The following is a 144179-nucleotide window of genomic DNA, read 5'->3' as shown; positions in this document are numbered from 1 at the left end:
TAAAACAAACGTGATCATACTGGTGATGCAGACTGAATTTAATGTTGGCCTACTATGTTATAAATTAGGCTGTGGGTTTTTTGCATGTGTATATGTGCACACGTATGCATGTTTTAAAACACCTATGAAATGAAAAATAAACATTGTAGGGCTCACGTACTAATCCTCAACTAAGTCTGTCTGCTTTGTTTACTAAAATCTTCACTGAAATGATCAGGGTAGAATTGATTTGGTCTAGAATTCTACAAATCATGGTGACTCAACTTGGGACCTTATGAATCACTTAGAAAGACCAAATCCAAATTACAAAATCAGGAAAATATATACATTTCCCTGTGTTATTTACTTAAGAACAAATATCTTAATCTCCAAAAGCTGTATCAAAGAGTTCTGGCATGAGTTTATAGTTTCTTTTCACTAAAAAGCTGGTAAAAAAAATGATAGGTTGTGGCTAATAGAATATTCTTTCTTCTGGTCTTCACTATATTTCTTTCTCCCAGGGTTTGGCTAAACTTTTCTGAAAAAGAGCTTTTAGCTTTAGGTTTTACTAATGAACTTGTTCAAAGTTGACTATAAGTACGACTTTATCACTTGATTTTCATGCAGTCTAATTTTCTTTTTTAGGTGCTAGAAACACCCATTTTTCTGTCTTTGACTATCCATGTCAGTGCTGTTCCTCTCTTCCCTACCAGAAAGTGGGAGCAGGGAGGGTTGTTAATTAGTCTTCCTTTGTTGAAGAGATGTGTCTTTTCTAACTAGGAAACTTACAAGAAAACGTTAATAAAAATTCTATTCTGACCTCTCGTGTTACCTTCATAATAACTCAGATTATATTACACAAGATGAAATAATAAATTCAAGAGGGATACAAAGTAGGTTTGCATAAAATATTGTGTCTCGATGGCAAATTTCCATTTGCCAAAATAAGGTTACTTATATGAGCACACTTCTGTGTTATGAAATTTAGATAAATATCTGCAGCAAAATAAAATATAGATTTAAAATTGCACATCTAAACACTTTTATTCTGAAAAGTGACATGATTTCATAAAGTATCATTTATGAAACTATTAAGCTATATTTTTATACCTTGGTGATAGGCATAAAGTTAAGAAAGTGACATTCAACCAAAGCATTATGGGTGAACCTTTGATTCCTTTTTTTTTTTAGTATTACTGGGGTTCCTGGAAACCCTTCTACTTCTGGGATACACTCCCAGACCTATTTTATACTTTTTTATTTGGAAACAGGGTCTCTTAAGCCAGCACGGCTGGCTTTGAACCTGCGTGATCCTCCTGTCTCCACCTCCCAAGTGCGGGGATTACAAGCGTGAGCCACCACGCCCGGCTGAACCTTTGATTCTAATATTTATTTCTATTTTTTATCTTAACATACGAGGCTACAATCTAATCTTCAATTTGATCTTGTTTTAAAGGGTGATTACTTTAGAGGTGGAGATACAGAGGCTGACTGACAGATTAACAAGGCACACTTTCTGGAAGAAAATAGAAGAATTCTCTTCACCATGTTGGAGCACCGCAAGAACCAAGGTCAGCATTGCCTTGGGGAATTCTATGAGAAGAAATTGTAGGAACTGTACTGGCAGAAGGACCAGTTCACAAATAGCAAGGCTAGCATCGAGGTGTACCATGGAATCCCGGCCCAAGAAATGACCCTATGGGATAGTAGTAAAAGGAGATGGTCCAGAGAGAAGAAGCTGAGTACATCCTTGCAAACCTTGCAAAACTCGACAATACTTCTTTGGCGTTCCCTGACACTGAAGGTAAAGTAAAGTCCTTGCAAGAAGAAATTGTCTTCTTGAAGAAGCTATACAAGGATAAAATCCAGGAGCTGCGGACCCAGTTTTAGGAATAGTACTACCAGTGGATATGAAAATTTCCAACCTTGATTTCATGCTGTTGTGTGTGATGTATATTAGCAGTCTGAAAATATCACTTTTAAGAATCTTCAAATTTTTAAGTACAAATCCAAGTTTCTTGATTTCTCTGATGCTATTAACTGAACATGGACAATGACTCCAGTGCCTGTCAAGACAGGAGTCATGAGACACAGCTCCCATTTCTCACCTACTAAGTGGATACACTTACAGGAAGTGAGGAATCTCTGTGGTGCCGGATGTTGGAATATATGAGCATTTTTCTGTGAAATCAGCTATGGAGACACTATTGCTTCCTCTAGGATGAGATTAAGAGCAGAAAGAACAAAATAACCTCTGTTAATACCAGGAGCTGCTTAATGCTATCATGGTCCTTGATGTTGAGATTGCCACCTACAAAAGCATCTAGAAAGTAAAGAGTGGGGTTTCTTTGTCTTTTTAAACTTTTCTTCTCCAAACCTGAGGGAAAGCATCTGGATTCACTTCTAGTTGACAGTCACTTAGAAAGACACTTCTGATCAAGGACATGGTTGAAACTAGAAATGGACAAATGATCCATGAGACTTCTTATCATCATGAGCTTGATGAGGATTATGTACACTCAGTGCACTAGTATGTTACTAGCAACAACAAAAATAAATATGTATCTTAAAGAAACAGCTTCTAAATATTTTCTTTTATAGTAGAACAATATAGACTTAAAATAGAAATTGCAGTTCTTAAGCAACATTCCTATAAGATTTAGAAGAAAAGTTGATAATAAAACTACTTTACTAAGAAGTCTTCTTTCAGCTGTGTATGCTTGTGCATGCTTGTAATTCCAGTACTTGGGAGGCTGAGACAGGAGGATCACAGGTTCACAGGCAGCTTCAGCTACTTACTGAGACCCTCTGCAACTTAGTGTGACCCTGTTTCAAAATGAAAAATAAAAATTAGGGCTGGAGGTGTAGCTCAGAGGTAGAATGTCCCTGTGTTCAATCCCCAGTGCTGCAAAAAAAAAAAAAGGCTTCTGTTACACTACTTTTTAAAAATAATGTGCTTTTTCTGGTGCATTATAGTCTGACATCATAATGTAAATCATGCTGAGAGTGACATACATGTACACAGCACTTGGTCTTCCCTCCCCCTGACTTCCTACTTTTCCACTTCCCAATACAGAGTACTGAGATTGACTTTGGTATATTCCCATATGTACACAGAGTCAATGGTAGTATTTCCATTAATGAACCTCAGTCTTTCCTCTTCCTTTCCCTTATACCACCTCCCTGGCCCCATTATTTCTCCTCCATTATCTGGAGCCTCTTTAGTAACCCAATTACTCCTAGTTTGTGAATATTAGAGAAAACATATGACTCAGCACTTTCTGTGACTGGCTAATTTCACTTAACATAATGTTCTCCAAGTTCTTTCACTTTCTTGCAAATAACATAATTTTGTTCTTCTTTATTGATTAATACAATTCCATTGTGTGTATTTCCCTTAATTTTGTAATCCACTCATCTGGTGATGAACACCTGGGTTGGTTTCATAATTTGGCTATTGTGAAATGTGCTGCTATGAAAATGGGTATGCATATATTACTATAGTTTTCTGATTTTGAATCCTTTGGAAAGGTACCCAGGAGTGGTATAGCTGGATCATATGGTGCATCCATTCCCAGGTTTGTGAGGAATTTTCACACTGATGTCTATAGCAGCTCAACTAATTTGCAACCCCACCCACAGTATAGGAGAGTTTCTATTTCTCCCCATCCTTGCCAGTATTTGTTACTTTTTGCTTCTTGATGAATTACCATTCTGAATGGAGTTAGGTGGAGTCTCAGTTTAGTTTTGATTTGCAGCTCCCTGATTGGTAGTGATGTTGAATATTTTTATGTATCTATTGGCCATTTGTATCTCTTCTTTGGTGATGTGTCTATTCAATTCTGTTGTCCATTTCTTGATCAGATAATTTTTAATGTAAATCCTTTTAAGTTCTTTGTAAATTCTAGATATTAGTCCTCTGTCAGAGGGATAGATGGCAAATATCTTCTCCCATTTTGTAGGCTGTCTCTTTAGTTTCCTAATGGTTTACTTTGATGTGCAGAAACTTTTTAGTTTAATGCCATCCCACTTATTAATTCTTGTTTTTATTTCCTGAGCTTTGGGGGTCTTGTTGAGGAAGTTTTTACCTGTGACTATATGTTGGAATGTTGGACCTATGCCCTTCTCTAGTAGCTCCACACACAACCTATTAACACACCTCAAGGACCTACAAAAATAGGAACAGTTTAATCTCAAAGCCAGTAGAAGACAGGAGATAATTAAAATCAGAGCAGATATGAATGAAAGAGAGAATAAAAACACAATACAATGGATCAACAAAACAAAAAGCTAGTTCTTTGAAAAGATTAACAAGATTGACAAACCCGTAGCAAAGCTAACCAAAAAAAATAGAGAATCAATCCAAATTATTAAAACCAGAAATGAGACATCACCACAGATAGTGAGGAAATTCAGAGGATTATCAGAAGCTATTTTGAAAATTTATATCCCAACAAACTAAAAGATATGGAAGAAATTGACAGATTTCAAGACATATATAACCTACCTAAATTGAACCAAGAGAATATAGATAGAAAACCTAATCTGACCAATAGCAAGCAAAAAAAAAAAAAAAAGAAACAACAATAAAAAGCTTACCATCAAAGAAAAGCCCAAGTCTAGATGGATTTCCACCTGACTTCTATAAAACATTTACAGAAGAACTAAATTCAATACTTCACAAGTTACTCCATGAAATTAAAAGGTATGGAATTCTTCCAAACTCCTTGTATGAGACCAATATGACATGAATAACAAAACCAAATAAAGATACCTCAAGAAAAAAAAATACAGAGCAATATCATTGATGAACATAGATGCAAAATTGCAAACAAAATACTAGCCATGTGCATTCAAAATCACATCAAGAAAATTGTACACCATGACCAAGTTGGTTTCATCCCAGGAAAGCAAGGCTGGTTCAACATATATAATTTAATTCATGTTATTCATCACATAAATACAACTAAGGACAAAAATCACATGATCATCTCAATAGACATCGAAAAAGCACTTGACAAAATCCAACAACTATTCATGTTAAAAACACTGCAAAAAATTGAAATAGAAGGAAAGTACTTCAACATCATCATTAAGGCAATATACCCAATAAATTAAGGCAATAAACCCAAAGACAACATTATATTGAACAGGCAAAAACTGTGTGAATTCCCTTTAAAATCAAGAGCAAGACAAGTATAACCACTGTCAACACTTCTTTTCAGTATAATCCTCAAGATTATTGCCAGAGCAATAAGACAAGAGAAATATATCAAAGGAATTCAAGTAGAAAGAGAAGGATTAAAGTTATCATCTGATACTGTATCTCAAAGACAAAAAAAACCTCAACCAAAAGAATTATACTACTTGTTAAAAAATATTTTGAATACCATGAAAACTGATTTTCGCCTAAGCAAATACCTCATTGACATCTTTATGCTTCAATAAATCTTTGAAAATATAAACCAAGAAACAACAATTTAAAATAAGCATTATGATGTGTTGAAGAAAGAATCAAAAGTAAAAAAAAAAATGTGCAGACAGCAAGTAAAAGTTCACTCTTCCAGAAGTTCTGTGGTCAAGGAAGGAAGAAAATCATATGAGTAGCTAGAAAAAAAATGTGGGGTCAAGAGATGAGTCTGTTTTTGTTTGTTGGTTTGTTAAAGAGGGGCAATGATGAGATGTGGGTGGCTAATCCTACACAAAAAGAAAGGCTGGTTGCACAGGTGAAAGGTCATGCTATTTAATTGCCAGAGCAAAGCCCTTGAGGAGAAAGAAATGAAGTTCAGGAAAGAGGGGAGCTGGATCCCCAAGAGAAGACACATTTTCTCGCTGAGACCAGAGCTCTTAGTGAGCACATGCAGATCAGCAGGTTTGAAGGCCTGGTGTTGAAAACATAAGATACTGTGTTCATCAGATTACACTGACTTTCTCTCTGACTTCTTTAGGGAAGTATTTGGTGAAGATTTGAGAAGAAAAAAAGGTAAGAAAGTAAATTTAATAGAAAAATAGTGTGGTATTTTGGAAGTGTTGAGTGTCCCTTAGGATTTAAATTGAGTCCAGTCTGAGTGTTTCTGTGTGTGTGTTTTTAAGCCATATTTTCCTGGTTATGTGCATTTATAAAGTAAGCATAAAAACTGTTTAATTGGCACCAAGTTTTGCTAGATAGGTATTCTACGGCTGGACTCTAGTATCTAAGATAAATGAGATTAAAGTGAGATTAAAAAAAATTAATGTATCAGTACCTCAATATTTGATAACTGATTTTATCTTCTCTCTGTTGACACCTATGAATTTTCTAAAAATACTGAAAATCTGGCTCAAATATTAAAAATAAACAAAATGGTACACGTGGCCTTGAATCTTATTCCAATTCAAACTTTGACTCAAGTTATTTGAGCACAGACTTTGGATATCAAGATAAATAGCCTGTATACTTTGTCTTAAACCATTTAGAACACATATCATATAGATCAGCTGAAGAATGTGTTTATAAATAGAACAGTTTAAACAGTCTAAAGTGGAAGGAAGAAGCTAGAAGAATGCCAAGAAAGATAATACAAAAGCAATTAGAGCAGACTTAATAAAAGGAGAAGAGACGACAAATGCTGTGTCTAAATAATGCCAAAACAAACAGTTGAAGAGTGAAACATCTAGTCAATCAGCTGGATGTTTTGTCTACTAGAAGCCTAGCAACCGACTTGACTGATTTATTATTTTCACTGAATTGACTAAATTAAGTGGTTGTTTGGGAAGCATGTTGACATACACATAATGAAAGGGTCAGAGAGAAAGAAAAAGAAATGATGCATTTGGGGAGGAATAAAGTTCCTTGGGACCCCTAAGTAATGGTCTATAAGATTAAAGGGGTTTAAGTTGAAATGAGAACAAATTTGGAGGGAGGACGAATTTAGATACATAAATTTTAATTTTGATTATAATATATAGGAATGTAGTTTTCAAAGTTATAGAAGTAGTGGTACTTGTTTTAAGACTAAAAAGATGTTAGCAATTCTAAAGGGTTGGCTTTTTGTGTCTCATGTGGATCCAGCTACATTTATCACTCGCATAGCTCACTAAAGTAAAAAATTATCTTCATTAGGTTATAACTTGATGTAGTATTACAGTGATGTTCATTTTCCTGCTCTTGCTTCTTATTACTCATAATTATACAACCATAGCTATCAAGCAAAATGTATTATTCAAATATACAGATGACAGGACATTTCACAACTAGCATGGAGTTATGAAAAACAACTCTCAGTAGGGTGGAGGGAGGAGGTACATATGTGCAATTCCAGTATTTGGGGGCTGTGACAGGAAAATTGCAGGTTCAAGGCCAGCCTTGGCAATTTATCAAGGCCATCAACAACTTAGTGAGATACTGTTTCAAATTACAAAAATAAAATAGGGCCAAGTGTGTATGTAGTTCAGAGGTAGAATGCCCCTGGTTTCAATCCTCAAATCCTCAGTCACACACACACACACACACACACACACACACACACACACACACGACAAACAAAAACTCATAAATCTCCCATGGGCAATAATACTTATGAGAAAACAATTCCTATTTAGAAAATACTTCAGTTCAAATTACACATTTTAAAAATTGCATTCTATTTAGATAGTGATGAATCATTAAAGGAAAAGCCCTGTCCCCCTAGGTCAGGAGAATGGCAAGGAGAATAAAGACAGACACTCAACACAGTATAATTATTCAAAAAAATACTCCTTTATGACTTTGACATCATCTACATATAGATGATGTATACACACACACACACACAGAATTATTTATCCCTTTTTTAAACCCTGAGACCAGAAATACTTCATACATATTAAATAAGGATTTTTAGAAAGTATCCCAAAATATGGTATTCAATTGACTTGTAATACAAATGAGGCAAACACCATGCTGAATCTGCTGCTTCATGTAATATATTTTTCTGAATACTTATTCTAGATTCTCTTAAGATGACTAACTTAATCATTTTGTGTGTGTGTGTGTGTGGTACTGGGAGTGGAACCCAGAGGCTTTCTACCTCTGGACTACACTCCCAGACCTATTTTTTGAAACAGGGTCTCACTAAGTTACTGAGAGCCTCACTAAGTAGCTGAGGCTGGCTTCAAACCTCTGTGATTCTCCTGTCTCTGCCTCCCAAGTGCGGGGATTACAAGCGTGCTCCACCACGCCCAGTTTAACTTAATCATTTTAAATCTCTATGTGTGTGTGTGTGTGTGTGTGTGTGTGTGTGTGTGTGTGTTACTAGGCGTGGAATCCAGGGCTTTTCTACCTCCAGGCTATACCCGGACCTATTTTATACTTTATTTAGAAACAAGGTCTCACTAAGTTGCTGAGAGCCTCACTAAGTAGCTGAGGCTGGCTTCAAACCTGTGAAATCCGCCCATCTCAGCCTCCCAAGCGCTGGTATTACAAGCATGTGCCAACACGCCCGGCTTAAAGCTCTATTAAAGAATAAAAAGAAAACAATTTAACAAAAGACTAAAACAGGAGCCAGGCATGATGGCACACGCTTGTAATCCCAGCATTCGCGAGGCTGAGATGGGAGGATTGCGGTTCGCGGACAACCTCAGCTACTTAGTGAGGTCGTCTTCAACCTAGTGAGACCCTGTTTCAAAATAAAGAATAAAAATGGAGCAGGAGGTGTAGCTCGGAGGTTGAATGTTTCTGGCTTCCATCCCCAGACCCGCAAAAAAAAAAAAAAAAAAAGACTTAAACACATTTAACCCTGAACTATGTTCCCAGTGAGCACTCCTGCTCTCTTCCTCCTGAAGACACATTCTGCAATGTTACAATGTACTGTCCACATGTAGCACAGAACACAACTTTTTTAGAATTTTCTTCCATACAACTCTGTAAGCAGATCCCTCTACTTTTAGGAAGGACTATTGAAGAAAAAAAATAACAGTCTTAGAAGATATACATAACCTCGTTTAAATCCTGGTCTTGCTACTTACTAGTTTTATGATCTTAGACAAGTTGTCTAAATTTTCTGTGTGTCTTCAAACCAACTCATAATGGGTTGAGATAGCATATGGAAAGTACCCAGCATTTGCCTTATTTCCCTTATTGTTTGTATTTGTATCAGTAGATTGTGACAATTTCAAACTCTGCTTTGCAAACTAGTCCACTAAAATGTAAATACTTTCTCAACTCAGAAATAATTGTGTCAGATTCACTAACAAGAAATCTCTAAATATTTCACATGAGAATACACACATGTTTACTCACAGAAGCTGAAGTTAAACTCCACCTTGCTTCCAAAAAATGCATACATATATTTAGATAAAAATGCATTTATTCAAATCCCCATGCTTTTTAACTATTCTTATTAACTTTTAAATGATTTATTAGATTGATCATTAAACATCATAATACAGATGACTACTATTTTAAACTCAGTAAATACATTTTCACAATCATCTATACATTAATATTTCCTCAAAATTTGAATCCAAGTAGACATTAAAATTTCAGTGTATAAATTTTTCTACATTTTCATACTGTACAAAATACAACTTCACTAACTCATAGAAAATGTATGAATGATTGGAGCATCATTTCTATTTTCTTAACCAGATATTAAAGTTTCTGTCAACTATTATATTAATGATATGACTGTTTATATTTAAACATATAGTCAAAATAAATCATTACTTCAAAAAATCACTTTTATTTATCATCATGAAAAGTGTGTGTGCCATTTTAAGAAGAAAAAAATATAAAAATCTTTGCAAAAACTTTTTCTCAGCTGTCCATGGTGGTGCATGCTTGTAATTTTAGAAACTTGGGAGGCTGAGATAAGAGGATCTCTGGTTCACGGCCAGCCTCAGCTATTTAGTGAGGCCCCCTCCAAGACTTAGAGAGACCCTGTTTCAAAATTAAAAATTAAAAACTAAGGCTAGAGGTGTAGCTTAGAGGTAGAATGCCCCTGGGTTCAATTCCCAGTACCACAATTTTTTCTCAGATTATTAGATTTTGACAAAAAAATTAAACATAGCACAACTTTTTCAAGCAATTTAATAATTCTTAAGATTATAGAAATAGGTTTTTTGTTGTTAATTTTATGAACCTCATTTAAATCTCCTTTTTTATGAAGTATTGATTTTAAGTAACATCTGCCATCCATCACCAAATGTCATCTGAGAAAGGAAAACAAAGAATGTTCCAAGTTTATTTTGAAAGTATCATGGAAATAAGTTGTTTGGATGGAGTAGGAGGCATTAAATAGAAAACTCAGCCAATTTTGAAAGAGAGGTGTTGGCTGGGTTTTAGGAGGAGAAAAGACAAAAATAAAAGCACAGTGAAGAAAATCCTATCAATGAAAACAAAATCAAGATACATCCTGATAAAAATAGAAAAATATAATAAAATGTCATTGAACACAATAATTTATTACTTCATTATTCAAGTAAAAGAAGCCTACTTAAATAAAACTTTTTGGTACTTCTTTCTTTTGGGCAAGAGATAAACATGAGGACAGTTTGGCCCTACTCTTTTAGTATCAGAAAATTTAGGTAATTCATAAGGGCATAGTATAAACAATAAATTAATTGCAAAATGTCATAACTTCTAAAATGATGGATAGATTTCAGTCAGATTCAGAAAAGCCACCAGATACATTTACATGAGTCTATTATTCAGTCACAGAATCTCCATTATCCTTACTCAAGTCTTCACCACCCCATATAAACAAGATTAGAGACCTTTGAGAAGATATCTTGAACACACACACACACACACACACACACACACACACACACTTTGGCTATAATATAAAGTTAGCTAGTTTCTGAGCTGAACAACTGTTTATGCAAGACCTGCCCACTTGAAGTGGGGTGAGGGAAGGGCTTGGCTTGCAAAGAGTAGAGAACTTAAGGTACAAGCCAGAGGTAAGAGATGGCAATATACAAAAAGATCTGCAGTGAAGCAGGCCATGCTCTTTTCCTTTTTCATTTTTTTTTTCCTTTTTGGTGTGGTGGTAAATGTATGTCTCATGATAGCCCAGTGGATAATATGGAAGATAGGCTTTTGTTCCCTGGCATTCCATCAAGAAACCCTGGTAAAAGTTTCAGGATCAGAAACCAAAAATGAGATTGTCTAAGAAGTTGTTCAAAAGATGTTAAGACCAGAAAATAATCATTTTCATCTGTAAATGACGAAGAATTTCCCCGTGGCACCTCCAAATACTCAACTCATGAGACACGTAAGGCACCATGATTTAACATCTGCTGCAAAGGGGGCTTAAATGAGGGACTGGAAAATCAGCAAAGAGAAAAGTATGCTTCCTCTCTAAACGATTTCTCTCTATGCTTGAGTGCAAATGGACTCAAAAGGAAGTGAAGGATGAGGTAAGGAATAACCCTTTTTCTGATACCCACCACTGGTCCTTTACTCTGGGCTAAGCTTGAATTTAGGGAGAAAAGAATATGTGTTGGAAATTCAATCTCAGTTTTGTGGAATTGGATTCCATTTTTTATTATTAAAATAAAAGCTATGGGACCCACTCAAGATGTCACTGAGAGATGGAAAAAGGTCAAATTTGGGAAAAGAATGCAGTGTCATATTTGCACTTGCAAGTGTAAACTGCTCAATAAATTGGTTATGTTATTTGGGCCATCAAATTTAATTATTATCCATCCAAAATTTTGCTTTTTTAAATTTAAGTTTGTTAGCCAGGTATGTTGGCACATCTTTGTAATCCCAGTACTTGGGAGGCTGAGACAGGAGAATTGCCAGTTCAAAGCCAGTCTCAGTAACTTAGTGAGACTTTTAATAGTGAGACCTTGTTTCCAAATGAAATAAAAGTCGGTCTGGGGGTGTAGCTTGGGGTAGAATGTCTCTGGGTTCAATCCTCAGTACAAAAAAAAAGTCAAGTTTGTTGGCTGAGTATTGACTATTTCTATTTAAAATCAACATCAAGAGAAGCCTCAGATAATGAATACCAGTGAAATTGAAATTCAAGGCCTAAGTCCATTTATATTTTACCTCACTCCATTTGAAATTTGTTCTTCAGTTATTAATCTCCTTCTAGTGTTTTATCAACAATATAAATCACATGAATTTTCATTGGTGCTTTTAAGACTATATGGTTTTTGTTTATTATTTTTATTATCATAATACAGACTCACTTTACCAAAATTTACTTAACATTAAATTGGAACAGGTATAATACACTCATATAATTTGCAGAAACATATACTCTAAATTGAGCATACTTTTTGGAAGTTCATAAAAAATTATACTGACCAAGAAAGAAAAAAAGTTTAAAGTACAATGCATTCTTGAATATAAAAAATCCTCTGGGTAATTATTATAAACCTCACAATTTTCCACGTTTATTTTGAAAAATTTGTTGAAATTAGATGAAAGGACACTTTTAGTCTTGGGTAATTAGCCTGGCATGTTGATCTCATCACCCCATAGCTCCTCTAGGCACACCTTGACAAGGCTCTTTGACCATTATCATTCTTTTTATTAAACCCAAAGCACATATTACTTACTGGTAGAAATAATTCAATACAAAATATAGTTGACAATGGCTAGAAATGAAGAAATTAGTGTCATTATTAAATAGCACTCAAGTCATAATAAAGTTTTGGTAAAATTTAGATTTGTAAATTTCAATTCAGAGAAAATTTGGCTTCACAGAAATTATTTTGTTTTAAGGATTTAAAAGTGGAAGAAAGTACAATTGGGAGAATTCGATAACAACAGTAGCTCCAGGCATGTGAACATCACATAGGGTAGTAAATTGGTTACATTTTTAGGTTTCACCTTTAATTCCACTCCCAAATCTAGAACAAATGTATATTTTTGGAAAGATACTTATTGGATAGATGCACAAGTTTGTTGTTTTCTTTTATCTGTAAAATCAGAACAATAATAAACTGCTCTATAGTTTTCTAGGAGTTTAAATAAGCTGATAAATATATAAAACTTAGAAGAGTGCCTGGCAATAGTGTCTGCTAAGTAAACCTTCCTTATCTATTCATGTAGTTATCATTATGTAATGATATTGTATTTAAGGAGAATTCTGGAGCAAGAAACAAAAATGAAGATCAGGTTGGCATATCTGAGAAATGTGCAGACCTGTGAGGCTGGTGGTAGAGGGGTCTCTTCCTCCTAGGGAAGGAGGGTAGGCAGGCTTGGATTCTGTAATTAGAACCTGGTACTTAGATGAATTCACGTGCTATGGGATTTGTTTTGTGAAAACACATACACACACACACACCAAAGAAAGAAACAAAACCTGAATTACAAGTTAGAGATATGTAAGGTAGTTTGAAGGAGAAAATCAACTGACGACAGTCTTTAGTCCATTCATTGAAAGATTCGGTACTTCAAGAAAGAAATAATTAGAAACTCCCATATTATTTCTGAGAAGTGATTTACTAGTTACTTTAAAAAACACTATTGAGAAAATAAGGCTGGCATTACAGAATTTATTGACAGGTACTGATGTTTTTTTAGAAATCAACTGATGCCGGGCATGGTGGCCCACGCTTGTAATCCCCGCGCTTGGGAGGCAGAGACAGGAGGATCGTGCAGATTCTAAGCCACCTGCGCGTGCTGTTTTAGGAGACCATGTTTCCAAATAAAAATGTGAAAATAGGTCTGGGAGTGTAGCCCAGAGGTAGAAGGGCTTCCAGGAACCCCAGTACCACCAAAAAAAAAAAAAAAAAGAAAGAAAGAAAGAAAGAAAAAAAAGAAAAAAAAAGAAATCAACTGATGATCTGTATTGTTCTATTTTTTTAATTTGGAATCAGCCCTCTTTTATTATTATGACTGGTGCACGGTGATCATGCATCATGATGAAAAAATATGAGATAGACAAACAATTGTTTTATCTAATTTATATTGCTAAGAGTAATTTATGCCAGTAAAGGTGAAGTTAAGAATGAATACATCAATGGTTTTAAAATATCCTACCTTGCTGGGCGTGGTGGCGCACGCTTGTAATCCCCGCACTTGGGAGGCGGGGACAGGAGGATCACGCAGGTGCGAACAAAGCCAGCCTCGCTGACTTAAGAGACCCTGTTTCCAAATAAAAATATAAAAGAGGTCTGGGAGTGTAGCCCGGAAGTAGAAGGGCTTCCAGGAACCGCACTACCACAAAAAAAAAAAAGTCCTACCTTTAGTAATTTAGAAAGTATAATAATCATTATTCTAATTATCTGGATAACAAACAAAAAGAAGAGAAAAAGGGTACTGCTAATCAAGGTAAAATTTTACAACTACAGAAGGAGCCTGAGGGGGTAAAAAATGTTCTATTTTAAGTAGCTGCCAGAAAAGAACATAGAATTTAGAATTAAAGAATAATTGAGTAATTAAGCTGTGATTTGCTAGTTCACAAAAAACTCTGGTGGATCAGCCTTTTATATTTAAAACTTGGACTTTTCCCCATCTTTCCCACCTCTATCAAATGCCAGTGGGTATGTGTGCACATATATTTCCAGCCACGCACCTCATTTTAAAATCACATCACTTCTAGACAGTGATATAATTACCAAGTTATTCTAAGATCACTTCTTACGTGATTTCAAGGAAGTTTTTACAGACCAAGTTCTTATAAAACCATATATAGGTCAATTTGTTGTCTGAAACTCTAGTCAACTGTTACAAAATTTCTACTTTGATATTAACAATAATCATCTAGAAAAGCATTTAAAATAATGTAGCAAAGTCAGTTAATACTACATTGCTAAACTCAAAAAAGTGAGATGAGAGTGCCTCAGAAACAATTCTGGACCCTGGTTCTACTGAGAGTAGTTTGGTTCTGATTGTTATTTTAAATTAACAATGAAAAAGAGAATTACTATTTCTGTTGTTTTTTAAACTCACTGAACTAGATCTACTGGGGGATGGAAAGGTAGATAGATTAGATAGATAGATGATACAGTGAGTTAAACATATAAATACAGGTGGCTCCCACCAATGATAGCAAGAATATGTTCAGCTTGAAGGCAGTTTTGGTTCCTCATATGCTGAATTTACTGACTGATTCGTACATCAAATTTGTAAATATAAAGTGTTTGTTAGGCGCATAGCATGCCAGACCCCTGGAGAAGCCGGGCACAGTAAGATGCTGTATCCCGGGCTGGGGTCGCGGGGCACGCCATCCAGGGCGGGTTGCGGGACTCTGGGCCCCGGGCCAGAACGCAAGTAGCACGCCAGACCCCTGGAGAAACCAGGCCCAGTACCCTGGGACCCGGGCGGGTGTTACGCAGGGCACGCCAGCCCGGGCCCAGGTCGCCAGACTCTGGGCCCAGGGCCGAACTGCGCGTAGCACGCCAGACCCCTGGAGAAACCGGGCCCAGTACCCTGGGACCCGGGCAGGGGTTGCGCGGGGCACGCCAGCTGGGGCCCGGGTCGCGGGACCCTGGGCCCCAGGTGGAGTAGTGCGGAGCACTCTGGACCCATGGGGAAACCGACCAGGTCACAGTGCTACTGAGTGCCTGATCCCACTACCTCCTCAAACCACATATACGGTCTTCTCTTATTAAAAAAAAAAAAAAAGGAAAAGAAAAAGAAAAATATCAGAGAGGAGTTAAGAAAGCCGTTGCGGATGCCAGGACACTGGAGATGCAGACAAAACTTATCTAAATGCACTGGAACTTATGGAAAAATTCCCCGTGAAGGAGGGCTGCTGTTTCTCTGTATTGTTAAGAATCTTGGACATCACCTGTAAGGAGAGAGTTCAGCGGAAACCAAGGAGAAAGGCGGTGTTGAAAGAGGTCTCCGCGATGGCAGTGGAGACTTGTATTCAGGAGAAGCAGAAACCAGATACTAACAACCTTATTTATTTATTTTTTTTTTGGAAAAATTACAACAAATGTCGAATGCTACCATCACGCATGCTTAGGAAGACTGGACAACATTCAGAGTGGAAAAAGAGCCTGGGAAGGATTTGAAATGGTGGAGGCAGTGGCAATGGCAGTGGCCAGTACTCAGGGGAGGCAGAGATCTGATACATTACACCTGCAACCTTTGAAATAATAACCCCAGAGACAGAGATCGGAGCTTGCTGAAGGGTTAGGGCAGTGCCGGGGCCAATGGCCGACATCGGAGCCTGCCGTGAGGCAAGGCCACTATTGCGGCCTCCAAGGCCAAGATTGGAGCCTGCCGAGGGGTTAGACTGATGCTGGGGCCAGCAAGGCCAGCATCGGAGCCTGCCGTTAGGCAAGGCCGGTACTGGGGCCTCCAAGACCAGGATAAGAGACTGCCAAGGGGTTAGACCGATGTAGGGGCCAGTGAGGCTGGCATCGGAGCCTGCGGTGAGGCAAGGTCGGTGCTGGGGTCTCCGAGGCTGGGATCGGAGCCTGCTGAGGGGTTTGGCCGATGCTGGGGCCAGCAAGGCCGGCATCGGAGCCTTCTGTGAGGCAAGGCTGATACTGGGGCCTCCAAGGCCAGGATAAGAGCCTGCCGAGGGGTAAGGCCGGTGCCGGGGCCAGCAGCTGGCATCAGAGCCTTCTGTGAGGCAAGGCCTCTACTGAGGCCTCTGAGGCTGAGATTGGAGCCTGCCGAGGAGTTAGGCCGGAACTGGGGCCAGCAAGGCCGGGATTGGAGCCTGATGAGGGGTTAGGCTGGTGCTGGAGCCAGTGAGGCCGGCACTGGAGCCTGCCATGAGGCAAGGCCACTACTGAGGCCTCCAAGGCTGAGATCAGAGCCTTCCGTGAGTCAAGGCCGGTGCTGGGGCCTCCAAGGCCGGGATCGGAGCCTGCTGAGGGGTTAGGCCGGTGCTGGGGCAAGCGAGGCTGGCATTGGAGCCTGCCGTGAGGCAAGGCCGGTACTGGGGCCTCCAAGGCCAGGATAAGAGCCAGCCGAGCGGTTAGGCCGGTACCAGGGCCAATGGCCGGCATTGGAGCCTGCCATGAGGCAAGGCTGCAACTGGGGTCTCCAAGGCTGGGATCGGAGCCTGCCAAGGGGTTAGGCCGATGCCAGGGCCAGAGGCCAGCATCGGAGCCTTCTGTGAGGCAAGGCTGGTGCTGAGGCCTCCAAGGCTGGGATCGGAGCCTGCCAAGGGGTTAGGCCGGTGCCAGGACCAGCAGCCAGTATCAGATTCTTCTGTTAGTCAAGGCTGCTACTGAGGCCTTCGAGGCTGGATTGGAACCTGCTGAGGGGTTAGACCGGGGCTGGGGCCAACGAGGCCGTCATCGGAGCCTGTCATGAGGCAAGGCCGGTGTTGGGGCCTCCAAGGCTGGGATTGGAGCCTGCCGAGGGGTTAGGCTGATGCTGGGGCCAATGGCCAGCATCAGAGCCTGACAGGAGGCAAGGCCACTACTGGGGCCTCCAAGGCTGGGATTGGAGCCTGCCGAGGGGTTAGGCTGGTGCTAGGGCCAGTGAGGCTGGGATCGGAGCCTGCCGAGGGGTTAAGCTGGTGCTGGGGCCTCCAAGGCCGGGATCAGAATCCTGCCAAGGGGTTAGGCTGGTGCCGGGGCCAATGGCCGTCATCGGAGCCTGCCGTGAGGCAAAGCCACTACTGCGGCCTCCGAGGATGGGATCGAAGCTAGCTGAGGGGTTAGGCCGGTGTGGGGACCAGCAAGACTGAAATCGAGGCCTCCCATGAGGCAAAGCTGCTGCTTGAGCCAGTGAGGTCTGGATCAGTCCACCGGGTAGTCAGGCCACTTCTGGGGCCGTCAAGAGTGGGATCGGTACTTGCAACGTGGCATGCACAGAGAAATATCACAGAAAATATAAATCAGATGCTTCCCCTAATCAGCAATAACTAGGAGGAAAGGGGCAACAGGAAGAGATTAAGCTATAGAAAGGGCCCTATAGTGAAGCAACTAATGTGACCAATCAGAGGGTATGGAATAGTAGAGGATGGAGCCTCTTTAAAATGCAGGAGGTACATAAACAAATGTATCAAAGTTAATCACCAAAGAAGCATGGGATCAAGGGAGGGGGAGGGAATGGGATGGGGGCTGGAGGAGGGCTAATTGGATGAAGTGTGCTTGCATATCCTCTCAAGTCTTGTACTCCAATGTGATTGATATATGACTACGATGCACCAATTTAAAAAAATAAATAAAAAAAGAAAAGATAAAAAAGTGTTTGTTAAACAAATTGCCATTTCAACTGATGTCATAGTGTGATTGTACAAATATTATATAACAGAAAATTAATCTTTTGTTACCTTATCTTGACACATAGATGTCAAAAAATTATCTACAAAATAGTAAGAGTATTTGTGACCTTTCATTCATTCAAACAACAAATAATCTTGAATGCCTGTGTACCCATATTTGAGAGGCTTAATATAACGGGAAGGGGGGCAAAGACCTTTGTCCCCATAAAATTTACATTCTAGTAGAAAAAGTCTGACAATAAACAAAATAAATGAAAGAAAAACCAATGATATTTAATGTAAGGAGATGAAGATGGATATGGGAGCCAGGAGCATGTCAAGTGGTGGTAGAGGCAAGAGAAGGCAGGAAGCGCTACTCCGTTGCCTGGTCCAGATAAGCCTTAATATGATGGTTTAATTCAAAGAAGGTTAGGAAGATACCTGGGGAAAAGAGGATTCTAAATAGAAGAAACATCTAGGGAAAAGGACTAGCACACTAAAGGCAAAAGATAGTGGGCTGAAATAGAATGAGCAAGAAAAAGTGTAAGAGAAACTGAAATAATATTGCTGTGACCTTCAGAGACCATTTCATGAAATGAGGAGTTGTTTTACAATTTTGAGCAGAGGAATGACATGATATGGTTTCCGCTTTTTGTTTTGTTTTGTATTATTTTGTTGTGGTACTGAGAATTGAAATCAAGGGTATTTTACCTCTGAGCTATAACTCCAGTCCTTTAAACTTATTTATTTTAGGATCTCACTAAGTTGCTGAGGCTAACATCCAATGTGTGATATGTGATCTTCCTGTCTCAGCTTCTCAAGCACTGGGAATACAGGCATGATTTCAGTTTTAAAACATTCACTCTAGCTCTTGTGTGGATAATATAGCAGAAAATCAAAAGTATAAGCAGGAAGACATATTTAAAGATCATGGGCAAGTACAAGAAAACTTGATCCAAGAAGAAAATAGTGAAAAGAATGAAAAGTCACCAAATTATTCTGCTTGGAATGGTATAGCTATAGGGCTTTGCTGCTAGATAGAGTGTGAAATTTGAAAAAGAGGAATTGATTATAAATCCCAAGGTATCTGTATTTATTCTGCAACCTGGAAGGATAGAGTTGTCACTAGTAACAACAACAACAACAACAACAACAACAACAACAAAAGATTGTAAATGGAAAGAATATCAATGAGAAAAAGATTAAGTGCTAGGTTTGAAAAGTCTGTTAAAATCCAGTAGAGGTTATGGATGGGTAGTTGTATATTAAATCAGAATTTTGGAATAGAGACTGTGCTAGAAATAAATTATTGAGATTTGTCAACATATAGAAGATATTTAAAGAGAATGAATGGAGAAATATAGTGAATGAAAACTGGAGAAAAGAAGGCTGGTAGGCGGCACATGCTTGTAATCCCAGTACCTGGAAGGCTGAGACAGGAGAATCACAGGTTTATGGCCAGCCTCACCTACATATTGAGGCCTTCTGCAACTTACTGAGAAATAGGTCTGGGGGTGTAGTCCAGAGGTAGAAAACCTCTGGGTTCCATTCCCAGTACCACAAACACACAAAAAGAAAGAAAATAGAAAATCGAAGAGAAGATGTCGAAAGGACTGTGACCAAGGTACTGCAAAATGCAGAGGAAGAATCAACAAAAGACACAGAGAAAGAGCCAACAATGAGGAAGAGGTATCTTAAAAAATCTGATGTCCTAAGTCACACATTGGAAAATAAAATATTCAATATATAATAAATTGATTTAAACTCCCAGACACTATATTTAAAACTAATGAGTTTAAAATAGAAAACTTATGAGTGCAAGCTATAGTTCTCCTCTTTCAGATATTACTTTATGGTAAACAAAAAGTACTTTACCAACTAACTTGTTTTTCCAGTTAACTCACACATGGTGTGCCTGTTTTATGATGTTATCTATCACTGTTGCCAATAGCCTGGAAAATCAGGGCAATTTCCAGCGAGTTAAGGTATTTAAGCTTCATTACAAAAGCTAGGGGGAGAAACCTAACACGTGCTTTAAAGAAATAAAAACAAGTTTTTAGAGCATCTGTTACTAAAATCCATGAATCATAAGGGAATAAAATAACAGAACTATAGACTTTGACTGAAAGATACAAAGTGAAAAAAATTCAAATCAGGACAGTGTGCACTCAAGAAATCTGAAACATCATATACCAAATATGTACAATACCTAGTAAATAATACACCAGGCAAGAAATTTGTAGATAATCAACACCACAGTTTTATGAGAATGGTTTCATGAGAGAAAGAGAGAGAGAAAGCAGAGACGGGGGGCTGGGGGAATAGGAGAAGAAAGAACAGGAGAGGAAAAAGAGAAAGAAAAGGAAGGAGGGAAAGAGAAAAAAAGTTTAGAAAATGGTGGATGCTATTTATTACTTTGGCCTATTTTTATTTAATTTAATTTTTTATTGGTGCATTGTATTTTTGAACAGGATCTTACTGAATTGCAAAGTGCCTAAGTAGCTGAGGCTATCGGTGAACCAGTTTTGCAAATGCTGATAAAATTACAATTTTTTCATGCCCATATTGGAAGAAAACAGCCAGAATTTCCAGGATTTCCAATCATCTTCACCCTTTTCCTCCTCTTCTTTACACATGATGTTGAGGTGAACAGGACTTCTTTTACAAAAAAAATATATTTTTCTCTCCATCTCACCCAGTCTCATAACTTCAATTCTTTATAGTATTTATACTTCCAACTTTATATTCTCAATCCTAATATCTCCCATGGACTACATATTTTAGTAAGCCATTGAACAAAAATTGATAACATCTTGTTCTTAGAGCTCAAATTTTAGAAGAACAATTTTAAACCTCAAAGTACTTTTTTGCTGCTCCTTTGACTAAAATCATTTAATGACTGCCAGGAAACTGAAGTGTAGGTGAAAATCTTTTTGGCATCACCAACAATTGCATACAAAATCTGGGCCTCATTTTTTTCTAACCTGATCTTCCAGTTCTGCAACAGATGCCCTTTTGCATATGTTGCCTTCATAATATGTTTACACTCACTCAACATTACCATGATGTTTCTTTTATACTTTTGTGTGTACTGTGTCATCTGATTGAAATTATTTTCCTAACCATTGTTCAGTCTATAAGAATCTGTAAAATAGTAGTAGAGGTTAGTATAATCAATATTTTCTTCTTTATCTTTCTCTAATTTTTTATTATAAATCATATTAACTTTATAATTTATAAGAACAATTTGTAGGCTCAGATAAGGGAATTATATCCTTTACATACCTCATAACCCCTTGTCTTTCCTTATTATAGTACTTAGCACATTTCTATTATTGTTTTTTATCTATATTTCTTACAGACTGTATATCCCCAAGGTAAAGGATCTCACTCTAACATTCCTTCTTTAAAGTTTCTGATTATAATTTTAAAGTACTCACTCCAACTAGGTCTTTTGTTTACAAATTTAGCCTCCATAGATTCAAAACTACTAAAAACTGTCTTAAAGAATTTGTCTAGCATCTAATATCTTGAGTTTCAATCAGTATAGTAAAAAAGGTTTTTTTGTGGGGTTTTTTTGGGTGGTACTGGGGTTCCTGGAAGCTCTTCTACCTCCGGGCTACACTCCCAGACCTATTTTATATTTTTGAAACAAGGTCTCTTACGCCAGCGCGGCTCGCTTCAAACCTGCGCGATCCTCCTGTCTCTGCCTCCCAAGTGCGGGGATTACAAGCGTGCACCACCACGCCCGGCAAAAAAGGTATTTTGAATATATTTTTCTCTTTTCTCCAGGCAACTTATATCTGTAAATTTATTAAATTTATTTACTATACATGATTTTCTTTTTTATTAAGCTTTGAAGTAGCAGTGATGACATTTGACTTTTAATTTATCCTCAATATTATGAAACAATCTCAAAACTTTTTGGAATGACTCATAATAAAAAATTAATTAAAACTTAAAAACAGTACTTGAAGGTTATTTTAATGTTACAAGTGCAAATACATAACTTTTAGAAGATTAGAATTAGCCATAAAGAAGAACAAAATTATATCATTTGCAGGAAAACAGATGGAATTAGAGAATAGTGTGTGAGATTAGAGTCAGTATCAGAAAGTCAAGGGTTATATGTTTTCTCTCCTGTGAGGAATCTAGAGAGAAAATAGGAAACATAAGGGACTTTGGATAAATGTGGAGCAAAAACCAGTAGAATAGTGTAATTAGGGATTTGGAGTATGGGATGGGGAAGAGATAAAGGACGACTGAGGAAGGAAACCTTCAATTAATGTTTTGGCAGTACATACAGATATTACCCCAGGAGAGATGTGCCAGGTGAGATGTGGAGGGAAGCTCACCAAGAGCTGTGTGCATGTATGTGGGTGGCACACTGAACTTTACTATGTGTGTAATTGCAATGCACTAATAAACATATTTTTAAAAATAATGAGACTTTAATATCTATTACTTTGTCTCATATTAAATTTAAACTTGTATAAATCTTTTGGTTCAAATATAGTATGTTCTTCATGAAATTATCTACGGGGCTGCAAGTGTTAGCTCAGTGGTAGAAAACTTTCCTTTCACACACAAAACTAGTGTTAGTTCTGCCCAGCACCACACAGGCACACACCCACATACATACACAAACACACACATGCATGCACACACACACATACAAAAACACACAGAGAGCACCAGGCGTGGTGGCGCGTGCTTGTAGTCCCGTGCTTGGGAGGCAGGGACGGGAGGATCGCGCAGGTTCGAAGCCAGCCACACTGGCTTAAAAGACCCTGTTTCCAAATTTTAAAAAATAATTATAAAAATAGGTCTGGGAGCCCGGAAGTAAAAGGGTTTCCAGGAACCCCAGTACCACCCAAAACACACAGTTATCTAACATACCATGTCTTACTATTCATCATCTAAAGTGATTTTCAGATTAATATAATTTTGTTAACTATATTTAAAAGATTTAACAATCTGCAGTAACTATCCACACCAATTTCCCTTGCACTAATAAATAACATTTGTACTTTATTGAATGATAAAACTTCAACACAGAAAGTAATATATAGTTTAAACTGTATATGGGATCTTTATTTGTATTTTAAAATAATTATTAAATAATTAACAATTGTTTTGAATTATGTGCTTTATTAGTATTACTGAATAGCTATGCCAATTAGATGTAGTGACACACTACTGTACTAAACTTCAGTCATGTGCCACATAATGACATTTCGGGTAACAATAGACTACATACACACTAGTGGTCCTGTATGACCTAGGAGAGTAGTAAGCTATACCATCTAAGTTTGTCCAAGTACATTCCATGTTCATACAATAATGAAACTGCCTAATGATGCATTTCTCAGAACATATTTCTGTTGTTAAGTGATGTACGACTATATATTAATAATATTCAATTCGGTGATGACAAAAATGAAACTAAAACTGTATAAAAAAACTAAATAGCAGATTGTGGCCAAATATTGAGACCGAAGCCAAACTTTAGTATATAAGGCATTTTGTATCATAATTATTTCATTAGTTTTATATTTATAATTAAAGATAATTGACTAATCTCACTTAGCATAATGTCCTCAAGATCCATCCATTTCCCTGTAAATACCACAATTGTGTTTTTTATGGCTGAGTAAAATTCCATTGTGTACATATCCCACATTTTTGTAATCCATTAATCTGTTGATGGACATCTTGGCTGGTTCCATAGTTTGGCTACGGTGAATTGCGCAGCTATGAACATAGATACACATGCATTAGTTTGGAGGTTGGTTTCCTTTCTTTTGGGTAGATACCCAGAAGTGGTATTGCGTGAAACTGAAGGTTGAAGGGCTTCCAGGAACCCCAGTACCACCAAAAAAAGAGAATATCTCAACCTACCATGAAAAATTCTATATAATTTGTACACACTACTGCAACTAAATTGCCTGCCTTGTAATGAGAACAGCATTTCTAGATGACCAGGCAATGGTATTTCTCAGCCACTACAACTTGTTTATGTATACACGTTTCTAATGTGTTTGCTGTGAATGTTTTTCTTCTTCAAAATTTCTGGTGCTTTGATCCTTTCTAGATTATATGAGGGCTATCAAGCAAAAGCTCCAGTTTTTTTTTTAACAATTTTTTATTGAACATAAGTAGTATACATTTATACTATATTTGGTGCCCTCTCCCCCCTGCCCCCTTTCCCCCCCCCACCAATGGTTGTCCAGGTTAACCATGTCTTATTCATAATTTTACACATGTTCAGGTGTAGAACCTCATTAATCCAGATCGGTCTTTCTCCTCTCCTATCTTTCCATTAAAACTTAGCTAGTATTTCCCCTCTAATATCTGGGGTCCTACTGGTATCCTTTGTGTTTTCTAGTTTGGGCATATTAGAGGAAACGTGTATCTTCTCCTTCTGTGCTTGGCTGATCTCACTTAACATGATGCTCTCCAGGGCTTTCCATCTTCTTGCAAATGATATAATTTTGTTCTTCTTTATGGCTGAATAGAATTCCATTGTGTGTATTTCCCACAGTTTTGCTATCCATTCATCTGTTGATGGTGATCTGGGTTGGTTCCATATTTTGGCTATTACAAATTGTGCTGCTATGAACATAGGTTTGCATATGTTGCTGTATTTCTCTGAATTCAACCCCTTTGGAAAGATACCCAGGAGTGGTATAGCTGGATCATATGGTGGATCTATTCCCAACTTTCTCAGGAATCTCCACACAGATCTCTATAGTGGCTGAACTAGTTTGCACTCCCACCAACAGTGTAAAAGAGTTCCTTTCCCCACATCCTCGCCAGCATTTGTTGTTGTTTGATTTCTTTATGCTTGCTACTCTGACTGGGGTTAGATGGAATCTCAGTGTAGTTTTGATTTGCATCTCCCTGATGGCCAGTGATGAAGAACATCTTTTCATGTATCTATTAGCCCTTTGTATCTCTTCTTTTGTGAAGTGTCTATTTAGTTCATTTGCCCATGTCTTGATTGGGTTGTTTGTTTTGCTAGTGTAGAGCCTTTTGAGCTCTTTTTATACTCTGGATATTAGCCCCCTATCAGAATGGTGGCTGGTAAAGATCCTTTCCCATTCTGCAGGCTTCCTCTTTAGGTTGTTGATAGTTTCCTTTGATGAGAAGAAACTTTTTAGTTTGATGTTATCCCACTTGTTTATTCTTGCTTTAATTTCCTGATTTTTTTTTGAGAATATGGCATGATAAAGATGCTAGAAAGAAAAACTACAGACCGTAATATTTCAGTGCCTATGTAAAAATAAATTATACATATATTTAACCAAAAGTTTCTATATGGCCCCAGCAGACTTTACTGAGGCCTCGCCAATTTTTTATTGATACTGCGTAAAACCTTAAGTACTCACATAAGTACTTGACCTCTGACACCAGCAGGTCTCTCTTGGCAGTCCTCAAATCATAAACCTTCCTGTACATCACTCAATCATGATAATGGGAAGAAATAGCATTTGGAATTTATAAATGTGACTTCATTACAGTTCATGGATTTAGACTTCTCTTTATTTGAGCATGTTAAGCAAGTAAAGAAAGACTATGTTAAATCTATTTTGCAGCAAAAATTTTTGGTCTGCTTTGAGAATGACTTCTAATTCTTGAACCAAATTAATGCCATCTGGTTATTAATACCTATGTTGGTAACATCATGTGATTTACTTACTCCTGATTCTTAAATATTTTATGGGAGCCTTGCTTTTACTCATTTTGTGTTCAGATTAACAATGTATTTCCTTTGATGTGACAAAATTGACTACATTGATACTAGGTCACTTCAAACACATCTTTTACAACAGATTATCTTTACACATAAAATCCATAAATTAAGCCTTAAGATTATAATAGTATCTTACGTTTATATAGAATTTACACTATTCCAAATGAGTTTTCTATTACATTATATTATTATTATTATTATTATTATTATTATTATTATTATTAATTTTGGTGGTACTAGGGTTCCTGAAAACCCTTCTACCTCTGGGCTACACTCCCAGACACCTATTTTTTATATTTTTATTTGGAAAAAGGGTCTCTTAAGCCAGCAAGAGTGGCTTTAACCTGCATGATCATCCTGTCTCTGCTTCCCATGTGCGGGGATTACAAGTGTGCACCGCCACACCCGGCATCTATTACCTTATTTAACCTAAACACGTACTGTAGATTTATAAAAGTTAGAAAAAGTTTGTGCTGTGTGATATTATACCAGATGTATTTTGCCTGACCATTTGTGAAATAGCAGGCAAAGGAGGTTGGAAAAGAATTCTTATGTTATCTGAACCTGTCCTCTGTTACCAAAACAACAAAAGTCCTATTTCTCTCCTCATTCCTTAAAGACAGAAACAAAAAGTTAAAAGAAGGCCAGTTATTAGTCATATACATTCATACTCTGAACTCTATATTCTTCTGTCAATGGACAATCATTGTTATTAACCAATAAATAAAATATTAATTACTTGATAGAAGAAAATATACAAGAATTGCCTAATATGTTAGGCAATCAGTGATTAAACAACTTTTACCTAATTGTGTCTGATTGATACTGTTTTTTGTTTTGTTTTAATTTGAAATTTATTTTATTTTTTGTAGTACTGGGGATGGAATTCAGAGGCATTCTACCTTCAAGATACAACCCTAGCCCTATTTTTCATTCTTTACTTGGAGACAGAGTCTCACTAAGTTGCTGCGGAAGGCCTCATTAAGTAGCTGAGGCTATCCTCAAACCGCAGTCCTCCTATCTCAGCCTCCCAAGTACTGGGGTTACAAGCATGCGCCACCACATCCAGCTTTTATTTTTAATTAACCAATATAATGTATATGTGTGTACATGTGTGTGTGTGTGTATACACACACACACACACACACACACACATATATATATATATACATATCATGAATATATTGTTTTAAAATATGTGTGCATGGTAGACTAGATAATGTAAACTAATTATCATTATGCATTTATATATAATATATGTATTATTTCACATTCCTTTATTGTGGTGAGAACACTTAAAAGCACTTAGCAATTTTCAAGCATACACTACTCCTCATGTAAACAATACATCTTTTGAATTTATTCTTATTGAACTGAATATTATATTCTTTGGCCACCATTCTAAGCCCTCCACCATTCTCTGGTGAACACCATTCTACTCTCTACATCTATGAGTTCAACTTTTTTAGATTCTTCATGTAAGTGATATCTTACGGTATTTGTTTTTCTGTGCATGGTTCATTTCTTTTAACATCAAGTCATCCAGGTTTTACCCATGTTGTCATGAATGATGAATTTCCTTTTTTTTAAGTGAAGTACTATTTCATTGTGTATATATTGCATATATACTATGCTTTTCTTGAGGAGTGGTGCTGATGATTAAACTCAGGGCCACCTTTACTCATGCTAAGCAAGTGCCCTACCACTGAGCTACATTCCCAGCCCATGTTTTCTTGATCTACTCATCTATTTATGAACAGCTAGGTTAACTCCTTATCTTGGTTATGAACCGTAATCCTGAAATGAACATGGATGTGCAGACACCTTTTTAGCATGCTAATTTCATCCCCCTTTGGATATATAGCCATCAAGAGGACCGATAGATCATGTGGTAGTTCTATTTATTTTTTTTTTTTGTTGTCAGGCACTTCATACATTATTTCCATAATGGCTGTATTAATTTATATTCCTACCAAGAATGTGAAATAATTCTGTTTACTCCGTATCCTTTCTACTTATCTTTGACTTTTTTTTTTTTTTTTTTTTTGGTGGTAGTGGGGTCCCTGGAAAGCCTTCTACACTCCCAGACCTATTTTTTATATTTTTAATTGGAAACAGGGTTTCTTAAGCCAGCTAGGCTGGCTTCAAACCTGCACAATCTTCTTGTCTCTGTCTCCCAAGCACGGGGATTGCAAGCATGCGCCACCACGCCCGGCACATTTTTGATAATAGTATAATAGCCGTGATATCTCAGTGTAGTTTTAATTTGCATTTCTGTGATAATTTGCATTTCTGTTATAGTTACATTCATCATTTTCTCACATACCTCTTGCCATTTGCATGTCTTCTTTTGAAAAATGTCTATTTATATCCTTTGCCTATTTTTAAACTGGATTATTTTTTCTTGCTGTTGAGTTTTTATATATTTTGCATATTACCCTTTATAGATGAGTCGTTTGCCAATACTTTCTCCCATTTTGAAGTTTGACACTTTACTGTGCAGAAGGTTTAGTTTGATATCTTTCATTGTTGTTGTTGTTGTTGTTGTTGTTGTTTTGGCTTCTGTTGTCTATTCTTTTGACTTTATAACTAAAATATAATTGCCCATACCACTGTCACAGAGTTGTTTTTCCTTCTGGTTGCTTTCAGCAGTTTTATAGTTTCAGGTAATACATTTAGGTTTTTAGCCCATTTTCAATTAGTCTTTAAATATGATATGAGACATAAAAGTACAAAGCATTGTTTAAAAGATTCAGTGTTATTTGAAACATCAATATTACAAACATGTCAATTCTTTCTAATCTATTTACAATGCAATATAGATAAAAAATTCAATATAATATTTTTAGAAAATGACTAACCAATACTAAAATTTATGTGAAAATTTACTTATCTCCAATTTTGAAAAATAACAAAATTGGAACATCTGTATTACTCAGTTTCAATATTTACTATGAAGATGTCAGTAGAATGTGGCATAAGACTAGAAAAGAGATAAACACAAAGACCAAAGGGACACAATAGAAATAAAATAGACACATATATAAGCAATAAATATTTTTATACAAACCTACATAATTCATTAAAAATTGTCTTTAAAGTGAGTGGCAATGGAGTGCTGGATTAATACATAATACTACACACAAAATTAATTGTAGACAGCTTCTAGACCTAACTATAAAAGCTAAAAGTAATATGATCCAAGAAGAAAATATTTTTGTATCCTGGAGATAGGTAAAGATTTCCTAAAGAAACACAAATATCAAAGAACTTTAAAAAATGCATTCACATTGCTATAATCCAAAACACCTGGCTATTACAACTTATAGGAAAGAAGATTTGCTTGCTCATAGTTCTGGAGATCTCAGGAGTTCCATCTTTGCTAGGTCAGGTGAAGTCTGTGAAGCTTATGGCTTGATGCTGGAAGCTGAGCACAGGACTCTGCTCTGACATCACAGAGGACGAAGAAAGAGAGAAAGAGAGCAATGGTAGAAGGGGCCATATATAATCTCCAAGGCCACAACTCCTGGGACCCATCCTTAGCAACCCAGCCCTGCCTCCAACATGACTGTCCTGTCTTGTCTACATGAGGTCTAGGGGGACATTATAAAGCCAAACCATAACACTAGACTCAACAAAAATAAAGTTGATATTAATCAAAAAGTAACATAAATAAAATGAGAATGCATGTCTCAAACTAGAACTATAAACTGGTGTTTGGAATTGATATAATTGATTCTGAGATCTGTAATTCAAGGAGGATAATAGATTTATCTGGTTGGTGGCCTAGGCCAGTAGGGTGTGGCTGAAGAAGGTGGGTCCCTGGATGTGCATTTTGGGAGTTATATATGGTTCATCCCTCTCCTGATTGCTCTCTTGCTTCTGGACTCCATGATGTGAGTACATAACTCATGTACTCTTCCTGTTTTCTGCCACTATGCCCTAAGATCTATGGTCCCTGGCCTCACATGAACTAAACCATGAACAAATAAATCTTGAATCCTCTAAATTATGTGATCAGTCTATAGATTATAGCTGTAAGAATGCTGACCAGAACAATATTAATGACATATGATCTGAAAAGTTACTAATATAAAATTATTTATAAAAATCAATAATAAAAAGCAAGCAACTAATATAAAAAGAGGAAAAATTTTTAGACAGACAACTCACACAAAAAAGATACACAAAAAAGGATATGCAGATACAGAATAAACATGTGAGATGTCCAGCATTGTTAGTCACCAGGGCACCCTAAATAAGATCAAATATATTTACTACTACATGCATAAGAGAATAGCTAAAATTATTAAAAGAAATTTACAAACTCAACATTGGGGATGATGGAGAGAAACTGGGCTCTTTCATTCATTGATGGCAAGAGTATAAAATGGTGTAATCACTATGAAAATTTGGCAGTTTCTTAAAGTTAAACATGCCATTGTTTTATGACCTAGTATTTTCACTCTTAGCTACTTACAAAAATGAAATGAGATGCCAGGTATGATGATACACACCTGTAATCCTAGTCTTTAGGAAGCCGAGACATGAGATTACAGGTTCTAGGCCAGCCTAGGCAACTTAATGAGACCCTGTTTCAAAATCAAAAATAAAATCTATCTGGGGATATATCTCAGAGATAGAATACCCTCAAATTTAATCCTCAGCAAAACACACACACACACACACACACACACACACACACAATGGAAAATATATTTTCACACATACTTGTACTCGAATTTTTACTGAGGCATATTCACATTAACAAAAACTGGCAACAACAAGATAATAACAAAGAGTGCTATATTCATCCAATGAATTACCACTCAGGAATAAAGAGGGGGAGATCACTAGTTCATTGAGCACATGGATGAATATAAAATTCATGCCCAAGGAAAAGAGACAGAATGACAGCACATGCTGTGTGATCCCATTTTTATGAAGTCGAAGAATGCCCATCCGTGTATGGTGCCACATGCTTGTAATCTCAGCATTTGAGAGGCTGAAACAGGAGGATCTCAGTTTGAGGACAGCATCAGCTACTTAGTGAGCCCTCTTTCAACTTAGTGAGAGCCTGTTTTAAAATAAAGAATAAAAAATAGGGCTGGGGGTATATAGCTCGGAGGTACAATGCCCCAGGGTTCCATCCCCAGTACCGCAAAAAAAAAAAAAAAAAAGAATGCCCAAAACTAATCTATGAAACAGAAAGTAGAATATATTTGCCTCTAGAGGGGAGGGGAAAGAATGAATAGGGATGCCAGGGAACATATTAAGATGATGGCATTGCTCTGTATTTTAACTGCTGTACTGTTGTCATGGCAGTTAAAATTCACTGATCTTTTTAAGATTTGTGCATTTCACTCTATAATTAATTATACCTTAATTTTTAGAAATGAAGTTTATGCCTTAGGATGGCAAAGAGAAGCTTCTTGCACCTGGTGCATTTTTTCTCTTTTGAAAGTGGTAAATTTGGCAGCTGTAGGTTCTTGAAGGGATTTTTGGAAAACCTATGAATCCTATAACTCAGTGGTTTTTAAATTGGCTGCACATTGGAATCACCAGGGGTGTTTTAAAGGCCAGTGGTGTCTGGGTCTCACCCCCAGAGATTCTATTTTAATTGGTTTTGGGGGTGGCCTAGGTATCAGATTTTTAAAAGCTCCCCAGAAAATTCTAATGCGAAGCCAGTTTTGAGAATCAGTTTTAAAACTGTTACTGAAGACATGCCACACTGCCTTTTGCTTTGGATAAATATTTTCTAAAAGATTATGCCATTCTTTGTCACTACAAAGTCTGATATAAACCATATCAACTGGCATATGCCAACCCATGTTGCATCACCATTCCATCATGATAGCCATGCACATGTGAAAACAAGCACATAAATAAGAGGTAGCACTTGATTTAATATCTATAGGCCAGAATCTCTAAGCCCAGGTTTTTCCCTTAAAATGCTATTTGCATAGCATTCTAAATTTTTCCATTTATAGCACTCATTAGACTTATAGAACATCTCTGCCACCACCTTGAAACCTTAAAATAAGTAAAGACTTTATGTATCCCCTTTTCCCACCACAGCAACAGCACCTGACCTATTATAGAGACTCAATAAATATATGTCAACTGATAGAGTGAACTCTACCTCATTTGGCACCAAATTCCTTATGAGAATGATGAGTGCTCCCCTCAATGCTGGTACAGAAGAAAATAAAGACTTTTTTCCAGATCTATGGTGAAGAAGAAAGAATGCTGTTGGAGAAATCTGTTTTTACTCAGCTATTCAGTAATCTACGTTGTTTTAGGGATATGTCAACCAACAATATGAACAGTAGAGGCTGACTGAAAAGAGAAAGACAGAGAGGGCTGTGCAGGGAGAAAGTGGGAAGATGGATTGTTAGGACTGCTGTTAATTGTGGTTTATTATGAGGCTGTTACTGACAGGGCTGCATGTAGCTCTCCTCCCAGAAAGAGAGGCATGCAGCCCCATAGTAGATTTCATAAACTGCCTAACAACAATATAGCACATCAACATTTCATGGGGAGAGTTCTTGGAGCAGGCAGCATAATTTAACACCAACAAATGGAAATTTCTAGCACAGTGCAACACTCTTTAACCTTCACCTCATTACGCAGCCATCCTGTCATTTTTCTTTTTATTTTATTGGTATTTTATTAGTAGTAGTAACTAAAGAATAGGCACTGATGCTGCACCATAGATCTGCTTCCAATCAGCATACAGGATGAGACAAATCCACTGAAATATGTGAGTAAAATGCTGTAGAAATCAAGTGTTGGGGTGCACTCCCTAGGGAGAGAGACCCAGACATGTGTAATTTTTCAGCTTTTCCCCATACTACATGTTGGGTGTTTTGGTACTAGTAATTCGGATAGTGAGATGAAATATCCCAATCCATTTCCCCAACACCTTTCTCAGCCAAAATGACAATTGAAGACCACAGAGAAAGAGATTTACATTTCAGACCACACCGAAACTTTCTTTTCACTCACACTTAGTTACAGATTTTAAGATAGCTTTTTTTTTTTTTTTTTTTTTGGTGGTACTGGGGTTCCTGGAAGCCCTTCTACCTCCGATCTACATTCCCAGACCTTTTTTTTTTTTTTTTTTTTAATTTGGAAACAGGGTCTTTTAAGCCAGCGAGGCTGGCTCCGAACTAGCTCGATCCTCCTGTCCCCGCCTCCTAAGCGCGGGGATTACAAGCGTGCGCCACCACGCCTTGCTAAGATAGCTTATTTAAAAATTGCCTGAATACTACCAATATTATTTATTGTTGATATTTTAAGTTTCTTGGCATCTTTCCAAAGTTAACATGTTAACATTTACCTTCTTGGGCTCAAGTGTTGATAATTTCTAAAACAAAAATCTAAGCAGTACTGATATTCAATTTTGTCTGTGTGTGTCAGGGAGGGAGGTGCATGCTTTGTTTCATTTTGTTTTGGAACCATTTTAAAGTAACAAGCCATTTCAGAATCATTACATATGTCCTACTGGATGTAGTACAAAGAAAATCATCCCCATTTTTCTAATATATAATACAGACCATGGTCTGGGCCTAACCCAAGAAAAAGAAAGGTGAAATAATTTATAAGTCAGAAAGGACCCATAAGAAGGAAGAAGGCATTCAGTGTCTGTTTATAAGACTTGTATAGAAATATCCATGATATAATTGTTAGAATAACATGAAAAAGGGGACCACATCGTCTAAACATAAGAATAATATTTTTGCTTTAAATCCATCATCACATAAAACATAATGAAATTTTAAGCAATAATAACACCTTAGCAAATGGCATTATTATTGTTATTGAGAAACAGATTGAAGTAGTTAGAAGACTGTTGGCTGACCTGAGACATTTTCTACATAAAATGTAAACTTGACATTTTCCTTATAAACTTTAACTCAATATGACTAACCCATCATAATAGAAAGTGAATGCCTCTGTGAAACTCAAACAATTAAGTTTGTTGTATTAGTTATTTTTCACTGCATAACAAATCACCCCCCAAAATTCAGTAGTTTACAAGTAGGAAAATTATGCTAGCTCACAGTTTGTATGTCAGGCTTCTGGGAGCGGTCTCCCTGGTTGTTTCTGGCCAGGATCTCTTATTCTCATGAGTGCGCAGTCAGGATGTCTGCCAGAGTTTTAGTCATGTGACCAGGGCACAGGGGTCTATTCCAAGGAGGCTCGCTCACATTCCTGGCAAATAAGTGCTGGCTGATGGTAGAAGGCCTCAATTCCTCACTACATTAAGCTCTCCACATGGATCTTTTTTGTGTGTTTGTGTGTGTGGTACTGGGGATGGAAGCCAGGGGCATTCTACCTCTGAGCTACATCCCAGCCCTATTTTTTATTCTTTATTTTTTGAAGCAGGGACTCACTGAGTTGCAAATGACCTCATGACACAGAACCTGGCTTCCTGCAAAACAATGAATCTAAAGGAAGCATACTTAGTGGGAAAATGTCAGTATTAAAGTGTGTGTATCAGGAAGCATAAGGAATCTCTAGGTGGCATTGACAGCTGGATACCAGTGGAGATATGCGAAGGAGTACCTTAGACAGCAATTACAGCAGGCTTATGTTTCTTACACATCAAATTATCATTCTAATGGATTTACAAATGAATATGCATAAGCAGTTGTAGGCACTATATTTATCTGTTCATGTCTTCTAATGTGCTATCTATATAGGCATCTAGGCAAATTCTCCAAAATATATGTTGTTGTCTCTCTTCAGGTTCCCTGGTTCCAAATTTTACTCTTTGTATAAAAGCTTTTATACTTTTGTATTAGGAGAAAATGTTACTTTACCAGAAATGCAAACACTTAAAGAGAGATAATGACAATTAAAATATATAATTTTTTCTTTCCTAAATTTCTTTATATCAGTGAATTATGTAAATATTGAAACCTTATAAGTATTACCTGAAGAGTGTTATATTTGAATCTTGCCCAACAAGGATTATCCTTGAGTGGGGAAAAAAATGAAAGACAATGAATTTTGCTGCTGCTATTCTAAATTTTATCTGATGTTTTCTTCAAAATAGAATCCATACTTTTATTGAGTAGACTTTGAATCAACTTACTCCAATTCAAGCCCTTAAGTACATAGGAAATACACCTCAACATTGAAGCATTTCTTCATTTTTATGTTTGAAATAAGAATGATGTCTTTCCAACTTGGCTCTAAAACATTTCCCAGTTTATATAGCCATCTTCACCAAAATTATCTTGCTGTAAAGAAAATCTAATTAAATTATTAGAATTTTAATTAGATCTAGTTTTTAAAGCTCTCATCAAAACTCATATAAATTAGAGAATCCATTAATGTCAAAGAATCATAGCTTGCCTACCTATAAAACTGAAACTAATTACTTAAAATTGTTGATTTGAGAGAGTGTGTTATAGTTATTTTTCTGTCATTGTTTAAAAAAAAAAACCTGCAAGCACACCTTGAGAAAGAAATGTTTATTTGGAGCTCATGATTTTAGAAGTCAGTTCATGATTGGCCAAATCCAAGACAGAAATGGCTGGACATCAGAGCATAGAAGAAGAAAAACCTCTGTGACTCATATCAGCCAGAAAAGGGAGGGAGGGAGAGAGGGAGAGACAGAGACAGAGACAGCAAGAGAGAGAGAGAGAGAGAGAGAGAGAGAGAGAGAGAGAGAGAGAGAGAGAGAGAGAGAGAGAGAGGAAGAAAAGAAGAAGGAGGAGGAGGAGAAGGGGAGAAGAGAAAGAGAAGAGAAAAGGAGGAGAGGAGAAGAAGAGAGAAGAGAGGAGAAAGAAGAGAAAGAGAAGTGCACAAGGGATAGATACAGACTTCAAAGTTTGACACATACTGACCCACCTTCTCCAGCCATGTTCCCACCTTCAAACCCAGCTACACTGTCTAACACACAAGCTTTTACAGGGGAAATTAAAAATCCAAACTCTCAGAGTCATAGATTAATTAAATTTTCACTGCCTTCCTTCTTTATTCACCATAATATGAAAAGGCACCCTGCAGGGAAGAGCTCCAAATCCTAGACTTGCCATCAAGGCCTCTCATGGATTTCAGTTTCAATCATTACTATAACACACACACACACACACACACACACACACACACACACACACCCTTCAGTAACATTATATTTCCTGATACTTCCCAAACATATCTTATAACAGCACACCAGAACGATTCTCTTAGTTGCATTTGTTATGCTTGAAATACCAAAAGACTTCTCTACCTTAAGAAATAAACCCATTCCTCTTTTTATGATCTAATGTACTATCTTATGTAACTAACGTTGCTTGATATCCCCAGGAAACAGATTTATTCTTTGCAGGTCCATTGTTAACTCATAGGTATATTACTGCTCTTGACATTATTCTCTTCCATTAGTTATTAAATGTTGCTCTTCCATAGATTTTGTGGATGAGAGACCCTATATTAAACATGTCTAAAATTTATCATGAAGCCAGGCACTCTTTCAGTCCAGAAACTGATACTTGGAAAATACTGAAAGTCAAAACTTGGCATCTTTGGAATATAAACCTTGCTAAAATTTGGAAGATGTTACAATATTTTAAGATATTTTCAGAAAAGTAAATTATATTACTAGTACACAAAAAATTCTGGAGTACCTTTAAAGAACTTACTTGGTCACTAGCAAATCACATGAATACTACAAAATAATTCACACAACTACATTATTGTTATTTTTTAACATGGCAAGCCTTTTGTATCTCGACTTTAGGAAGGCATTTGACAGTCTTTTAAGATATCATAGGTAGAAAAATAAGGTGATAAAGATAATGCCTGTCTTGGTCAACATTCTCACTGTTATAATCCAATTTAAGGGAAGAAAGATTTATTTGCTCAAAGTTTTTGGAGATTCCAGAGTTTAGTATATATATGTCCAAGTTTTTGAAGCTCAGGGCACAGGAGAAGGAAGCAGAGAGAGGAAAAGGAAAGGCTTTGCTTTCGCATCCAGGGGTAGGAAACAAAGGAACAAATAAGTAAGTGGATTAATGACAAAAACAAGTGACTAAGGAACATCCCTAGAGACTCATCTTCTCCAACCACACCCCACCAGCCTAGGTTACCACCCAGTAAACCCATTACAGTGGATCTGTCTACTGATTAGATTACAACCCTCATGACTTAATTAAAAGTCAAGAATCAACTCAAATCATTAACACTGAGCTCTTCAGGAGACATTTCATAGCTATCCATAACAATGACTGTACCATAAAATAAATTATGGCCTAAGTGCAGGTTGTGCTCTCTGAGTATTTATAGAGAAAGTCCCACCAGGTAAATAAATTTTCTAGGGTTATGCTTCTGAGATTTGTACTTTGTCTGGTAATCACTTTGATCAGCTACTTGAGAAAAGACATAGGATCCTGATTGAACATATTTGCTGATTAAATCTCAGAAGATATATTTTATAAATTTCCTCAATACTATACTACTTAGCACTATTAGCACTATTGACATTTGGAGCTAGATAATTCTTTGTTGTGGAAGTCTATCTGTCCATTATAGATGTATATCCATATTTCTGGCCTCTGTAGACTGGAAGACAGTAGTAATTTCATTTCTCTTGTCCTGGCCTGCCCAATTTGGGCAACCAAAATTGCCATGTATCTTCTGGGAGCAAAACCTGCCAATTACAAACTACTGGGTTAGAGTCATGGAATGAACTTGACAAGATAAAAATTACTTGATATAAATGCTTTATGAAGTTGTACTGTCTTTATGGATCAACTTGCTATAATCTGTGCTTTAGACATAGTTGACAACTATTTAATGAATGAATGAATGAATGAATGAATGATTAAAGACAGTTCTGAACTTATGCGTTAAAAACACAGTAGCATCTCTTGAAGACAAAAAAATCTAACTGAACAAACATACCATTACAAAATTCACTATAAATCTAACATGATTGAAAGAGTAATATTGTTTTTGAAATAAAAAAACAATCAAATAGACAAAATGCAATGTTAAACCATACAAATAGAAGTGCATTATCCACAACAAGGGACATGATATTACATCAACTAATGTATACCATTTGATTCTCCTGACATATATTGAAAAAAATAGCAGACCAGGGCAATTTTATGGGTAACTACAGATACTTTCTGAAAAACATGTAATAAAGGCCGGGCGTGGTGGCACACACTTGTAATCCCCGCGCTTGGGAGGCTGAGACAGGAGGATCGCGCAGGTTCAAAGCCAGCCTTAGCTACTTAGTGAGGCTCTCAGGTACTTAGTGAGACCCTCTTTCCAAATAAAATATAAAATGGGTCTGGGAATATAGCCCAGAGGTAGAAAGCCTCTGGGTTCCACCCCCAGTACAAAAAAAAAAATAAAAACATGTAATAAGATAAATGGCTGAAATAGTGAGATTGTCTGTCTAGAGGGGAAATTTTTAGAAACCTGAAATTTTTAAGTACAAAAAAAAATTGGATGTTTTTCATACTATGTGTTTTCCAAAGCTGAATCTGAATGTATGAAGTTTTTAATAGATATAGGTTTAAAAAAATAAGACCCTCCCCAAAATAAAGATTTTAAAATGCAATAAATTATCTTTATATTCCATAACTGCTTTCAATTTCTGATATTCTATGGCATTTTTGTTTTGCTTTGGTGGTAGGGATAGAACCCAGAGCATTCTACCTCTGAGCTACACACCCAGCCTTATTTTTATTTTTTTATTTGGAAACAAGGTCTTGCTAAGTTGCTGAGAGCCTCTCTAAGTTTGAGCTTTTAATAATTTAATTGATATTCTCAAAGAACATTGATACTCAAGTCATAATGATACATAAAAAGCTATTTTGACTGTTGTAACAGACAAATATTAAAATAAAATGTTCAGAAGATATCTAGATTCAAATTTTGTTTGAGTATATTTAGTTATAACCAATTTGAAAATTTTTAATGATAATCATTAATTTAATACGCAAATCAGCAAAATTCCTCCTCATTTCTCTAAAGTGAGAGATGTTGCAGCTTCAGCAGTGATTAACTAGAAGTAATGAACTAAGCTAAGTATTATCAAAAATGCAAATGCTGGATATTAGTTGTAGGAATTCAGAGGGACAAATAGAAGAGAGCAAGAATGAGCAAACTTCAGACAGCCACTCAAAAGCCTAGATTTGGTCTTAATTGCCAGGAATATTTCCCAGAGAGAACTATCTATCACACTTTCCTGCCCAATTTTCTACAGCATCTCAAGACATTTCTAATCACCTCAGCTCCTATAGTCTCAACTAGTCTTAAAAAAAAGTAACCATTAAAAATAAAGGAATGTTTTCTACGGACCAGAGTGCACTGCTGTTGTTGTCTTCTTTTTCCTTTTCTTTCTAGTCTTCTCCTCCTCTTCCATTTTATCAGCTTCTTCTTTCTCTTCTTTGCATTACTGGGGATTAAACCCTGAGATGCTCTATCACTGAACCACACTCATAATTCTTTTTATTTTTATTTTAAGACAGGATTTCACTAAACTGCTGAGACTGGCCTCTAACTTGTGATTTTCTGCCTTGGCCCCCCAAGTAGTTGAGATTATAGGCATTTGCCATTATACTCAGCTGAACCAGCCATTATTTATATGTCTCTTGTGAGAATGGTCCACCTTTGTACAGTCAACTAGGGATTTCCTTAGAGAAAATGGGAACTATCACTATGAGTTTCATAAGATTATTTCTATAATTGGTTTCTAACAGTGGATTTCAATGATGACCCAATTTGCTGACATATTTCTTTGTTGAGTGTGTTTGTGTTGCTGGAGATGAAACCCCAGGGACATCCTACCTTCAAGCTATACTTTTTTTTTTTTTTGGTGGTGGTGGTGGTACTGGGGTTCCTGGAAGCCCTTCTACCTCAGGGCTACACTCCCAGACCTATTTTTTATATTTTTTCATTTGGAAACAGGGTCTCTTAAGCCAGCGAGGCTGGCTCTGAACCAGCGCGATCCTCCTGTCTCCACCTCCCAAGCGCAGGGATTACAAACGTGCGCACCACCCCCCTGCCTGAGCCTTGATAAGTTTCTGAGGTTGGCTTTGAACCTGTGATTCATTTCTCTCAGCCTTCCATGTACTGAGATTACAGGCATGTACCACCACACCCAGTTGACATATTTCTTTAAAAGAAACAGTGGAAGTATCAGAAGCTTACAAAAGAAGCATTACTTTTCTCTTTTTTATTACTTAAAGCTTTTAAACTACCAGCATTACTATCATATCCTCAAATACTCTTGTCATTATTTAGACCACCACCACCTTCCTTACTATTTTAACACTGACTTCCATCTACTATTTTACTGCTATCTTCTCAGGTACTTAGATCAGTATTTCTGATTATGGGCTAGCTACAATACTATACAAAAAAGTTTTTGACCCTACCTCTTTAGAGAGGCATTTCCTTTCTTCATATTGACCTCTGAGCCTTTTTAACTCCTACATATAGACTGCCTGGCCACTACAACTTATTTACTTACATTTATTTATTTATTTATTTATTTATTTATTTATTTATTGTACAGACAACCTTACCATAAGAAAGCTGTAGTCCCAGTCACAAATCACCCATAGATGTTATGAAAACCAACCAGTACTAGATTCAACAAAACACACCTCCCCAGTCTATGCTTATTTTAATTTTGCCGCAAGGAAATTGAAACGAAAACAAATTAGTCACTTACATGCCTGCAATTCTCGTACTTGGAAGGCAGAGATAGGAGGATTACAGGTTAGAAGCCAGCATCAGGAGTTTAGCCAGGCTGTAAGCAACTTAGGTCTGGGTTTGTAGCTAGGAGTAAAATGCTCCTGAGTTCAATCCCCAGCATCACAAATACACAAAATGGAGCACAAATTATTTCTGCCCATAGAAGCAAGACACAGAGGGCACACAATGATCTAGATTACAGAGTATCACTTATGTTTAGAATAGGTCCTTTTTTCACTGATGAATTATATTCCCCCTCATTCTATATCTCCTCAATTATTAAGAAAGGACAGAACTGACAGGAAAACTAGTTATGCTCCAAAGGTTCTCTTCTTAAGGAGCTTTAGTACTTCATGGAATTAGAAGGAAGTAGAAATTATTGTTTCAGACAGATCTAAAGAAGATTAGACCTATGTTAAGATAAAGAGTGTTAGATTTGGGGAGTTGTTCTTTAAACCTATCCATTGAATCTGTTAAAGTTTGTTTATTAACAGAATGAACTAGTTACTAACCAGACTTCAGAATGCATCCTGAGGAACTAAAGGTTCCTTTTAGGTGACAAAGTTTATTGTGAATTTATTGTCATCCGCTCTTAATCCCAAAGGATTCCTCAAACTTGGACAATCTCCCAAGTGTGATTTGAGTTCATGTCTTATATTAACTAAGTTCTATGTCATATGTAATTAAGACTAGCAGCCCACCAAATAATTTTCATAAACATTCCTAACAAGTGGAGAAAGGAAGTTCTGTTTTTCTATGACCCAAAATTTCCACTTAATGTCTTAGAAAAAGTTACTTCAACATGTACAAAAGATGACTGAAAAGAATGAAACTCTCACAAAAAATAGTATATCAAAGTAAGTTTTTCTTCTCTAGTAATAATATTCAGGCCATGGGCCTGCCAAAACCTATTCATTTTAGAAACATTTTTATCCTGTTGTTCTCTCAATATATATCAAACAAAACACAAGTTTGCTATAATCACAATAATCTAAGCGGTTTAATACATAACAACAAAGAAAGAAACTCCTACTTGTATAAATCATTGGTATCCATGGCCTTAAACCAAATGCAGCCCAGATAAACCTCATTTTTATGAACTTATATTTAACCTCATTTTTATGAACCTATGTTTAACAGGGCACCAGAAAATTTTCTGATAATAAAGACAGTGCATTTCTTAGGCTAACAGGCTATTTTTGTAGCCAATGATGACATTCTCAGAATGTGTATATATTGTTGATTCTCTGAGATGTGGGAATTTCAATAAAAGCTGAGAAAAGCAGTGTAAACCCTCAAGTAAGCACAGTGTGCTAAAGGGTCCATAAAAATAGGTACTTCAAAACCAGATTTCTGAATGCAAAACATAAACAGAAACTCTCAGGAAAAGTTTGTGGCATGAGCCATATCCAGTTACTAAAACTTCCATGAAAAGGTCATTTTACAAACACCATACAAGAGTGGAGAATTCTGCCCATAGTCAGCAAGTCCCAGAAAATTTGGAAGAATCTTTCTAACTTGGCAGGAAAATGTGAAGGATTAATACATTACCATTTTCTGTACAAGCATAGCTGTTTCTTTCAGAAAAGTCATTTATGTTCATGCAGTATGCCTATGGTAGCTATGTGTCACTATGGAATTTATTTTTAATGTTATTAATCTGAGGTTGTAAACTCAGTGTCTAATTAAATATAGATTTCAAGCTCAGTGCTTGCAGCCAAAAATTTCTTACCCAACAAAACTATCTCTCAAACTAGAAGGGGAAGTAAAATTCTTTTATGGCAAACAAAGCTCAAGGAATTTATGTCTTCAAAACCAGCACTAGAGAAAACATTCAAAGAAATTAACTACAAAGAAGAAAAAAGAAATACATGACATAACCAGAGAAATAAGAATTTCTATCCAACAGACAAGTAAGAAGAAAAGAATAAACAGTATTTCAAACAGAAGTAAAATCTCAACATGTCAGGAATTAAAAATCATCTCTCAGTAATCACACTGAATGTAAATGGCCTCAACTCCCCAATAAAAAGACATAGAATTGCAAAATGGATTAAAAACCAGAATCCTTCTATATGCTGCTTGCAAGAAAAACACCTTGCAAGTAAAGACAGCAACAAACTCAAGGTAAAGGACTGGAGCAGGGTAATTCATGCTAATGGAACTCAAAGGCAAAAAGGAGTTGTAACTATGATATCAGATAAGATAGACTTAAAACTCAAGCTCATCAGAAGAGACAAAGATGGTCACTTTTTACTGGTAAAAGGATCATTACAGCATGAGGAAGTAACGATAATCAACATTCATGCCCCAAACATAGTTGCAGATACTTTCATAAAACAAACACTTTGTGACATCCAGCCACATATAAATCCCAAAATAATAACACTGGGATATTTCAACACAACCCTCACACCATTAGATCAATCTTCTAGACAAAAGGTCAGTAAAGACACCTCAGACCTAAAGAACACCATTAATCAAATGGACCTATTGGACACATACAGAATATTTCACCCAACTACAGCAGAATTCACATTTTTCTCAGCAGCTCACAGAACCTTCTCCAAAATAGATCACATCCTGGGCCACAAAGTAAGCACCAGCAAGTTAAAAAAATGTGACATACGTCCCTGTGTCTTTTCAGACCACAATGGAATGAAACAAGAAATCAACTATAAGAAGACTCAGAGAAGCCACATAAACATGTGGAGTCTGAACACCACACTTCTTAATGAAGAATGGGTCATAAAAGAAGTAAAAGGTGAAATTAAGAAATTTCTAGAAACAAACAAAAATAGAGATACAACATATTAAAACCTCTGGGACACATTGAAGGCAGCATTAAGAGGGAAATTTATAGCACTGAAAGCTCACATAAAAAAGACAGACAATCACCAAAAAAATAACTTAATAATGCACCTCAAAGCCCTTGAAAAACAGGAACAACCTAACCCCAAGGCCAGTAGAAGACAGGGAATTGTTAAAATCAGAGCAGAAATAAACAAAATAGAAAAAAAAATGATACAGAAAATCAACAAAACCAAAAGCTGGTTCCCCCAAAAAATTAACAAAATAGATAAACCACTATCCACTCTAACTATAAAAAGAAAATCAACCCAAATTTTGAAGATAAGAGATGAAAAAGGAGATATCACAAAAGACAGTGCAGAAATCTAGAGGATTGTCAGAAATTACTTTGAGCCACGCGTGGTGGCACACGCTTGTAATCCCAGAATTTGGGAAGCTGAGACAGGAGGATCGTGGTTTGTGGACAGCCTCAGCTACTTAGTGAGGCCCTCTGTAACTTAGTGAGACCCTGTTTCAAAATAAAGAATAAAAAATAGGGCAGGGGGTGTAGATCGGAGGTCGAATGCCCCTGGGTTTCATCCCTAGACCCGCAAAAAAAAAAAAAAAAAAAAAAAGAAATTACTTTGAAAAACTATACTCCAACAAAATGGAAAATCTGGAAGAAATTAACAACTTCCTAGATAAATACAACCTTCCTAAACTAAGTTGAGAAGACATAGAAAACAAACCAATCAATAGAAATCAAAGAGATTGAAACAGCAATAAAGACCTTACCATCAAAGAAAAGCTCAGGATTGAATGGCTTCCTAAGTGAATTTTATAAAACCTTCATAGAAGAGCTAATACCTATAATCCTCAATCTATTTCACAAAATAGAGAGAAACGGAACTCTCCCAAATATATTCTATGAAGCCAACATCACACTAATAACAAAACCAAATAAAGATAGTTCAAGGAAAGAAAACTATAGGTCTATATCTCTGATGAACTTGTATGCAAAACTGCTAAACAAAATACTAGCAACACGCATTCAAAACCACATCAAGAAAATCATACATCATAACCAGATAGGCTTCATCCCAGGGATGCAAGACTGGCCCAACATACAGAAATCAATCCATGTAATTCATTAAAAAAACAGAACCAAAGATAAAAATCACATGATCATTTCAATAGATGATTAAAAAGCCTTTGATAAAATCCATCATCCATTCATGATAAAAGCATTGCAGCAAATCAGAATAGAAGGAACATACCTCAACATAACAAAGGCAATCTACAATAAACCCACAGCCAACATCATATTAAATGGGGAAAAATTTCAAGAAGTCCCCCTAAAAACAGGAAGAAGACAAGGATGTCCATTATCACCACTTCTCTTCAATATAGTACTCGAGACCCTAGCCAGAGCAATAAGGCAAGAAAAGAAAATCAGAGAAGTAAAAATAGAAAAAGAAGAACTCAAACTCTTACTATTTTCAGATGACATGATATTATATCTAGAAGACCCAACAAATTCAACCAAAAGACTTATAGAACTGATCAACAAATTCAGCAAAGTATCTGGATACAAAATCAATCTTAAAAAATCAGAAGCCTTTCTGTACACCAACCACAAATCCACTGAAAAAGAAATTCACAAAACAATTCCACTCAGGATTTCTCATAAAAAAATAAAATACTTAGGAAAAAACTTAACCAAGGAAGTAAAAGACCTCTTCAAAGAAAATTATAAAACAATGAAAAAAGAAATTGAAGATCTTAGAAGATGGAAAGATCTTCCATGTTCATGGAAAGGCAGAATAAACATCATCAAGATGGCCATACTTCCAAAAGTTATCTACAGATTCAATGCAATACCAATTAAATTACCAAGATTTTCCTCACAGACATGGAAAAATCAGTACTTAAACTTATTTGGAACAACAACAACAACAAAAAAAAAAAAAAACAGAATAGCCAAAGTAGTTCTCAGCAACAAAATCCATGCAGGAAGAATCACAATACCCGACTTTAAACTATACTACAAAGCCACTGTAATAAAAACAGCATGGTACTGGCACTAAAACAGATACATAGACCAATGGAGCAGGTTAGAAGACTCAGAAATGAAACCATACACTCACAGCCAACTGATATTTGACAAAGGGGCCAAAATCATACAATGGAAGAAAGTCTGTTCAACAAATGGTGTTGGCAAAACTGGTTATCCATTTGCAGAAAAATGGAATTAAATCCCACCTTCTCACCCTGCACAAGAGTCAACTCAAGATGGATCAAAGATGTGGAAATTAGACCAGAGACCTTGAGGCTCATTGAAGAGGGCATAGGTCCAACACTGTAACACACTGGCACAGATAATAACTTTCTCAACAAGACCCCAAAGGCACAAGAAACAAAAAGGCAAATCAATACATGGGACTGCATGAAACTGAAGAGCTTCTGTTCAGCAAAGGAAACTGCCAAGATTCTCAACCGAGAGCCAATAGAATGGGAAAAGATTTTTGCCACCTACCCCTCCGATAGAGAACTAATATCTAGAATATACAGAGAGCTTAAAAAACTCAGTACCCAAAAAACAAATACTCCAATTAAAAAATGGGCAAGTAAACTTAATAGACACTTCACAAAAGAAGAAATTCAAATGGCCAATAAATGCATAAAAAATGTTCAACATCATTGGCAATCAAAGAGATGCAAATCAAAACTACTCTCAGATTTCACCTAACTCCAACTAGAATGGCAATCATTCAAAACACAAACAACAACAAATGCTAGCAAGGATGTGGAGAAGAGGAAACTCTAAAACATTGTTTGGATTGCAAACTAGTGCAACCACTTTGGAAAACAGTATGGAGGATCCTCAGAAGAATGGGAACAAATCTACCATTTGACCCAGAAATACCACTTCTGGGTATCTATCCAAAAGAAAGGAAACCAAACTATCAAATTAATCCATGCATATCTATTTCATAGCTGCACAATTCACCATTGCCAAACTATAGATCCAACCAAGATGTCCATCAATGGATGAATGGATTACAAAACTATGGGATATGTACACAATGGAGTTTTACTCAGCCATAAAAAAAATACAATTATAGCATTTTCAGGGAAATGGATGGAACTGGAGGACATTATGCTAAGTGAGATTAGTTAGTCACAAAAAGTAAGGAATCAGATGCTTTCACTAATATGTGAAAGCTAAAGTGAAATGGGTCATAGGAGGAGCTCCATCCAGGTGAAAAGGAGAACCTAAAGAGAAGCAAATAAGGCAATCTGACTGAGGGGATGGAAAGTGGGGAAAAAAGCTCTTTGAGGCACATGATGTATTTAGACAAAAGTATCGATATCAATCATTAAGGCAAGCATGGGAGGGAGGGTTAGGGAGGGAAGGGGGTGGGGACTGAATGGGGAATGACTGGGTGATGTGTGCCTGTATGTTTACACAAGTTTTTTTTTTATCCCACTATGATGTATGAATATACTGCACCAATAAAAAATAAAAAGAATATAAAAAGAAAAAAGAAAAAAAGAAAAGTAGATGGAGCCTCAGTGTGCAAATCCTAGTGTCATAGGCATGCACTCAAGGCCCCTCATGGTGTGAAAAGGAGCTGTGACTAGGCAGAGAAGCGTATCTGGGGATCGGGAGAGCTACAAACTGGAGGCTAGGGGAATTGCTCTTCCTTGTATTAAAATTTTCTGCTTTATAACTTTGAGAAATATAATTTCTAACTTGTCTTTCCAGCTTTACTTTCTTCTGAGAAACTAAAATATAATGTGTTTTCTTGGGTTAGGGTAAGGATGGGAGGGGGAGAGTGTACCTTGTGAGTAAAGTTTTCCTGACTCAGGCTCACTTAGAAGATGATGAGACTTCTTTCTACTATTGCTATAGTTTCTGCCAACAGCAGGGTATGCCCGGTGCTTACTATCATAAGTTTAGTGGTGGATGATGAAGACTCTCCTTAATGAGACTTTACTCAGGGTCCTCTAAGTCCCTTCCCGAGGTCTTGACCTTGGGTGTCAGCATCCACCTTTATCAGGTCTGCATTGCCTTCTGATTTTATATATGATCACACTGGCTTATCTTTAGCAAAAATCCCGTTAAATCAATTTATTAAAAATCTGTCCTGATTCCTGATGTTTTTCTCTTAGTGATTTTCCACTTACTGAATTTGACCCTGCTGCTATTCTATAAATTCCCACTCCTTCATGCTGTACTTAGAATTCAGCCTCTTTTTATAATGAAGTCTCTTTTTATCCTACTGTGAAAGTCCCTGCATAAAATCTTTTACCAATATAAAAAGAAAATTCAAAATGTTAGAAATTTAAAAACATCTCTCAAAAATCACAATGAATATAAATGGCCTCAACTTTTCAGTAAAAAGACATAAGGTGGCAAAAAGGATTAAAAAACAGAATCCATCTATTTGTTGCCTGCAAAAACCACACCTTACAAATAAAGATACTAACAAACTAAAGGTAAGAAAATGGAGCAAGGTAATTCATGCCAACAAAACTAGAAGACAAGCAGAAGTAGCAGCCATGATATCAAAGGAGTTAGATTTCAATCCCAAGCTTATTAGAAGAAAAAAAGCAGGTCAATTTTTTTTTTTTTTTTTTGGTGGTACTGGGGTTCCTGGAAGTCCTTCTACCTCTGGGCTACCCTCCCAGCCATATATATATATATATATATATATATATATATATATATATATATATATATATACACACACACATACACACACACACATATATATGTATATATATACATATATATGTGTGTGTGTGTGTGTATATATATATATATATATTTTTTTTTTTTAAACAGGGTCCCTTAAACCAGTGAGGCTGACTATGAACCTGTGCGATCCTCCTGTCTCTGCCTCCCAAGTGTGGGGATTACAAGTGTGCATCACCACACCTGGCAGCAGGTCAATTTTTAGTGATAAAAAGAAATAATCCAGCAAGAGGAAATAATGATAGTCAATATTTATGCCCCAAACATAGGTGCAGCTACTTTCATAAAATAAACTCTTTCTGGGCATGGTGGCACACACTTGTAATCCCCATGCTTGGGAGGCAAATACAGGAGGAATGCACAGGTTCGAAGCCAGCTATGCTGGCTTAAGAGACCCTGTTTCCAAATAAAGATATTTTTAAAAATAGGTCTGAGAATGTAGCCCAGAGGTAGAAGGGTTTCCAGGAACCCCCATACAACCAAAAAAGAAAAAGAAAAAGAAAGAAAGAAAGAAAGGAAGAAAAGAAAAGAAACAAAACAAAAACAAACTCTTTGTGACATTAAGTCACACATAAATCTCAATACAATAAATAATACTGGGAAACTTCATCATCCTTCTCATACTGCTAGACAGATCTTCTAGACAAATGTCAGTAAAGACACCTCAGAAGTAAAAAACATCATCAACTGAATGGACCTATTAGACACATATAGAATATTTCACTCAACTTCAGCAGAGTTCACATTTTTTTCTGGTGCTCATGGAACCTTCTCCAAAGTAGATCATATCTTTGACCACAAAGTAAGCACTATCAAATTTTTAAAAAAATGTAACATACTATTCTGTGTCTTTTCAGACTGTAATGAAATGAAACTAGAAATCAAATATAAGAAGACCCAGAAAACCACATAAACATATGGAGACTGGTTAACACACTGCTGAATGAAGAATGGGTTATAGAAGTAAGGGGTAAAATCAAGAAATTTCTAGAAAAAAAAAACAAAAATAGAGATACAACATATAAAAACTTTGGGAACACTTTAAGGAAAGTGTTAAGAGGAAAATTCATAGCACTGAGTCCCAGCATAAAAAGAACAGAGAATCGCCAAATAAATAACCTAATGAAACACCTCAAAGCCTTTAAAGAACTGAGTTTAACCCCAAAGCCAGTAGAAGACAGAAAATTGTTAAAAATCAGAAATCAATGAAGTAGAAAATAAAAAAATATAGAAAATCAACAAAACCAAAAGCTTGTTCTCAAAAAAGTTAACAAGATAGATAAACCATTAGCCAACTTAACCAAAAAAAGAAAGAATCAACCCAAATTATGAAGATGAGAGATAAAAGAGAAAATACTGAAGTAGCAATACAGAGCCAACCATCAAAGAAAATCCCAGGATCAGATGGTTTCCCAAGTGAATTTTGCAAAACCTTTATAGAAGAGCTAAACCAGATACCCCTCAATCTATTTTGTGAAATAGAAAGAAACGGAGCTATCCCAAATACATTCTATGAAGCCAACATCACATTAATACCCAAATCAAATAAAGATAGCTTAAGGAAAGAAAACTACATGCCTGTATCACTGATGAACTTGGATGCAAAACTGCTAAACAAAATGCTAGCAACAGACATTCAAAATCACAGTAAGCAAATCATACACCATGACCATGTAGTGTTCATCACAGGGATGCAAGTCTGGTTCAACATACAAAAATCAATCTATATAATTCATTATATAAAAAGAATCAAAGACAAAAATCATATGATCATTTTAATAGATGCTGAAAAAGCATTTGACAAAATCCAACATTCATTTATGTTAAAAGCACTGCAGAGAATCAGAATAGAAGGAACATACCTCAGCATCATAAAGGCAATCTATAATAAGCCCACAGCCAACATCATATTAAATGGGGAAAAACTTCAATAATTCCCCCTAAAAACAGGAACAAGACAAGGATATGCAATATTGACTCTTCTTTTTAAAATAATACTTAAGACTGTAGCCAGAGCCATAAGGCAAAAAAAGGAAATCAAAGGAATACAATTAGAAAAAGAAGAACTCAAACATTCACTATTTGAAGCTGACAAACAAACCCAACCAAAAGAATTATAAAACTGATCAACAAATTCAGCAAAGTGTCTGGATACAAAATCAATCTGGATACAAAATCAATCTTAAAAAACCAGAAGCTCTTCTGTTTACCAACCATAAATTCACTGAAAAAGAAATCCAGAAAATACTTCCACTCAGGATATCCCACAAAAAATAAAATACGTAGGAATAAACTTAATCAAGGAGGTAAAAGACCTCTATTAAGAAAACAATAAAACATTGAAAAAAGAAATCAAAGAAGACCTTAGAAGATGTAAAGATCTTTTATGTTTATGGATAAGCAGAATAAATATCATCAAAATGGCCATACTTTCAAAAGTAATCTACAGATTCAATGCAATACCCTTTAAATTACCTTTAAATTTAACAGACAGAAAAATCAGTCCTTAAATTCTTTTGGAACAACAAAATACACAGAATAGCCAAAGTAATTCTCAGCATCAAAAACGACAAAGGAGGAATCACAATACTTGAATTTAACTATACTACAAAGCCATAGTAATAAAAACAGCATGGTACTAGCACAAAAACAGATACAATAATGGAACAGAACATAAGTCTCAGAAACAAATCTGCACACTTACAGCCAATTGAATTTTGACAAAGGGGCAAAAAACATACACTGGAAAAAAGATAGCCTATTCAACAAATAGTGTTGGCAAAACTGGTTAACTATATGCAGAAAATGGAAATAAATCTCAATTTCTCCCTCTGCACAAGAGTCAATTCAAGATTGATCCAAGACTTGGAAATCAGACCAGAGACCTTGAGGCTCCTTGAAGAGGGCATAGGTTGAACAGGGCAACACATAGGCACAGATAAAAACTTTCTCAACAAGACCCCAAAGACACAAGAAACTAAAAGGTAAATTAATACATGGTATTGTACTAAACTGAAGAGCATCTGTACAGCAAAAGAAACTATCAAGAACCCCAACTGAGAGCCAATGGAATGGGAAAAGATATTTGCCACCTACTCCTCTGATAGAGGACTAATATCTAGAATATACAGAAAACAAGAAACTCAGCACTAACAAATAATCCAACCGAAAAATGAACAAGTGAACTAAATACACACTTCACAAAAGAAATTCAAATGGAAAATAAATGTATGAAAAAAATGTTCAATAGCATTAGCAATCAGAGAGATGAAAATCAAAACTACCCTGAGATTTCACTTAACTTCAACTATAATGGCAATCATTCAAAACACAAACAACAACAAATGCTGGCAAGGGTGTAGAGAAGTGGGAACTCTAATACATTGTTGGTGGGACTGAAAATTAGCATAACCACTTTGAAAAACAATATGGAGGCTCCTCAGAAGAATGGGAATGAATTTACCATATGACCCAGCAATACCACTTCTGATGATCCATCCAAAAGAATGGAAACCAAACTTCCAAACTAATTTATGTGTATCTGTGTTCATAGCTGCACATTACACCATTGCCAAAGTATGAAACCAGCCAAGATATCCATCAACAGATGAATGGATTTCAAAGCAATGGGCTATGTACACAGTGGAATTTTACTCAGTCATAAAGAAGAGCACCATTCTGTCATTAACATGAAAATGATGGAACTCTAGAACATTATGCCAAGTGAGATTATTCAGTCACAAAAACTAAGAAATCAGATATTCTCCCTAATATGCAGAAGAAGAAGAAGGGAGAAAATGGGTCATAAGAGGAACTCAAACAAAAAAGGAGATAATACAGATGAGCAAGTAAGGTGACCTGAGGGGAATGGGAGGGAGAAAGAGGGAAATTCCCTAATGTACATGATGTACATTCACAAACATACTAAAATCAATCACTAATACAAACACGAGAAAGAGGGAGACAGGAGGGAATGGGGTGGGATTTGTGTAAGGGCTAATTGGACAATGTGTTCATATATGCCTCTACCATCTAGTGCTTCATTAAGATGTATGACTACAATGCACCAATAAAAAATTCTTTTAAAAAGAAAATATAGTCATTTTAAAAAATCAGGTATTAAACAATACATCATAATTCTCTTATTTTTTTACATAGGCATTACAACTACTTAAAACATAAATTCTATGTCTCTACTTTCAGTTAACCATGCTCACCTTAATGACATTTCTTATAAAGAGACAAGGACAGGATATTTTACTGTCTTATCACTATATTTTAGGAGTAATGGAATGATAAGAGTAAGTTTGTATTTATGAAAAGCAGGTAAGAAGGTTAGGCTCAAGAACCTAACAGTTTTGCTAGTGAGCCTACCTACTGTCTGTATCATCAAGTGCTTACAGGGATCCCAGAGAAGAGGCCCAACAAAATTTATCTGTACAAACTCCTACAACACCCTTAGCATGCCATGTATATATCTGCAGCTCCAGCCTACAGAGTCAAATTGGCTATCTGCTGCTACCCAGGCCTCAAATCCATTTCAAGACTCTCTGGATGCTCAGATACTGACTTCAACTTTGAAAACATGGCAGAGTTGTAGAGGCTGAGTCTGCGGAAATAATACACAAAAATTTCTACTTTTGCAAGGCTACAAAAAGAAAAAAATGAGGTTATAAGATCAGTGGTATAAAGTAACATCCAAAAGTAGCAGCAATTGGAGGAGCACAGCAGAAAAAAAATCTTTCAGCATGAACTTTGGCTCTTTGATAAGGTTTCCTACCTAAAAGTCAGGCTAGCCATTTTCTGCAAATGGAATTCATCCCAGAAAGACCAGTTAATGATTTCTTGTGATAAGATAAATAAAACAAGATAAATCAGAGAAATTTATGAGTAAAAAGAAATATTTTAATTTTACCTAATGTTACAGACAAATAATACAGGTATACTATGTACATTCCTGTTCAGTCTTCATTGTTCACTTATAAATAATATGCAATTACGTGAAATTTAGTAGGTAATTTTAGCTAAAATAAAAAATACAATAAAAATACAAAAGCCAAACTCTCATTCTTTGATCACAGTAATTTCGGTCAATTTTTTCTTTTTAAAAATGATAATGTTCTAACACACTTGAATTTGTTTTTTTTTTCTTTTTTTAAGAATTTTTTTATTGAACATAAATAGTATACATTTAAACTATATTTGGTGCCCTCTCCCCCTCGCCCCCGTTTTCCCTTCCCCCCTCCCACCAATGGTTGTCCAGGTTAACCATGTCTTATTCATAATTTTACAAATGTTCAGATGTAGACCCTCATTAATCAAGATCAGCCTTCCTCCTCTCCTATCTTTCCATTCAAACTTTGCTGGTATTACCCCTTCAATATCTGGAGTCCCACTGGTATCCTTTGTGTTTCCTAGTTTGGGCATATTAGAGGAAACATATGTACCTTTTCCTTCTGTGCTTGGCTGATCTCACTTAACATAATGTTCTCCAGGGCTTTCCATCTTTTTGCAAATGATATAATTTTGTTCTTCTTTATGGCTGAATAGAATTCCATTGTGTGTATTTCCCACAGTTTTGCTATCCATTCATCTGTTGATGGTGGTCTGGGTTGGTTCCATATTTTGGCTATTACAAATTGTGCTGCTATGAACATAGGTATGCATATGTTGCTGTATTTCTCTGAATTCAACCCCTTTGGAAAGATACCCAGGAGTGGTATAGCTGGATCATATGGTGGATCTATTCCCACCTTTCTTAGGAATCTCCACACAGATCTCCCTAGTGGCTGAACTAGTTTGCATTCCCACCAACAGTGTAAAAGAGTTCCTCTTTCCCCACATCCTCGCCAGCATTTGTTGTTGTTTGATTTCTTTATGCTTGCCACTCTGACTGGGGTTAGATGGAATCTCAGTGTAGTTTTGATTTGCATTTCCCTGATGGCCAGTGATGAAGAACATCTTTTCATGTATCTATTGGCCCTTTTTATATCTTCTTTTGTGAAGTGTCTATTTAGTTCATTTGCCCATTTCTTGATTGGGTTGTTTGTTTTGCTAGTAACACACTTGAATTTGAATCCCCTTTTTGACATCCACTACTAGGGGACTAAAGGCAAGTATTTAAATCATTTTTTGAGTTTCAGGTATATTTTGAAAATAAATACAGTAATTTATAAGTTGAATTGTTTGAGAATTGGCCTTTTGATCATCTTAATAGTGTAGCTGGCACATAGGAGACACCAAATAAAAAGTAGTCTCATATTAGTAATGTATTGAATTAATTATGTTACTATTAACTATAGTGACAGATAAGTCTGCAAATTCAGTAGCTTATTGACAGAAGTTCATTTTCTGCTATTCAATGAATGTTTTACTTCTTTGAAAGTGAGTTTACTCATTAAGAACCTAATTTGTTTCCATTATGTGGCATTATCATTCCTTAGGGTTGATGAGTCTTCTATCCTAATCTATCAAAAAAAAGGAATTAGAGTACCACTGTTTTAAAGGTCAGTCCAGTGGTGATGAGCAGCTCTTATAGATATTCCCTTGGTTGAAACTAAGCACGGGATCCATGTGGATATATAGGAACCTGGCAACATAGTTCCTGGTGGAATATCTTCCTCCTAGTAATGACATAGCAATATGGAAAGAGTAGCACACATCTTAAGTGGACAGCTAACTGTCTCTGCCAGAGTCAACTCCTTTAGCTGTTAAATTATCTTTGTGTACTCTTCTTCCCTTTAGGAACACCCTAATTTCTTTTCCAGACTAAATAACTTCAAACTCCATTCAGTCATGGCATCCAGTTCAAACTCTAGGAGATCTGAGTAACACAAAGTTTTCTTCATCAGATCCAATGTGACAGTTATAGTGTGACAATCCAATCATCTACCTTTTAAGACTTTTTCTATGTTATCTTATCCATTTTGGGGCCAGAGCCTTAAGCTCTTTCAACCCTATGGGACTTTAGATTTCTATATTTTATCTATTCAATTTTATTTAGGCTTCAAAACAATCAATTCTTATCTAGATGAATGCTGATAATATCCTATAAAATGCATCAAGTAACAATAAACACAACCTATAATATTCTGTTATTCAACTTTTGGTCCTATAGTCATGGACTTGGAAGGCACACGGCCTAAACAAAGTTATCAGAGGCAGCAGTTTAATCAAAATTATGCTACCATGAAACATGGATCTCCATATTCCCAGCTTCTAATAACTGGTTTTTTGTTTTGTTTTGTTTTGTTTTGGGGGTTTGGGGATGGAACCCAGGGGCATTTGACCTCCGAGCCACACCCCCTGCCCTATGTTTTATTCTTTGTTTTGAAACAGGGTCTCACTGAGTTGCAGAGAGCCTCACTAAGTAGCTGAGGCTGTCCGCGCGAACTGCGATCCTCTGGTCTCAGCCTCCTGAATGCTGGGATTACAAGCGTGCGCCACCACGCCCGGCTCTAATAACTGTTTTTATCACCATCCAATCCTGAGATCAATGCTACATATTTATGCTTTTTTTTTTTTTGCGGGTTGGGGGCTGGAACCCAGGGGCATTTTACCTCCAAAATACACCCTCTGGCCTATTTTTTATTCTTTATGTTTGAAACCGGGTCTCACTAAGTTGTGGAGGGCCTCACTAAGTAGCCGAGGCTGTCTGCGAACTGCAATCCTCCAGTCTCAGCCTCCCGAATGCTGGGATTACAAGCGTGCGCCACCACGCCTGACTTATTTATGCTTTTTGAAACAAGCAACCTCACTTCCAATATCAATTTGGTCAGTTAGCTAAGAACTTCAACAAAAAATAATTTAATTAGGAGTATTTATTTCCTCCTTAAAATATTTAAACTATGCACTGGCTTGCATACTCTGTATACTAATCTTATCAATGAAGCAGTCCTGTTATCCAGCAAAGAAAACCACAGGAAGATTCTCAATTATCTCCTTAAAACTCAGGCTCAGGTTTAGTGGGTACCATTCCTTCTCCTACATTAGTGGTAAGGATGATTCACATGGCCATATCTGAACATGAATGTGAATTATAAACCTGGACTGGGCAGCTATCTTCCAGCCTATAAAATGGGCTTGTAATCCCAGGATTTGGGAGGCTGAGACAGGAGGATTACAGTTTTCAAACAGCCTCAACTACTTAGTGAGGTCTTTTGCAACTCAGTGAGACCCTGTTTCAAATTAAAGAATTAAAAAATAGGGCTGGTAATGTAGCTCAGAGGTAGAATGCCCTTTGGTTCCATCCTCAATACCAATACACACACACACACACACACACACACACACACACACACACACACACACAGATAAGAGGATGAATTTTTGGTGGTCAAAAATTCTTTCTTTTTCACATAGCATTATTAATAAGCTATTAGGTAATTATTATTAATAACCATAATAAAAAGCAGGAACTAAGAGAATAGAGCATAGGTTAATATAATCAGTCTTTCTAATCTGTGACCAAAACCAATAATTTAAAATTTCCCTATGAAAGTAAATTTCTCTTTTTTAAAAACTTGAACCACTTCTAGTTTAGATTAATACATAGATTTCATTTGAGCCAGGCAGGCAATATAAAGCAAGATTGCAGTTTTATCTTTTCATTAAAAAAATTCCGAAACCTTAGTGGAGTGAAGGAAGCTAAGGGAGGCAGGAGGTTAAGGAAGACTTGAAGAGGGAAACACTTCAATGGACATTACACACCAACACAAATTTATCAATGCCAAACACAATGTCCTGCATGGGAAGGTGGAGAGGGAAAGGGAGTGGGTGTGAACTGAGGGAGGGCTCAGCGAATGCTGTGTGCACATATGCTTTTATCACCCTGAATTCCATCACAATGTATGATTACAATGCACTAGTAGAAATAGAAAAATAACACAAGGCATTTTAATAAAAATAATTATTGCGCACCTGACCAGGTACTTTTCTAGGCTCTTGGAATTTGTCAGTGACCAAAACAGACAAAACTCTTAAACTTCTACCAAACAAGATGTCAAATATTTCACAAACAGCTTGAACTCTATAAGCATAGTATTCGTGTTTTAGTCAGCATATCTTTTATGACTAAAATAAGGCCATCTATACTATCATCCATGTTCTACTCATTACCAAAACTATGCACTTGGGCAAGATACACAGCCTTCTCAGAACTCATTATTTTAATCTCTGGCATAGAAATAATATCTTTCCCTCCTGCTTCACACGGATGTTTCAAAAGTCATATTATATATGGAAAATCATTATCATGTAGCTCCATTAGGAATCAGTGGTGAATAACCTGTGGGCATCCAATCTTAAGTGGTGGAGAGATAATTAATTCAGGACAAAACATCATGAATCTTTTTAGGTTTTAACATTTTTTTTAACCAAAATTGTTGGCATAATTCTGATTTCACTTTGTCTCATCTCTCATGGCCATTTCATCAGACTTCTTGTCAGCATGCACTTAAAAAAACATTATTATTTGCATCTGCCTATTTTTTCACTTAAATTCTGATCTAAGTACACATTATTTCCATCAGGTTAATTTCATTGACTTTCCTCATAATTATCCCTATTTCAATTCTCTATTGTTTATATTCTCTTTCCTTGGAGCAACCATAGTAACTTCCTTTATTGTTTCTTAAGAAGTGATCCCAAACATTTCTCAGAAGGGAAATACTTTCCTCAGAAATAGTGTATAGATATGATATTTTCTACATGCTTTCACATCTCACAAACTTTCACTGGCTGGACCCTCAAAACTGAACCATAATCCTTACACTTTTTATCACCTCTGTTGCTATTACCCTGGTCCAGATCCTGCCCATCTCCCCCATTTATCATTGCAGTGGCTCTAGTTGAATATGTTTTCTTTTTGCTTCAGAGTCTAATCTCTACGCAAAAATGGGCTTGATCAGATCACTCTTCAAAATGATACCAGCCTATTCTAATGGAAGTTCAGAGTCCTACATATTCCCTCCAAGGAATCTGTGACCTTTCCTCTGCTTCCCTCTCTGGTCTTGTCACCTTGAATCCTCCTCTTTGATAGTATATCCAATCTCATGGGCCTTTTGGGTTTCCTCTAGAATTTAGGCTCAGGTGTGATCTCACTGCTGCTTCCTTCTGTAATCTTGGTCCCTGAGTAGTCCCAGCACTTTCTCTCATGCTATTCAGAGACAGAGGAATATCTCCCCTGACCATTCCTTAGGAAAGAACATTTATTTGGCACCATTCAATATTCACTGATCATCCTGGTTTCTTTTCCTTCAGAGCATTCATTCCTACTGCACATATCACCTATTTGTTGTCTATATACATTTACCATCAGTTATATAAGCTACAAAAGAGCAGGAATTGTTCCAGTTTTGTTCAATGCTAGAGTACTACCCAGTATATTATAGGTACTCAATAAATTTTTATTTAATATATCAATGTTTTTTAGAATATTCATTTTTTATTTATATTCAATGTAAAAAAGCAAGTATTCTAAATTAGGAGGATGATTGAGTGACTCTCCATGAGCGTTCAAATAAATCATTTTTTAATTTTATACTAATAAAAATTTGGCTTTTAGTCGGGTGTGGTGGTGCATGCTTGTAATCTCAGCGCTAGGGAGGCTGAGACAAGAGAATTGCATAGGTTGAAGCCAGCCTCAGATAGTTAGTGAGGCTCTCAGCAATTTAGTGAGACCCTGTTTCAAAATAAAATATAAAATAGGTCTGAGATGTAACCCAGAGGTAGAAAGCCCCTGGGTTCCATCCCAGTGCCACAAAAAAAAAAAAATTTTTTTTGGCTTATAACTCTTTTATTTTTTTCTGACCTCACTCTCATATAAAAATTTTTATAATCATGCTAAGTTGATACATGCTAAAATAAGACTATTCTGATGTGTGTCCACAGCTTTCTAGTTCATATCCAAATACATGGACACTTTCATATTATTAGTTCCATCATTTAAACTAAAATATCATGAAAAAAGATTGAATCATTATATGCACATGTATTTTGTATCTTTAAATGATAAATATATTGTGAAACTATATATAAATGAAAATATATAAATATATGTGAATATATATATATATATATATGGATTTTTTCATTTCAAAAATGTGTACATGTTGGGTATGGTGGCACACACTTGTAATCCCAACATTTGGGGGGCTCAGACTGGAGGATCACTATTTGCAGACATCCTCAGCTACTTAGTGAGGCCCCTTACAACTCAGTGAGACCCAGTTTCAAAAATAAAGAATAAAAAATGTGTACTTAATTATTATTGCTTATTTAAAAGCATCATATAATTTCTAGAAACTCTCCACAAGATTTTTGACTAATTAGCCATTCCTAAAATTAATTTTCAGTTGAAATTATTGGGGTTTGCTATTAGCAGCCAAATATACTTCAATTAAAACTGACTTTTGAAATAACCAACTGTACTCTTTCAGAACAGAAAACTGTAAGAACACATGCTAGGTTAACTTACAAAATATACTCTTCACACCAGGAGCATGGACTTCGCATGTCATTATAAGCAACCTGACAGAGATCCGCAGGGAACACTGCTGCGCAACACTAGACTTTATCCTCTGGGAGCCATAACAATTCAAACATTAATAAACTATTAAAGACACTATTCATGAAATTAAATCACTCCTAGGTTCTAGATTATAGATATCTCTCCTCTGGAATATTATTTTAAATTTTAAGAATGTTGGGAAGTATTTTATCTGACAGAAAAAACTGAGCAGAGAAAATATGAGCGAACAGGATGGAAAAATCCCTTTATATTTGTCTAAGCAATTTTATTACTTTGAACCTTACGTTGTTGTGGAAAAATACTAATAAAACAATTAAAGGTACAGCTGTTCTGGCCATACCATTCTAAAACAGGACTTATACAAGATGGATCAAAATAAAATCACCAAGGATTTTGATGACCAAGTACCTAGCTTGCTTTAGTCCCTTTAATGTAGCTCCTCCTCATGTGGTCACCTACTGCTCAAGGTTTATTTTCCCTTCCATCACATTCAAAAGTCACGCCTAGGGCGACCGAGAAAAGCGGGGCTTAAGAGCCCCGCTAACAACAAATCTCCATTACCACAAAAAAGCGCCTTTCAAAGCCAGAAAACAACATCACCAGAGAAACAAAAAATCACCAGGCTCCAGAGAGAAAGCGGACTGAGAACAGAGCCACAGAGGAGATAACCGGCCTTGCGCCCGAGGACGCTGCAGATGCGGCAGCAGCGCCATACTGCCGGCGGCACATGCGAATTCACGGGACGGCTACAGCAAGCCGAGGTGAGCCACTGCGGAACAGCCAGGCGGGATTTCTCCACGCAGAGAGCATCTAAAGCTCCCAGTGGCCGAGCTCAGCACACGCTGCAGGGACTCAGAGTAGAAATCAAAATCAAGAAGAAAAACGCCAGCCCCATAGCCGAGGGCGTAGCAGCGGCGCCATATTGCCACCAGCAGCAGCAGCGAATTCAGCGAGGCCAGTACAGCCACATCTGCGTACTCAAGAACAGTGAGTCAAATTGCGGGCCACAGAGGAGAAATCCCAGTACTGTACTCACTGGGACTTGACCCAGTGGGGGAGGGGCGGTGGCAGTGATATCACACCATAGGAGAACGTGCAACCTGGCACCCCCCACAGTCTAAAGCAGCCTCTATCGACTCCCTGGGTCGGAGACTCTGTGATACAACCCAGTAAAGGAGTAGTGGGGTCCGAGATACTACTGACTCGAGATCCAGAACACCTTAAGTGAAGTCATAGTGACCCAAGGGAAGAACCCAGAGAAGGCACAAACTTCTGAAATCACGGGAAAGAGGAATAATACTGGAGCAATGAATGCTCACAACCCCACAACATCAGAACCCGATAAAACAGAAAATCAGAGATTTATAGAAGATCAAATCAGGAAAATAACTGTAGAAATAATAGAGGTGCTTCGAAAAGAACTCAGAGAGAGCCAAAAAGAGATAAAGGATGCAATTAATGAAGTAAAGGCCTCAATTCAAAGCACAAACAACCGATTAGAACACATGGAGAACAGAATCTCGCTCTTAGAAGATGAGCAATCCAAAAATGAACTCATAGTTTCTAATCTAGAAAAAAATATTCGACAACAGGAATCTGATATTGAAGAAATATGGGCCCATTTTAAGAGAGCTAACCTAAGAATAATTGGAATAGAGGAGGGAAAAGAAAGTGAAACCAAAGGGATCAACAATCTCTTCAAAGAAGTAATAGCAGAAAATTTTCCAAACATAGAGCAAGAGGTCGATACACAGATCCAGGAAACTTATAGAACTCCCTTTAGACAGGATCGGAGAAGAGGATCCCCACGCCACATAATTGTCAATATGACCAATGTGGAAGCCAAGCAGAGAATCTTAAAGGCAACAAAAACAAAGGGCCAAGTGACATTCAGAGGCAAACCAATTAGAATCACTCCAGACTTCCCAAACCAAGTCATGAGAGCCAGAAGGGCTTGGAGTAACATATTCCAAACTCAGAAAGAAAACAACGTCCAGCCAAAAATTTCCTACCCAGCAAAACTTTCTATCAAATTAGATGGAGAAATAAGAAGCTTCCATGACAAACAGAAACTGAAGGAATTTATGTCTTCAAAACCAGCACTAGAGAAAATACTCAAAGAGATTAACTACAAAGAAGAAATAGGTAACACACACCAGAACCAGAGAAACAAGAGTTTCCATCCAACAGACAACTAAGATTGGTTATCTGTGGAAATTCATTACTGATGTTAGTCTTTTACCTATCTCTAAATTGTATTGTTTGCCTTTATTGTTGTTAATTTTTAGGATTTCTAGTTGGAATATTAATATACCTTCAGATATAGCAATTGGAAATATTTTATCCCATTCTATTAGTAACTGTTAACTCTGTTTACATTGTCTTTGGATATACAATTTTTTTTAATTTTTTAGGGAGTTTATATACTCCTCTGTTGCCTGTGCCATTGAAATCATAACCAAGAAATCACTGCCAATTTCAATGTTGTGAGGTTTTATAACCCAGATTTTCTCCTAAAAGTTTATAGTCTTAAGATTTATATTTAGGTCTATTATCTATTTTGAGTTAATATTTGTATATGGGATTAGGTAAGGGTCCAATTTTATTCTTTTCCATGTAATTATTATTTTTTAACAATATTTAGTTAAAAGATTATCATTTCCACCACCAAATGTTCGTGGAAACCTTGTCAAAAATAACTTGACAATATAGGGAAGAATTTAGCTCTAGGCTTTTATTTAACTCCAATGGTTTATATATCTGCCTTTAGAATAGTACTACACTGTTTCAATTATTGTAGCTTTATATGGTTTGAAATCAGAAAATATATATCTTCTAGCTTTGTTCTTTTTCAAGATCGTTTTGGGTACCTAGACTCCATATTCCATATTAGGATTGATTTTTTTCTGAAAAATAAATATATAAATATATGATAGTTTCACCCAAAAAATAGAAAAAAATATTCTCTGGTAAGAAAGAAAGCAAAAAGAAATATTGAAATGTTATCTTTAAGTCATCAAAAGCTTGGTATCAGACAAATGAAACTGTTATGTGAGATTATCATTTTTAATTTTAGATAAATTGCCATAATACTAGATGTCAACTACTAAGCCAAGCATGGGAGGGAGGGATAGGGAGAGAATGGGGTGGGGATCGGGTGGGGGCTGACTGGGAAAAGTGTGCATGTATGTCTACAAAAGTATGTATCCTACTATGATGTATGAATACAGTGCACCAATAAAAAAAAAAAAAAGTCACGCCTACCTGATTTTGCAGTCTACCAAACTGAAATTGCTTCTACTTTTCCCCAACTATGAACTACTCCCTCTCTCAGTTTTTATCTATCAAGAATAATTTCCCCAGTGTAGCTTCTTAATTCATCTCCTTCATTGGGTTGATATCTGTTTCTCCTGTGATTCTTAAGACAGAAATGACAAAACAGTACATCAATGCTTCCCTTTACTATATATAATTAATATGTCTATTTAAGACATGAGCCTTCTATGTAGAAGTTTCAGTACTTGGTACCATAAGGCCTATAAAATTATAGAAGAAATGGGTTTTTCCACAGCAGAGTTTAGGAGAGAAAATGTAAAGAATCAATCTAAAAGGCAATGTGTGATAAGTATTATGCAAGTGATAAAAACTAATACTTAAAAATATATAAAGGAAACCAGGCGTGGTGGCGCACGTTTGTAATCCCCGCGCTTGGGAGGCAGAGACATGAGGACTGCGCAGGTTCGAAGCCAGCCGCGTGCGCTGGCTTAGGAGACCTTGTTTCCAAATAAAAAATGTAAAAATAGGTCTGGGAGTGTAGCCCAGAGGTAGAAGGGCTTCCAGGAACCCCAGTACCACCAAAAAACAAATATACATACATACATACATACATACATACATACATACATACATGAAAAGATAAATTCTTCCAGCTGCTGTAACTATGAACAGTAATCAAAACTGGGTAGACTTTTAGTTCAGGATTATAGATGGGCAAGACTTGTAACAGAACACCATAGGTGAACTAGAAAAAAAGAAATAAGAAATGATCAAATTAAGTGCCCAGTCAGGCATGGTAATACACGTCAGTAATCCCAGTACATGGGAGGCTGAGACAAGAGGATCACAGGTCTGAAGTCAGTCTCAGCAATTTAGCAAAGCTCTCAGCAATGTAGGGAGACCCTAATAAGGGTTTCCAAATAAAATAGGGCTGGAGATTCTTTAAACTCTCTCATCCCTTCATGCCAAAATTCACATGGTGATCTATCATCAAAAATTATTCTTAATGATATAGCAGATGACAACAAGATTAGATTTTTCTTCAGTTTTGTTGAGAAATAGGAAACCACCTGCCTTGAAGAAAAGGGTAAGAGAGATCTAATCATGTAAAAACATCTTGTGTCTAACTACAAAAATTATAGGGAGCCAAAGGACTTGTTTATTCATTTGTAGTCAAACTAGAAAAGAGATTTTTCTTTCTTTTTCACTCACACAAAAGAAAAATATGTCAACTGCAGCAATAGTAACAGAAAAAGCAGCAAGAAAATATGAGTCAAAATAATTGGCATTTAAGTGCTTAAATTAATCATGATTATTAGATTATTTAAACCATCTTTATCATTGTATTTAAATAAAACCACTGTCCTATTGAAAAGAGAAAACAGATTTCTTTATGAAAGCTTTTACACTAAAAAGAAAGTTTATCTTTTCTAAGTTTTGTTTTTCTAATTTTAGCTGTCTTTAATTTAATCCATTTCTTTTCCAAGAAAACATAACTCACACAATTACATTTTTTTCATAGAAAAGGTGGTTTATAATGTGCAAATAATACTTTTGTGGAATTCATTCTTTCCTTCAGAACTACCATGGGAATTGAAAGTAAAAGCAAACCAAAAGTTACTTAGCTAAGTTGAGCCAAACTAATTCTTCGATGTGCTCTGAACCCAGAGCTGACAGCTTCTGAGTGAACTATATTTTAGAGTTGGCAAAATTACCTCTCTTCTCTTCCAAATAGAGAACAATGAAATTTCACACAAGCCAATAGTCTTCTCAGACACTTGCTTTTTGACTAATTCAAATTAGTTTCCTACCCCTTCACCAGTAGAATTACATCTCACTAGGAAAAGTACAATAAATCAATGCACAGAAAAGTTTTAGAAAGATAACAAAATATATAAAAGAGCAAGTCATGAAGAAATGTGGACACATGCAAATTGATTTCCTTCTGTACGTGCTAGAAAAAATGTGTTTATATTTGGGGAGATAGCAGATATGACTAGATAAATTTTCACACACTTCACCACAAACAAAATTCAGGTCTACATCTGTCTATAAATCTATTTCATAAGTTTATAATTGTGGCATTAATTATTTTCAGAGAGACTCAAAATTGTTCTGTGTTACAGATGAGATATATGTTAAATAAATCAGTATGTGGGGTGCCAAGAGATAAATTGAACTAACACACCTTTGTAAGACTCCTTCTTTAGTCAATCAGTCTCTTAACAGAGGAAATTCTGAACAAAAGAAACCCATTTACCCAGCTATTATTCATTTGACTTGTGGATAACTAAGAAAAATAAACTTACTTAAAACTAGTTTTAAAGTCCAGTTGTTGAAAAACATTTAAAAGCCTTAAATTATTCCAAGACATGTAAAACAAATGACTAGCCTATTATAAAAATTATATGACTCCTAGAGGAAGATAATATAAAAATGTAGAACACACATAGGAATCAGGCTAGAATAGAAGTGGTACAAACAACTAAGCTTTGGGCCTGATTTCAGCATACTCTCCCAGAGATTACCCTATTTCATTTTTAAAATTCACAGTCTTATTACTTTGCAGAGATACATGTCCCACAAACAAATCACTTACAATCTGTCTTACAAAGAAGAAAATATCTTACATCAGAAAAGTGATCCTGTGGGCTTTTCAACAATGACTGTATTTCAGACATCATGAGGAGAGACAGGGATTTAATTAAGCAAAGAAGCCCTACATGTTGACTGGCTCTACCATTCTCTGTAAGTAGCTGGGTTTTTCTTTAACAATGTTCTCAGAAAAAAAGGAAATAATCTGTTTCAGTCTTCCCAAAAATACATTCAGCTCCATGTGTGTGTCTTGGTTAGTGCCCTCAAAGCACTCAGGCTTGATGTTCTTTCAAATACTTTGTAAACTTCTCTGCTCCATGACACTGATGGATATAAACACAGGGACATGGGAGCAAAAAGAAAAGTGAGGCAACTAAACGCTGTGCACAGTTTTCTAGATACTCTAAATGAAAGCCTACAAAGAACCGAGGTGAGATAATACAGCTTCTCAAAACTATTGCCAGTAGTACGGTTTGATTTAATTACATTCATTTTTGTTTCCATTCATAGTTTTCACCAGTCATAAGATTAGACCAAAAAGGAAAACAGATCATGCTGTACTGCAGTTACAATTCATGTCTTCCATAACCCAAGTCATGTAAATAAAACAAATGTACTAACTGGAAAATTGCTAGGATAACATCCTTAATTTTTATGTAGAATAATTTCTAGCTGATAACACACACTTCATGTATTACTCCAGACTCCCACAAAACCAAAGAGATGTCTCAGCAGGGGATGCTTGCTTAACAGAGCAAAGAACACTTCAATGACAGCCTGTAATGCATACCCCATGCATAGCCCATGGTGAAGTCTGATTCTTCAAACCCGTTTAGATAATATACACTGTCAATAGGTTAGTTGTTCTGGTATGCTCATAAATTCCCAGACTTTTCTTAACTTTTTTCCCCTTATTATTGACCTCAAGTTACAAATATTTTTGTATCTATGTCTTATAACTCTATAATTCTGAGCACTTAAATAATGAAATCATTTTATAGAGCATTTAAATTCATAATAATAAAGTTTACATATATATGCATATTTATATTTAAATTATTATATATGTTTATATTGATACATATATTTTGTGTATGCTTGAAGAATAAAATACACATATAAAGGGTAAAATAAATAGAAAACTATATATGCACGCACAATTTAACTTTTTTTTCTGCTTTAATAAAGTAGGACCATCTGATTTCTCTATTCTATCAAAGTGTATTGGCTAGCATATGTTCAGTTTACCATGAAAATGAGGCTTTGGGTAGAATTGGGGTGAAAATAAAAGTGGCAGTTATAATACTGAGCAGAATTAAGACTATATTCCAAATCCAGATTGACAAAGTGCTATGAGGCTTAACTTAAAATGTCAGAGTAATACACCATGTTGTCTTTTGTATCAGACTGACACCACTCACCCACCATAGGGTCATGTCAGCTCTGATTTGAGACCTCCTTGAAAACAATTTCCTGATTTGTAAGGTAGCTGACATGGAGATATAGAAATCCTTTGTTATTACAAAGGAAAACTATTTATCTTCAGCGGAAACTGGCAAGTAGCAGAGCTCTGTATTTTAGTTCCACCTTTGACACTCACACTTCACTTTTTATCTTGGTATTTAAGCACTTGTGAAAATACATCATTGACACACCCCTGCAGTGAGGCAAACAGTGGAGTCTTTTGGCAGCCCTGTGAAAAAGGGCTACAGAAAAAATGGAAGAAGCCTATCCTTTGCATTCATCTTTCTTCCAAAGACTTTCAAAAGCTCTCTTTCCTGTTCGTTTACCACAGTGTTTACCATAATATGGAACAAACATTATTTTTCTTAAGTAAGTTTTGCAGGCAGACCTTTTAAATTGTTCTACTCAAGCCAAAATATCATATGACATTTTTAAGGTTTCCCCTGCTTTTACTACAATGTATGCTGAGTTAAAAGGACATATAATCTTGAAATGTTTAAGTCAGATTCTTATACAGTGGCCTGTTTAAGAACTGAGAACTTTGAATTTATCAAAGGTAGCTATAAGATGTTCTCTAAAACATCTTAATGTGATCCTGTTTGATGTCATGGAATGACTAAGCCAATACTAAGTGCCAATATGATAAAATTTAGGTGAGCTCTCCATGTTGTCATAACTGTTATGAAAAACCATGAGCTCCTTCTTAGAAACAACTCACTTTGAGAATATCCCTTCTTCTCTCTCACATCATCTTTCAAAGTAAGCAATGGGGGAAAAAAACCAAAATTAGTTACTACATGGTGAAAATATAGCTGACTATACATTTTATTCCAGTAGAAATTTTAAAAAATTTAAGTGGAGTCCAGCTAGGTTCTTGTGGGGTTTCAGTATGACTAGGAGCAGCTCAGCAGTTTTGGAGTTCAATCTGTTCTCAGTCCAGCCTTGTATGATTCGCAAAGATTCTCATTCTTCCCCAAACAGTCCTTGTTTCTATTCTTCGCTTCAGCTCAAGTGTTCTCCTGTCTTTCTTCTCCTCCTCCTAAGCAGAATTTCTTTAGTAAGAAAGTAAATGTTTTTCTTCCTTCTTTCTATTCTCCCACTTTTTATCTTTTTTTTTCTTATTTACAAAGTATGGTGGATGTAATTCTAGATTCTATGGGTAGAAATTAGTAAGACAAATTTTGCCAGTTTCTTTTCCTGGCTGGTGTCAATTTTTCAAGACTTTCAAACATTTCTATAGAAACTAAAGCTAAGCTAAAGAAATAAACTATAGTTCTACCTGATTCATCACCATCTTCATGCGTTTTTGAGTATTGACCTAATGTTCCTGGCTTTTCACTAGATCCTGAAGCTACAGAAATGAATACAGTACATCTTTTCTTTCAAGGAATTCATAATATAATGGGATAGGAAGACACTAAATTAAAATAAAAATAGTAAGTTCTATGGGAAATTATCTGGGGACATGTAAGTAATTAGTAGAGATCATGCATGGATTTTTGAAAGAGGTGATCACCTGATATAAGTCTTAAATAATAATAAGTGATTGACTTGAGAGGAATGAGGTGAGTAAAAGTAAAAATACACTATATATATGGCCATTATTCATGAATGAGGTCACATGGGCACGTGAATTGTGAAAGGACAAAAATATTATCTGTACCAAAATTTTGAAATCCAGGACCCACTCTGTCTGAATCCTTGTTTATAGTACTAACACAAATGAAGTTGGATATTTTTAAGTGGGCTTGTATACTTCATATTGCCACAGTTCCAAAACCCCCTATTTCTTCCACCTATTCTATTTTTTATTTAAATTAACTTTTTGGTCCTAAAAGTAACTGTTGCAAGATGGAATGTGTGTGTGTGTGTGTGTGTGTGTGTGTGTGTGTGTGTGTGTGTGTATGGTACTGGGGGTGGAACTGAAGGGCTTTTCTACCTCCAAGCTATACTCCCAAACCTCGTTTTATATTTTATTTAGAAACAGGGTCTCACTAAGTTGCTGAAAGCCTCATTAAGTAGCCAAGGCTGGCTTTGAAACTGTGCAATCCTCCTGTCTCAGCCTCCCAAGTGCTAGGATTACAAGTGTGCGCCACCATGTCCAGCAACAAGATGGAAAATTTTTTAAGGCTGAAAATGGACAGAGATGGGACAGGAGTTATTGACAAAAGCCAGATTAGAGAGAAACTCAAAATCATTGAAACATTGTCTTGCTTTTCTCTTCTAGACAAAGTAGAGCTAACTTTCTCAAAATGGAAAGTAATATATAGAGAGATGGGATGGATACTTTTTCAGTTGTAGACCAAACTAAAGACAGGGAAACTAGGGATGACTTTGCCCAGGTTGGAGGGAAAAGGTATGACTTGACCCAAATAAAGGCAATGAAACAACATCTCAAAATGAGGACAGAAATTCAAGGAATGTTTTTGGAGTTAACTTTGCAGAATTTAAATGAAGGGACGGCAAAGGATAGCCAATAGAAGAGTGAATTGGAGAATATCTAAAAAGTAGAGTTACCATGACAGTTTCACTAAATGAAGAATTCAAAAGATTATCCAGCAGCTAAAATAGCACCAGTTCAAAGAGTGCAGGCAACAGTGGAGAGGAAAGGAAGAGTATTTATGGGCGTCACTTCTGTGATGGTTCATTTTTTATGTGTCAACTTGATCCCAGATAACTGGTAAAACAAGTGTGTGTTAATGCGTGCGCGCATATGTGTGTGTGTGTGTGTGTGTGTGTGTGTGTGTGTATGCTCGTTTCTGGAAGAATATAGCATTTGAATCAATAGACTGAGAAAAATTGCCCTCATAAGTAAGGGTGGGTATCATCCAACCCATTAAGGTCTGGATAGAATAAAAAGGAAAAGGAAAGATAAATTCTCTCCTCTTTCTTTTCTTCTTTCCATCTGAGATGTCCATCTCCGGCTCTTGGATATCAGAGCTCCTGGTCCTCAGTCCTTTCAATTCAGAAGAAATAATCACACCACTGGTTTTCTGAATCTCCAGCCTATAAATTTTATATTATAGGGCTTCTTAGCCTCCATAATTATATAAGCCAATTCCTGTAAAATGTGAATGTGGTGTGTGTGTGTGTGTGTGTGTGTGTGTAAAACCTATTGATTCTGCTTCTCGGTGAATGCTAATACAAATCCTTTGTGACTATCAAAACCTCTAACTTCCCATTTCTATTTCTTGCTTCACCAATGGTTACACAAGAAACTTGAGCCTTATATTTGACTTATCATCCAATTGCCAGTTAGAAATCTGGCCAAACATATAGCCATTTTAAATTATCATATGTAAACACATTTATTATTGAGCAACCTCTTTTTATTAATATAACCAAAGGCAGCACCTCAGAGACACATTGGATAACTAAAGCCAGCCTGATTGTTGAAAATTACTATATAAACCTTTTCTAAAGACTTCCATAAGTATCATATAATATTTTAACAGCTGAGTAATATGTAACAACATGAACCCAATGTGGTATTCTACAGTGACAAGGTTCTCGTTTAGCTTGTAATGACAATGTATTGACACACCTTATCAATATTATCATCTCAGGTTCAAAAGAACCTATTACAATGTCAAACAGAAAGTAAAATAGTTCCGATTTTATATTCAGATATTAATATTAACTAAAAATGATTTTAAAGAATGTTATTTACAAATTCATGTTATGTATAGCTTCGTTTATCCACTATAAAGTTCATAAAAAGTACAGGAAGTGAGCTACTTATTGCTTACATTGAAAGGAATACTTGACATACTCAGCCCCCTCCCAGATAGACGTCTAAGTTGCAGAGAAAAGGAAATAAGGCAGATATTGCTAATACTAATTATCTTGAGCTGTATAAACACTTTATACTGAAAGAGCTTTGTCATTTGAATTTAGGGACATTTCAAATCTATGATTCTTATTAAGTGGCTAGCACTTGGCAAATGTTCATTGATTTTTCTTTCAATGTGCATTTTCTTATACTGGGCCGTCATGAGTCTTGATTTATACACCACTCAGTGAAGAACCAGATTACTTACTATATATAAAGAGCTAGATGAAAATATCACCGATATAGAGTTCTTTGAAAGACAGCAATTGCTTGAAATTTTAACTAATGACCCTTAGAAAGTGGAAGTGTTCTCCTCATATTGCTAAACAAATTTATCATCCAGTGAAAAGTGGTAAAATGTTGATTAGTATGAACATTGAATAGCTTCAAAGGAAGAAGATGAATTTTCCAGGGCAGGATAAGCAGCTTTTTCTTTTCACAGATAGTTCTAGCAACATTATGATAAATCCACATTTATTTATAAACTGTGGATACAACTTCATGTTTCCATCAAAGTGCTGGATATCTTTTGAGACAGTTGTTGGAGCTTGTGTAATGTTAATTTCAACTACTGTCCTTATCTAAATCCAAGCCCATGTCTTCACAAACTTGATCCTTGAATATGTGAACTCTGAGCAGCCCTTGTCTAGTTACATGACTCTCAGTTTCCAGGTCAAGTCAGAAAAGCTGACATGAACAAGCATCTCTGTGTTTCCTTCATTTCTGGCAAGAACTTAGGAGGAGAAAAAAAGGAACAGGGTAAGATTAGAGTCCCTTTGAACCCCAATATGATCTGGGACTCTGACTTGGGTGATGATGTCATTTACACATCAATGTCAATATCTGTCTCCCTTGTTATCATTGTTCCACAGGGACTGTTGCTGTTAGAATTTCAAAAAGTCCTTTATGGCACACAAGTGCGTGCAAGCTATCAACAGCCAGTTTCCTAATTTGTCCTTCTCTCCCTCGGCTCTTTTTCTTGTCTGTTACATTAACACAGACTTGAGCTTACTGTGTACTTTGGTTCTAATCATGCTAGCACACTCTGCTGTACACTAGTAACATCACAACACATTCAAGCTCTTATTGCTCTGCATCTCAGCATAGCTCTCTGTCACAGTGAACTAACTTGCAACTAATAATCATCCTTCCTTTAGACCCTGGAAACAATTTAACAGGATTTTTTCTCTTACTGCCAATGATCATGTGTTATAACACTTCCAACATGGCTTTCCCAATATGATTTTTAGCATGATATATATATATAAAGGATCTCAAGTGACTTTCATCTTTTTACCTACCCTATTTATTTTGTCTCCTTAATAAGATATACTATCAAACAATTCAATTTCAATTTCAAATCTCCTTCTGTCTACCTTTTTTATAGATCCCCCACCCCACACAACCCAAAGAGATTTCCAAAAGCTAGATGTATGGGTGCATTAAAATAAAGTTCTCCCTTAAACATACCAAGAAAAGAGCTGAAAATGTATAGGTCTTTACCCAATAGAGTATAATAAGAAAAACAGCCTAATTTATGGAAAGATTTTTCCTGCAAAAAAGAGAATTATTTATTGAAAATGGCTATTAAATTTTTCAGATATATTATCAATGAATATTAGAAAATAACTAAACTGAAGAATGCAGATTTGAAAACAGTCATTCAAAGATACCAAACATAATTTCAGTATTTTTCTCTGATATTTCAATAGGTTGTGAGAAGGAATGTGGGGAAGAAATATGTAAGATGCTATGAGAGAGTGAGCCAATGCACCATGATGTAAATCCCCCTAACATGAGGTAGCCCTACATAGAATGACATCATAGAAGTATTTTACATTGAATATTTAAAATAAATAGGTATCAAAGAATAAACTTCAAGCTACTTGTTTAGAATATGTGAAACATAACACAATGCAAAGCATCAAAAATAGAAGAGAGCTTGGTGTAGTGGTGCATGCCTGTATACTAGCACATGGGAGATTGAGACAAAAGGATCACGGGTTCAAACCAGCCCAGTGACTTAGTCATACTCTTATCAACCTAGAGAGACTTTGTTTCAAAATAAAACATAAAATAGGGTAGGGAGTATAGTTTGGAGATAGGATGCCCCTGGTTCAATCCTCAGTAACACACACACACACACACACACACACAAAACAAAGGTATTTTATTTTCTCCTCCTAAAAAAGCATTAATAGTTCATCTTCTAAGACTTCTTATATCTGATAGATAGATTAATATTATTTATAATTTTTAATTGCAAATTTTTAAAAATGCATTATTAAAGAGATTCTCTTTTATTTTTGAAATACTAAGAACAAATATACATAATTAGGTCATTTACCAGCATAAGCTCAAATTTTCCCCATTATTATTGATAGAATTAAAGATGCTATAAAGGTTGATGACAAGTCACTTATAATTAGGAGAGGCAATAAAAAGAATAGTAATTCTCACACCCAATTGGAAATATATATATAAATATGTATGTATGTGTGTATTACACATACCAGACACACCACAGACCACAAATGCCTAATGATCCCTATTTCAAAATATGACTAGCCTCTCTTCTCTGATATCTGAAACAGCCCTCACAAACACCTATTTAACTAAGAAGAGATTGAGTAATTTTTTTTCCTCCTTGGATTGATGAAATTAAATAGCTTTCATGTTTTCAATTATTCTGCAAGCCCACAATTTTTAATTAAAATGTTTCAATTAAATTAAACAACTAAAACATGCCTTGAATTATAACTAGGAATGTCTCACACTCAAGGCAATTAAAATATAGTTTATTAGACTGCATCATAATTACAAACTACTTAGCTGATTTGATGTATCCTTTATCTGTAATCCCAAACTCATATGTAGATAGTCCTCAAAAAATAATTACTTATGTAGATGTTATTTAAATATGTAGATATTTATGTAGATTTATTATTTATGTAGATGGTCCTCAAAGAAAGATTATACCAAAGTGCTTAAGGAAGAAAGCCACCCTCTTAAACAAAACAAAAGGATGATGGGGAAAGAAAAGAGAAAGTTTAATAAGTTATATATTTCTTCAAACTGCTGTAGCACTTTACATTAGCAGAAGACATTTTGATAAGAATCTTGGCCCCAGGCAAATTGAACCATGAAAAATCAGCTCCCTGAGTGTTCCTGTCAGAGGCTAGTGATGGAGGGATCCCTGTAAATTCTTAATCTGCTTCTTTTTTCAGGGCAGGACAATATAACTCTGCTGAAAGGAAGGTCGAGCTGCTGAACCTCCACAGTAGGTAACCAGAAAGCAATCAAGCTGAGCTGGCAGGGAGTAGAATCCAACTGAACTCTGCAGAGAGGTCTTTTCTCTCCCTCCACAGGTACCATACACAAGGGAAGATTCCTAGGACTTGTGGCTTAATTTCTCTGGCTACCGCACTAATCGCACGCATCCCATAATTACTGTCTTTCTTTCTTCCTCCAGACTGTCATTCTTCTGTCTCTTAGCTTCATCCCACAAGCAGACAGTGTCTACACAAAGGCCGAGCTAATTAGCCTGCCACCTGAGGGAACTCCATGGCTCCACTGTGCTCCCCCAGGCCTGTTTTTTTTTTTCTTTTTCCCCTTCACTTGCCACCCCTCCCATCCTCACTACTAAAGAATATTTAATTTACATTCTTTCTCAGCTAAAGCACAGTTAAGGGAATTGCTTCATTAAATGAGACGCCTGTGCAGAAAAGCCTAAAAGAACTGTGAACCAGATCTGAATGCTTATAGAAATAATCCCAGATATTCCAGGTGCAACACAGAGAAATACCCTAGGCAGCCGCTAGTGCCATTGGAGTGGCCATGGCTATGCTTATATATCTTTACAGGTGTGTGATATGTAACTCTTCTCCTAGACTTAACACTTGAAAGATTTTCACATCAATTTTTGGCTTTTCAATTCCCAAGATTAAGGTCGATGAGAAATCTCCACTCAAACCAGTCAAGGAATTATATGTGTCGGTGACTATAAAATTTATCAGAAGCAGAGGACTAGTGTCTTTCCAGAAACCTCAGTTTGCCTTTCTATGTGTCAACTGTAAATATATGAAGAGGCTAACAGAAGAATATTCAAAATGTTTATGCCTTTGAAAGTCATATACATCTTTTAGTGTGTCTTCCTAGGACCCTGGGGTAGGTGTGCTATACTGCTTATGTACAAGATTGATTGGTTTCCAGTCCTGGAGCATCTGGAGGCATTGTGGAGAGAGTTTATGGTCGCCCTGGAGGTGCAAAGCACCTCCTACCATGCTGAGGTGACCCCATCAGTAAAGTGTTAATTGGCTCTGAAGGGAGCCTCATCTGGTCAATCCAGATGGAGATGCAGATTTATCTCCCTAGATTGAAAATACCACAAAAATGCCAAGCCACCTTCTGAGAAGAATGGAATTGATGCTCGGCAATAACAGATTGTCAATATAATGAAAGGTTAAAGACCAATCAAGTGACTTGAACTTCCCCCTCCACCACAATGAACAAAGCTGGACTGCTCATAGAGCGTAAAGGCAACTGAACTTACCTGTTTTGTTTAATTTTGAAAAAATATTTTAAATGCCCATGTCAAGTCAGTTATTGGGTTGTGTCCAAAATAGTAAAGTGTATTTAATAATTATAAATAGTTATTTCAAAAAGAAAAGACATGTATGTAGAAATAGATACTGTCTGCATGGTTTAGGTCAGTACTGTAATCTGCTCCTTTAATATGCATGTACCTTAGGAAGATTTATAGTGAATTAACTCTGCTTCCTCCCCAAACAACAAGCTTAAGAATTAATTACTCATTTTATAATTCTAAAAGTTACTATTATCTCTTAAGTACCTAGATCCTCAGGTGTGGGTAGTTATAAGATGCCTGACACATCATAAATATAAAGTTAAAACAACAAAGAATGATTCTCTGTATGTGGGACCTATCATTCTTTTGCTTAAAAAGAAGTTCAAAAATAAGGTAAAGATTTGAACATTTTTTTCCATTGAGAACACCTAGTGAATCTCATTATGGTTGGAAATTCACTATCATGATTCATAACTATTATTTATTTTTTATCAGTCACTGTGCTTGGAACTTTCTGCAGGCTTGTAAAATTCCTCCTAGCTTTACAACTACCCTAAATAGTAGACACAATTAATCAAATTTAACGACCTTAATCTCTATAAGAAATGAATACATAACAAATGTTTCAAACATTGATATCTTAAATAATTTATTTGTTATTCTGGATTATGTAGTATCATTACTTATAACCATGTACTAAAATAAGTACATGTCTCCTTTTGCTTCTTTTTCTTAAATATATCTATTTTAACTTAATAAAACATAAAATGCACATATTAATGACATACCATTTTTATTCATTTCATTGTGTAATGTTTAAATCAGGTTGAACATAACCCTCTCCTCAGACATTTCTTGATGGTCAAAACTTTCAAAATCCTTTCTGCCAGCCTTTTGAAATGTACAATTCATTATTATTATCTACAGTCACCCTGCTGTACAAAACCACACGAGAACTTCTTTCTCTTCTCTCACTCCATTGTAACACCATGCTGAACATGTGGGAAAGGAGCCACAAGTTTAATCTTTACTTAGGTGACTTGTGAACAATATGTACAATAGAATAAGCTACATTCAGCTCTTGGAGACAGATGGGATCAGCTACCACAGAGAGAATAGAGACAAGTTGGGACACAAAAAACTCTACTATCCCTTTGACCCCTTTGATGTTCTCTGCACCTCAGCTTGGATTTATACATTGAAAGGATTTGGTACAATCATGTCTATTACTGCTGCTTCAATATGCTTGAGGCAGGCGGGCAGGACATTTCCCTCACCTTTACTATCTGCTGAATCAGAACACTTGGGGAAAGCTCTTGCTTGAAAAGGTAAAATGAAAAATTAAATAAATAAATGAGGCTCACCATAACAGGTTTAATTATTTAATATTCTGGTTGTTTTGTAAAGAAAAATATGTTTGTTTGAAACTTTTTTTCACTAACCAACATCAAAAGCAGCAAAATGACTAAGGAATGGGGCCAGTGCAGACTGCATGCTCTATAATTTGTTTTCCCCTTATCCTTTTAAAAACTTATTTTAAGAAACAGTCTTATGTTTTGTTTTTCTCCAGGTTTACTGTTTTAATTAACTAATCATTTCTGATAAAACAAATATTTAATATCTAGTTCAGTGTTTTGCATAATGAATGCTAGTACACATTAAAGTCAAATTTTTAAACCAGTTTTAATTAGCAGTGTTCTAAAAGCTTCATCTGAATAACAAAATATTTTTAAGCTAACTTTTTAGAAAAAAGAAAATGCTTATATATAATGAATCAAGTTTCTTGTAAAGGGTTTATAATTCAGCTATGCATGATTGAATCTACTTTTCTCAATGTAATAGTATTCTTTACCAAAGATCTGATATTAATTGAGGCAAAATCATGAGCAATATATTTAATCATGTCTGATTTTTTTTTTTACTATGGACTCAACTAAGGGCACTCCACCACTAAGCTAGGTCCTCAACCCTTTTTATTTTATTCTGGGACAACTTCTCCCAAGTATGAGGTTGACCTCAAACTTGTGATCCTCCTGCCTCAGTCTGCTTAAAAGCTAGGATTACAGGTAACAGGTCTGTTTTGTTTTTTTTTTTTAACTGTAATTTAGAAAGGACAACCATAGTCACTCATGAAATTTAAAACAAAATAGCATGTTAGAAAAAGACTTATATTAAAGTGAGAACTCAGCATTTAGTGTGTCAATTATTAAAGTTTTGTCTGTATAAAGATAAGAGATGAAGTAATACATTTCAGAAAAAAATTCGGGAACATGATATAAAAACCCTAGGAGGAGATTTTTAGAGGTGGGGACTAGTTATAACACTTGAAAAAAACAAGCTCTGGAATGGAAAGATATCATGTGTTCATAGATTCAAAGAATCAACATTGTTAAAATATCCATTATCCATTGAATCTACCTACTACCAAAATTCCAGTGACATTTTTATGCAAATATTTTAAAAATTCTAAAATCCATATGAAACTACAAGAGACCCTTAAAAACAAATTTAATTAGTTTTTTCCTGTTTATTTAGTATTTCCTGATTGTGAATTATAGTAAGTAAATATTTTTTCATATACTTTTTGGTAACATATATATATTTTTGACATGTCTATTTAGGGGTTCTCTCTCTCTCTCTCTCTCTCTCTCTCTCTCTCTCTCTCTCTCTCTCTCTCTCCTATTTAGTTAGTATTCTCTATCCGAAAGAACAAAACTGAAAGCATTATATTACCTGACTTCAACATATGAACATATTCTCCAAAGTTACAGTAATCAAAACAGCATGACACTAGAGTAAAAACAAAATCATAGATCAATAAATGGATACAAAAGAGAGCTCTTAAGTAAATCCACACATTTATGGTCAGTTAATTTTCAAGGAGCTTATTTAAATAAATACCAAGAAAAATAAGAGAAACAAAGGATCTGAATAGGCATTTTAAAAAGAAGATATATATCATATATTTACCATCATTCACAATCAGAAAAGACTAATTAAACAACAATGAAATATTACCCCACATCTGTCATAATGACTATTATCAAAATGACAGAATACCTGACCTTAACCCCTAAAACCCATCAACACCATGATAACAGCAAGCAGAAGGAGCCCCAAAGCAACTCAGTATTGATAATATACAAGTAGGACAACAGTGGAGTGAAAGTAGATACAGTATTTAGGGTTAATATCAAAGTGTGACTGGCAGCTGGAAACATCTCTCCCAAAAGCAATGTGAAGAGGACCCATCAACAATGACTCAGAAACAAAAAGAAAGAAGATGCCAAGAAAACAGAAACACAAACCCCAAAATTCTAAAAGTATGAGAATTAGGAACAGTGAGAAAATAAAGGAAATTATGAATACTGACCTACACGAAATGCAAGGAGGAGAATTCTAAATCTGGATCTTCAGTATGATGAGAGGGCTCACAGTAAATGTATAGGAAATAAAAGAAGTTGAAAAGTTAAGAAAGAATAAAAAAGAGGCCAGAAATGATATTAAAAAGTCAATAAATAAAATGAAGACAGTAGTGGAAAGAAATTCTGGAAGATTAGATAAAATGAAAAACAAAATATCACTGTTAGAAGACAGTTAATTCAAAACTGAAAGCACATTCAACAGTATACAGAAGATATTACAACAACAGAATCAGTCATGAATTTCATATGGAAAAACAAAAGACCCAGAATAGCTAAAGCAATTCTCAGCAATAGGAACCATGCAAGAGGTATTGCAATTCCTAACTCCAAATTATACTACAGGGTGATAGTAATTAAAACCACATGGCATTGGCACAAAAACAGGTGCACAGAATAATGGAACAGAATAGAAGATACAGAAACAAACCCACACACTTACTGTCAATTGACCTTTGACAAAGGGGCCAAATTCATAAGCTGGAGAAAAGATTGCCTTTTCAACAAATGGTGCTGGGAGAACTGGCTATCCATTTGTAGAAAGATGGAACTAAATTCTTACCTTTCACCATGCACAGGAATCAAATCGAGAAATTCTTACCTTTCACCATGCACAGGAATCAAATCGAGATGGGTCAAAGACCTGGAAATAAGACCAGGTCTGAAACTGTGAAGCTATTAGAGGAGGGCATTGGCTCAACACTCCAACATATTGACACAGGTAGTAACTTCCTCAACAAGACCTCCAAAGCACAGGAAATTAAAACAAGAATTAACAAGTAAGATGACATCAAACTGAAAAGTTTTTGCTCATCAAAGGAAATCATCAAATATCTAAAGAGAAAGCATACAGAATAGGAGATCTTTACCAGCTACTTCTCTGATAGAGGGCTAATATCCAGAATTTACACAGTGATTAAAAGACTTTACACTAGCAAAACAAATAACCCAATCAAAAAATGGCCAACTGAATTCAATAGATAGACACTTCACAAAAGAAGAGATACAAATGGCCATTACATACATGAAAAGATGTTCAACATCATTAGCCACTAGGGAGATCAAATAAATCAAAACTATGCTGAGATTTCATCTAACCCCAATCAGAGTGGCAAGCATAAAAAAGTCCAAAAACAACAAATTCTGGTGAGAATGTGGGGAAATAGAAACTCTTTTACATTGTTGGTGAGACTGCAAACTAGTTAAGCCACTATGGAGATCAGTGTGGGAATTCCTTAGAAAACTAGAAACAGATCCACCATACAATTCGGTTATACCACTCCTGGGTATCTTCCAAAGGGATTGAAATCAGAGAACTATAGTAACATATCCATACCCATGTTCATAGGAGCACAATTCGCAATAGCCAAAACATGGAACCAACCTCAATCTCCATCAACAGATAAAAAATGATGGGGAATATAGACAATGTAATTCTACTCAGTAATAAAGAAGAACAAAATCATATCATTTGTAAGAAGATGAAAAAACCTGGAGAACATTAAGTGAGACTAGTCAAGCACAGAAAGAGAAGTGATATATGTTTTTTCTAATATGCTCAAGCTAGTGAGTATTAGGGATACCAGAGGGAATCCAGATAATGGAGGGGAAACCTCAGTGACTCTAGAAAGGAATGGTAGGGGAGGAAGAAGGCTGGGATTAATTAATGGAAAATCTACCTTAAAATATGTATATACATGTGAATATAACATTGTTAACCTGAAAATTCAGTATTGGGAAGGGTAGGGGAAAGGAATAGGGGGGAGGCACCAAGTACTGTTTGAATATATGCCATTGTCAATATGATCCACATTATGACGTGAGACTATAGTGCACCAATAAAAAACAAAATAAAATGAAATATAAAAGATGAAAGGTAAGTAATAGTGAGTATATAGTGAAAAGGGAAACACACAGTGTTAGTGGAAATGTAAATTAGTATAGTCTATATGACTATAGTCATATATAGTCATTATGAAAAATAAATATGGAGGTTCTTCAACAAATTAAAAAATATAGAACTACTATACAAACCAGCAATCCTAGTACTGGATATATAGCCAAAGGGAAAAGACTTTAATATGCTGAAAAGATATCTGTACTTCTATTACAGCATTTCACAATAGTCAACATGAAGTCTACACACAGAGACATCAAAGGATTCGTAAAGAAAATATACTACTATTCTACCCTTTAAAAAAAAAAAGAAAATTTGTTCTTGGCCAAGTAGATAAGACTGAAAGACATTATGATAAGTGAAATAAACCATGAGTGCACAGAAAGACAAATATTACACTATCTCACTCTAAGTGGAATATTTTTTAACTGAAATTTTGTATATTACACTATTTTTAATTTTTTGGTACATTACATTATGATGTGAGAGTATAAATGGAATCAAAAAATGAACTCATAGAAGCAAATAGTAGTTTGATGGCTGGGGATGTGAGAAATAGAATGGATGTTGATTAAAAGACAAAGATATTAATTAGTAGAAGGAATAAGTTGTAGAGATTTATTGAGCAACATTACAAGTATAGTTAATAAATTTATTGTGTTCTTGAAAATAGCAAGCGTTAAGTGTTCTTGGCACAATAAAGATAACTATGTGCTGTAATAAACACATCAGGAGGATAGGACGAATACATTTTTACTTGTTGGTTCAAATCATTATTTTTAAATCAACTGAGCTTAGAAAAACATAGTGTGTTGCCTTTTAAAACTCCCATTGCACTCACACACACTTCTGTGGCAATCATAGACGTTCAATAAAAAGATTGGTTTTCTTCAAACTTTGTAATAATGCCCTTTTAAATTATCATACTGGCATTCTTTTGGGGGGGCTTATTCATTTTATGACAATTAACATGAGCAAATCATCCAAGTCTTCAAATTGAGCAAATTTAACTTTAAGAATGAAAATAACTTTTTTAAACTAGGAAGGTCCATAAGAGTTTCTGAGTCATAATTTTAGTCCTGTTAAAGCTTACAAATATATTAAAAATAGTACTACCAATATTTATTGATGTGAGATATGTATGTATATATGAATGAATGAATGAATGAATGAATGAATGAATGAATGAGTGGGTTTATTTTTGGTGGGATACATTCTCTAGAATAGCACATTATCACATTGTTTTTTCTTCTACTTTAAATAACAGTAGTAATAAAAGCCAATATTTTTTAGCATATAACATATTAAATGTTTGTTTATTTAATTTTATAATCTCACTTAATTCTACCATTTATTACCAATGGACTAACAGGAAAAATTCTTAAAATTTCTAACACTAGTCTTCAAATACAATGGAACTACTAATGGTTTATTAAAATACATATTATACTGGCATTCTAATAAATGCAAACACCTTTAACCTTTTGCCCTTATAAAATTCAAACTGAATTTAAGCAATCATTATTTGCACTAAATTTTATATCACTTGGTTACTTCTTTCATAGAAATATAAAATTAATCATAAGTTTAAAAATCAAGTATATTTGTTTTTTGGTTATGCTGTTTCATATTTTCATTAAAATATTTTAATAATTTTCAAGAATCATTAAAACTTCCTACAGCATGTGTGATTTAGTCAACTTTCTATGTATGTGACAAAAACACCTGAGAAAATAAACCTAGAGAAGTAAAGATTTATTTTGGACTTACGAATTCAGAGGTTTAGGTCTATGATCACTTGGTTCCATTGCTTTGGGCTTTGGTAAGGGAGGACACTATGGTGTGGATGAGATGCTAGAGCAGAGCTGTTCGGCTCACACCAGCCAGGAAGCAGAGGGAGAAAAGAAAGGAGGAGTCAGGGACTAAATACACCCTTCAGAAGTATGCCCCCAGTAAACTACCACTTTCAACTAGGTCCTAGCTTTTATAGTTTCCATCACCATTCAACAGTGCCACCAGCTGGGAATCAAACTTTCAACACATCAGCTTTGGGAAACCATCAAGATGCCAACTATACTTGTAGTCACAGTACTTGGAAGGCTGAAACAGGATTGTGGGTTTGTGGCCAGCTTCAGCTACTTAGTGAGGCTCTCCTCAATTGAGTGACACCCTGTTTCAAAATAAAGAATAAATAATAAGGCTAGAGGTGTCACTCAGAATGCTTCTGGGTTCCATCCTCAATTCTGAAAAAAATAAATAAATAAAAATCCAAACGATAACATTGCCTCATCCTAAAATTCAGAATTATTATGTACGACTAGACCAGCAACATACAGTATCTATTAGAAGCATTAGGACAAATAGGATAATAGGATATAAAGGGTTTTTTTTCTCTTTGCTTTGACATTCCACTTTACATTTTAGTATGTTATCATTTAGTATATATAATTTTGGAAAAGATTGCTAACCAAGGGAACAAAGACAAATGTCTATACCTAAAGATATTCATAAAAATGTCAAGGATAAAGAGTGAAATAGATCAATTAAAGGAAAGATAGTATTCCTGGACATTCTTCATATATTAAATGCCTCTTGGAGAGGCCAAATGAGCCACCACAGAGAGACAGAGATCTTCCCGAGAAGTATTGCAAAGGCAAGCCCTGACAGAGCAATGAAAGCGCTGAAGTCAAAGTTCTGATCCTTTGCCTTGCAGATACATGCTGTCTCCATTACTACATAAAACTTTAGATAACAATTTGATAATTTTTAAAAGTCTGCATTTTGGAAGATGGTACATAGATATAAAAAGAATATGTAGAATATATGTTTTACTTGAGGAAATAACATATCCTTAAATGCAAAAGAATCTAAAAAGAAAATCAAGAAGCAGAAATTGAAAATAAGAAAAATCAAAGTTTGAAAGTAGAGAAATATTAAACTTTGACAAAAACAGAAACAAATTGAGCAGCAATAAAGTTAGAGAAAAGATATGACAAAAAAACCTTTGCTGCTGGTTAGTAATATGTAAGTTATAACTAAGCTTGTCTGGATAAAATACATAGAAATGTGAAAAATATAAAAAGGATTTTAAGTATCTTTTTTGAGTTTTCAGGAAATTAAGAAAAATACCCAAGTTGGGACTGAGAGCAGAGATAAGGAGAGATGTGCTTCTGTACAACTAGGAAAACTATCAAAAACCTCAAAAAAGAGAGTATGGAAGATTTTTGTCAGCTACTCTTCTAGTAGAGGACTAATATTTAGGATATTCAGAGAACTCAAGAAACTCACCACCAAAAAAAAATTACCCATTTAAAAAATTGGGTGAAAGAACTAAATGGACACTTCACAAAAAATGAAATATAAATGGCCAAAAATGTATAAAAAATGTTCAACATCATTAGCAATCAGAGAGATGCAAATCAAATGATTCTGAGATTTCACCAAACCCCAAGTAGAATGGTAATCATTAAAAACACAAACAATAACAAATGCTGGTGAGAATGTCAAGAAGTTAGAATGCTGATACACTGTTTGGTGGGATTGCAAATTAGTACAGTCACTTTAAAAAAGTGCTGAAGATTCTCAGAAGAATAAAAATGAACCTACTGAATTACCTAGCAATACCACTCCTGGGTATCTATCAAAAAAAATGGAAACTAAACTCCTAGAGTAATGCATGCATATCTATGTTTATACTTACACAATTCACAATTGTCAAACAATGAAACCAGCCAAGATGCCCACCAACAGATAAATGGATAAGAAAACTATGGGATATATACCATGGAATTCTACTCAGCCATAAGGGAAAAAAGTTGTCACTTGCAGAAAAATGTATAGAACTGGAAAACAATATGCTAAGTGAGATTAAGTCACAAAAGGTGAAAAGTCAGGTGTTTTTTCTCATATGCAGAAGCTAAGGAGAAAATGAGACATAGGAAGGACTCCAGTCAAAGAAGAAAAAACCTTAGTTGAGAGAATAAGGGGACCTAGTGAGAGAGATGGAGAGGGGGGAGTGAAACACTTCAGTGGTCATGACGTACACACACAAACCTCTAAAAGCCAATAATTTAAAAAAATAGGGCAGGAACTGGGGGAGGGTTCAATGAGTACTGTGAGCATGTATGCCTCTATTGCTTTGATTACAACACACCAATAAATAAATACATAAATAAATAATTTTAAAAGGATTAAGATAGGAAACCAATAAAATAGTTGTATAAGATGAGAGGGCCAAGCTACTTCTGATAGAACTTATAAAAGGACAGAGGAGATAGATTGTAGGAAAGACAATATACAGTGAGATAATGGCCCATTCTAAGAAAGACTATAGCTATAAATAAGATAATTAAATATAAATTATTTTCTAGTTGTATTGTAATGAAATGGCTAAATACCAAAAGGAAGAAATATTAAATCTAATATTTAAAAATTACATGTAAAATAACATTTAAACCAATAAACAATTCTTATAGCAAGAGTGGAAGACAAAAGACAATAAAAAATAACTACAGAGCACTTCTGAAAGTACCGTTCAAACTAGAATTGTACAGCTATTCAAATTATCATTTAAAATCAAAGGCAAAATTAAGATGATGCTTTTTAAATAAAAATGAGGCATGGTGGTGCAAACTATAATCCAAGAACATAGGAAGCTGAGATATGATATCACAGGTATGAGGTCAGCCTCAGCAACTTCACAAGACTCAGCTTCAAAATAAAAAATAAAAATAGGGCTGCAAGTGTGGTGTGTAGGTAGAATTCCTGTGTTCAATCCCCAGGACAAAAAAAAAGGTGTTCAATAAAAATATAAAAATGAGTTTGCTGAAAATGATTAAATAATAATAAAAATTCAAATTAACAAAATATAAGATGAAAAATTAGAAATACCTATAACTAGAAGTTAAAAGAATAGTATACTCTATTAAAAATCTATGAAAAAAATTATTATTTGAAATCCAACAGAATCAATAGACTCAAAGAAGATGGTAAAGTAAATTTTCTGATTATGAATAAACTCAAAAAAATTAACAAGTCACAAATATTAATGTCCCATTCATTCTCACTAAACACATAGAAAACATAATAGAAAGTGATATGCTGCTTTCATGTGCAAAACAAAAAGTAAACCATCTACAGATTAATCCAATCAAAATTCTAAAGAAGGACATACATTTAATAATTTAAATGGCATAGAAGTGGATCTGAATTAATGGAAAATATATCAGTAATACAGAGCTTTTTGCATTTTCCACCCCAAAAGCCTGATCTTCTGCATGCTTTGTATTTTCGTGAACTTCAGTAAATATTATTTTTCAACTTGATTTTAAAACTTTTTGCTTAATATAATCTTTTTATTATTTATCCTTGTTGATTCTTATACCTTAAATACTTTAATTAAACTAATATATAACAAACATTGAATTACAATAAAATATAAAATAGTTTCAACTATGGACAAAATACCAATTCAAAAGCTAAATGATAAAGCTATATTAGTGTGTAAAAGTTAACAACAGTTAAACTGACTTAATTCCATGTATATCTGGGTTATTAGGATCCTACTGATGGTTTACATTCTTTGTCAACACTTGAAGATTCTAAGTTTTGCTAATCATTTAAATTAGTATTTGCCTGATTTCTAGATCAAATAATTTTATCTTTATATATAAAATTATCACCACCAATTTTACTAAAGTGTACAGGGAAGGAAGAGGTAAGAAGCAGAGTAGAATACTGAGAAATTACACCAAAGGATTATGTGCATATATAAATGTATCTCTTTGAATCTCACTGTCTTGTATAATTACAATGTATCAATAAAAGTATTAAAAATAATAAAGTGGTATCACAGAAAAAAGAAATTAAAGACCTTTTTATTCATTAGTTATCTAGATTATCTATTGTGAATTGCTTTCTCTAATCTTTCTGCCCATTTGAAAAGGACATTTCAGGTATAATTTATTATATAGCTTGTGTAATAGTTTTTATTTGTTCATAAGAAATGTAAATATGTTCCTTCAGTTTGAGGCTTATCTGTTATATTTTATCAAATAAAATATTTTTATTTGAAATTTGAACTCATTAAGTTTTTAAAGCTTGTGCTTTTATATGTACAAATACTCAGTATTATAATGGTATTGTACTTCCCTAAACTTTTATACTTTTATTTTTATATTTACTTTTTAAATAATCTGGAGCAAATATTTTTCATGTTGTATAAAATATATGTATACAATTTCATCTTTTTGCTTTTGAAAAATTAGTATTTCCAGCATTTGACTAAATAGTTAACATTTTACCATTAGTGTTTAACTCTCTTTCAGTTATATGTTAACTTTAGATTTCATACTGATTTGTTTGGGGACTTCTTTACATTTCCACTAGTTTTACTGGTTGTGCCCTAATGAGTGCTTACTTAAATAATTTTAAAAAAAACACCAGAAAGCCATTGATATTGATATTTTATCACAAAGTGCCCTGATCTATTTTTGGTTCAAAATTTTTGCTATTCTTTATCCTTACCCGTACTCTATAATTTCTAGAACTATTTAATTTTCTCCTCAAAAAAGTTCATTTATGATCTGGCACTATTGCAATTAGTTTGTAATTTTTAAATCATTAGAAGTTTGAGTGTTCCAATTTGTGAACACCATATAGTTCTCCAGTTGCTTAAGTATTATTGTCTTTCATAATGCTTTCCATTTTTTTCAATCATGTACCTTACCAGCTTGTGAATGCTATATTTTCCTATAATATTTTCTAATTAGTCATTACTGGTGTTTAAAAATTCTAATGATTTTGTCTTATATATACTAATCATGCCAAACTATTAGTTCTCAACATCTGTATATTCTCCTGTAGTTTTTATCTAGATAACTATGTCACCACATAGTCTTTTTTTCCCTCTCCGTTAAGCTTTTCTATTGTTTTGTTTTGCATTTCTTATTATGTTAACTAAAACCTACACTAAAATATTTAATAGAAGCAGTGATCCAGCAATCTTATCTTTGTTTTATTTTTTAGAACTCTTATTGTGGTAACATTTCTAATGTTTCATCATTAAATATAATGGTTTATCGGATATTTTAATACATTTAACCAGATTTACAAAGTTTCTAAATATTCCTAATTCAAATAAAAGCTTTTTCTAGTATAAATGAGTATACATTTTTTAGTAATTTTTTGCATCCATTGAAGCAATCATTGAACATTTTCAACTTTAATATGTCACTGTGGTTTTTAAACACATCTCTAAAAAGGATTTATCCTTAAATCATTAGTACAACTGTTTTTATCATAAATCAGATAGCTAGATAACTTTATTTCATATAATATGGTTTTTTATGAGAATTGCAATTTTCATGTAGAAACTATTCAATTAGTCTATAGTCAAATAAAAATTATTATGGAATAAAAAAGTGTTTGTAATACTAATGTGCTAACTCCCAGACTGAAATTAAATATGAAGGTTGAAATGCTGAGAAATTCTATGTAAATTTAAAATGTATTCGAACTGCATGAAAAAGGAAATATAACACAGAAGATAATAGAAAAACTGTATAACTACTTCCATTTGTATTTTCCAAGAACACTTTTGATATTGGAAAGTGAAACAAAATTGTAGAAGTAAACTTAAACGTAAAGTAGGCAAGCAAGTGGTCAGAATGCATAAGCATACTATCTCAAAGTTTGAGCCAGAAAGATACATCTGAAATTACCGATTCTGTATATATAATTGTAGAAAAAATCTTGTATATCTTTTCAATCTTTACTAATATAGAAAAACAGAACATATAACCAAAACAGGCAATTATCTTTCTGATTTTTCAAATAAAAATATAAAATAAATTATTGACTAATACATTAATTTCCATGAAAAACATTGCATTCATTTTGAAACAAGAAAGTGCATGCAAAAAGAAAGTTATGATATCTTGAAAACAGTATAAATAAATTGTATAAAGCAGTGCTATTTATTTTCTTTTTTTAACAAAGGTGCTAAAGTAGCAAATAGAAAGATAGAGATATCACATAAGTGCATTTCTGTGAATAATGTCGAGAATAAGTTAGAAGAATATGTTTTTAGAAATGGTAAAGTGAATTCCTATTGGAAGTAATCGTTTTGCAAAAGACATGAATAATGGTTTTATATCTCCCTAAAAGAAGGTCTCCCAGAATTCCTAAATTTTTCTTTGGCCTCTGTTCTGTTCAATAATTTTATCAGAACCTGAATAAAGAAATGCTATGCCTATCATGTATAGATACTCATTACACAAAGCAGGAAAAATTAATACATTGGACCAAATGTATCAAAAGTGCAATAATTATGCAAGTTTTGTGCCGTTATGTTTTTATATAAGTAAATGAGGAATTATTTATTCCAGAAATACTTTCAGATAATTGAAAAATTGAGCTAAATTGTATGAAATTAAAGTGGTAAATATATTTAGTTTAGAAAATAAAATGAAAACTCACTAAGTGAGCTATGCATAACAAGAACATTTTAGATAAAAAAGAGCCAGAGGTTTTTCAAAAAAAGTCAAAATTGAACAAAAATATGGTGTTTTTTATAAATATCTAATATAATCCTAGGTTATGTGTACTCTGTATTACTTTAGTTCTACTGTTATAACTATTTTCAAGAGTATTGTTTTATATTTAGTATTACTCCATGTTTAATAGAGATATTAATAGTTGGGGGAAAATGAGGAAAAAAGAGAATAGTCAAATTATTGCTCTCTGAGGAATAAGTAGAGTAATCATTGTTATTAAACCTAAAGAAAACTCAAATGGCATGTGAAAGAAAGCAGTCTTTAAATATTTAAAAGACAACTGAAGAGCAATTAAGTCACTTAGGTATGTCTCAAAAGGACTTCAATTTATGATCAAAGGATAAACCATTAACATGAAACAGAATTCTACTTCCTATACAGAACTAAGTAAATATTAGCTATAAAATGTCGTGTCAGCTGTTTTCCATTGCAGTGACTTCCATATCATTGGAAACAGTATCAGTTGTCTTTTATAATGAATCAGGCTAGAAATCATACCAAAGAATTACATGGTAAATTCTGTCATATTTTCTATATAATGATAAACACAAGTTTTTACCTGCTCACTAATTTCGCTCTTGATTTTAGTAGTTTTGTTTTTAATTGATTGATATTCACCAGTAAAAATTTTATAATCTTATAGTTGATAATTTTATGACCTGGTTATCCTCTTATTATTAAAATTGTATATAACACTTAATATGTCTTAGACTCTTAAAAGTTAAAATTTCGTTTTCTGAAGTTTCTGTCAAGTTTAGCCTGAAAAATACTAAAATGAAGAAAGTTCCAAATATTCTGGGTCACCAAATTACCCAGTTAGAAAACACCATCTAATTTAACTATGAAATATTTGTTATTATAAAAGAGTTCTTAACTATTTTAGCAAACAAGAATCGAAAAATGTTACCAGGCATGGTGGCACACTCCTGTAATCCCAGTACTTGGAAGGTTAAGAAAATCACAGGTTCAAGGCCAGTTTCAGAAAGTTAAAAAGACTCTCAGCTGGGCCAGGAGTGGTGGCACAGGCTTGTGATTCCCGTGCTTGGGAGGCAGAGACAGGAGGAACACGCAGGTTCGAAGACAGCCTCCCTGGCTTTAGAGACCCTGTTCCCCAATAAAAATATAAAATAGGTCTGGGAGTGTAACCTGGAGGTAGAAGGGTTACCAGGAACCCCAGTACCACCAAAAAACAAACAAACAAACAAACAAACAAACACTCTCAACAACTTACCAAGACCCTGTTTCAAAATAATTAATAATAATAATAATAATAATAATAATAATAATAATAGTCTTTGTTTTGGGGCTCCTAGGTAGAATATCCATTTTTGGTGTTGAATCCCAGCACCAAAAATAAAGAGATAAATAAAGAACTGAAAATATCTTAGAAAGCTTCTTTGTATAAGACAACACAATGTAAGTAATCAGAAAATGTATACACAAGTTTTTCCTACTACATGGTAGGAACTATATACTCACTTATCATAGGGACAATTAATAATGGAAGTTAAGCTAGGTGTGGTGGCGCACAAATGTAATCCCAGCATTTGAAAGGTAGAGACAGGAGGATCGTAGTTCAAAAACTGCCTCAGCTACTTTGCAACTCAGTGAGACCCTGTTTAAAAAAAAAAGAATAAAAAATAGTGCTGGGGGTGTCACTCAGAGGTAGACTAGCTGCTGGGTTTCATCCCCAGTACCACACACACACACACACACACACACACACACACACACACACACACAAATAAGAATGGAAGTTAATAAATAAGTCTAACAAAGTATATTTTTTCACATGGAATTTGTTGCAAATGTATTTTATTTATAATATTGAGTCTTTTAACTAAAATCAAGACTACTCTGAGACCCACAGTATAAATCTTCCTGATTATTATTTATTTTTGTAAGAATTATAGAAATGCTTTATGGCATAGACTTCATCTATATTAATTTTACACTAAGAAAGGCAATTTTTGCTTATGTTGAGAACTCATCATGTATAAACAAAGCCCTAAGTTACTTCATACTATAAGTAGAAACAGTTTCAAATTTCACAATTAAGCAAATTTTTAAACTTAATTTGAAAAGGAAATGGGTTACTCATATTTGCCACACTACCAATAGGGAAAAAATGAGGGACATCTCAGGAAAGAGGAAAAAATTTTAAAGGCACAAAATCATTTAATAAAATAAAGATTAGAACCAATTAGCGTGAGTGCAATCATGTCAATAATCCCTGAAGAAAATACAGCTTTGTCTAGTGATTAAAGTTCACAGTAAAGACTGAATGATCAATGAATCAATTCTTAAATTGTGAGTTACATATTATTAAAGAAGATAACTTAAAAACATGCCCCCCAAATAGTTACAATAATAAAAAAATTGATTCTTAAAACTGAAGTTTCAAATATATGATGTCAAAATTAATTTTTATCTTAAAATTAATTGCAAACTCATGATTCAGAACATATTGTTGATCAATTTAGTTTAGTTAAACTATCCAAATAATTTTAGTTTGAAAGTTTTTAAAGATTTTTTAAACAAAAATCGCTTTTCTTTATAAAAGTAGCATTTTCACATATAGCAATAAAAAAGTAATAAAGTCAGGTTGAAAAGTTTGTCTAGAAGTAACAAGCTTTATTTCTTATTAAAGTATTTCTTAGATCAGTTCAGTTTTGAGACAGGTACAGGTCAAGTTTTAACTATAAATTCATTTTATTGAATTTTCTTACAATACAGTTGTATTTATTTATTTGCTATCAGCTTTGTTGGTTACAAATTTAACTTTTTTAAAATAAACATTGTGCATTTATCACATTGCATTACTCTGTTTAGTACTTCATTTAAAATAAACTTGTTAAAAATTATTGCATTCTTCCCTCCACATTCAAATATCTCAAGACTATGAACCTCCAAACTGCCCATCTCAACCATCCAGTGACTTCCTGCCACTACAGCAGAATTTCTTGGGATAAGAAAATAATAAACTCTTCTTTCAGAGGCCCAAGGGGCTACAACCAGCCTTATCAAGACCACCAGGACTCTCCAGATCACACAGCCAAATTACTCAGCAAACTCCTGTGGGCTGCAGCTGAACTTGTTAGAACAAGAAACAGCAGGTAACTTTGGCAAGAGTCTGAATAGCTACAATGGAGTACATCAAGACTGTGAGCTTACAAATTGTCCCCTCAGGAATTTGTGTTGCTGCAGGAACTCAGGTGACAATGACCAAATTCATAAGGTGTGTACGTTTGCAGACCATCCCTGCAAAGAAGGGGCATATTTTACACTGGGACATAACAGAAATGTGAATTACCAGACAATTTCTAGGGATATTTTTGCATGTCCTAGAGTCAGCAGTTGAACCCATCCCTGAAGGATCTTCTTCAATCACCAGATTATCAGCAGTGGTATCATTGGGAAAAAATTACTCTGCAGCCATGCTTCTGGCTCAGAAGGCTATAAATTTTGCCTGGAAAAGTTTGGGCACCATGGCTACCAAGGCTGGTGGGAGAGTCTGCAAGGTTTCATAAAAAATAAATGCCAGAAGAGCAGTGGTGTCCCTATAGCTAAATAATTCTGCCACCCATGTCATAGGATCCAATCAATACAATCTCATCCCTGATAGAGTTTAGGCCCTGAAACAGGGAGACCAGAGCAGTGTTTCACATGATCATAGCTTGCAGAACAGTAAAGATGTTCCTGAAGCAATTTAACTCAGAAAGCCAAGCTGTATTCTGGGAACATTACATTCTCTCCAATATCTCAGTGGGCAGAATTCCAGCCTGGTGAGCACTGATGCCAACAGCTTGCAGCATTTTATGTGATCAAAACAAGTAGAGTACTGGTGGTTGCAGGTCCAGAATATCTTAAGCTCTAGCCCACTTGAGCTTGAGCCCAGAAACTATAGAGGCCTAAGCCAGCAGTCTTCAAGGTTTCATGCAATCTCAACCAGCAGAGCAAGTGTTGTCCCTGGAACAATGAAGCTCAGCCAGCTGGGCCACAGGTTAAAAATGGTACAGTTTCTGTTCCTGCTGAGCCTGACCCTGGACAACATTGAGGTCTGCATTAAATCAATGCTGCTTTGCATTAAATCAATGACTGCTGCTTGTCTGCACTATCAATGTACTATAGCCTACTAAGATTCTGGAGACTTACTCAAAAATCTGATTAGATGAGACAGATTGGTTGAAGCAAATATACACCCCCAGCACAGAACTTGGACAATGAGTAGACATAGGAATTTCACACAATGAAGAAAAGGATGCCAATAAAACAGAGATAAAAGCCTAAGAACTGAACTTATTATAAAGATACAACAAACAGACACCTGACTCCCACACAATAAAGGAAAGGATACCAACACAACAGAGATACAAGCCTAAGAATCCTAAAAATATAAAAATAAAGACCAACAAGTAAACAGTAACTTTCCTAACTCAACAACAGTGGAGATCACCAATACAGAGCTTCAGAAAATGCCAGAAAGTTCTTAATTTTGATTCCCAGTCCAGAGAAAGCATACAGGACATTAAAAAATATATCGACAAAGAAATAGAAGTGCTGAATATGAATGAGAAAATGACCCCAAGGACTTCTGGGAAGATGGTTACCAGGGGAAACAGCACATACCATTCCTCCTGATACACATTCTCCACTGCCTTAAAACCAGAATTCTATGAAGCCAGAAAATGATATCAATAGAGAAATAAAATGAAAGGTACAAAGCTGTAGGAAAAAAAATATTTAGAAGACCAATTAGAGAGCAAAAAAGAAATCCGTCCAACTTGTGGCCATGGGCACCACAACAGTCCCACCTTGCCTCACTGCACGCAACTCCAGAGACAAACAGAAAAACAACCAAGGACCTGAAGTGAGCAGCTGCGGATCATCAGAGTTGTAAGTTATCAATTTTTCTGCAGAAACACCAGCTACAACTTACAGCAGTGGCTACTGGGCTCACTACACTCTTCAGGGATCCAGAGCAGTGCTCAACACCAGAAAAAAAAATCCTGCCTGCCTTGTAACCACATGTACCACAGTGGCACCATCTTGCCTCACCACACCTGACTCCAGAGACAAACAGGAAAATAATCAAAGACCTGAAGTAATCAGCTACAGATCATCAAAACTGTAAACCATCAATTCCTCCTGCACAAACTTTGGCTACAACTTCCAGCTGCAGCGGACAAGCTTACCATACCCTCCATGGATTCAGACTGGCAACTGGCACTCAACAGGACCATAAGTGAAGCTGCAGCCAAAGTGGCATCTCCAGGGACTCACACAGCCCTGGATAAACTCCCTAGATCTGAGAATTTTCAGTACAACTCACTGAAGTTGTGGATGAAGTCTACAATTTGCAGCGGCCTAGCTAACCACACCCTCCAGAGATTCAGAGGGGCACTTAATGAGATCATAAGTTAAGCCATGGGCTCCTCAGGGGAATGCCCAGCATGGCTCCCCCAGGGTCTCACGCAGCCACAATAAACTTTCTGGGTTTGAGAATTTGCAGTTCAACTCAGAGAAGGTAAGAATAGAGTCTGCTGTTGGACATAGCAGAGGTTCAGACAGACTCAGGCTCTGCATTAGTAGAAAGTGTGGAGGGAGACCTAAGATTAACACTGGACCTTACTAGTAGGATCTCCACAATCACCACAGACAACCCAATTGTGGTAAACTGGGAGAAGTCAGACCATCCCACCCCTAGGTTATTTCAGTAATAACACTGAATGTCAAAGGACTTAACTCTCCAATCAAAAGACACAGACTGGCAATATGGATTAAAAAATATAACCCAAATATATGCTGTTTGCAAGAAACACCTTCCAAAAAACATTCACAGACTGAAAGTGAAAGGACGGAAAAAGATATATCATGCCAATGGGGACCAAAAATGGGCAGGAGTAGCAACACTGATATCCAACAAAACAGACTTTAAGCTAAAACACATCAGATGAGACAAACAAGGGCACTTCCTTTTATTAAAAGGAACAATCCACCAATAAGATATAATGATAGTAAATATTTATGCCCCAAATGTGGGTGCAGCCACATTTGTAAAACAAACCCTCTTGCACATCAGATCTCAAATAGACCCAAATACAATAATAGTGGGAGACTTCAATACACTTTTCACATCAGCAAAGTTTCAGGATACAAAATCAACCTAAAGAAATCAGTTGCTTTTCTTTATGCCAACAATGAATCGACAATTAAAGAAATAAAGAAAACTATTCCATTTACTATAACCTCTAAAGCAATAAAATACCTAGGAATAAGCCTAACCAGAGATGTAAAAGACCTCTACAGAGAAAACTATAAAACATTAAAGAAAGAAATTGAAGAAGACCTTGGAATATGGAAAGATCTCCCTTGCTCATAGATAGGATAAATATCATCAAAATGGCCATTCTGCCAAAAGTTATCTAGAGATTAATGCAATTCCCATTAAAATCCCAACAACATTTCTCATAGAAATTGATAGCCAGTTCTCCCAGCACCATTTGTTGAAAAGGCTGTATTTTCTCCAGCGTATGAGTTTGGCCCCTTTGTCAAAGATCATATGCCTATAGATGTGTGGGTTTCTGTATCTTCTATTCTGTTTCACTGGTCAGTCTGCCTATTGTTGTGCCAATACCATGCTGTTTTTACTATTATTGCTCTACAGTATAATTTGAAGTCCAGGATTGTGATGCCTCCTGCCTAGTTCTTGTTGCTGAGAATTTCTTTGGCTATTCTGGGTCTTTTCTTTCTCCATAAAAAATTCATAACTGATTTTTCCAGGATGAAAGACTTAGAAATTAGACCAGAGACTGTGAAGTTACTAGATAAAGGCATAGGATCAATACTCTAACATATAGGCACAGGTAGTAAATTTCTCAATAAGTCTTCCAAAGCACAGGAAATTAAAGCAAGATTTAATAAGTGGGATGGCATCAAAGTAAAAAGTTTCTTCTCATCAAAGGAAACCATCAAGAACCTAAAGAGGAAGCCTACAGAATGGGAAAAGATCTTTACCAGCCACCACTCTGATTGGGAGCTAATATCCAGAATATACAAAGAGCTCAAAAGACTCTACACTAGCAAAACAAACAACCCAATCAAGAAATGGGCAATTGAACTGAATAGACACTTCACAAAAGAAGAGATACAAATGGCCAATAGATACATGAAAATATGTCCAACATCACTAGCCATCAGGGAGATGCAAATCAAAACTACACTGAGATTCCATTTAACCCCAATCAGAGTAGCAAAGATGAAGAAACCAAACAACAACAATTGCTGGTGAGGATGTGGGGAAAGAGGAACTCTTTTACACTGTTGGTGGGAGTGCAAAGTAGTTCAGCCACTATGGAGATCAGTATGGAGATTCCTTAGAAAACTGGGAATAGATCCACCATTTAATCCAGCTATACCACTCCTGGTTATCTTTCCAAAGGGGTTGAAATCAGAGAACTACATAAACATATGCATGCCCATGTTCATAGCAGCACAGTTTGTAATAGCCTAAATACGGAATCAACCTAGATCTCCATCAACAGATGAATAGATTGCAAAATTATGGGAAATATGTACAATGGAATTCTATTCAGCTATAAAGAAGAATAAAATAATAGCATTTGCAAGAAGATGGAAGGAACCGGAGAACATTATGTTAAGTGAGATTAGTCAAGCACAGAAAGAGAAGGGACATATGTTTCCTCTAATATGCCCAAGCTACAAAGATACAGTAATAAAAACAGCATGATACTGGCACAAAAACAGATCCATAGAGCAATTGTGCAGAATAAAAGACTCAGAAACAAATCTGCACACTTACATGTAATTGAACTCAATAATATTTACCGGTGAACTGTGCATTTATTTCTCCACCATATTGCATCCCATTAAGATGTATGAATACAATGCACCAATAAAAAGTATAAAAATATATTAAAACATTTATAGCACATACATAAAGATAAATTTCATCGGTAGATCTTTTCTCTTCTTTTGTAATATATATATATATATATATATGAGTGGGTCCAAGATGGCGTTGGCAGTTGTAGCCAGGATTCAGGAGATACAGACAAATCCTATCCAATTCACCTGGAACTTTTGGAAAAAAAATACCCGCAAAGGGGACTGCTCCTACAGCACATGCTTAAGAATTCTGGACATCATATCATGTAAGGAAGGAGCTCAGTGGAAAACCAGGAGGAAGGCGGTGGTGGAGGTGGCAGTGGTGGCTGTGGAGGCTAGTATTTGGGAGAGGCGGAGATCTGATCCAACCCACCCTGATCTTCTGAAGAAATTCGCCCCAAATGTAGAATGCTACTGCCACGCATGCTCAGGAATTCTGGACAACATGCAGTGTGGGAAAAGTGCTTGGGAGAGAATTGAGATGGTGGAGGCAGCAGCAATAGCAGCGGCCATTGTTCAGGAGAGGCAGAGATCTGATTCAATCCACTCTCATCTTTTGAAGAAATAGCCCCAACAGTAGAATGCTACCACTGCACATGCTCAGTAACTTGGGACAACATGCTGTGTGAATAAGGTGCTTGAAAGAGAACAGAGATGGCTGTGGCAGTGGCAGCAGTGGTCAGTATTTAGTAGAGGCAGAGATTCAATCTAATCCACCTCATAATTTTAAAGAAATATCCTCAAAGGTATACTGCTACTGCCACACATGCTCAGGAATTCTGGAAAACAAACTGTGTGGGAAAGGTGTTCAGGACAGAACTGAGATGGCAGTGGTGGCAGTGGCGGTGGTGGTGACCAAAATTTGGATGGGCAGACCAATCCAGTCCAGTCCATCTTGAACTTTAGAGGAAATCTCCCCAAAAGTAGACTGCTTCTACTATACATGCTCAGGAATTCTGGACAACATGCTAAGTGGTAAAAGGGTTTGGGGGGTTTCAGAGGGAGTCCCACATAGCTGTGATGGGCCGCCACGCTGTGTGTTCTAGGAGACATCAGCCCTCATGGCCACCCCGCTTCTCTGCACAGAGCTGGAGGCCAGGGTGCACATGGAGCAGCAGAGCCTGCTCTCTGAAGTGAAGCTGTGGACCTCTGCCTTTGGAGGGAAGACAAAATTCATTACCACTACGTATTTGGGGATCCTAGCTTTCACAAAAGACATGTACTGCTCTCTCATATTTAAAAAAAATTGCAGAATCTGGCATACACAGAGAAATATCACAGAAAATAAAAAATCAGATGCTTTCTCTAATATGCAAAAACTAGGAAGATATGGGTAATAGGAGGAAATCCAGTTGAAGAAAGGGCCCTTTGGAGGAGCAATTAAGGTGACCAATCAAAGAGAATGGGATGGGGAGAGATGGAATCTCTTTAAAACACATGATGTACATAAACAAATATATCAAAGTTAATCACTAAATCAAGCATGGGATTGAGGGAAGGGGAGGGAATGGGATGGGGATTGGATAAAGGCTAATTAGATAATGTGTGCTTGGATATCCTCATAAGTCTTGTATTCCATTGTGACTACAATGCACCAATCTAATATATTTTAAAAACTGACTAGAAATAAAAATAATCTCTTAATAATAATATTGACTATCAACAATCTAAACTCCCTGATTAAAAGACATAGACTGGAAATGTGAACTAAAGACTATAATTCAACTATATGGTGCTTTCAAGAAACTCACCTTACAGACAAAGATATTGTACACTAAAACTGAAAGGATGGAAAAAGGTATTCCATCCAAATGGAGATTGAAAACAAGCAGGAGTAGCAACTCTCCTATCCAACAAAGCAGACTTTAATTTAAAAATTATCAAATAAACAAACAACAAAAAAACAAAGTGAGTCATTTCTTACCAATAAAACAAGAATATATAATAATAGTAAACATTTATTCTCCAAACATGGTAGCATCCACTTTATATAAAAAAAGTTTTTGAACATTAAGACTCAGATAGACCCCAATATAATAATACTGGGAGAGTTAAACACATCTTTCAAAATGCCAAATTTATCTTCTAGATAAAAGATCAGTAAAGACTTTTCAGATCTGAAAACACTATAAACCAAATGGACCTAATAAACATATGCAGAATATTTTTTTGTGGTACTGAGGTTCCTGGAAGCCCTTCTACTTTAGGGTTACACTCCCAGATATATTTTATATATTTTTATTTGGAAACAGTCTCTTACGCCAGTGGCTGGCTTCAAACCTGCGCAATCCTCCTGTGTCCGCCTCCCAAGCACGAGGATTACAAGTGTGTGCCACCACGCCCAGCCATATGCAGAATATTCTGACCAAAAACAAATGAATACACATTCTTCTCAGCTTTTCATTTAAGCTTTTCCAAAATAGACCATTTTCTTGGCCACAAAGCAAGTACCAGCAAATTTTAAAAAATGCAATATAATTCTTTGCATCATTTTAAATTATCATATAGTGAAAGTAGAAAACAACAGAAAGACCTAACAGAATTACACAAATATATAGAGATTGAATAATAAACTTTTTAATGAGGACTTAACCATAAAAGAAATAATTAAACAAAAATAGAAACACACTATACAAAAGTCTATGGGACAGATTGAAGATGGTTTTAAAAGGAAGATGTGTAGCACTGAGTACCCACATAAGAAAAACAAAAAGTTACCAAATAAAGAACCTAATTATACACTGTAAAGCAATAGATAAGTAAGAAAAGACTTATCCCAAAACAGTAGAAAAACCTATTAAAAAACAATTAAATTCAGAGCAGAAATTAGTGAAATATAGAAAAATATAAAAAAATCAACAAAACAAAAAGCTGATTCTTTGAAAAGATTAACAAGATTGATAAACTTTTAGCCAGCCTAACAAAAATAATTGACCCACCTTACTAAAATAAGATATGGAAAATGAGACATCACCACAAATAGTAGGAAAATCCAGAGGATCATCAGAAACTATTTTGAAAAATTATATTCCAATGACCTGAAAAACATAGACAAAATAAACAAATTTGTAGACACATATAGCCTACCTAAATTGAACCAAAGAAGATATAAAAAAAAAAAACCTACACCCACCAATGGTAAACAAAGAGATAGAAACAGCAATAAAAAGCATTTCATCAAAGAAATGTCTAGGTCTAAATGGATTCCTAACTGAATTCTACAAAACCTTTATAGGAGAACTAAACATAATATTTCACAAAGTATTCAGTGAAATAAAAGGGAGTGAGATTTCCCCAAATTTCTTCTATGAAGTATCACCTTAATACTAAAACTGAATAAAGACATCTCAAGAAAAGAAAATTACAGACTAATATGCTTAATAAACATAGATGCAAAAAATATTTTTTCCAGTACTGGGTATTAAACCCAGGGGCATTCTATGTCAGAGCTACACCTCCAGCCCTATTTTTTATTCTTTATTTTGAAACAGGGTCTCACTAAGCTATGGATGGTCTCATTAAGTGGCTGAGGCTCGCCATGAACCTGAGATCCTCCTGTCTCAGCCTCCCATGTACTGGGATTAGAAGCATACAGGCCTGGCTCTAGATGCAAGAATTCTAAAGAAAATACTAGCAATGTACATTCAAATCATATTAAGAAAATTGTACACCATGATGAAATGATTACATTCCGGGATGCAAGGCTGGTTCAAAATATATAAATCAATACATGACAATTACAATATAAATAGAACTAATGACAAAACCAATATGATAATCTCAATAGATGCTGAAAAATCATTTGAAAAAAAAAACATTCATGTTAAAAGCACTACAGAAACCAGAAATAAAAAGAATTTACCTCAACATCATTAAGGAAATATATAGTAAACCAAAAGCCAACATCATATTTAATGGGAAAAAAAACTGCAAGAATTCTCTCTAAAATCAAGAACAAGAATAGAATGCTCACTATCACCACTCCTAGTGCTTGAAACTCTAGCAAGAGCAATAAGTAAAAGAAGAAAATAAAAAATATTAATAGGTAGAGAAGAACTGAAATTAGCTCTCTTTACAGATAACATGCTCCTATATTTAGAAGACCAAACAATCTCAACCAAAATGCCTCTAGAGCATTCTCTTTTATTTTGTTTTGTTGGTATTGGGAATTGAACCCAGGGGCATTCTACCTCTTTTCTATATCATCAGGCCTATCTTTTATTTTTTATTTTGAAACAGGGTCTCACTGATTTGCAAATAGCCTAAGTAGCTAAAGCTGTCCTCGAACCCTGAACCTCCTGTCTCAGCCTCTCAAATGCTGGGATTATAAGTGTGTGCTACCACACCCAGTGTCTTGAGCATTTTGATTAACAAATCTGTCCAAGTAGCAGGAAAAGGATCGATCATAAAAAATCAGTAGTAAGCCGGGCGTGGTAATCCCCGCACTTGGGAGGTGGAGACAGGAGGATCGAGCAGGTTCGAAGTAAGCCTCCTGATTTAAGAGACCCTGTTTCAAAATAAAAAAATATAAAATAGGTCTTGGAGTGTAGCCCAGAGGTAGAAAGGTTTCCAGGAACCCCAGTACCACCAAAAAAAAAAAAAATCAGTAGCTTTCTATACATCAACCATTGATACAGTAAAAAGAAATCTGGAAAATAATACCATTCACAATGACCTCAAAACTATCAAATACCTATGAATAAATCTAAGAGTTAAAAAAACCTTCTACAGTGAAAATTGTAAAACACTAAAGAAAGAAATTGAAGAATATCAAAGAAGAGGAAAAGATGCTCTTGGACAGTCATAATAAAAATTATGAAAATGGCCATTTTGCCAAAAGTGCTTCACAGATTCAATGTAATCCCTATTAAATGCCAATGTAATTCTTCACAGACGTAGAAAAATCAGTCCTAAAATTAACTTGGAAAAAAAGATCTGGAATAACAAAAACAATTCTCAGCAACAACAATCATTCAGGAATATCACAGTGTAGGACTTCAAAATATACTACAGAATTCTAGTAATAAAAACAGCATGGTATTGGCACAAAAACTGACAGTCCAATGGAACAAAATAGAAGAAACAAATCCACATACATACAGAATTGATTTTGATAAAGGTATCAAAAATATATGCTGGAGAAAAGACAGTCTTTTTAACAAATAATAGTGATAGTAAGCATCCTGTTCCTGTTCTTTATTTTAGAGAGAATTCTTGCAGTTTTTTCACATTAAATATGATTTTGATTTTTGGTTTACTATATATTGCCTTAATGATGTTGAGGAAATTTTCTTCTATTTCTTTTCAACAAATGTTGTATGGAATACTGGTTACACATAGAAAAATGGAATTAAACCCCAATCTCTTTCCATACACAAGAGTCAACTCAAAGTGGATCAACAACCTGAAATTTGGACCCAAGACTTTGAAATTACTCAAGGAGGGCAGAGGACTAACACTACACAACATATAAGCACTGGTAGAAACTTCATCAATAAGACCCCCAAATCTCAGTAAATTAAAAGAATAATTAATAAATTGGTAAACATTGGACTAAAAAGTTTCTGGAGGTTTGGGGGGGTTGTTTGTTTTTATTTTGGTTTTTTTTAGTAGTACTAAAGATGAAACCCAGGAGCATTCTACCTCCAAGCTATACCCCTTATTTTGAAACAGGGTCTCACTGAGTTGCAAAGAGCCTCACTAAGTAGCTGAGGCTATCTGTGAACTGTGATCCTCCTGTCTCAGCCTCCCAAATGCTGAGATTACAAGCATGTACCACTATGCCCAGCTAGAAGTTTCTATTTTAAAGAAAACCATCAAGAGTCTAAGGAGAGGGTCTATGGAATGGGAAAGATATTTGACAGCTACTCTTCTGACAGAGGACTAATATCCAGAATATAAAAAGAACTTAAAGACTTCACACTAAAAAAACAGTAACTCAATCAAGAATTGAGCAACTGAACTAAATAGACACTTCACATTTTGAAGAAACACAATGGTCAATAAATACATGAAAACATGCTCAACATCATTAGCAATCAGGGAGATACAAATCAAAACTATACTGAGATTTTATCTAGCCCTAATAATAATATAAATTATTAAGAAATCAAACAATAATAAATGCTGAGTAGAATGTGGGAAGATAGGAACTCTTAAACACTGTTGGTGGGATTACAAATTAACGCAGCTACTATTGAGATTAGGGTAGAGATTGCACAGAAAACTGGGAATGGAGCTACACCATCCAATACAACTATATAATTCCTGAGTATCTTTCCAAAAGGATTTAAATCAGAATATATAGCGATACACACATATCTATGTTTATAGAAACAAATTTCACAATAGCCAAATTATGGAACCAGCAGAGGTGTCTATCAATAGATCAATAGATTACAAAAATTGTGGGGTATACACAGTGTAATACTACTCAGCAATAGTGAAGAACAAAATTGTGTCATTTGAAGAAAAATGGATGGATCTGAAGAGCATTATGTTATGTTTGATTAGCCAATCACAGCAAGTAAGGGGCCAGTCATATGCAATAATTGGAATTCAAGAGGAACTTTTGGTAATGGAGAAGAAAACCCTGTGGAGAGATGGAAAGGATCTAGGAGATGATGGCATTGGGTGAGGGAGAGTCAGTGAAGGAACACTGCCACTGAAGTTATGTACATATATAAAATTAATAATGCCAATCTCAATACCATGTATGAGGAAGGGGATGGAGTGTAAAGGAAGCTGAGGGAGTTCAGTAAGTGCTGTGTACATGTAGGTCCCTATCTCTCTAAACTACATAATGATGTGAGATTACAATAAACCAATAACAATATTTTTTTAAAAATAAGATGTGTATTCACTTTTTCTAATTTAAAATAATAGATCACTGTGTATTATAATATTGCTAATGTAGCAAATTCCAAATGCTCTCATCTTCCAGAAGTAAATGTCTGAGATGATAAATATACTAATTAGCTTTAATTAGTCCACTTCATATTAAAAATCATAACATCACTTTGTACCCATACACATATGCAATTATATATTGTAAAGCTACAAAAATATTTTAAAATAAAATACAATAAAGATATTCTCAGGAACCATAGATTTAAAAAATTCTTCAATGCAGGCAAATACAAAAGAAATAAAAGCTAGCAAGGCATGGTGGTGTATGTTCCTAATCACAATACTTGGGAGGCTGAGATATGATGATCCCTGGTTTATGGCTAGCCCCAGCAAATTAACAATACCTTCAGAAACTTAGTGAGATCCTGTTTCAATTTTTTTTAATTTTAAAAATAAAATATGGCTGAAGTTTTAGCTCCAAGGTAAAATGCCCCTGAATTCAATCCCCAGTACAAAAAAAGAGGAAGAAATAAAGGAGGAAAGGAAGAAAAGAAGGAAGGAAGGAAGGAAGGAAGGAAGGAAGGAAGGAAAGAAGGAAGGAAGGAAGGAAGGAAGGAAGGAAGGAAGGAAGGAAGGGTGGGCTATATCTTTCATGTAAAAGAAAAGTAGTTTTTGATAGAAGCATGAAGTTATAGGAAGAATTGAAATACATATTTAATAAGAAATACTCAAAACTATTGACCTAATCTTCATTTTAAAAAGCTGGTGATAGGAGAGAAAGAAGGATGAAGTTGATTACTGGAGGAGCTCCACCCAAATATCTGTAAAAGTATGAATACAGCATGGTTGTCCTGGGCACTCATTGTTGGGAGAGGGGAAGAGAAAATGGAGGGGGGAGGAGGGCACCAAGCACAGTTTAAATGTATACCATTTATTTTCAATAAAAAGTAATCTAAACAAAAAACTAAATAAATCTCCGCTGAGGGAAAAATAAATAAATAAATAAATAAATAAATAGCTAGTGACAGAACAGCCAATCGAATAAAATGGAAGTAGACGAAAATAAGTAATAAATATAGGCAAAAACCTGGCGTGATGGCACATGCCTGTAATCCTAGTACTTGGGAGGCTCAGACAAGAGAATTGATGGTTTGACGTCAGTCTCAGCAACTTAGCAAGACCTTCAAATACTTAGTGAAATACGGTTTCAAAATAAAACAATAAAATAGGGTTAGGAGTGTAGCTCAGAGGTATAATGCCACTTAGTTCAATCCCTAATACCAAAATAGGGAAAAGAAAAAAAAGTGTAGACATTAAAGTAAATTAACTAGAAATTAAGCACAATAGAAAAAATCAACAAAGCAACAAACTTTAAAAATGTTCATTTAACCTGGGTGTGGTGGCACACGCTTATAATCCCCGCACTTGGGAGGCTGAGACAGGAGGATCGCACAGGTTCGAAGCCAGCCCCTTTGGCTTAAGAGACCGTGCTTCCAAATGCAAATGTAAAATAAGTCTGGGTGTATAGCCTGGAGGTAGAAGGATTCCATCCCCAGTACCACCAATAAAACATTAATTTAATATATTACTATACTACAATAATATTATGTATTCTATATTAAATAAAAGTAACATATCAATATAGTAATTGAAACCTCACCTAACTGATTAAGAGAAAAGAAAGAAAACACAAATTATCGGAATTAAGAATTTGAGCTGTCTACAGTGACACACCCCTGTAATCTTTATACTTGGGAAAATGAAACAGAAATATTGCAGGTTCAGTATCAGCCCATGGAAATTTATTGAGAACTTTTTAAAATAAAAAAAGGATCATAGATGTAGCTAAAAGGTAAAACATTCCTGGATTCAATCCCAAGACACACACACACACACACACACACACACACAAAATAATGTTAATCAAGTCATCACTACTGATCTCACATAGTCAAAAGATAAAATAGGATATTGTAAATAGTTATATACAAATAATTTGAATAAAATGGACTGTTTTCTTTAAAAATGCAAGTAACAAAAACTTACAAAAAATATAAAATATAAAATAATGTACCAATATATACTGAAGAAATGAATTTATAGTTTAAATTTTTTCACACAAAAATTCTTCAGAACTAGAAAACATCTCTGGAAAATGCTTTCAAATATTCAATAACTTTATAAAGCCATTCTAACAAAAAGCTTCTCAAACAATAGAAAAAGGAAAAATTTTCCAATGCATTTTATGAAACTAATATGACTTCACTCCTGGCAAGGATATTTTAGAACTGAGAAAGTATAGCCCACTATAGTTTATGAATCTAGAACACAAATCTTACCCAAAATATTATCAATTAATGTCTAGTAATATGTAAAAAGGAAACATACAACTACTAATTAAGCTTTGTGCCGGGATTGCAAGGCTGATTTATAATTTTAATAACTGGATTACCAGAAGGACTTCAGATAATGGAGGAGTGACTCCAGTGGGTCCAGAGAGGAGTCAGAAAAGGGGAATCAATGAAAGAATCACTTTCATAGACATTATGTGCATATGTGAAGATATCATTAATAAGCTCAATATGCTGTATGGAGAGGGCTGATGGGAAGTGGAAGGGGAAGGGAGCTGGGGAAAGGCCACCAAGTGCTATGTGCACTTATGTCACTATCACTGTGAACTGCATCATGAGGTAAGACTATAATGCACCAGTAAAAGTATAAAAAAAATCAAGCAGTGTAATTTGCCATTTAAAGATAAAACAAAACTTTTGATAAATTACTAAAGGCAGAAAAATATATTGATGAAATTCTATACTTGTTAGCAAAAAAGAAAACTCATGGATATCACAATAGATCAGAAAAAAGAATTTGGTAAAGTATATGCTTTTACATGATTTAAAATAAAACCTCAGAAAATCACAAAGAGGAGAGTATGTTTCTGTTTAATAAATATAGCTATAAAACTTATGGTTAGTGGAAAAACAAATATAGTGAGTAGTAAGTTTTTAATACAACTAAGCAGGAATTAGAGGGAAAAAAGTCCATTATCAACCCTTTTATTTAACATTTCAGTGGAGTTCCTCATCAGCCTCATAAGACCAGAAGAATGATGAAAAAGATAGGTATGGAAGACATTATTCAGAAATGACTTGATTGTCTCTGCAGAAAATTCAAAAGAATCTGTAATTATTAAAAATTAGTGAACTAAACCAGACCTGGTGGTGCACACTTATAATCCCAGTACTTGGGAGGCTGAGATAGAAGGATCGCAGTTCACAAACAGCCTCAGCTACTTATGCCCTCTGCAACTCAGTGAGACTCTGTTTCAAGATAAAGAATAACAGGCTTGTAATCCCAGCATTCAGGAAAGCGGAGACTAGAGAATTGCAGTTAGCTGACAGCCTCAGCGCCTCAGCTACTTATTGAAGCTCTTCACAACTCAGTGAGACCCTGTTTCAAAAAGTAAAAAGGCTAAAAATATAGCGGGGGTGTAGCTCAGAGGTACAGTGCCCCTGGGTTTCATTTCCAGTAACACACACACACACACACACACACACACACACACACACACACACACGATAAAGAATAACAAAAGCTCTGATGTAGAATTCTCCTGGGTTCAATTAGTGACCTGAAAAATAAATGTTTGTAGTGCAATATCACTGGAAATAAGGCTAGAATTACCATTGACTGTATTACACTATACTAGAAATAATAGGAAAGTGAAATGTCATAACAATACCACTTCTGAGTATCTACCCAAAAGAAAGAAAACCAAACTACCAAACTAATGCATGTGTTTCTATGTCATAGCTTCACAATTCACCATAGCCAAACTATGAAACCAGCCAAGATGTCCATCAACAGATGAATGGATTAAAAAACTGTGGGATATGTACACAATGGAATTTTACTCAGCCATAAAAAAATACAATTGTGGTATTTTCAGGGAAATGGATGGATCTTGAGGAAATTATGCTAAGTGAGATTAGTCAGTCACAAAAAGTAAGGAATCAGATGCTTTCCCTAATATGTGAAACCTAGGGTGAAAGGTGTCATAGGAGGAACTCCAGGTGAAAAAGGAGATCCTATAGAGGAGCAAATAAGACAACCTAACTGTGGGATGGAAGGTGAGGAGAGGGAAACACTTTAAAGCACATGATGTACTTATTCATATCGAAGTCAACCACTAAACCAAGCATGGGAGGGAGGGAGCTGGGGACTGGGTGGGGGCTGGCTGGGTGATGTGTGCATTTATGCCTACACGAGTTTTTTACCCCATTATGATGTATAAATACAATGCACACACACACATATATATGTGTGTGTGTGTGTGTGTGTGTGTGTGTGTGTGTGTGTAATGCCACTTACAATAATATTCCAAAGCATCCACCACCTGGAAATACATATGTAGAAATTGTGCAAGATCTCTTCCCTAAGAAACACAAAATAGTAGTGAGAGAAATTTTAAAATATCACTAAAATAACTGGAGGAATTAGAACCTGTACATTAACCAGAAAACTCAATTTTGATAAAATACAATCTTCTGCCATATGAAAATAATACCTATCAAAATCTCAGCTGGTTATTTTGTGCAACTGATAACTTTATTCTAAAATGTGCATGGAAATACATGGATTTAATAGAATCAAAGAAATATTGAAGACAACTAGAAGACTTATACTACTAAATATCATAATTTATTATGGGGCTAAAAATAATTACAGTAATGAGTAGTTAGCTCAATAATAGATAATAAAACAAATGGAGCAAAATAGAGTCCAGCAATAGGCCCAGTGAAAAATACTTATTTGGTTTTGATTTTTAAAAATGCTATTGCAATGTAATGTATAAAATATTTTCTTTCAAATAATTGGTTTAGGTCATTTGGATCACCATAGAAAATAAAATTAACCTTAATATTTATGTAATATCACCTATAGAATCTGATATTCAAGAACCAACAAAGCTTGAATGTCAAAAGTAAAACAAGGCTTCTAGAAGAAAATATAGAAGATGATTGCCATGGTATTATGGTGATTAACCATTTCATAAACAAGACATAAACAGGTCTTAAAGATTGCAATATTAAACTTATTGATAAAATATTTTATTTATCAAAATTCATTAACAATGGAGTGAAAATACATGCCAAAAATTAGGAGAAAATGTTTTCAGTACATATCTGACAAAATAATCATAATGTTAAATATAAGGTCTATAAACCAGTAGAAGAAAACATAATACAATAAAAACTGGATAATAGTCATCAAAAGAAACTTCACAATATAGTATACCCAAATAATAAGCATTATGAACATGTGTTCAACTTCATTATTTCTCTAGGAAAGGCAAATAAATATCAAAATTTAATAACTCTACATACCCATCACGGTGCTTTAGCAACTCTCAAGTAAGGTTGGTGCGTTTTTTAATTGGCATATTTTCTCGGAAAACCACTCAGTAGTTTTACAGTAAACATGTCTATCAAGAGACACAGCAATTACATTCTAAGTATTCATCCAATAAAAATGAGTCCTTGCTTATATCAACTATGCACTACAAAAGATGCAAAAGTCCAGAATTTCATATTTGACATCAGATAATCTGAAACTAAAGATCTTAATGCAAACATATCTCACTAAATATGATAAAAAGATTAGAAACCACATATACGTACAACACTGAACTAATAGAATAAACAAATTAGATATGATCTATTATGACTAAAGAAGTCCATTAGAAATACTCTTAATACATGTATGTGGAATTAATGCAAATTAAGGCTGACTCCACTTGACTCAATGATCTTCGTTACCAAGCTATGCCAGGTGGTTCAGATCTTTGGCATTCTCTTGTTCCCTGAGGTAAAAGCCTCTAGGGCATGTTTCAAAGCCTCTAAGTAAAATATGACACATTGTTAATGCATCTGTTGGGAGATATTCATCTGGGTTTAGAAGATGCACTTTTTTATGGAGGAGATCATATTTTGCCCTCAGAAATGTTAGGCTGAGAAAATCAAACTTGACCAAATAGCCCAAGAAAACTATGATATCCAATAAAATTCAGAAACCAGCCCATTTTAGTGTCTAGTCTCTGAAATAAGAGTTCTCACCACAAAAAGAGCTATTTTTTTAATGTTAGGGAGTTTCTTCCAGCATTGGAAGATGTTTTAATGAGCACTTGTGTAGCGTTCATCTTCCCATTCATTTTGTGGTATTTGAGGTGACCCATCAATAGCAAATGAAATAGATTATGATCTTAAAGAAATCAACATTTCCTGGATTCCCAAGTAAACCTTAGTGAATTATTTACTTAGCTGAATTGTCATCCAAATTAATGGTTTCCATGCAGGGAAGTCATGAGGTAGGTGAAATGGTGATCTCAGGCAATCTCTCCACAGCCACACACAGTTTCTTTTCACAGCCTGCATTACTTAAGAAATTTTCCCAATTTCCTGTCCCACATTTATAGACTACATGACCATGCCTCATATCCCCAAATGTTGACATGAAGTGTTGTAGACTAAAATGATTTTTATTATTTCCTCTCACCTTTCCTTTGACACTCTGGAGTTTCTTACCTTATTTGTAGTTGTCTGCTAGATAAAGGACTTTAAAAAATAAAACAACGTTAAATAATAAACTGAGTTTTCTCTACCCTATCATTTTTTCCTATAAAGATAGTAGGGGAAGGTGGAAGGCTAGGAAGTGTGCTGCAATGCCCAGAGGCCTGGGATGGCATCTGGTTCACACCCATGTTTTCCCAGCCTGGTGGGAGGTCAGCTTGGTCAGAAGAGGACTTACTTTAAAGACATTGAAAGCTATATATTAAGTGGTTGTGTAAGCCGTTAGGAAAAGCATTGGGACATTTTTTCTCAGGACATTAGAAGAAAAAAAAGGATAAAAATAAAATAAAATGATGGAATCTGGAAGACACTTCTGAAAATTACAGTGTTGTTATGAAACAAGTGAAAGACTATGTATTACAGGCAAAATATGAGAGAAATTAAAGGTCCAAATATAGACTCTTGCTTGGTAAAAAGAAAATCCAGAAAATAGGATTTGAAAATGTAAAGGAAATAGTTTTGCACTCTCTTTCTTCCACACATCAGCCTTTCTTAGTAAACTGAGAATATTTAGGAGACTGATAGTTTATTAATCTGGAAGCAGAAAGAAAACCCAGGTGTGTGTGTGTGTGTGTGTGTGTGTGTGTGTGTGTGTGTAAATTAAATGATTCATGGTTCCTACTGAAGGAGGAGGACTTTGAGGATAAAAAGATAAAAATGATGAGATTGCTTTTAATGAAGATCAAACTGTCATGGAATACTCAGGAGGTGACCTACAGAGACTAGGTCAATGTAAGCGGTCTGGAGCTTAGGACAGAAAGCTGAGTAGTAGATACAAGTGTGAAAGATATCTGCTGACAGAGGGCAAAACGGGGTCACCAGGTTAGAAGAGCAAGTAGGACTATACATGAAATAGAAGTATTGGGCTCTGAGACAGTAACTTTTTGAGGGAAAAAAAAGAATGAACAGGAAGTAAAGAGATGAAATCAAGTAAGGATGACATATAAACTAGGGTAAATTGCACTGAGAAGAAGGAAAGAGTGAACTGTTATAGTATGGCTGGACTTCAATGTGTGTAGGGCTATCTGAGCAGCTGGTAGGGAGGCTCCGGAGAAGGCTTACCCAAGGGGTTTCCTGCTAAGAGCCTCACAAGGATATCTTATCAAAACAGAGGCAGCTGCAGAAATCAAATTTGTTGTTGTTGTTGTTTTCATTAGCAACTATGAAGCAGAGGGACCCAGTACTGCTTCTTTCCATATCCAATAAACAAGTCAAGAGGATTCTCCTACTCCTTCGCACATCATTGCGTGGTTGTGGGGCATCACTTTTAATAGCTCTAGCACTCTGTGGTATCTGGGGATAAAACCTTCTCATTGCATAAACATGGATTATAAAGGTTAAGTGCTGTAAGTAAGTAAGTGTTCAAGTAAGTAAAAAATTTAAAAGGTCCTGTAGAAATAAGTAATTAGTGATTGTTTTAGTCCATTTTCTAAAGTTGTGACAAGGTACCTGACAACAGGTAATTGATGAAGAATAAAGGTTTACTTAGCTCACATTTCACAAGGCTGGGACATCCAAGAGAAGAGTATAGTATTTGCTCCTTTTAGGCTTCTAGTGAAGGCGTTGTACCATGTCATTACATAGAAAAGCAGAAGGGCAAGCAGGCTTATGAGGAAGAGACAGAACGTGAGATCTGGCCATCCTTTATTACAACCTGCTCTCCCAGAAATTAGTCCTTTCCTGTGAGAGGGGCATTAATCCCTTCATAAGGGCTATGCCTCTGTGACTTAGTCACCTCTTAAAGGTCCCACCATGTCAATGACTAACTTTCCAACATATGAATTCTGGGAAGCCACAGTCAAACCATAACATTAATAATTGTTCATCTGTAGGCAAAATACCTTCAAGCAATGGTAAAAAGAGAAATTGCAGTGTGAAAAAGGGTAAGGGATTACGAAGCTACTAGTAAACTAGCAAAATCAGACTTTTAACTTTAAACTGCTAAATATATAATGATTATTTTTGCTACTAAGACAAATATTTACACATCATGTCCTGACAAGGTGTAACTAAAGATGACCCTTTGTACTTCAGATTTTTACACTGAGAAGGTGAAAGTATACTACAAGTCAAAGATCCATAAAACTTTACATTTCTTGATGTAAAAATTGCTGGTGATTACAATTAGTACAGAGGTATCTAGATAATTTATATTATTGGGAGGACACTCTGAGGTTTTGATAGTTTAAAACTTATAATGCCATTAAATAAATTCAGACTAAAAATTAGTACTTTAAAACCTTTAGTTTTCTTTCTTCATTTTTTTTCTTAGAAACAGATGTTCAAAAGAACCGGTGGCAGCTGCAAAGTATTCACCTTCCACATGCCACTTACAATGTGATTATGAGCCTTTTAAGATGTACAGGCTGCTGTAATACAACCTTTCTCTTAATGGCATACACCTAATATTTGCTTTTGTACGTAGGAAAATAAAATTTATGGAACCGGATAATGTAGCAGTTTTATTTCTAACTGTTTTACTTTTACTAGCAGGGGCTAATAAAATCTTCAATGGATTCCACGTTTACTTTTTAGAAATCTTACATGCCACCCTAGGATAGAAATCACAGGTAAAGAGAAAACAAAATAAGTGAGTCAGAGGAAATAGGTGTCTGGTGTGCCAAAGAGAAATGATATTCTTTGTATATAATTTGAATTGTAAAATATTTGTTTCCAAGGCTGATAAAATATCCTGGCCAATTAATGAATGATAATAGCTTTAAAAAGTAGAATCTTGTAGAAATTATTGTCATAAGAGATGAAAGATGAGATTATTGTCCCTAATCTTTTAAAACCCACCTGTTATTTAAATATTCTAAACCTCTTTACTCTTGGCCTCATACACGCAAACCTCTATGCCTTTATTCAGGAATATGAAAACTGAAAGCTGGTAACAGTGTGGGATCTAAGTAAATTGGTTCAAGGCCTCTTCAGAATTTCTAAGCCTTTAAACCCACAAGATTTACATGTGGAAAATTATATTTTTCTGGATCCTTAACAAAGTGAAATAATTCCAAGATCCTAATTGCACTGGCTGAGACTTCCAGTACAATGCTGAATAGAAGTGGTAAGAGTGGGCACCCTTACTTTGTTCCCAATCTTGAAGTTTTTCACCATTAGGCATGATGTCAGTTGCAGGCTCTTCATACATTGTCTGTATTATGGTGAGGCAATTTCCATCTATTCCTAGTTTGGTGAGAGTTTTAATCATGAGAAGGTATTGAATTTTACCAATTTCTTTTCTACATAAGTGGAGATAATCATATGGTATTTAACCATCATCCTGTTAATGTGTTATATGACATTAATTGATATGCATATGTTGAGACATCCATGAATGCTACAGATTAATCCTACTTGATCAGAGTGCATGACCCTTTTACCTTGCTGTCAAATTTTCGTTGCTAAATTTTGTTGGGGATTTTTGCCTGTTTATCAGAAATGTTGGCATGTAACACTATAAGTGCATTAAAATTCAAAAACAGTACCCTAATGCTTTAACATATAATAAATCCTCTAAAATTTTTATTCAAATTACCCCAAACACCTATTTCAGCCCCCCCCCAGTACTAATTTCTGGATTCACATGGCATAAAATAAACTAAATACATCCCACTTTTGTGTGTTTCAGCCTAGGTCAGAAAAACAGCTTTTAATTTATCATTTACATGCTATTTTGGGGGTTTTCATGGTTAACCTGTATTGTGAGTGTTGTTTCATAGGGTTAAAGCTTTCTGACATCAGATGGTGTTACAGACAGACCCTGACAGAAATCTATCAAAGCCCTTTGGATGGTCAAAGAGACACACCACACGGACCCATCTGATTCCCTCATGCCAATTACATACACTTGTACCCTAAGCCGAGGCCCCCTTACATCACCCCTGTTCAGCCTGAAGAACTTGATGAGTCATCGCCCTTATTCCTTTGCTATGAGTACATGTATGTATGTATGCATGTAATAATACTGGGAGGACATTGGTGGGAAATTAGCTCATGTTAAATGTAAAATTGTAAAAGTCAAAATGTATTTTTTGTATCTACCTTAGGCCTGACAGGCCTCAGGAAGTTATTAGACAGAGGGGGGAATTACCAGTTTTGGAAATGGCCTAGGAAGATTTGAGAAAGCTATGATTATTAATATATTCCAAAAATTGGGTGAGGGGCAAATCTGGGAAAGGACTTGGTTTCTGCCTAAAAGCAGGCAACTATTCCAATGTAAATTAACCTAGCTAAAAGTAATTAGCAAGTTGATAGGAGAGGGGAACTAGGCCTTTCTCTGTCTAGACTGCAGTATTTAAGAAGACTTACTACTTATCTTAAATTGGAGAATTAGGAAGTGAGGAAAGAAGGAAAGAGTTACACAAATGAGAGAAAGAGAGAGAGAAAGAAGAAGAAGAAGAAGAAGAAGAAGAAGAAGAAGAAGAAGAAGAAGAAGAAGAAGAAGAAGAAGAAAGAGGAGGAGGAAGAGGAGAAGAACAAGAACAAGAACAAGAAGAAAGAATAAGAATAAGAATAAGAAGGAGGAGGAGAAGGAGGAGGAGGAGGAGGAGGAGGAGGATGAGGAGGAGAAGAAGGAAGAAGAAGAAGAAGAAGAAGAAGAAGAAGAAGAAGAAGAAGAAGAAGAAGAAGAAGAAGAAGAAGAAGAAGAAGAAGAAAAGAAAAGAGAAGAGAAGGAGGAGGAGGAAGAGGAGGGGAAGGAGGAGGAGGAGGAGGAGAGAATAAGAGAAAAATGTTTACCTTATTCCCTCAACTTTCAACAGCAACTAAAAAAGTATTGAATAATATTTTGAAATATTCTAAAGAAGCTAAATAAGATCAATAGAATGCCTCTTCAGAGAAGATAAAACCCTTAGGTTGTATATTTCTATCTCCTTAAAAATATAGTTTACATGGGTAAATTATTTGACAGGAACACTGGGAAATGTCTTTTCTCATAAATTGATGGATATGCTAATTTATTTCTCTACAGTAACCATTTTATCATATGCAAGTACATAAAATGTTATGCAGTACATCTGATATATATATAATAAATATGCATCTCATACTCAAAGTCATTTCCTATAACTGGGATCTCAGTATTTATTAACAACCCACTATTTGCCAAGCTTTTTCCACATGTTATCATGTTATCTCTCTCTCTCTCTCTCTCTCTCTCTCTCTCTCTCTCTCTCTGACATTCTCTCTCTCTCTCTCTGACATTCTCTCTCTCTCTCTCTCTCTCTCTCTCTCTCTCTCTCTCTCTCTGTCATAAAAGGTTGTAAGAAATGAACCTGTTTTTAGATTAGGATTCCTAAGAAATATGATTGAAAACTCTTACCATTAGAAACCTTACAAATCATTTAATTGGGTCTTCTATTTTTACAACTGAGAAATAATATATATATATTTACATATATATATATATATATATATATATATATATTAAAAGAATAGCTTAATATCACATAATAGAAAAGGTTCATTAGCACCACAATTCTTGACTATCATTTGTAATGCATGTCAGAGATGTATAACAGCCACCATTCTCTATGTGAGCAGAACACCTCAGAGTGGAGAGTTTATGAAATGAGATCATGTTAAGGTAGCAAGAATAAGCCACTTGAAGGTATTATATACATTTAATTCTCACATCATCACATCAAAAATTATAGCTAGTATTTTTCCAATTTTAAAGATGAGAAAACTAACCCTCAAAAATTATTCAAATTTCCTAGATTTACCCCAGTACCACCAAAAAAAAAAAAAAAAAAAACACCTAGGAAAGTGGATAAGCCTTTGAATAATTCTGTGTCTAATGACAGATTTCCCTTGACTAAATGTTAAATCAGGCTCCTCTAAGATATTTGAGGTCTTACCCTTTGTGTCTGTCCTTGTCGGGCCTGCATGATATACTTGTAGCAAAAATCTTGCAAAGTCAGTGTATACACAATAGTTCACCCTTGGTATCATCACACCATTAATACATAATCAGATTTCTTATCCACTACATTTGCCATCTGATTTGGTGTGCCTTTAGCAAGAATTCTGTCGAGTTGCTTTATTCAGAATACCCCCTTACCTTTGATGTTTACTCTTAATAGTTTTCCTTGGGCCCCTTCCCTACTCCTTGGCTCTAAATCCCCATTTATACATGCTATGTTAGGAATGGGACTTAAATCCACACTGCAGTCTTTTATCCCCCATGTACAGTAGTTCTTGAGCTCTATTGTTCTTTTTTAACTTTAATAAAAAGACAAAATAGAAATAAGCTGCCTGAAAATTTAATAGCTGAGGGAAAACACATGAGGTAAAATGGGTAAGCAAAAAGCTAACACTTGAGGCTTGAAAGATAAGAAAAAGACTCCCCTTTTTTGAAGTGTTTGCATTGCGGGGGAAAGCAATTATGCAAATGTGAATAACAAAATTAAAATCCCCTGATTTCCAGGCTAAGTTCTCTAAACATTAATTTGAGTATTAAAATGCTTTTGAGAAGAGTATTGGTTATGTGGGTACTCAACAGGAAAGGCTCTAAAATCTTAAATTAAAGGTCCCAAGTGTAATTCAGGATTCCCTCCTTACATAAATTTAAAACAAACCCTCATCCACTGATCCAAATTGTTTCCACATTAACACATGTGGTGGCAAGTTTAGAGACTTTCATGATAAATATAAATAATGAACTAAGTTACCGAAAATTTGGTTTAAGCTTTAAACTCAGAATTGTCATCACTTAAATGTATTTTTCCTCCACTTTGAACAGCAATCCTGCATCTTTGTTTATTGAAAACACAACAGTTACCCACAAGGATGGGATTTGTTTAAAAACAAATAATTAAAATTCAGCCTCCAAAAAATAAAGCTTTTCTTTAAAAAAAATGTTTTGAAGACAGGACATGTTGACATTGGCAGGACTTTATTTTGAGGCATCTAGCAGTGCCAACAATTAATGTTTCAGTCAGAAGAGATAACTATCCCACAGTGCCAGATTTCAAGGGAATTACTGAGAAGCACAAAGTTAGGAAGAAATAGAAACTTTTTTAATTGCCTGTTAAGTAATCTATTCCAATACCATAACTTTTACATGAGTTGAATTTGCTTTACACCGTAGCTAGCTCACTGGCTTCTGAAATCACCAGGATATCATTCATTCCTTTAACATGGAGTGTAGCATACTAATTGAAAATATACAAACCACGTTAACATATCATAACTTATTTTATTCAATGAGCATATACTTCAAAAATAATTTTTATTTTTGATAGTTTTCTTAATAGTTCAATTGACAAATTACCATGTGAATTTTGTGTTTATGGGTCTTTTTGTAAGGCACATAATTACTCATCCTGCCTTAAACATATTAACCGTGAGATATTTTCTAATTCTTATTTTCTAGAATCAGATTTTAAGATAAATCATATTTGCATTCATAACTTATTGTCAATTTTCAACCCTTCTTTCTCACTATTCTGGAGTTTATTAGTTCTTTATCATTTCACTTTACATTGCTACTAATTGTCTAAAATGTAAACTATAGCAAAATTTCTTAATAATTTAAAATATGAATAGAGGATAGAAGGACACAGAGAAATCAATTTGTGTTTGATAGGTGGAAATTAGAACAGATACCAGAATTTTGGGAAAAAGGATTAAATAGCTGTAAAAATTTCCAAGTCTTTGATCCATCTTGAACTGACTCTTGTGCAGGATAAGAAAGTAGAATTAATCTCCAATTTTCCGCATATGGTTAACCAGTTTTGCTAGCACCATTTGTTAAACAGGTTCTCTTTTTTCCACTGTATTCGTTTAGCCTCTTTGTTAAAAATCAATTGGCTGTAACTGTGTGGATTTTCTGAGACTTCTATTCTGCTCTATTGGTCTATGTTTCTGTTTTTGTGCCAGTACCATGCTCTTTTTATTACTATGGCTTTATAGTATAGTTTAAAGACAGGTATTGTGATTCCTTCTGCATGTTTTGTTGTTGTTGTTGTTGTTGTTGTTGTTGTTGTTGTTGTTGTTGTTGCTGGGGACTACTTTGGCTATTCTGGGGTTTTTATTATTCCAAATGAATTTAAGAACTAATTTGTCTATGTCTTGGTAATTTAGCAGTAAAAATTCAGAAACAAGTGACAAAAGTGATCACATCAATAATAAATGTTATAGAAATTTACCCAAAATGGAGATCACTAGGTACAAAAATAACTGCAGAAAACATCCTAGAAAAAATGGTTTCACCACTTCATGAAGGCACCCTAGGTAGGTATTCACACAGATGAGGAATCTAGGTCATTCATTATTTCCAGTCTAGGCTAAAAAGGGATCTAGAAATAAAATGGAATAGGTTCCATACTGTATCTTTTATTATTTTTATAATTCCTTAAGAGACCCGGGTCTGTGGATTGATTGATTGATTGATTGATTTTGGTGGTATTTTGGTGGTTCCTGGAAGCCCTTCTACCTCCAGGCTACACTCCAAGACCTATTATTATATTTTTGTTTGGAAACAGGGTCTCTTAAGCCAGCTAAGGCTGGCTTTGAACCTGCATGATCCTCCTGTCTCCGACTCTCAAGAGTGGGTATTACAAGCATGTGCCACCATGCCCAGCAGATCTGTGGATTTAAACTCTTCAAAATATATATTACTAGGCACAGATGTTTTCTTTAGTTACAGTTTTAAAGGATACCACTCTTTTCTCTCATCAGACTTTCTTTCCTCAAGATTCAGGCAATAACATTAATGAACTATTTATTATATGCAATTTTATGATAGCTTGTTATTATAATTAGGTTAATTCTACCAGAATTCTCATTGTCACCATAAAAGTTTATTCCTTTGGCGATCTGGATCCAGTGCACAGACAGAGAGAGCATTCTTATATATGGCCTTGGGGAGCTTATCAAAGGTTACAGGCCATTAGACAAAGTACAAATGCTAGTGAATGTCAAGGGTGGCAATAGGAGAAGAGAGAATCTCTTTTGAGTGTTTCAGATTTCTTAATAAACTAGAAAGCTTAATTAGTAGAGGAGGAGGAAACATCATGATTTAAGGAAAGAGAAGAGAGTATGAAACCCTTTTTGAGAAGAATGAGAGCGCAACTGGACATGAAAGTATTAAGATACCCCTTGAGTATCATGAGTATGACTTTAAAATAAGACCACTCAGGGTGGTTTCATCATTTCCTCCAGCCACATTTAGCTGTGCAGGTGCAAATAGAAAGTGCATAAGACAGGCAGATTTAAATAAAAATATGGGTTTGTCAGAGAAATATTATAAAAGGGCAATAAAGTCAAAGGTATACGTAAGAAAATGCTGTTACTGGCCAGAAATGATAATCTTTGGAGAGGACAGAGAAAACAATATGATGATGTTATAGTTGGCATTCCCAGTGTGTCCAAAAGAAAATGGAGACGAAGATTCATGATGAAGAGAACTTCAAAATTAGAGTGCTAAGCAGAGGGTCTCATGAATGAAATTGAGATTAATGAGGGGTTACTTCCATCTTAGAATCTCAGATGCAAATATTCTTGCTATGAATGTTCTATGAGTCAAAGCATATTGCATCTTGTGAAAAGTAACCTCATCCTTCCAGGTGTTCTCCTCCAAGTGGTATCCTAACTGACTCTTCAACAAACAAGACATTTCATCTCTAACTTTGGATAGCACTACCAGATGACAACATAGGTGATGAAACATGAACAGGATTCCACCAATGTACTTCCTTTGTGGCAAAATGAGTTCTCTGAACTGATGTGAAGAGAATTCTTTTATTTCTCATAAGCCCTAACAGATACTGTTACTGGCAGAAGCATTATAGGAATAGAACACTGATTACAGAAAGGGAAGACAAACCCATATCCAGAACATGTCTTTATTTCAATGACATGCACGTATTGGAGTGGGAAAGAATGCTTTAGGGTAAGACCGCAAAAGCACAGAAAATGAAAGGCAAAATAGACAAATGTAATTACAACAAACTAAATGCCTCTGGAGAGTAAAGGAAACAAACAGCAAAGTAAATAAACAATTTATGGAATGGGAGAAAATATTTACAAACTATTCATTAGACAAGGGGTTGTTATCCAGAATATATAAGACTCGACTAGATAGCAGAATAATAAGCAATCCAACTTAAAGGAGGCAATGAACATAAATAGAGGTTTCTAAAAAAATATAAACATGCCCAACAGGAATTTGAAAACTGATCAACATCACTAATTATCAGAGAAATGCAAATTCAAACAATGATGTGATATCACCTGACTCTACTTAGAATGGATACTATCAAAAAGTAAATAAATAAATTCCAACAGATATGGGAAAAATGGAAGCTGTGTATTCCTTGGCTAAGAATGTAAACTAGTCCAGTCATCATGGGAAACAATGTTGAAGTTCCTCAAGAAACTAAAAACAACTACCATATAATATGGGAGTATCACTACTGGTTATATATTCAAAGTAAATAAAATAAGTATGTTCAAGAGTAATTTGCAATCTTATGTTTATTACAGTAACATTCATAGTGGCCAAAGAATTAAAATAACCTAGTCTTAAGCAAATGGCTAAAGAGTTATGTATTATATATACATATGTGTGTGTGTGTGTGTGTGTGTGTGTGTGTGTGTGTGTTATACACACACACAATTGAATGTTGTTTGGGCATTAATAAATGATTAAGTCTTGTCATTTGTGACAACATGAATGGAACCAGAGGCCCTAATATTAAGTGAAATCAGCTAGGCATTGAAAAACAAATATCACAGTATCTCACAGATGTGACATCCAAAAAAGTTGATCTCAAAATAGCTCAAAATAGAATAGTGGTAACAAAAGGTCATTGAAAGTAGGGAGGTGAGGGAGGATGTGAAAAGTTTAATCAAAATATACTAAGTTATACTTAGATAGGAGTAAGAAGTTCTTGTGTCCTGGTATTCTACTGCATAATAGGATGACTGTAGATAATAATAATAATAATAATAATAATAATAATATACTGCATATTTCAAAAAAACCTAGAAAAAATTGTGAATGTGTTCACTACCAAAAATTGATGTTTGAAGAGATAAATATGTGTACCATGATTTTAACTTTATACATTCTGTATATGCATCTAAATATCACCTCATTGCCGGGCGTGGTGGCGCACACTTGTAATCTTCACGCTTGGGAGGCAGAGACAGGAGGATCGTGCAGGTTCGAAGCCAGCTGCATGTGCTAGCTTAGGAGACCCTGTTTCCAAATAAAAATACAAAAATAGGTCTGGGAGTGTAGTCCGGAGGTAGAAGGGCTTCCAGGAACCCCAGTACCACCAAAAATAAAAAATAATAAATAAATAAATATCACCTCATTAATATATCCAGTTTTTATGTGTTCATACAAGTAAAAAAATAAATGAAAAAAAGAAATAGCACGTACCTCATTCCTTCTCCTGCTCTACCCCCATACTTGTCAACTTCAATATATCTTAATATTTACTCATTTATGTATTTTTCTTTCTAATTCATTTTCTAATTATTTTTCCTGAACCAAACTAATATAATTTTATGAAAATAGGATTATTATTTTTACTCTTCTATATACTTTCTATTTCTTTGCCAAAACTTTCTCCTTTTTCACTTATCATGTGTTTTCAATTGCTTGCTACAACATTTCTATAACAAAATAAGACTGCAGATGATTTCTAATATCCATGTTTTCTCAGTTGGTTATCTAATAATTGTCTTTTCCAGAATCCTAAAATAAAAAAGAGGATCAATTGGGATGGCATGAAATTAAAGAGCTTTTGTGCAGCAAAGAAAACCAACAAGAATCTGAAAAAGAGCCTGAAGAATGGTACAAAATCTTTGCCAGATACTTCTCTGATAGATGACTAATATCTAGAATATTCAAATAGTCTTTTATATGCAAAATGCTATGGTTTGAATGTGCCTCCCAAATCATATATGTTAGAAACTAAATTCCCAATTTAACAGTATTAAGAGTAACAGTTTAAGAAGAGATTAGTCCATGTAGGTTCTGCTATCATGAATGAACCAATGCTATTATTAAGGGAGCGAGTATGTTATTGTAGAAATACGCTTTTAAAAAAGGATTAATTCAAACTCATCTTTCTCTTTCTTCCTTCTCTTCATGGGATGATCAAGCAAGAAGGACCATGTCAGATATCGGCCCCTGCACTGTGTACTTCCCAGCCTCCAGAACTATGAGACAATAAATATCTGCTTAGTACACATTACCCAATATGTAGTATTCTGTTATAGCAAATTATAGCAAAGACACCAAATTATATCGAATTGAATCCTGAATGATTCAAATATTATATTATGAGATAGTAGGGCGCATTTAAATTTTATTAATATTAACATTATTTTCTAGTAATCAACTAGGTAAAGTTCAGGCTGCAAGTGTAATAAGATTCATCTTGTACACTTACTAAAAGTCTTGATTTTAGGGGCTTTACCCCAATATTACTCAATAAGTCATTCCTACAAATTTGCATCTTAAAGAGCACTATTTGATGTGCGTTATTTAGCAACTATGATTTAGAAAACATAGTTGGATTAGTCAGGGCTCTCCAGAGATACAGTTAAGTGGTACCAAATTGCTACCTGCAGGCTGGGAAATGGGAGCTTGTAGGTTCACTAAGTCCAAAGCCTCAGGATGAAAGAGCAAGATGCATCCCTGAAAATACCCAGGAGAGCTACCTGTGCAAGTCCAATTCAAAAGCTAAAGAACTCGAAGTCTCGTGCCCATGGATAATAGCTGCAAAAAACTGCACCTGCTCAGAGTTGAGTGCAGTAAGTTCTAGCTGTTTTTTCCATCCAGACCCATGCCTACTAGATGGTTTTACTCACATTTAGTGCAGATCTTCCCATCTCACTTCACTGGCCAACACACCATTGTCTGGAAACACCATCACAGACACACCAAGAAGTATGCTTTACTGATTCTCGAGGTTATCTCTCAATCTAGTCAAGTTGACAACCAAAAGTAACCATTACAATAATGAAATAGTTCAATTTCATTCTGGTTTTATCTTGAGATTTTTTATTAGAAAAAAATAATGTGAAAACCCAATTTTTAGGAAAATCCACAAAGCTGCTAACCATCAGTCCTAAGCTCAGAACCTTGATTTATAAAACTCATAAATCTTCTGAATGCAACTGTTGGAGTTGACAGGAATCATTATAGGCTTTGAAGTCTTTTACTTGAAAGAACCACTTTTACTTGAAAGGCGCCACTGGGTACTATGTTTTCAAATATAAAAAATATTCTTGGGAATTGCAAAAAACTTTTGGGTTGAGCCATAGGAAATTGTTAATAATAAACCATTTTTCACCTACAAAAACAGCAATTCCCTATTATTCAACTTTGCTCATTTTCTTTTAGTTTTCCTATTTCCATAATTTAGTAAGCATAATTTATTTCAGTATTTCTGTCCTTTTCTCTACATTAGTGAACAAAGTTATTTATAAGAAGGCTTGATGGATAGGAAAGTATTATGAGGTTCTTGGGTCATTACTTTTAAGAGTTGAAAAGGTTATGTTTGTGCTAGGGATAAGACCAACTTAGTTATTTTCTTTGTGAAGCTATTTACTAGTTTCACCTAATCCACAGCCCCTTCTGGCTAAGCAAAGAAAATAGATAAATCTGTAGTATCCTGGCTATTTAAATCTAGTAGCTTCTTAAAGTTTGAATTCTGAGTTATCTTACCAGATGACTGGAAGTTTCATTAGCAATATACCATAGAAACACAGGATGAATAAGTTTTAGCCTGTGGAAGTACTGGAAAGAATAAGATCACTTTTTTTTCTATAAATATTTATTGAGATTTTTGCAAAACACCACTAGGTACTGTAGGGATTTCAAAGATAAACAAGACCCAATATTTGTTCTCGAGAGGTTAAATATGTAGTGGTAAGATAGACACGTGCACAAGTAATTATATTACAAGACAGACTGTATGATAAGTTACAATTTTAATAACATTTCTAATGAAACAAACATGTCTACTTATTTCAATGGCTCCCAGCAGAGTATATTTTTCTCGTTTATCTCTTTTAAAAAATCAATAAAAAGTTTTATCTTTAAAAAGTGCTATCCTTAAAAGAAATAAAAGCAGGTTTGTCTTATACACATTGTGAAGCAAATATTTGCAGCTTTTATCTTTAAAGATAGCATTGCTTTAGTTTTACTCATTATTCAGAAATTATTGTCCATGCTTGAGAATTTATGATAGATAAGACATCTTAAACTCAGTAGAGCTTCTGGTCAGCAGCAAGATAATTTGAATTAATATTCAGTTCAAACATTCATTTTGAATGATTAGTAAAGGTTATATATGGTTGCTTTGTTGGGGTGCTTATTCTAATTTGGAAATAAAATGAATGGCCCGGCGTGGTGGTACATACTTATATTCCCAGCATTTGGGAGGCTGAGACAGGAGGATCACAATTTGCGGACAGCCACAGCTATTTAGTGAGGTCCTTTGCAACTTAGTGAGACTCTGTTTCCAAATAAAGAATAAAAAATAGGGCTAGGGGTGTAGCTCAGAGGTAGAATGCCTCCGGGTTTCATCCCCAGTACTGCCAAAAAAAAAAAAAGAATGGATATAGGATTTGGTGTTTTATTTCTACTTCGGTTTTTCGGGGTTTATTTCTTTTGCCTTATAACCTAATCTGAGAGTGGAGTCATCCTTCCCAGGGAGTTAACAAATGTCATGGTAAAATCTATTACAGGACTACTGATGGCAAAGCCAAGAGCTTCCTTGTCCCCAGGATTTACCAGACACTCTCAACAAGTTTCATAGATATTAAGCAGTCAAGCCTAAATATCTAAGAATCATGATTATTACATAGGGTTGATGCTATGAACCCTGGATACAATAAGAAAAATCCATTTAAACTGAAAAGCCTTCAAGAAATCTAGAGGAGACAGAACAGTACTGGCCCTCATTTGACCTAAAGAACAAGAGGTAGTGCAGACTCTCAACTCTGTTATATCCCAAAACCGCTGAGCTAACTTGTTTAAACACAATTATGAGACAAGTATTTTGAAAACCTGGATATCTTGTTTAAATATAGGTTCTGCTTCAGGAAGTCTAAGATCTAACTGGATTTAAGTACAAAGGGCCATTACTGCATCACCCAGAATTAGTGAGTCAGAGTGGACCCACATTGTCATGCAGATTGCTGATCTAATAGGTCAGAGGTGGAGCTTAGCAGTTTATATTCCTAGTAGCTTCCCAGAGGATGCTGACCCTGCCTGTCTCAGTATCCCACTTTGGGTGACACTAGTCTGTATTGTGCTTCAGAACTACTTGGGTCCTTCAAGCGTGCACCACCACACCCAGCACTTCTAATTTTATTTTTCAAAACCACCAACAAAAAAATACACTTCCAGTTCTATTTTTGATTCTTTGTTTTAAAACAGCGTTTCACTGAGTTGCAAAGGGCCTCATTAAGTAGCTGAAGCTGTCCGAGAACCACGATCCTCCTGTCTCAGCCTCCCAAATGCTGGGATTACAATTGGGTGCCACCATGCCCGGCTCTAGTCTTCTTGCTTTATTCATTAAACCACCTACCAGTTTTATAATTATTGCTACTATTTTTCTCTGTGCCACCTATTAAAGAACAATTTTTATATACTTTCATTGGTGCATTATAATCTCATATCATAACACAGTTCACAGTGATAGTGACATATATGGGCACAGCACTCGGTGGACTTCATCACCTTCAACTCTTCCTCCTTCTCTATACAAGATATTGAGATTGAAATTGATACTCTCACATATGCGCATAATGTCAATGTTAAACAATAACTTCTCTTTTTTTTTGGTGGTACTGGGGTTCCTGGAAACCCTTCTACCTCTGGGCTACACTCCCAGACCTATTTTATACTTTTTATTTGGAAACAGGGTCCCTAAAGCCAGTGCAGCTGGCTTTGAACCTGTGCGATCCTCCTGTCTCTGCCTCCCAAGCGCGGGGATTACAAGCGTGCGCCACCACACCCAGCACTTCTAATTTTCTTTTTCAAAACCAACAACAAAAAAATTATATCCTGGACACTAAAGTTCCCCAATTTTTTTTTAAAGTTCTCTTAACCTGTCAAAGCTATTTCTCCAACTATGGTCCAAAGGCAATGTGCAGCATCACAAGTTTAAACTGCAGTTTTCTGAGCATTACTCTAAGCATCCTTGATCTGAACATGAATTATTACCAGGTTTCATTAGGACATACCACACACATGCACACACACAGTTGTGAATTAGTGTACTTTTTACTCTTTTTACTCTTTTCACTCTTTCCCCCCTTGTAGGTAGGCATCCTTCTAGCTTTTTAAAAGGCACAAGATCTATTTTATTCCTGGACAAAAATAAAGTAGCTTTTTAAAGGCACAAAATCTCTATCATTCCTGAATACTGTGAAAGTACTCAAAAACAGAAAAAGAAAAATATTTGAGCATGATTTGAGCTTTTAGGCAGGGTATGGTGGCAAACACTTGTAATCTCAGGACTTGGGAGGCCAAGGCAGGAGGATCACAGGTTTTCAGCCAGCCTCAGCTACTTAGTGAGGCCCTCCTGAGCTTAGTGAGACCTGTTTCAAAATTAAAAATATATAAATAGGGCTGGAGGTATATCTCAGAGGTAGAATGTTCCTGGGTTCAATCCCCAATACTACAAAAATTTTTTAAAAATTTAAAATAAAAATTTCTTTTTATGCTAAGATATATAAAGATGATATTGGGTCAGAACCTTGCAATATTGAACTAAACAGAATTATACTAATGGAGTACACAGAATTAAAAAAAGATCTCCAGTGCTAATGAGGTAAGTTAATCGAAGCTGATATCTATGAACATGGAAAATAAATAAATTTAGCTATAAGTTTGAGTTAGAGTGTCTTCTACTTTACATCCTAACACATCATGTTCATTTATTTATTCATTTTTGGTTAGGGTGAATGCATAAACCCATCAGAGTGGACTGTGGGCACATTTACAGCATTTTCAAAGGACATTCTACAGTTTCTGTATAAATTCTGAGCAGCTTAAAGTGAATACTAGCTCTGTTATTTAACAGGATTTCTGGTTTGTTTCAACTTGAAAGTGATTTAATAGGAGGCCCACAGAGAAAATCTTTCTCAGTAATCAAATTATAACAAGTAAGGATTAAAAGTATTAAGAAGTTTAAGCAAACTTTTTAGCTATCCTGTTCTTTTTGGAGGAGAGGGGGAGGTCATTTGAAGTTGGCTATGGAAATAAGCACAACAAAATTGTAAGAATGAAAAACACAAAAACTGCACAAATTTTGAGTTCATCATGCATGTCCAGTAACAGTGTTTTTTAAACACTTGGGTTTGGCTAAACTCTAGCAGCCTTTTTCCCCTAAGGACATTTTGTCTCCGTCTATGACTCCCTTTCTGAACTTATAAAGTCAATGATATTTTACAGGTAAATTTAATTTTCATTTTCAGATCCATTTGTACTTAATTTATCAAAGTGTTTTGTTGTGTGTGCCACTGGGTTTTGTAGAAGACTTGTAGTCTTTTTAATAGACTTTTGGAAACTTTTTTTTTTTTCTTTTTTCCTTTCTTAGAAACAGGAAGCCACTTTAGCCAAAAGCAAACAAGGTTAAACTCTGGAGTGTTAGATTTGGGCTTGACATTTAGAAACCACAGATCCAAATGGGTTTTGAGCTTGGCAAAACATTCCTTCTCTTCTTTATTAGGTGAGAAGAAAACATTTAGGATAAAGCAGAAATTATTAAAATGGGAATTCATTCCGTAGCCTTTTATAAGCAAAAATAAATCTACATTTTTAAACAAAAAAGCACATGTATTATTAAAAATTGTAAACCAAAAAAATTTGTATTTTTTATCATATAAACTGCATAGATACATATACTATATAGCAAATTTGTGTATATATACTACATGCATATTTACAAAGAGCATAATTTCTATTCATGAAGAAATTAGTTAGCTAAACTGTATTATGGTAGTGACCAGAATGTATTATAGTAGAAACTAAATTGCATTATGGTAGTATATAATCATAGCAGAGGACCCCAAAAGAGTACTAGGTTAAATTCATAAACTCTTAATGGGTCAGTACCCCAAATAGATAAAATGATTGCTAATTAACCTACTTTTTAAACTCTTCAAGGAAAAACAAGTTCAAATTCTCTTAGTTATAAGAATAAACTGGTTTCCAGCAAGATAGTATAGAGGCCAAGATGGTCTTTTTTAAAATTTTTCCAAATCTCCAATAAAAAGAGCCAAAGAAGCTAGAATAACAAAACATAATCTCATGACCAACATGTACAACAAAACTCCAAGAAAAGGATTCTGGCGACTCCAGAAGATGGACTTGCATCCGCTCCGCATGGAATCAGCCATGTATGGGAGGAAATAAAAGTACTTCTGATGAGTCAGAAATCCAGAAACCAAATTTCTAGCAGGTATTTTCCTTGCAAGTGGGCAGTCCCACCAGTGGCCACATCTGAGAAGGGCCTTCAGAGGTTGTGACTCATGAATGAGTTCAAGGGACCATAGTACAGGATGGAGATGACAAGAGTCTTGATGATGAGACCTCTCAAAACTGACCAGCCTAAGACCCCTTTCAGAATAAATACCCACCTTAGGGGAAATCCCTGGGAGTGCAAGCTCAATGAAGCAGTGTGGAGGCACTACGGGCAAGAGAAAGGAAACTTCAGAATCAAACTATGGAGAAGCCCAGAAATGCCAAACTGGGGGAAATCACTTGGTTCTTTTCCTTTTAATACAGAAAAACCCTACCTTTAAAAAAGGAGAGATTTGGGGGGTAATAGGGATTTACCTAAAGGCATTCTACCTCTGAGTTAAAACCCCAGACCTTTTTATTTATTTATTTTTATTTAGAAACAGGATCTCATTAATTTGCTGAGGTTCTGGCTAAGTTGCTGAGGCTGGCCTCCAACCTATAATCCTCTTTTCTCAGCTTCCCAAGTAGTGGGATTACAGGTATGTGTCACCATGCCCAGCTGGGATGTATTGTTGATGGATTTCATGCAAAGTTTTTTTTTTTTTTAATGAAAAATAAAAATAAGAAGGATATTCATTTGAACAACGAGGCATGCCAAAAAAAAAAAAAAATCCCAGGAAACAGATTAAATAAAATATTCAAGACAAGTAAAATAATTTAAGAAAACAATAGAAACTATAAAAGAATACCAGAATTAGAAACAGTCATATGAGCTGATAGGAAATAAAAAGGGAATGCTTAAAATACAAAGAAAAAAAAACTTCAAGAGATTTAGAAATAAAAATTAAAATCATTTCAAAAATTACTGTTAGTCCAAAACAAGCACAAGAGCAAATAAATGGTTTGGATAATGGTTGGTTAAAGGCTGTGTATATATGGATAGTATTTAATGAATAACAGAATATAAAAAGAGGAAATTTAAAATATGTGTAAAAGTAGAAAATAAATAAAAATAAAAGGACAGAGAGATAGAAAATGGAAGCAAAATTCAATACCAATATAGTAGATTTCATCCAATGAGAACACCTAAAGTAGAATCCATACTAAGTGTATAATCCACACTAAAATGTGTAATGCAGAAAACCTTCTCTGAAATAAACAACTTTTTGTTGTTTTATCTATTTATTTATTTTTGCGGTACTACAGATTGAACTCATAGGCATTCTACTTCCAAGCTATACCTCAGCCCTATTTTTTATTTTTTATTTTATTTTATTTTTATTTTATTTTATTTTATTTTATTTATGTTAAGCCGGGCATGGTGGCGCACGCTTGTAATCCCTGCACTTGGGAGGCTGAGACAGGAGGATCGCTCAGGTTCGAAGCCAGCCTCAGCTACTTAGTGAGGCTCTCAGCAACTTAGTGAGACCCTGTTTCCAAATAAAATAGAAAAAGGTCTGGGAGTATATCCTGGAGGTAGAGAGCCTCTAAGTTCCACCCCTAGTACCACCAAAAAAATAAAAATAAATAAAAATTTTGAAGTGTGTGTAAGTGTGTGTGTGTGTGTGTGTGTATGTGTGTGTGTGTGTGTGTGTGTGTGTGTGTGTGTATGTACAGAAAAGTGCTTAGGAAATAATTATTATATGGATTCCTTCCTGAAAATTCTGTCATGGAACAATTTTTAGACAACCTAAATGACTGAAAGTAAACAATGGAGCAGAAGTGAAAATAAAATATATATTTACGTGTCACACCAAGTTTAAATAATAGAAGAACATTATAGTACATAATGGCTCTATGGTCTGACGGTGTGCATTCAACACAAGCATGTACAAGTGCAAGCAGGCTGGGTGTGGTGAGTATGGTGGTGCAGTCCTGTAATCCCAGAGGTTTGAGGCCAGCCTCAGCAACTTAGTAACACTACTGGTAATTTAGCAAGGCCTTCAGCAACAATGAGACACTGCTCAAAATAAAAATAAAATAGGCCTGGGGATGTAGCTCAAAGGTAGAATGCCCCTTAGTTATATCTCCAGCACCAAAAAACAAACAACAAACAAACAAAAAAAAAAGTGCAGAGTGCAAGGAGAAGGAAAAGAGATTATAGTAAATAGTGTAAAACTACCAATCACCTTGGAGAAGTTAAGTAATAAACAAATTATTAGAGTTAGAACATCTCTAGATTATTTAAATATAAGGAAACTCAGTGAATGATGAGGGACCTTTTCTTTTTGGGGGTAAATGATAAAATCTGATCTAGACATTTCTTAATTCTCTTCACAAGTAAAGTAAGAAAGACAACAATTGGACAAGTAAAATTTGTAGAACAGAATGAGCTCGACTGGAGTAGTCTGTGAAGAGATGGAGGTAGAAGTGAATCATCATTGCTTTAGGGCAAGGATGAATAGCTTGAAGGTGTACAGAAGCTATTGATGAGTAACAGTTGTTCAGTGACCTAGAAGACATCATAATTTTTCCTGCAGAGCTCTGAAGTGGCCAGGAGCATAAAAGAAAACAGAGTGGTTAGAAATCTTTGGTTCCATTGGTCTAAAGCAAATGTATGCCAAAGTTTCCCTGTTTTGATAACTATATCCACCTTCAAATGGCCAAAATAACCAATCAACTTGGTGCAAGCACTCATGTACAAATAATAGTGTTCAGTTTTTCAAAACAGTGGTGATTGGTTGATAGATGGAAACCTTTCAACCAACATAATAGACACTAATTAGAACTAAGGAAGAGGGAAAAATACCCACAAAACTATAGTCTTTGCCGGGCCTGGTGGCGCAAGCTTGTAATCCCAGCATTCGAGAGGCTGAAACCAGAGGATCACGGTTCACAGACAGACTCAGCTACTTAGTGAGGCACTTTGCAACTTAGTGAGACCCTGTTTCAAAATAAAGAATAAAAAATAGGGCAGGGGGTGTAGCTCGGAGGTCTAATGCCCCTGGGTTCCATCCCAAGGTGCACAAAAAAAAAAAAAAGGAAAAAATAAAAACTATAGTCTTCACTCCCTGAGAACTTCCAGAACTATTCTCAAACACACATAACCAAGTTTGATAGGCCTGAAAGAGATTGGCATTTTCAGGCTCTCTTCTTGTTCCAAGGTTATTGGGCCAATTTCAGAGGCAATGACCAGCCTCTTTCAAGCTGGCTGAGAGGAGTCTGCCAAGCAAAGGTCAAATCTCTGGAGAATATTTCCATCCCTATAATAAACTACAGGCTCTACTTGTGTTTACCATATGGGCTTATTCTCCAGCCAATTAAAAGATAAGTAGCTTCAGAAAACATATGGTACATATTCCACAATACTTTGGAGAAATGATACATTGTATCATCCATAAAATTTTTAATTTAATAGAAAATACAAATCTGTATACAATCTCAAGAAATTGCCAGTCTTAGATTATTCTTAGGCACAGAATTTATTTTTTTGAATACAGAAAGTTACAGCCCATTTAATTTTATTGGTATTATACAATTTTTCTCTTAATATTAACAAAAACATATATATATATATATATATATATATATATATATATATATATTGATAGACATATTGTTAACCAATATGCACTCTTTAATATCTAGGAAAGCCATGTTCGTGGAGTTTAAAGTTTTTGCCTATTTTTCCCTGAAGAAACATATGAGGTAGCTGGGCGTGGTAGTGCACACTTGTAATCCCTGTGCTTGGGAGGCAGAGACAGGAAGATTGCACAGGTTCAAAGCCAGCCTTGCTGGCTTAAGAGACCCTGTTTCCAAATTTAAAAAATATATAAAATAGATAAAATAGGTCTGGGAATGTAGCCCAGAGGTAGAAGAGTTCCATCCCCAGTACCATCAAAAAAAAAAAGAGAGGTAGAAATTCTATCAATTTATATTAATGTAGCCTTTTTAATTCAAAGTACACCAATATGTAAATGCTTTAAAATATCTTCAATCACCCTATAGGTCCTATATTACATAATTATGATTTAAAATCATAATCTTTTACCAATAAAATGTGAGTTACAAGGCATCTCTGTAATCATTTAGTAATATCTATTGGAGAAAGTATGTTTGCTCCAAAAGAGGATGACAAAATCCCTTTAATTTATAATGTAGACTAACCATGCTATTTTGCAGCAAGCATTTTTTTCTTTTGCTTTTCTCCTTCTCTTTATTTTTAGTTCCTATGATGTTTTGTTTCCAGATGTAGGAATGTAGCTGAACAGGGGCTGCTATTAATTATTGAATAAATATCCACATGAATTACAGATGTTAATGTGTGATCATTTTTATCAGCAAATAAATATTTTTCTGTGTCATGTTGAGCTTAGATAAGAGTCTTCCTATACATTATCTTAGTTATTTAGAGCCTTTAGCTTTCAGTCAGTTACATGTATTATTCAGCTACATGCTTATTGAAGGTCTATATCTAAATGAAGTAACTTCATATGTGTTTATTTGTTGAGCATAATCTAATTTAGATTTTCACTAGAAAAGAAGCACTTATGGTATCTTATTTGCAATTTATAAAATAAAATATTGAAAGTAGGCACAAGCAAAATGTCTGAAGAGGTAAAAGAGGGAAAAGGTAAACGTAGAAAGATTATGTTTTGCCAAACATTAACACTACATATTTTCTTCCATGTAATTATTTATAATAGGAGAGAAATAAAATATGAAACCTTAAGATGTTAAAGTGTTCTCTGTGGGAAGAAAAAAGGTGATATCTCCTGGTTTCCCAGTGAATCAATAAAAGCCCATTATATAAAAGTAATTTTATATTTTAATTCCAATTTCATTTACTAAATTTACACTTCACAGCAATATAGCCACTAATAAGAGACAATTACCACAATGTTATGTAAAGGTAACCTAATTGTTTAGAAAAATTAGCATTATAAACTGAAATGCAACCCTTGAAAATGTGCATTCCAGTTAATAACACTCATACAAGAATAAAATGGAATTAGAACAAGCCAAAATTGATAATATATATATATATATATATATATATATATATATATATATATATATCAGTGAGCTTAATAATGTTATGATCATTGCCATACAAATTTTTATTCTTAGAAATATTTTTAAAAGCATTTTATTAGAGTGTCTCAGTTACTCAGTTAATAAATAAATTTATTTCTGTTTCTAGACAAAACTGGGTGAAGAAATCCAGGAGACACTATAATTTCAAGCTTTATTTTTGCTCAAACTGAGGTTATAACATTACAAAGTCTTTCCACCAACCCGGGAGCCAAAGAGGCTGCTTCTTGTCTGATTTGGCTCATATTATCGGGGCTACAGTCTTGGCCTTCAGCAAAGTTGGTAAAAAACCAATTCCCACTGGGTCAGAGTCAAAAGTTGAGCAAGATACTGATGTATTTGATAGTTTCATGTAAGACTGTATGATATGGAAAATTTACTTTGAGATATGGCTAAATGTAAATTGAACTGAAATTATTTGTAACTTCTAATTAATTTGCTTGATTTTTGCCATACCAGGCACTTTCAGCACAATTGTTCATGAAACTTTGTTTTAAAGAATTGAGACATTCAATCACTGAGAAAACTTTTGGCATTAAAATAAAAATCACTCTCTACATACTTAGCTTTGTTGTGCCTAATCGTTGAAAACTGCAATGATTCTTACAGAGGTGGACTGTGGTTTACCAATAAATGAGTCAAACCCTATAAATAACAACAACGAAATTGTTCTTTACCCATTGTAGACCTTCACTTTCTTAATAAATAACAACAATGGGCAAAAAGAAAGCAAGCCATATACCTAAAAGAAATCATGTGTTATATCTCCAAACTGCAGTTCTCTTTTATTCCCATTAGCAAGTTGAAAAAATATTTTCAACCCCTTGCAGGATATTATTAATCCCGAGAGGGGTTGAAAATATTTTAAAGGGAAGTGAAATTTTTATGGTAATCCCAGACCTTTTAAAATATTTTCTAAAGTTGTCATTTTGGGGATTGTGCTTCATATTCCAGAAGTGCAATCTTTATCTCAACATCAAGGGAATATTTGACATACTAGATTTCCATGCAATGCCCATCAGTGTCTAATAATTAGGTAACTACTAAGTATAATTTTATTAATAGTTCTCACTAAATATAGACCCATAATGGATACCATGTAATAGATTCCATAGATGTTATCTTTCCACTAAAAATCATAATTATTTGTTACCATCATATAGAACTAAAATTCCTAAAACAAATAACATTGGTGGTTTGAAAAGCCTTGTTAAAAAATTACCCTTTCATTGATTACTCAGTTTGACAAAACTATGAACTAAAGAGTCTTTCAGAGATGGCTACAAGGCTTCTCTAATTCAAGGCAGGATTTTCTAGTAATGTAGTTGGTAGTGAAAAACTATAGGGAATATACCAAATCAGTTTTGATAATTTCCAGTCCCAGGTATTTTGCTATCAGGAAATTCCTTGTATATATCATTATAAGCCTTCTTACCCACACTGATCCCAAAACACTAAACCATGGACAATAAGGCTGGTCCCAAGAGAAATCATTTCAATCCATTGCACATAATCATTTCAATGATAGCACAATAGCACTAAAACATTATTTTACTTCAGAAAAAAATGTAGATTTATTTCTTCAAAATGTTCACTGCATTCTAGCACATTTTTAAAGAAAAGAAATGAAACATTTAAATTCTAAAGCTTTATCTACACAAATAAAATGAAATATTAGCAGTGTGGTTTTGTGGGAAAAGCAGTGGTCCAAAGACTTTCAGATGACTTGATCTAATAAGACATAATCCTGAGCAAGTGACTCAGCCTCTCATTTATTATTTTTAAGCTAAAAATTGGAATGCTAATAGTTATCTTACAATATTGATTGTGTAAATAATATGAATCATGGGCTTCATAAAGATACTAAATTTACTTCCTTTCCTAGCAGGATATGGGGCTTGAATTAACCTAACTTCAACAACAGTCTAGAATACTGATAAATCACAAAGTTTTACTAAAGCACCCAGTATTTCTTCCTCCAAATGAACAGATATAAGATAGTGTCTAGTAGAGAACCAAAAGCCATAAAAATAAAAGATCTTTTAATCATAATGGCTGAAAGGTAAATATCCTAACACTACAAAAAGTAAGTACAATCTGAGCATATATAATGTAGACTTGTGTCAAGATAAAAAATAATGTACTTGCAATTTCCATACTTTTGCTTAAGAGATTCATCAAGTTTTAGCTTTTCCTTTTGAATAAAGTATTGAAAACAATTCTCATAGGCCAATGAAAAACTATTGAAAAGAGGGAAAGCAACCACTACTATACATTTTTATAGTTGGGTAATTAAAAATGAAGAGGAAAAGGATGCTTTACCTACTTTCGTGAAGAAGACTAATATGAGGAGAATGTTAACCAATCATTTTATACTATGACAAAATGAAAGAGTTTTAAAACATTAGCAGAGATAATGTTAAAATGTATCAAATGAGGCCATAATTAGGATATTGCATATGTTTTATTAAGTAGTTTTGCATTGAAACATATGGAAACAATGAGAGGCCATGTAATCTAGACCTTTAAGACTAGAATAGATCATGCCAGGCATGATGTTGCATGCCAGCAATCCCTGTACTTTGAGAGGCTGAGTTAGGAGGATTTCAGTTTCAAGGCCAGCCAAAGCAATTTAGCAACTCTTACCAACATAGACCCTGTGTTAAATGAAAAACAACTGGGCTAGAGTGCAGCTCAGAGGTAGAACATCCTTGAGTTAAATCCTCAGTACCACAAATAAATCCAAAAAACAAAGAAAAAAGAATAGGACAGAATAGATAGCAATTACTGTTGAATGGCTTTTGCTAAAGCTTTACCATTCTTTACCATTCACCTTTTTTTTTTTCTTTGTGGGTCTGGGGATGGAACCCAGGGTCATTCGACCTCTGAGCTACGTCCCCTCCCTATTTTTTATTTTAAAACAGGGTCTCACTAAGTTGCAGAAGGCCTCACTAAATAGCTGAGGCTGTCCGCGAACTGCAATCCTCCTGAATGATGGGATTATAAGTGTTGGCCACCACGCCCAGCTCAGACCATTCATCTTTGATGTCTCTTCTAGTGCTTGGGTTTTATAGTTTATTTTCAGGAACCAAAAGGGACATTCCTAGGCCTACTATGGGTCATAATTTTTATTTTATTAGACAACATAATTTAACACACTATTCTCTTGCCACATTAATAGCAATATTTTAGGGGAAAATGAAAAATTCTATATTCAATGAAGAGTTTAATGCCAAGGTATTCACCCTCACCAGGTAGTTGTGAGAAAGACTGACTATACAGTGAAATTCTTACTTGGTTTAATACACAGTGAATACCAGTATGTTTTCATTTCTAAAGGTAAGCATAATTGCACATGTCTAGCCAGCTATAATGAAGTCTAAAAAGCTGAGATTTCAGTCAGTGTTCAGAAGTAATATAATGGTACATTTTCATTATTAAATGTAACATGGGCTATAATATGCCACAAAAGACACATTTTATTTTAAAAAAGATTGCTTGTTATATTCAAAATGACCTTTTAGACCATTAGGTAAAAATTGCTTCTTTAGAGAAATGAAAGTGATATAGCCCTCATCATTTAACTGCTGATTTCTTGGTTCCCACATATTCCAGAGCTAGAATTTGGCCTGCTGAGTTTTGGCAAGCCTTAAGCTGGTATCAAGCAAATCCCCATCCAAAAAAGTGTTGGATAGCACTACCATAACTCTGACTTGTATTGAAATCCAAATGTGAATTTCCTGGAACACATATGGGAACATGTAGTCAACAGATTTCTGAAATTGCATACCAGCACTTTGCTTTGCCTCTACAAGTGCTTGCCTATCTTGGAAGAAAATCTATTAAAATCTTTTCTGATGAGTTCAGAGAGAAATGCTGCGACTAAACAGCCACTTCACGAGTCAACTTCAAAGTCTTATATTTTGACTTCTATATAAAACTGGATGAATAGAAGATGTTTATTGTCTGTATATGATGGTACATTTCTCAAATAGCAAAAGATTAAAGTCAATCACAGACATCACCATCATTATCCTTTGTGCAACTCATTATTTTTAGCTCTTTTTTTCCCCTAGAGTCAAGAGTCAACCTTGTCTTGGGTCTCAAATTTACTATTTTGTGGTTTTTCTCTATATGAGGTTTGCCAAGGGTTGTTTTACACTGAATTTTCTTAACCTACCTGGTTAAACATTAGTTTTTGTATAGTGTGTGTGTGTGTGTGTGTGTGTGTGTGTGTGTGTGTGTGTATGTGGTACTGAGGATGGAACTCAGGGACATTCTACCTCCGAGCTGCACCCCCAGCCCTATTTTTTATTCTTTATTTTGAAACAGGGTCTCACTGAATTGCAAAGGGCCTCACTAAATAGCTGAGTCCATCCTTGAACTGCGATCCTCCTGTCTCAGCCTCCTGAATGCAGGGTTTACAAGTGTGAGCAACCACACCCAGCTGGTTTGGGTATATTCTAAAGGCTGAGTGATGTGTGCATGTATGCCTCTACCAACTTGTACTACATTAAGATGTAAAACTAAAATGTACCAATAAAAAAATAAAGGACTTTTATTCACTTTCCCAACGTTTTACCCCTTATTTCTAAAGGAATTCTATTCTTTAGTTTTCAGTTACCTAAAAATCAATGGCAAAGTTTAGGAGACAACTCTGCTACCTATAATGTGCCACACCAATAGTCTGATTTTAAAAAATGCAGGAAAAAAACTTGGCTTTTCATTTAAGCAGCTAATGCTTATCTGCTCTTCTTAAGAAATCATGGATTTCTGAGGAGCTCAGAGTACTTTCCAGTCTGAATTTATTAAGCCCTGTGGGTAGCCGTAGGCATTTTATTTATTTTTTATTTTTTATTTTTTTTGATGGTACTGGGGTTCCTGGAAGCCCTTTTACCTCCGGGCTACACTCCCAGACACCTATTTTTTTTATATTTTTATTTGGAAACAGGATCTCTTCAGCCAGCAAGACTGGCTTCAAACCTGCGCGATCCTCCTGTCTCTGCCTACCAAGTGCGGGGATTACAAGCGTGCACCACCACCATGCCCGGCAAGCCCTAGGCATTAAAAAAAAAAAAAAAAAAACTATCATGACTGAATGTAGCATAGGCCCTGATAACACAACAAATATAGGGGAGTACAATAAAGTTAAGTATGGAAATATCTGTTCTAGACTGAAGGACTATTAAATATAGTACATTTTACTTCTTTTTAGAATAAATCTTACTTAAAAATTAACATTTTCCTAAATGAAATTTGTCATTCATAAACTAAAGTATAAATGATTTTATGAAGACAATGTACTAGTAAATAGGACTGACATAGAGGTGAGTCTCAAAGCAAAGAAATACAACTGACAGGTCTCCACTGAGCAAGCAAGGCAGGATCACATGTATCCAGAACAGTTGACATGAAATTGCTGTTTTCTCTTGCCACTTCTTCCTTCAAAGAGAACGTCTGTTTTATTGACAGGAAGACAACCTGATGTCATCTGATTTGAAGTAATAAGGAAAAATGGTCATTTTAAATATAAAATTCGAACCATGTTTTTTAAGCTTTTTATTGGTGCATTGTAGTCATACATCATTACGAACTACAAAATGGTGAATGCATACATGCACACAGCACCCAATTAGCCCGTACCCAATTTCTGCCCCATTCTCTTCCTCCACTTCATGTTTGGCTTAGTGATTAACTTTGATATGTTTGTTAATGTACATCATGAACATTAGAGAATGAACCCCATTTAAGGCAATGGTTATGTGATGGGGAGAGAGACTGGAAAACTATGCAGGTTGAGTCTCCATAAGGAGCCAATTCCTAACCAAATTAGCCCTCTGACTCAACCTGATATATGCAAATTAGAAATAAAAGCAAAACCATAAAATTTACTTCATTAAAAAAATAAACTTTTTATAATGTTGAAGTTCAAGCCAAACCTTTGGTATATAGCCAATGAGGAAAAATAGTATTAAGACAACAGAAAGATTTAGTAATGGTCTCCCAGCATTGTGGAGTATCAGCTGTACCCCAGCTCCATGGGGAGCTGGATGCTGTACACAGCTAACAGTTCCTGCAGTGGCAGGGTTTTCTAAAAGCGAGTGCACTGGGAACCAAGGGAGCTGTCATCATGCATGATAGGGCGATGCCTATCTGTGGGTACTGAGAACTTGTTAGAGTGCATATGAATATTACCCAGCATAATTTCCAGATACCAGTAATAAAGCAGACAGACATCAAAACAACAGAAGAAAGTGTGAGCCAAGTAGATATTGCTCATTTTTCTTTCTTTTTTTCTTTTTTTTTTGGTGGTACTGGGGTTCCTGGAAACCCTTCTACCTCCTGACTACACTCCCAGACCTTCTATCTCCAGGCTACACTCCCAGACCTATTTTTTTATATATTTATATATATATATATTTTATTTGGAAACAGGGTCTCTTAAGCCAGCGAGGCTGGCTTCGAACCTGTGCTTTCCTCCTGTCTCCGCCTCCCAAGTGCGGGGATTACGCCACCACGCCCAGCCTAATATTGCTCATTTCTAATCATTCATATCTATAACTCCCTCTTCCAGGTTGCTGTGGCCTGAAGCAACACGGGCTGTGTATTTTTCCTACATATTAGCTAGGATTAGAAGTAGTTCAAATTACAAAATCTCAGAGAATCAAACAAAAGTTTGATTCTTCAGCATTTCCAACCAGAGCAGGCAGTCTGCTAAGAGTCTCATACAATTACATGATTTGATAAACTCACCAGCTTCATTTTCAAGCAGGGAGTAAATCAGAAAATTGACTGAAATATAAATTTGTTTTTATCCTAACTCCTGGACATTTAATCTTTGGCTTCTCAATATTTCCTTCCTCTTTTTACCCCTTAAGTAGCTGCTTATGGGGCTTCAAAGCTCCATCTTTTATCTCAAATCTCTGTCTCTCTGTAATTCTCTTTCTCTTTCTCTCTGTATTTCTTTCTCTCTCTCTCTCTCTCTCTCTCTCTCTCTCTCTCTCTCTCTCTCTCTCTCTCTCTCTCTCTCTCTCCCTCCCTCCCTCCCTCCCTCCCTCCCTCTCCCTGCTGTACATTTTCACTAGAGATCTCCTCATACCAAATAAGGTTTCACCTACAAATGATATGCTTGTAATTTCCCTACATAATTAACATGGTTAGGAAACCATTGGATCCAGTGAGCAGTAGAGGAAATTTTAGGTAGGGAAAAAATGTCTGTTTACAGTGTAGAATAACTTTTAGATACCAACACTACTCAAAAGACACTTTACTTGAAAGTGTTAATACTCTTAACCATAGAAAGATATTTGAAGTGTTTTCACCAATATAATCAAGCCCAGTGTGTGTTTGGAGAAACAATCCCCAAATTTTATACATTTTGTTTAACAAGGGGAAATTCTTGAAGGATAAAAGAATCATAGCTATGGCTCTGTTTTCTTTCACTGGTTCAGCTTTACATTCTCAAAAATACAATCCAACATTAGCATATTCATAAAGAAACAATGGGGTCAGGGCACTTAAAGGTGAAAGAGAAAGTTGGTGCATATATGCCAAACTCAGGTCCCAGAGGAAGGCCCTTCTTCTAATCAGCCAATGGGTTTGGAAATTAAATCTTTTTAAATCAACAGGTGTTTATCTCATAAAATCCAAATATTATGCTATTTAACAACATCCTTCGCTTCCCTAAGGATACTTACAGTAAAATAAAAGAAAACTTTGTGTCCCTGAGGTAATGATTTCAGCCAGTTAAACCAAGTCTCTGTGCATGTATATAGGAGAGTGGTAAGAAAGATTAAGTGAAAATGGACCCTCTTTTGTTTTATAAAACACTAACTACATGAATTGAAGTATTAGCTTTATACATGTCAACACCTGGCCCTTCCCAGCACTCTCTACTCTGAAAAGAATTCAGAATCTTCCAAAAGCAATGAGCATGATGGTCTCACCAGAACACACACAAAAATGAAAATTCTCATCAGATCCATGTGCAAAATAGAACTCTGACTGCTCCACGTGTTTGATGTCTAGCAAAGTTGGCAATGAATAATATAATTATGCAAATTACACTGACATACATATTTTATTTGAATGAATCATACGTAAGCTGCCTTACAATACTAGATTAAAGTTTAAATATAGTCTTTGCTATTTGGAGTACTGACACATTTCATTTAAGAGAGTTATAAAATGCCAAATTGAGATTTGCTTTTATTTTCTTTCATTGCTGCTTTCAAATATAAATTTAATAAGTACTAACACACCTATATATTCAAGAGACAATCCTAATAAATCAAAGGTGGAAGGGCATATATCCCCACATGCAACAGCCCCAAATCTATTTCAGATACACTCTCAATGTTAGTAACCCCAAAGCCAAAGACTCCATGATATGTGAGCTGACAGAAGCCATGGAATATTATAGGAGAACAGACATTGAGATGACCTTGAGTTCTAGGACAAATTCTTTCCCAAGTGAGAAAGGTTACTGGAGGAAAAAGATAGCACAGATGAAGGTATGGAAGCATGAAGAAAATGTGTCAAAATTAAAGTATTTCTTGATCTCCTTACAAGAGAAAAAAAAGTTTAGAGAAAAAGACAGTGGCATTTTAGGACTGTTTGTTTTCTCCGTACTTTGGAAACTATATAGATTCCTGTAGAAAATGACACACAATAAACTTACAAAAGAAAAATATATAACTAATAAATATACTTCAAATTTTTAAGTAATTAGATAACAAAGGAATGTAAGTTATTTGTGTTTTACTTCTCAAACTAGAAAATAAAAATAATACTGTGAGTTGGCAATGGTATGAAAAAAATAGACATTTTCTTATATTTTGGGGCCATATGAAAAAGAAGAGTCCTTGGACTGCTAAAAGATATAAAAACAAAGAGCTTGATTAGGACATTGTTTACCATTTTAAGAAAAAACTTGAGGAAAATTAAATAGTCAATAATAAGAAATAGGTTAAAAATTGTCATATAATCAACATGAAATATACACTTATTAAACATATTGAAGGATAGACAAATTATGAATGTTTTATGTTAACTGAAAATGATTATATCTGTACAAATAGAAAGATAAAGAACAATGAGAATATATGTTAAAATAGCATACATTTTCTCTAGGTATAGATACAATAGTGGGTTTTGCCTTCCTTATATACTTATCTGCATTTTTTTAATTTCTAAAATAATTGTGCAATGATTTTCTATCATTAAAAATTGTTTATCCAGCTTTACAAAAATCCAAGGCACAGTTGTTTTTTCCTTTGTTGAAACAAGATCAAAGAACTTAGTAGTACTGAGCAGTTTTCCTTCTGCAAATGAAGGGAAACATTTGAAGGGGGAAAGCCTTTTAGATCCTCTTATTATTATTTAGATCACTTATTAGGGTGTAAACTTATTATCTTTTCTCATTTTCATAATTACCTTACCCATATAGGCCAAGTGCTCCAACATAGCGTATGGCCTCATGCCTAGAACTGAATAGACAACTTCAAAGGTCTCTATTCTCTCCAAAATTGCCCTCCACTGGACCACTCTGTTAGGAGTATTAAGAGAATATATCAACTCTACAATTGTTAAGCTAAGTCTATACCTATATCCTGGCAAAATGTAGAATCTAGTTCAACCAAATTATAAATACATATGCAAATCTATGACATTAATTTTAAATGTATTTCAAATAATAATCAAACTCCTCCATATTTTTTGTCAGCATTTAACAAGTCTTAAAGTATATTGATTACATGACAAGTAGAGTCTCTCTTAGTAGTTGTACTATCTAAGAAATAAATGTCAAGGTACATATGTACCATATGTGGAGATATAAGAAAGTGAATTCAATGCTGATATTATGTAACTTTAAGAAAATAATAGTTTAAAGAAAATATTATTTTTCTTGAGAAAAGCCTTAGATTACCAAAATTTAAGCATTTCTTTTGTGTGAAACAGCCTTTTGCCAGTTCAGAACATTTGATACCTTTGTCAGGAGAAAGGTGAGATTATGCCAGTATGGTTAAATTTTTTTA

Source organism: Muscardinus avellanarius (genome assembly GCF_963383645.1).
Source record: "Muscardinus avellanarius genome assembly, chromosome: 8".
NCBI classification, from domain to species: domain Eukaryota; kingdom Metazoa; phylum Chordata; class Mammalia; order Rodentia; family Gliridae; genus Muscardinus; species Muscardinus avellanarius.
This window is presented reverse-complemented; position numbering follows the sequence as displayed.